Source organism: Calypte anna, chromosome 4 (genome assembly GCF_003957555.1).
Source record: "Calypte anna isolate BGI_N300 chromosome 4, bCalAnn1_v1.p, whole genome shotgun sequence".
Lineage (NCBI taxonomy): Eukaryota > Metazoa > Chordata > Aves > Apodiformes > Trochilidae > Calypte > Calypte anna.
The window spans coordinates 5,629,901-5,752,957 of record NC_044247.1 but is presented as its reverse complement, the minus strand read 5'-3'; the positions used below and the strand labels follow the sequence as shown (position 1 = coordinate 5,752,957).

The following is a 123,057-nucleotide window of genomic DNA, read 5'->3' as shown; positions in this document are numbered from 1 at the left end:
CTGAGCTGAACTCCTCGGTTTCCAGCCCGTCAGTTGACTCAGGCTGTGCAGTTACTTTGCAAAGCCCATGGACCAAACCTGGTCTCAGTGCTTTGTGCTGCTGTGGTGTTTCATAAATTTCTTCTTCGTTTAGGAATATCTTTAAATTATTATTATTAAAACTTTCAGATGTGTGTGTGGAGGCACAAATGGTTAGTGTTGGTTTAATGTGAGCTAGAAATGGAACTCAGGGCTTCTGACTTGCTGTTTAGTTCTCTGATTACTGGATAACTCTGTTACCCCCCTTTGTACACTGGGAATAACTCCAGTGAAAACAAGAGCAACGTTTTTTCTTAGGCTAACTTCATGTGGCAGCCACTGAAAGTATACACTGAGGAACTGGCCCAGAGGAAGCAACTCTGCACTCATGGCTCATCAGCCTTGGCAGGAAGCAGCAGGTCAAAGTTGGAAGGAACTAACTTAAAAGCTAATGAGTGAGTGATGCAGCAAACATCAAGAGAAAGCACAGTTCAATAGCCAGCAGAGGAGCTTGAGGTTCTCAGCCCCTGTTCCACTTGCTCTCTGTTGGTCCACATCTGATTCACCAGAGATACCCATCAGGAGAGGATCTGTAGGTGAGGCTGTGTCCTCCTCTCATCTGTGCTCAGCTGTCCCTGGAAAATGGGGTCAGTACAGAACATGCCCTATTTAATCTATCTCAGTATGTTTTTTATGAAATGAAATCCTTGTTATGTCGTATCTCAGCGTGGCAGGTAAGAGTTTTTTCAGATGTGTTTAAGGTCAGTAGTAACAGCTTGGAACTACAGGATAGTTTTGACCATTTTCTGCAAAACTTAGTACAATAAATACAGTGGCAGAAGTAGGAATAGATGGTGCTTCTGCCAGATGACAGCAGGGTTTTGTTTATAGGTAAGCTTGAGGAAGGTCACCTCAGTGCACTTACCAGAGGGCATGAGGTCACATAGTAGGCAGACTTAACTTGTGGAGCACATTTGTCACCGTGCCATACACTGGGGCTGTGGGGTTTTTTTAGTCTTCCTTTAGCACTGGAATTGGAAATTCAAGTTGGAGAAACGTGAAAGCAATTGGGCCTAATCCATTCCTGTTGTTACTCCTTTTGTTTTCACTGGAGTTACTCCAAGGCTGAATTCAACATATGATGAACAACTTGTTCTCCAAAGTTGGAACTTAGGGGAGAAGGTTTTAGGGATGGTCACACAACTCTGAGGCTCCTTCTCAAACAGATGAAGCTCCCACAAGAGGGACAATATTTGGTGAGTTTGGATTATTGAATTTAGTACAACATTCTAGTAATAAGCCCTCTAGTCATAATAATACATTATTATCCATTAGAACAATTACTTGAATGAAACCCAACTGCTAGCTCACTTAGATTGGATGGAAAAATCCTAGCTGTTGATCTCAGTTGCCAGTTATCTGACCAGATACTAACCACGAGTAAATGACAAATGGTCCTGAGCCTGATAATCCTCCTCCCATTCCCCTTTCTTCTCACTTTTTCTGGAACCAACTCCTTCAGGGTTGCCACTCAGGAAATTTTGCCTGCTCTTCATGCATTGACCCCACCTCAGCTGCAGCCCAGGGAAGACTCCAAAGAGGTTACAAGCCCTGGGTCAGTTTTGGTTGGATGGAAATCAAGAGAGTGCTATAAGCTATGGAGAAGTCACCCACTGGCAGCTGAAGCCTGGGTGGTGGTTGCTTGGGTTTGTTTTATTTTTGCAGAAGGGGGAATATTTCTGTTAAGAAAAATGAAAGTCTTCACAGATCTGCAAGAATGAATCAGTCCTCATTGCTTATTCCTTCTGTGTTCTTGTGAGACATTGGGGGGGTGGTCATGGCAGGCACAAGATCCCCGTGGTAAAATTGAGCTTTTCTTTCTTGGAGAAATATCCAGAACTGTCTCTCTGGCTCACTAGATTTGATTTACTTCCTAAACAACTTAGATCACAAAGGGTTCCAGGAGGTGTGCAGTGTTTGCAAAGAAAAAGCCTGGATCATTTTCCCCATTTAAGGGTTTTGTGCAAGTTGTGGTCCCTGCTCTTGCCCAGAGCAGAGGATTTGTAACAAGAGATGCTCCTACTGTCCTCATTGCATCTCACTGCGAGGGTGGAGGATTCACCAAGTTTGCTGTGCTCAGGTGGGCAGAGCAACTTTCTGCCAAACAACTTGAGTCTTCTCCAGCTAATGGAAAATCTCTGTCCCAGAGCCCATCTGACACTGAGACAGGAGATGTCCGTCTTGTATCTCTGCTGTGTTGGGGCACAGCACCTCTCCTGAGGCAGTTTTCAGTGCCACAACCAAGGTACATCCTTGGTCTTGCTGAGGCTGAGCACTTCCCTGTCACCCTTTGGATGTCACTCTCTTCTCCCTCTGCTCCTGCCCCAGGCAGTGGGTGCTGGCTGCTCTCCCTTCTCCTTCCAGTTCCTCTCTTTCTGGAAGGCCCCAAGCTGTGGTTGGTACCACCAGCACCAGCTGCCCTGACTACCAGGAGTGGTACAGAACATGCTAAGAATAGAAACAGCATTATAGGAGTGGGCTTTGATAGTTTTTATTACAACTGAAGTAGAGGAAACCCTTCCCTAACCTTAGCTGATGCACAGGGTAAAATATATTTTCATCAGCATTACATAGTGAGGAGGAAGAACCCTTGTTTTTTAAAACCAAAATAAAGCAACTTCCAATCTTACCTTGTCTGACTTCCCCCCAACAACAGAAAAGGCACCATTAGCAGCCTGGTCAGTGTAATGGTCAATGAGGTTCTGCTTTGCTTAGATCTGAGGAGGTTTTAGGGAGAAGACAGAAAACTTGATGTATTCCACAGAGTTACTGACCTCAAGGCTCAGCAGAGCAAACACCAGATGGCCAAGGAAAACAGTAGGAATAGTTAAATTTTTACAAACCACAGTGCAGAGGGATTATTACACCAAACTTTGGTTAAAGTTCACATAGCAAAGGGGATCACTGTCTTCCCTGGAAATACAGCTCCTCCTGTTTGGCAGACATGCTGGTCCAAGACAACTTTACCTGGTGATCAAGGGCTGACCAAGCTCCTTTGGAAGACTTCAACAGTAAACCTAGGATGTTATTCCCTATCTTAAGCACCAGGAGCTGTATTTTCTCTTCTGTGGCCATACTTCTACAGGGTGCCCAAACACAATATAAATGTCTGGATTCTTACAGCATGGGTTTGACAGGGTTCAAAGGCAGAGCCCAGTCTGCAAGCTTTCCCTTCTCTGAGACCCCAGCACCAGGCAAGGCTTCAGGCTCATGCCCTCCTGCACTCTGATTTTGTCTTCAGTTTGTATTTTTGCTTCACTTTCCTTTAAGCATTTGGCTTCAAGAGTTGGGGCATCTTGTCTGTCACTTTAAAACTCTCTGTTCCCTCTCACCATCTGGGAACTGCAGATTCTAAGAGCCTGGAAATGAGCAGATTTAAATAAATAAATAAACAAGTCATTAAAATATGTTGTCTTAACTGATGGAGGAGGTGGATTGTAATTCATGTACAATTAAGTGTTCAGCCCTGTTTCTCCTGTAAGCTGACTTTTAAAAATTTGTTTTGCTCTGTGCAGTATTTGCCTAAGGACTCGAGCCCCAGGTCAGCAGTAATGCATCCAGTGCCTGCTTAAAAACCTGAATCAGATCTGGGTGGAGAACTCAGATAAGCAGCCTGGCGTGGAGTGTTGGTGGGAAGGTTTTGGGTTATTCCTCCTGGAGTGGGGACAAAATCCCACGCCTTACTCATTAAATTCAGACATGAACTTCCCCAAAGCAGAGGAAAGTTTGGGTTTTGAGGTCAGCTGTGTCACTTTCCAGATGGGTCTCCATGCCCTTCCTTGAACAAAACCAAGGTTCTGCTTTGGCCAGCAAGGCACCAGATTTCTGTCTTAACACTCTCCTTGAGCCCCTGGAATGCTCCCTGTCCCAGAGGAGCTGTGGCTGGGCAGTTTGGGGCTGTTTTTCAGCCTCTCTGAGGAGGCTGCTGGGAAGGGAAGTGCCCAGAGGTGCCCCCCAGGGCCAGGCACTCCCCTTGCAAGGGCTGAGGATTTTTATTATTTTTTCCCTTGAACTTAGCTGAAATGCAGAGCCACTCCAGGACCTTCAAGGGCTGCTTCTCTAATCTCCCCAGAAGGATTAGTGCTGCTGGAAATCATGAGGGCTTGGACTAGCTATCAACTTTATCAGGAAAGCTTCTTTCCGGCCAAGCTTGTAAGAGCTTTGCTGAGTGGGAATCTTGGGTTGAAGCTGCTCTTCTCATGTTTCACAGATGGCCTCAATGAATGATTTACTAGGAGAGTAAAAGATTAGCCAGATTCCTCCAACTGCATCTCCAGTTGTATAAAGCACTGGTTTTTTATTGGAGCCTTGGTAATTCCTAATTCTTTAGCCTTCTTAGGCTGTTTTACTAATTGCCCTGTGCTCCCTTCCCCAACCATCCGGAGTCTCCTGGTGAGGAACCCAAACTCCTTGCACCATGGCTTTGAAACAGCAGTGCCAGTGAAGGTTTTCTCCATACAGGCAGGGACCCAAAGACCATGAGATGCTCTGTCTCCAGTTGTGTTTTACTGGAGACTCTAAAATGCTTCTGGAAGGGAGATGGTAAAGGGAACACTTAAAATATGCAAAGAGCTCCATATCAGAGGCTTCAAAGAGTCTTCCTGTGGAGAAAAGCCAATGCTGGACAGTTTACCCAAACCATGGTTTGCTTAGAGCAAAACCTCTTGCTTTAATGTTTTAGCTAATCTCCAGGCCTCGGGTAAGCTCTTCTGGGGAATGGAGATTACTCCATGTTTGCCTCTTATGTAGTTCCTCACATTTTTCTCTTTTACATTTGGCAGCCAGAACTCCCTGTCTGACTCTCTATGGCAATTCTGATGGAGTTTTAAAGGACTGCAGTATGGATTTAGAGGTCCAGATTGGAAAAGCAGGGTTTAAAGTGGATGTACTTTTTCCTTCAGAGTGAGGCTTTTTAAAGAACTTTGTTAAATTATTTACCAGTGGTCTCAGAAGGCAAACAGATCTTTCCATTTAACCATTTGCATGATTTCCTCCATGCTTTTCTCCCCTGTCCTTTAAAAAAAAACAAAACACCCCACAATACCATCGGAAGATCACTAAAACACCAGCAGGGATTGGTTGCCTGTCACTATTGATGTATGAATTGCACACACCATAAAGTGTAAAGCAATATTGGCATGTGCTGATCTCATGTAAACCATCTTTGGTTTATAGCAGTCAGAGATGAGAGCTCTGAGACCCACTGGGGGAATCAACCCTTAGCAGAAATGTTTAAAATATTTGGGGTTTAGCCAAGAGGCTAAGAAAAGAGGTTTTGTCTCTGCTGTGATCTCCTCACATCCAACACTAAAAGCTATGAATGTAATAGGGATGAGAAGAAACAGCCCTGACAGGCTTGTCCCCAAGGCATCAAGAGACTGAAGATACTCGCTCTGCTCCAGAAGTACAGGAATAATAAAATATGCTACTTTTCTGCTTTTTGCATCACCATTTTTCTGTGTAAATTGGGACTAAAACTACTCCCCAGTGGGCTCTTTTGGTTAAAACCTGTGGCATAAAGGAGAGAGAAGCAGCCCCAGGAGTCCCATTGATAAAAGCTCCCATCCCATAGTTCTTCAAGGGTGAAGTTTTGCCACAAGTTATGGTGAGGAAAGTACAGGGCTGCAAAATTCTATCCTCTTCTCAGTAAAGGTAGAAATCAGACGTATGGGTGCATTGCCAGGACAGAACATGATCTGCCATCAGTTGTGTCTGGTATAAATGAACATGGGTATCTGTTCTATGTACATTTTTTTCAAGCACATCAGTTAGCTGAACAGATCCTTCAGATGCCCCACAACGTCTTAAAGAACAGAATATTTTGACTAAACAGCACTTTAAAAACAAACGTGATTCTTTGATTTATTTTTTTATAAAGGTAGCATATGTCAACCTGTGTTTATGAGGGTAACACCAAATCTCAGAGGATTACTCACTGGGGCAATTTTTAAGGATATTAAGTTGTCATTCACCAATATTTTACCTGTAGACAACCAGACCAGGGAGATCCCTGGAGCTGCCTGAGTGGGAGCAGTGACCATCTAAGGTTTTGGGCTCCTGCAAGATTTCATCAAAGGCTGTGCCTCTGCTTCTGCTTGCCAAGAAGATGGGACTGTAGATAAGGGCTGGAAAAGTCACTGTCAAAAAAAGAAGCAATAAACAGGAAGAATTCAGAGTCACGAGAAGAGACACAGAAGAGAATTTTCCTTCTTTTTTTTAATGTCACCCTCATTATTTTTAGATGTATGATCTTTTTGCCAGATGTACCAAATGGATACCTGGGACCCCAACTCTGAAAAGGGGGTCCATCCTTCTGCTGTGCATACCACCATGGCTGCCTGTTTGGAAGTCTGTGTTGGCAGAGGTGGGATTGCTGTGCAGGACACTGCCATCAAATGTTTCTCTTGCAATGCTGTCTTGCTTTTTATCCCTGGAAGCTCTGAGGGATCTGCTCCTACAGAAAGGGCTGTTCTCTGCCTGCCCACCCTCATCCCTGCACAGAGACTGAAGATGCCTCTTCCCCAAACCAAACAGGAACTGAAATAAGCAAAGAGCTAAAAAGGAAATGAAATAGCTAATAAGTCTGTGAGATTATTTAAATGCTTATTTGTCACCAATTTTTTTTTTTTTTTGCACTGTGTCAGGGTTCCATCTGAGTCTGGCCAGGGGCACAGCAGCCCTGGCTCACACACAGCACCAGGGTGATTGCTCAGCAGCAGAGACAGGCAAGGGTAAGAAAGGAAACAGCTGTGATCCCTTTTTTGGAGCATTTGCTCCTCAGATGTATCCCAATGTAAATAACCTTTCATATCACTTTACAAAGTGATTGCTAAGTGGAACAGAGGAGAAGGTATTCTGTAATGTAATAATTTCTGTCTTTTCTCTTTATTTTCCTGCTTGGTCACAGAAAGGAAATCTGGCTGGTTGTTAATTTGAAAGCATTTGTAGTGGTGATGGCATAATAGATATGAAAGTTCACAGGACTCTGGCAACTACTAATGAGCTTTCAGATGGAAAAAATGAAAGCTGCCTGTAAAGGATTACCATTCAACACAAAAACTCCACAATACTGTGGGGCAGCTGTTTGCCTGGGATCTGTATCTCAGATGTAAGGAACCAGAACAGACGTGTGCTCTGTTCTACAAAGACCATAACCCCAGAGACAGGTAGGTAATCTCTTACGAGGAAAAAACATCATACAAAATTAACATTTTCTATAGAAGATATTCTTCAGGTTTTGCTTGTTATTTGATGTAATCAAAAACATGGCTTAAAACGCATAAATTATGGTCTTTTATATTCTAGTGCTCCAGTAACTACCTCTAGAAAAGGAGCTGGCACTGCTGCAAGCCTGGCTGGATGGCTGGCAGGGTTTGTCCTGGCAAGGAGCAATCCTGCTGTTATACAGGAGCACAGAGGTGAAAAGATGGCAAAAGTTTCCTGGGAGATGTTGGGTCCAGAGTCTTCACTCCCCTCAAGCCACCCTGTGCTTTGCCTCATTCCCATTTGAGGCCTCATATTCAAATAATTGGGTGAGTTTTCACTTGAAAATCAGAATGCAAAAACTCCAAGCAGCTGGAAATGAGGAAAAGCCAGGCTGTGATGCCAAGGTAATGCAAGCTCCTCATGAAGGGTGAGCTCCTGGAAAATCTTCCCCTGGCTGCCTTGATTGGCTTCTGGATTTCCCATGGCTTCAAACATGGCATTGGGCTTGTCTGTGACCAGGTTGCTTGGGAGGCCACTGTGCAAAGGTCTTCTAAGAAAACAGAGGTACTGCCATAAAATTCAGGGAGGAGAAGTAACTCAGGTTTCTATGAGCCTCCCTGTTGGTATATTTTTTAGTGATAAGCCTTTTTAGTTCATTCTGTGTCAGGGAATTTTGCACTGAGCTTCCCCCTGTGCCAGGCTGTTCTGATGCATCACAACTCCAAAGCCCTTCTGGGTGGAAATTTTCACTCGTACAGATTTCCCTAACTTGGGCAGAGTCCAAGATTTCTTTATATCCTTCCTTCTTCTCTCTGGTTCTTGCTTCTTGCCTCAAATCAATAAGCCAGGAAACCTTGTAAATAAATACTGAAAATATGCAAATAAAATGGCAGGATTAACCCATCTGTGGGCTCAGTGTGTGCAGGCATACAAAAGTGAAAGTATATTGAATGGAGCTTTCAAAACTTTGTTTCTTTGCCAGAGCTCAATCTCCAGGCACTATTTTAGCTGTTCTAGTGATGCATTTCAGTGTGTTCCTCTGTTGAGCAATATATTCCCTCCAGAATGGCTCTGGAGCAGCTGTTAGCTGCAGGCTTTCTGCAGGCTGAGGTCTTGGGGTCAGAAACACTCCATCTTCCACCAGCACTTCCCCTGAACTGCTCCACACCTTGGACATCTGTCTTCAGGCAAGGTGAGTTCCAAGTTTCAAAGTGCTTTAGCTCAGCTTGCAATGCTGAGCCCAGCTCAGCTGCTTGCTGCCTCTGATGGAGACAGCTCCCATGTCTGGGGGCTCAGCACTGTCCCTTGTCACATGTCAGCTGACAATAATACCAACTTTGCTGCAAGGAGCTCTGCTTGGCTGCACAGTTGCATAAACCACTGCTCCCCTGCATTTAATCACAGACACTTCATTTTCTTTAAGGTGGTGCAAGGTCTCCATGCATGAATCCACAGCAGTGCAACCCACGGCCTGCAGAGTGGCCCATGGCAGGCTGAGACACCAGGGCTGAAGGAGCACAATCTTGGCTTTGTTGCTGCTTAAGACAGAGATTATTTTTAATGCAAAAGGTTTTTTGTCTCAGGCAGCCTCCGTCTCCCCAGGGCGCAATCTCAGAATGCTTTAAATTAAGGCTGGAGGCTAAAAGTGAGTTAGTCATTGCCCATACATCTTAGGAGAAGCAGGGCTCTCTAAAGTTATTGTTAGCACCAGGCATCTGGTTTATGTTTATCATGATTTATTCAATGATGGGAGACAGGTAAGGAATCATCATGGAAGACAAACTAGAAAAGAGTGGGGTTTTCGAAGCTCTAAAGCCATAGTTAAATCAAAGTTTTCCAACTTCAAAAGGAGTATATGATTTGATTAGGTCCTTTAAACAATGTACAATGCTCACAAAGTTGGCAGATATTCCTGCTGGAGGCAGAGTTGGTAGCACAGCCTGCTCTGCAGTTTGCTTGTCCCCTCTAAGTGCAAGATCCTGTTCTTATGTCATGACTCTGGCTTTCTCTTTTTTTTTGGAGGAAAATTTCAGCCAAGTACTTCAGTTGCCTGCAAGAGCCAGGGCAGAGAAGAATACATTGTTTTGTCAGTGTTAGAATAATTCAGGATATCCTTTCTTTGGAAAGATCTAATGCTTCCATACTTTGAAATGGGGACTTGAAATCCAGTGGGGGAAGATGGGCTTTGTGCTAAAGTCGTGTGTGTTGCCATGGCCATAGGGATCTGACCAGGGCTGTTGCAGCTTTATGGGCCTTAGAAAAAGTCTGGTCTGTGTATGTGCTGTAGGGCTTTGCAGGAGCTTAGCTAAGATTAGAACCCAGTCTCTGCTCGCGTCTCTCCGTGCCTGGTCCTCACCAGCATCCCTGAGTGGCAAAATTGGTCTTGGTATGGGCTAACTCTTGCTAAGAATGGGACTTGGGAGGGAGAAGGGAAAGCCTGTCCACCCCAACCCCCTGGAGCAGGGATGGGCACTGTGCCTGGAAGCAGGAGCTGGTGAGATGGAGCAGGTTGGGTAGAGAGGTGATAGAGCTGTGTATGTTTGACCCCCTCTCACTGTCCTGATAAGTATCCTGCCCTTCTCTCCTGCCAGAAGACATCAATGACACTCAAAAGGAACAACCCTCATTTCCTCCAGGCAAGAAGGACGTGGAGGGTAACAGAGCACTGCTGTGGCCACCCCAGATCATGGTGTCCCTAAGGGAGAGGAGGGTGCCATGGTGTCCCCAGGCACCCAACAGGATAGAGACAAAAGCTATGTCTGGAGATCTTCAGTTCTTCCTCCAGCTGAAGATGTGTGTGCTCATCTCAACCACATTTTTGGATAAGAGGCACTGCCCTGGGTTGGAGCTGATGCTCCCAGCAGGTTTGATTCTGCACAGTGGCAATCCCAAGCTGTTGGGCAGAGGCTTCTCCATTTTCCCTCTGTAGCACAGAGCCATAGTTGGCCTTGTTTCAGAGCTACCTGCCTGCTGCAGAGATATGATGAAGGGCTGGGCAGCCAGAGGTTCCAGCTGCCAGAGCCTGCTGGAGATTTCCAGTGCTTGCACTTTTCCTGCAGGATGAAAAATGGGTCCACACAATTATAACTGTATGCAGGCATGTATTCTCTTTTTGTTTTGGTTTGTTTTGTTTTTCCAAAATGCACTTTCACCCAAGCAATGACTCAGCTGGGGTTTACCAGCCTGCTGTGTAAGGATTGCAATGCAACGTTCTGGATTCAGGGGTAAAACACCGCTTATGGAGAAATTTCCATGGCTCTGCTGTAAACTCAGCATGCTTGTCCCACCAGGCTCAGCCAGCCCTGGCTAGTGTCACCTCCTGCCATACTATAGCATATACATATAGCAGCAATATACCCTCCCCGTGGGGACAGCTTACTGGGTGTGACCAACATCTGTCAGACCTGCAGCCACCCCAAAATGGAAAGAAATAATCCATGTTTTGAAGTGGGGTCATTCACCTGGGGCGAACCCTACGTGCACCGTTTGGTCAAAGCAACATCTGACAGAGGTCCTGGGGTTGGGGAAGAGCACAGGGCTGGGCATGGCACACCCTGAACAGCTCTGAGTGACCTGCACACCGTGTCACACACCGTGTCACACACACAGGGCAAGGACCGAACCAGTGCTCGGCGTGGGAAGTTTGTGGAGCTGCTGGAAGGAAGCCAGCAGCCCGTGTCTGCTTGAGTTAGAAAAAACGTCCCAGCTCTGGATCCACCCAACACAGCTAGAGCAGGGCTGCTTGGCCAGACGACAGGCCTGGCTTTCCCTCCAAAGTGGACGAGCGCCAAAGGGGATTTTTAATTTCCAGATGCTTTTAAAACAAAAATAAAGACTCTGCTGTAAACTGGCTTTGAATGGACGCCTCTCTTTCAGCCAAATAGTTGTCTGATAGGGGCTAGATGACTGGGCAATAAAACCTTTCATTGCAATCTGGTGCACCGGGAGTGCTGGTGAGCCCGGTGCCCAGCGCAGCATCCCGGCCCCGGTCCTGGCATCCCGCCCACCCCCGCGCTCCGGGGGGCTCCGTCTCCAGATAAAAATCTTTATGCGCTTTCTGACTTCTTTTTTTTGTGCTTTTGGAGGGAGGAGGAAACACCTCGGGAGAAGGTGGTTGGCAATAGTGGAGTGGAAACGAAAAGGTTTGGAGGGGAACTTTGTACTGAAGGCGCTGCCCAGTGCTGCTGGGGGCTGGGCAGGGCTGGTGACACGGTGACACTGCAGGACCCCGTGCTGTGCACTTCGCTTTGTATCCAGCCACGGACACGTTTCTGAGCTGGGTGAATGCCTCTGCAAGCAACCTAAACCTGGTGGCTGCCAATCAGCAGAACGAGAGCTGTGAATTAATTCCCAGCGTCTGCAGGGATGTAGCTGCTGAAGCAGCTTCCCAGCTCTGCTCTGGGGCCCTGGGAGCTGAGGTAATTCCTCCATGGCCCCCTGTAACCTACACCTGACCTGCATGTCAGGTGTTTGCACATCCCGTGCCGACAGAGGTGTCTGGTTGGCAGGCTCATGCCTACAGAGAGCTGGAGGGGGCTCGGTAAAGGCAGCTTGGGTGGATGCTGTGGCTGTAAGGGAGATGGGTCCCATCCCTGTGCTGATGCCAGTCAGGAAGGGCTGTAGTGGGGGCAGAACACCCGAGGCCAGTTCTGCAGCAGAGGACCCAGCAGCTGCTGCCTGCTCAGCTCCTGCTGCCATCCATCCACACTCCAACCATGTTCCCCCCCTCCCTGCCTGTTGCTTTATCAGCACAGATCTTGATTAATTCCTTACTGTTGTAGGCATGATTGCCCTTCCTGGCTGGTTGGGTTTCTCTGCACTGGGTTTTATTCTGCTCCTGGCACCCAGCCAGCACGTGAGGGATCGGGTCAGAAAGAGCCAGAGTCACCAGCACCGAGGTAAAGCAGGGTGACACAGGGTGACACTGAGACAACCTGGGGCTGGAGCCCACCTGCAAGCCCATGAGCTGCTCCCCAGCAGATGCTTTTGGGGAAAAAAGACATTTTTAGCTGTTTCCACACCCTGTGTCTGGCTGCAGTGGGTGGGGAATGAGGATGAGCTTGTGGTGGGTAACACCAGGGCTGTTTTGGCATCACTGGGGATGGCCGAGTTTGCTGGTGGCCAGAAGAAAACAGAACAGGCATGGACTGTAACCAGCATCAACAGCTTCACTCACCCATCTCACTGGCTGAGAAGAGGAAACATGGCTATTGGTAATGGCCTTCAGGGGACAGAGCCAGCCCAGTGACCCAGCTGGACCACCCAAGAACCAGCCTTTTCTTCTCTTCCTTTTGTAGCTGTTTTATTTCTTGTTAAACTACTTCCATAAAGGCAGATTTTGCAACCTGTTCTCTAACTGCTTTTATTCTGTGTTTCCTACAGTGATTTTGATCTGGATCCAAGGCAAACTGCTCTGCTTGATGCATGTGCACACAAAGAAGGGGGCTGCCAGCACCTGGATGGGACCATGGCGGAGGAGCATGTCCCCCTGCCTCTCACCATTGCCACCTGGGAGCCACCCCTAGGTGACACTGCAGCCCTGGTCAGGGACCAGCCACATCTTTTCTCCTAGAGAGCAGGAAGACATAAAGAGTTGTTGCAGATCCTCATTCAGCAGCAGCACCTGTGTTTTTGGCATCTCTGTAATATCTCCATTTGGCATTACTTTCTTTTCTGTGGACCAAGGTGTTTGTGTGGTTCTGGTGTGACCCAGGATGTAGTGAGATAGGACCAGGTGCCCTGAGTTATTGATGAGTGGGTGTGGGTTCACCTGTGTCTGGCCTCCCTCCTGAGCATGTGCAGGAGCAGGGGGCCAATAAGAGAGCAGCTGACACCCATGGAGAGAGCTCTCACTCTTCAGTAAGGATGGGGAAGCCCACAGCTCAAGGAGCCCCAGGAGCAGGCAAGAAGGGGTAGATCCCGGAGCCCCAGGAACAGCCCTAGGACATCGTCCAGGAATGGGCTAAGCCCCGAGGCCTCAGGATCAGCCCTAGGAGCGAGAAGGGCTCCTCCCGCAACTTTTGGTGGAGAATGCGGGCAACCTGCAGAAAACCTAGCTGGCACAGAAACTGCAAGAATGTTCTCCCTGTAAGGTATGATCAACAAGCTCTCTGGACAGGAAACCCCAGAGCAGAGGGGTAAATCCCATGAGGAAGGGTTAAATCCCGAGGCCCATGAGGAAAGAAACCCCGGAACAGAGGGAAACCAAGCCAGAAGAGCAGATACAGGAGGGAGAATAATAACTAGAAGAACAACTTGCAGAGACTCTGTGAAAAGTGCCTGGTGCAACTTGCAGAGACTTTGTGAAATATGCCTAGGCTAAGCCCTTGAGCAGAGGGAAATCCCATGAGGAAGGGTTAAATCCCGAGGCCCATGAGGAAAGAAACCCCGGAATAGAGGGCAAGTGCCTGGGACAATTTGCAGAGACTTTGTGAAGAGTGCTCAGACAGCTTGCGGAGACTTTGCCAGAAAGGGGCTGACATCGAGCGAATATATGGGTATGCTTAATTCCCCTTAAAGAAGATTGAAAGAAAGAAGGTTGAGAATTCTCCCCAAAATACGTGTAAGGGTTGAGAATTCTCCCTAAAAATATATGTAAAATAAGTTATATGTTATATGTAAGTTATATGTTTAAATCTTGTAAGTTATATTTTTGTGTAAAAATCCTCTAACCTCTCGGCGCCTCCTCGATGCTCTTAGTTGAGTGTCCCGCGGGGCCCGAAGAAAAATCCTGTAAAAATCCTGTATGTCTATGTCTAAATCCTGTATAAGTGTGTTTTGTACTGCCCCTCGGCGCCCCCTTGATGCTCTTAGCTGAGTGTCCTGCGGGGCCCGAAGAAAAATCCTGTAAGTGTATTCTTGTGTATAAAAAATCGTGCTATGTAAATATGTAAATGTCTATGTAAATGTCTGTGTAAAAAAAAAAAAAAAAAAAAAAAAGGGGGGGGGAAATGTAGTGAGACAGGACCAGGTGCCCTGAGTTATTGATGAGTGGGTGTGGGTTCACCTGTGTCTGGCCTCCCTCCTGAGCATGTGCAGGAGCAGGGGGCCAATAAGAGAGCAGCTGACACCCATGGAGAGAGCTCTCACTCTTCAGTAAGGATGGGGAAGCCCACAGCTCAAGGAGCCCCAGGAGCAGGCAAGAAGGGGTAGATCCCGGAGCCCCAGGAACAGCCCTAGGACATCGTCCAGGAATGGGCTAAGCCCCGAGGCCTCAGGATCAGCCCTAGGAGCGAGAAGGGCTCCTCCCGCAACTCAGGATACATATCCACAGCCATGCAGCCCCTGTGGAGAAGAGAGACAGCCAGAAAACAGCCCTGAACATTCTCTTGCCTGGAAAAAGTGGGGTTTGCCTCTCGCCATGGGCTGGGGCTGCTGACCAAGCAAATCCACACAGCTTTGCTGAGAAGCCTTGTACTTCAGAGACATCTTTTCATGTGTGGGGGGTGGTGAGGCTTGAAGGCAGCACACCTGGGGTGAAACATCCCCTGCATTCCCCTTTGGCAGAGAAGATGATGCTGGGGTGTGCATCACCTCTGCCTTGCAGCAATCTCCCCAGCTCCTCATCCCAGACTTGGTGCAGCTGACGTGGGGAGTTTCTAATCCTCACTCCAGTTTCAAATGTCATTTGATTCCTCGTGGCACCTCACAAAAGACTGAAAGGGCAACGAGCATAAAGGCAAAATAATCCTTATGCTGGGAATGCCTTTGAACAGCCCTGACCTGGCTCTGCAGGGATCTGCCAGCACAGAGGATACCATGCAGCTCTCATGTGTGCCTGAAGTTTAGAAGATGGGAGACAGGATCCTGCCTAAAGTATTTGCATCTGGATTAGACTCCCAAATGCCAGAACATGCATCTGCATTCATCCATGTTACTCATCTCTTCTTGTCTTGACATGCCCGGTGACTGGGTGAAGACCACAGCAAATTTGCTTTTTTTTTTTCCCTCCTCTTGTTTAGCTTATTAATTACCCCTCCTGTTACCCTGTTACACTATGCTCTGTCCTCAGTGATTCATTTGGGATTCTCCCGAGACACTCAGACTGGAGGAGCAGATAGTCACATATAATCATTTAACATATGAATGCTGTCAAACACTAATCAAATCTGAAGTTCCCTGCCTTTGTGCCCTGCCCTAACTCGTTGTGACTGCAGAAAGTGAGCTGGGTTCCCCCAGACAAAGAGCAATTGCAGCCTGGTTCTTTGTCTACTCTCTTTGCATAATTTCCTGAACCCTGCCCTGTTCCACCTGCTCACTGATGTTAAGCTTATTTATGGATAATTTATATGCAGCCCAGTCCACAAATGCACCCTGGCAAGGAATTTTTTGGAGGAGCTATGGGAACAAGCCTCTCACCACATATGTTTCCCTCCAGTCTCTAAGGCCCAAAGTCTGAATGCTTCACCTGAGCCTTCCTTGAAACACCAATGTGCAAAAGCACTCCTTGCTCTGGCACTCCCCACAGGCTGCTGAAAATTCAAACGTTTCTGGGGGGGGGGAATAAGTCACAAATCTTTGTTGTTGTTGTTGTTGTTGTTGTTTTTCTACTGAGGATGCCAACAGGACAACTCGGTGGGATGCTCAGTGCTCCAGCTCAGCAGCTTCAGCTCGAGCATGGGGTGTTTCTGAGATGCTCATAACCCTGACCTCGGGGCTCCTGGAGGAAGCACGTGGTTCCTGGGAAGTATTGTTCCCCGGATTGTTTGTTCCGTGTCCTCCCAACGGCTGCTGAGAAGAAGGAGAATAAAGGGCATGGTACAGGAGGTGGCTTCCAAGAAGGAGACCTGGGTGTGCAAACAGGGATGCAACCCCCCACTGAGCCCCCGTGCACCTTCCTGGGCACAGTCTGCATCAGCATCTCTGTCCATCCAGCACAGCCAGCATCTTAATGCTGGCCCACATCTGGTCCCAGCATGACAAATAACCCACTGGACAGACTCATTCCAGGCCCTGGAATAGTTCAAACCACCCTCCCAGCACAGAGCTGGTAACACCAGTGCCAGGGCTGTGATGCTGAGGATGCTGGCAGTAACTGGCACTGGGGCTGCTGGGAGGGTGGGCAGGACATGTCCCTGCTCCATGTCTGTGCCCAGACACAACCAGGATTTCACTTATCAACCAGGCAAGAGGTGGCCAACAGCCAGGAGGAGCAGATGCCTGGGTGCATGTGTCTATTTGCCCCAAGGCCTGTCTGCAAGGAGGACAGGCAGAGATTTGCTGCCAGAGGGTCTCAGGATGAGCCCAGTGCAGCTGCAAAGCCCAAGTGATGCTGCTGCTTTCAGAGGAGCACTGACATTTCTCTCCCTATCCAGATGTGCCTGGTTTGGTCCATCACACTTAGAAAGTAACCTCAGGGCCAGCTGTGCTGATGTCAGTTGTGTTGCAGAAAAGCCTCTGCCCCTGCTCTCCCCTTGCATACATTCTTGGAGGTGCCCATCATCCTCCTGGGATGCTGTGGAGGAGCACCCCAGCAGCTGTATCCCCAGAAATGGTCACCCCCCATTCCCCTGGAGCAGAGTAAACCTTGGCAGCTGCTCCACAGGGAATTATTTTGGATCAGAAAAAAACAGAAGCACGACTGCTGAGGCAAAGGGGTGTCTCCCAGCCCCCCTGCCACACTGTAGACACTTAGAAATAACTTGTGTGGCTTCTGCCAGCCTCTGAATCACCCAGCCCATGCTCCAGACCCCCAGGCAGCAGGACTGTCCCCTAGCCAGAAGGAGCCATGGAGTGTGAGTCAGCCCTGAGGTGATGGTTACAGCCAGACATAATCTTTGGCAATGGCCTTTGCAATTAGCCCACAGTTTCCCAACAACATCTCTGGGGACAAGGCTTGCCCTGGGATGGCTGCAGCAGCAGTGGGAGCAGCTTGGAGGGGGACACTCACCCAGCAGACACCTGCCAGGGCTGATGCTGAGGCTCTTTCAAAACTGTTTTCCACACCAAAATCTCTGAGCTTGACTCAACAAACAGCTACACCAGGTGTGGACAGTGCTGCCAGGTGAAGGATTTCAGACACAGTGGGGTTTCCTACAAGGCAGAGCTCAACAGAGGCCCCTCTGCCCACCAGTTCCCCAGGTTTGTTGTTGCAGAACCATTTGGTGTTTTTTGATGATGTCTCCAGCCATCTCCCCAAATCCTGGCTTAGTAACAGGTCCCTTTCAGCAGTACCCTTGGTCTCTGCTCCTCATCACCCAGACCCCCAGGAACTCTCTTTGCTTTGTAGGGTGGGAGCAGGCAGCCAGGGCATGGCCCCAGTGTGGTTCTTCTGGTGCCTGCCCAAGCTGGGGAGTATCAGCACATCTTGGCACAGGGAGCCATGAATTGTACCAAAAATAGGGCTCCCCCATTGTATTGTTATGCAAACATGTCCTGTGAGCAAATCAAACTCCGTGGGGTTTTCCAAGCTGACCGCGTGGGATTTCTCGGGGTCGTTTCATCCTGCCTGCTGAGCACACAGGGACCCTGAAGCACAGGGCAACCCTGGGAAAGGGTGGTCTGGAAGGGGTCTCTTTGCTTGCTGACCCACTCCAGCAGGCAAAGATGATTCTGTGGTTCTCACTGACCTCTTGCTGAGGAAATTCAAGTTTCTGTGTGTGCCGTAGGCACAAGCAGGGCTGCTGGCCACCCCTGGCACCCAGATGTCCTCCCATCCTCTGGGCATCCCCTCAACCATCACAAGGGTTTCAACGTGGCCCTGTACAGGCTCTGCCAATGCTGCACCTCCTGGGACACTTGGAAGCAGAGCCAAAAGAAAAAAACCTCAGCCTGTCTGCTGAGAAAAAGGTCCATGAGGAGGAAAAATAACAACCCAAAAAGCCACAATGTTCAAGAATGTTGTTGGATACTTAAATTATGCCAATGTCCTTAAAAACTGCTTGCGTTTGCAAAAATGTTTCAAAAATGGCGTAAATCTTTCAAGAAATAAAACATTAACAAGCAAGATAGTGTCACAGATAGTATCTCTCACTGGCACTCATAACAGCACTGCTGATGCAGTGACCTCAAGCCACAAATCTCCCAAGTTTTCTAACATCAGGGTCATAATCACAGGGAGACAAGGAAACCAAGGCATGAATGTGTGCCCCAGCTTTTCCCACCAAGCTGGCAGCAGGAGGGAACTGCCCCTGCATGCCCCTCCTGCCACCTCCTACCCCATCACAACCCTTTCCATCCCATCCCACCACATCTCAACCCACTATCCTCCAACTCACCCCATCCATCCCATCCCACCCCACACCATCCTACTCAGTCCTACCTCACCTCACCCCAGCCCATTCTACAGTTTTCCATCTCCTGGCCACAGATTAAGCAAGGGACCTTCAGGAATATCCTGCTCCCACTCCAAAATCTTCACTGACACCAAGGGAGGGACCCACAGCTGCTGTTCCACAGGGAAAGCCTGGACTCAGCCCAATGTGGCACAGCTTCTGTTGATCATGCACCCAAAACTTCTGTTTTTCAGTGCAAAAAAGGAGCTTCTTCATGGTCTCTTCTTGTGTAGGTTAAGAATGGGAATATAGGGAAGCAGGGAGGGATTCTGGTTCCCAGTAGATCCTGTCCTGACACAGACAAACGACTCCTTAAAATATTGCAAAGACTATTGCTGATAAAAGGCAAGGAGCTGGGAAAAGGGACTAGACCAGACTATTTTTAGAAGCAGTGGCATCTGGACAGCATGAGAATTGCCTTGCACAAATTTAGCACAGCTGATGTTTGAACAAAAACTTTGCTGACTAAGCTGAAATGCCCCAGCACAGCCACCAAGAGAATCAGTGACCAGCACAAACCATTCCCTCCAACACAGGCAAGAGGAACACACAGCCAAGCATCACTCAGGGCCACCTAAACTGGTGACACAAGGTTCCTACCAGGCAGCCAGCACACAGAGAAGCCCTGGACGAGGGTTTACCACAATGCTGCTCATGGTGAGAAGGGGGGGTGGCTCCCGTGTCCCTTAGCAGATATCTCACACCACGGGGCCACCACAGCAGCTGCTCCGCTTCAGGTGGATGGGGAGGGGGAGGCTGTGTAAAGCTTGTGGCCTAACAAACAAACACTGTCAGCATTTAAAACAGACAAACTATTTAAACACCAAGTGCTGCCAAACTGAGACATTTCTGCCTGCATTTCTGGGAGAAGCCCTGCAAGTGAAGTGCTCCTTGGTCAGGGGATGTGTTTGGCTCACAAACTGAGGGCTCCTTAAACTTGCTGAAGGAACCCAGAGGTTGCCTGAGATGTATTTTCTCTCCACCTCTGCAAGGAAAGAACCTGTCTCATGTTGTTGCTGATACAGAGCTTTTTCTTTTATTTAGCAATAATTTGGATTTGAAATCAGCCTCTGACTGAGGGGATGCTGCCTGAGCCACCGATGTTCAGAGAACAAGTGACATATCTCACCCTTGTGTACTTGTCCCTGGAAAAAACACAGGGCATGTGATGAGGAACATGGGGAGGATCATCCAGGCCCTGCTGGTGTGTGGGTGGCTCCAGGGGTTGCAACCCCCCTGTTTGCAGAGCAGCAGGACAGTCCTTGGGTGTTGGGCTGGGTGCTGTGGCTGCTGCATGAGACCCAGGACCCTTTCCCTGGGTTGCCCCAGGAAGTGGGGTGATCCCTGCACAACCCCACAGCAAAGTCTTTCAATGAATCTGCGTAGTCAGGGCTGATGCTGAGGGTCTGGACAACAACAAATTTGCTGCCATGATAGGCTCATGGGTTCTGGGCCCTGTCTCGATGCATCCCCATCAGCTCCATCACCTCTGTGTCCCTCCCTGCCTGGCCCTTCTCCTTCCCCATCCTGTGGGATATGGCTCTCAGACAGGGCTCCTACCCTGCAGATCATCCTTCCAGCCCTGGATCCCCCTCTGAACACAGCAGCCTCTGCACCACTACTCCCAGTATGACTGTGTATCCAGAGACTGGTCCCAGTGCTGGCAGGGAAGGCAGGGAAGGCACAGGGGCTGCCTGCAGTCCCCAGCCACAGAGCCAGGGGTGAGAGGGACCCCAGCCCTCCAGATACAGCAAAGGCAGCAGAGAGATTCCCGACGGCTGTGTCGTGATAGCAGTAATGAAAAAGTGCTCGGGTTAAAGCCCTGCCATCTGTCTTTGTTTTGTTAACCCACTTCTCTGGATGGAGCTGGCAGCTCCATCCTCAGCTGGCTACGGACACTTTCCAGAGGCAGCATGAGCCTTCTTGCCATTGAAAAGGGCTCCCTGGACAATTTAATGGAAAAAACACTCTTCAGGTTCTAGACATGGTGCTCGGCCATGGACAGGGTGGTTGTGTGTAAGCTGGGATCCCCCAGTGCCAGAGGACCCCATTTTGCAGCCTGGCAGCAGCAGGAGGGCAGACACAGGGAGAGGGGATCGGGACCAGGGCAGAGGGCTGTGCACAAAACATCTTTATGTGGGCCAGTAGCCACAGCATCCCCAAGACATCTGATGAGTCCCTGTCCCCATGCTCAGTGGCAGACAGGGGAGACACAGCAAACCCCTCACTCCCCTTCCCTTGATGGAATTTGCTGTGGTTCCTGTTACTCATTGTTTGTATTTGGACAGCTGCTGGGTATGGGTGAAAACACTGAGAGTCTAGACTCACAGAGCCTCATATATTTCAACACCAATGATTATTCATCCAAAAAACTCAGGCTGGAGTGTGGTATTCATTATCTGCTACTCTTCAGTCTCCTGTTCCCAGCCTGGGTGAAGGAAAAATCTCCCTGAGCACCCAAATGGAGAGGCAGAGCTCACTGGCAGTGCCCTGGTGTCCAGACTCTTGGTGAGCACCTGGACTGTGAAGGCAACCCAGCTTTGATCAGAAAACCTCTTCCTCCAGAGAAGTCTGCTGGTATTACCTCTGTCTACACAATAATCATTATAATAGAGCATTTATTCTTTGTCTCCTTCCATTTACCCTGGAGGACAGGACTGTATCCCAGGGTTGGCAGTTCAACAGTTCCTGTCCCGCATACTGGTGCTCCATGATCAGGACTGATGTCCCAAGGAGATGGCCCAGATGATGGGGAAAGCCCTCAAGGATAGAGTTCTTCCGTGAGGACAGGCTGAGAAAGCTGGAGTTGTTCAGTCTGGAGAGGAGAATACTCTGAGGACACCTGATAGCATCCTTCCAGTACCTGAAGGGGCTACAAGAAAGCAGGAGGGGCACATGTAGTGACAGGAGGAGGGGGAATGGTTTTAAGTTGGAAGAGGGGAGATTTAGGTTAAACGTTAGGGGAAAATACTTCACTGTGAGGGTGGTGAGACACTGGCACAGATTGCCCAGAGAGGTTGTGGATGCCCCATCCCTGGAAGTATTCAAGGCCAGGTTGGATGGGTCTGGAAGCAACCTGGTCTGGTGGGAGGTGTCCCTGCCCATGGCAGGGGGTTGGAACTAGATAATCCTTGCAACCCAAACCAGTCTGTGATTCTGTGATTCTATGTTGTGTCACTTTTCAGGCTCCTGTTTTTTCCTATAAACTCTTTGCAATGGCAGAGCTGCCACAAAGCAGGTGTGACAGGAGCTGACAGCACGAGGTGACACATCTGAGAGCAACCATGGCTCATCTCTGTGTTGTTCACAGGCCTCCAGCATTCCTGCACACAGAGCCACAGGGCACCTGCAAGTGATGTGCACCTCAGGAACTTCACAAAGTGCTGGTAGCACCTAACAGAAAAAGAAGGGCTGCAGATGCTGCTATGAGTGCACTTGGAGCCCAGACCCCACCAGGGGATGCCCTGAAGAGCCCTTCATTGGTAAGGCTGTCAGATCTGCCCTGATTTCACATCCTTATGGATACCCAGCATGCAGGGAAGCCTGCCTTGGGCCATTTGCCATGGCAATGCAAGAGCTCATTTGGACTCTGGGCAGAGGGAACAGTAACCCAGCTGAAATGTTAGCTAAAAATAGCTGGGTGTTTGGATGGAAGCACACTGTGGTTAGCAGGGGGTTTGCATCCCTGCACAAAGCAGGGTCCCTTCGCTCCCTGTATTGTCAACTTTCCCCCCTCCCCACCTCCAAGAGAGACTCTGGGGATTAACCAGCAAATAAATGGCTTAACATGGGACAACAATGGCTACTGTGATCAATCATTATGAAGTGTGGTTTGGTAGCTCTGCAAGAATGAAGCCAAGGGCCAATACGGCCCACAATAAGTGAGAAACTGTGATGGGGCTGTGGGGATGGAGAAACAAAACATTGGGGTCAAGGAGCACTGCCTGGACCACCTCAGGGGCACCCTAGAAATGGGGCTGCCTGGGAGGGAGCCGAAAATGGGACACCCTGGGCAGCTGCAGTGTTCTTCAGCCCTGAGGATGCTGCAGAAGGAGGAAAATTAAAAAAAAGTTTGGGGAAAGGTTAGTGTGCAGGCAAAAAGAAGCTCATCTCAGGGTGCTTACAGTCAGGCTACAAAGTTCCTGTGTGCTGGTTCAGGAGCATCTCTAACTTGCCCTGATTTGACTTGGCTGGTTTGGGGTTTCATGAAACTCCTTCCCAAATTGCAAAAGCTGAGCTCCAGACTGACCAGAGGTTGCTGCAGCAGCTGCTTATGTCAAGTTATGGCACCCAAGCTCATGGCTGAATCTGCACTGAACCTCACCCATGTGGCTTCTCCATACAGAAACTCCTGGCTTTTCATTGTCCAAAGGAAAAATAAAAGTCAAGGTTGATGGAAAATAACATAGGCTGTTTGCCTGGTTTCCCACTTGGACAGGCTTGGTCTCTTCCAGTACCTGTTAGCTTCCATCTGGGATCACCAGTGCCCAGTTCTGGACCAGCCCCGTGTCAGTCTGTCCCTCCCAACACCCCAAGCAGCATCCCTGGTGCTGTCTGCAAAACCCTGATTACCAAGGCCCATACAATGAAGGAGGTGGATTAAGATTTCACAAGCAGCAACTCAGGTGTCCCTTGCCTTTCTTACTCCTCTTGGTTTCCACCAAAGGTCACTCCCCCAGTGGCACGTTTGCAGTATCAGCATCCCTGGTGTCCGAGATTACTGTTTCCTGGGGATGGTGCTTTGCTGTCACAAATTATTAGTGCTGGTGGAAAAAGAAGCTTTTTGCTGGCTCAAGAAAAAGAAATCCTTGACCCTTTACAAGACCTGTGCAGTAGTGGCGCCATTGCCTCCCTGTGAAAGTGTGTGGGTGGGGAAAGAGTCTGTGCTGAGTGTTCTGCTTGCTCTGGGAGCTGGGTGAGACATAAAGCCTTTCAATAGCTGCCTGATAATGCTCAGCTACTCCTCGACTCACAGCCTGCAAGCCCCTGAAGAATCACCGACTGCAAGCATGAAATTAAGAGTCTCCCACTCACTATTTGAGAAGAACGTGCCTTTCACAGCCAAGTGGCCTCTATTTGCTTGGGGGAAACATGTGCTTATCTCTTACTTATGTGATTTATTTCTTGAGATTAATGCATCAAATTGGCCTGCTCCCAAGCCCTCAGCAAAGTCTCAGTTTTCATGGGACTGTCCCGAACCACGCAAAGTTTCACTGCTTGTTTGCTGAAACTGGGAGGAGGATTTTTTATCTCAGTCATAAAGCAGAATTTGGGGGTTTTGCAGATGTGAGACAGCCAGCATTGTTTTGATATGCAAGCAAATGATAGCCTTCTCTGAGTTCAAGGAGGGCTATTAAATCAGCCCAGTGGAGACAGAGCAAACAAAAATAGATGGAGCAAAGGAGTCAAGAGGGGATGTTTCTATTCATACAGGAAGGCACGAAAGCAAAGCAGGGGAGGCGAGTTAATGATCAGCTCATCCAGGGTGTTTACTTTTACATGCCACTGGGGTAAACAGAGCCATGTCATCTGCCCAGCCTGCTCTTGTTTATAAATGTACAGTAACATTTACAGCTGAACTGGCTGGACTCCCCTGAGTGCAGGATGGAGAAGTGAGATGGGTCTCATCTCCCACTTCTGAACTGGACAAACCCTTCTTCCAGGACTGCTCTGCTGCTGCAAATCTACCTTCCAGCTCTGTGCTTACATCTGCTTGTGCTGAGAAGGTACAAGCCCATCTTCCAGCACAGTCCCTGGAGGTGCCCCATTGGAGGTGCTCCAAGGATGCCTTTCTCACCCAATTCACATGGATACTTGGAGACATCCCTTTGTATTGATGGGTTCAAAGCAGCAGAGCAGGTCCCAGAGCCCTGTTGGTTCTTTATAACAGCCTGACCACATACAGAGACCAAAAAGCTCATCTTTGTGTCAGCCAACTCACCACAATGACAGAGAAAGGGTTTGAAGTAATTGGTGTTGTTGACTCCAATTCATAGTTATCTTTCAAAGAAGTCATGTTTCACCTAAAAAATTAAGTTCCTATAAATCCTTTAAAGTTTATGTGAATTAGACTATTCAGTGAGACCCAGTGGAGGAAACAGAACAACAAACATCAATATATTAATTCATTGCAGCTAAAAAAACTGCAACTTTTTTGTCTCAGATTCATTGATGACCACAGACAAATCTTAATGATCTCCTGTTCTTTGAAGCTTCTGCCCTGACTCTCAGTGCTCACCTGGTTTGCAATCAGCCCAAAAGGTACAAATGCTCTGAGTGTGAAGTGTGACCCCCTACGAGGACACACCACACAGGGCTCCTCTGCAGGCAAATTTGCATCAGCTCAAATCCACCACAACTTCCTGTGCACACACGATTGTGGTGGTTTACAGAAAACTTTTTTTGTGGCTTACTTAAAACCCACTCCCAAACAATCTGAACGGGAAGTTTTCTAGCTTAAAGTATGACTTAGGAGTGCTTTTGTAGGTTTTTTCTCCCCATAAATGCTGCATCTGTAGTTTAGTTAGTGCAATTCCGTGTGCATCCTTAGAGTCATATCACATGAAAAAGATGCATTGAATCTCAATCACATTTCTATGAATACTTGCTGATTTTTATTATTATCTTGTTAAATATTCTGTGGACAATTTTTTGGCCCGAAATTGCACAGAAGGCAAGAAGTTCCAGTTCTATAAATGGTCAGTGTAAATACCAAGGACTATTCGTCCTCATTTTCACTAAAACCATAATCCAGTAATGATGGAAAGGAACACTGGAAATAAATTGGCTTACAAGGCAGTACATGTTTGCAGAAAATTTCTGCTCACAACATGCACAGGCCTGACAAACATATCTCCCCATTTGCATCTGTCCCCCAAGGGGGACTTGCAGAGCCCTTAATAAAATTCAAAATAGGCAAATGGGCAGATCACTGAGTCGTGTTCCTCAGAGAAAAGCAATTCTGGGTTGCTTGATGATCCTGGCCTATGGAAAGCAAATAATGGTTGTGTGGATGCTGGTTCTTGTCATCACACTGCGGGCATTTCAGGCTCGTATCAAGATTAGCATAGGATAAAAACTGGATCACCAATTATTATGCAATGAAAACAAAAATGCCAAACTTTGCACAGAACCTTATTCACAACAAATTAAACAACTTGCTGTAACCAAGGCAGTTCAATCTGAAAGCATTTTCTATTGAAATCCACAACAATATTCAGGCCCCATTCATTGCCCAACAGTGAGAAACCCACAATTGCTCTTCTGTGCCTGGATGCCCCAGGGTGGTGATGCTGGACCCCTGAGGATGCACCCACCAGAGCCCTCTCACCCTCTGAGGAGCCCCTGAGGAACCCAGCACAGCATCTCAGCCTCTTTATCTCCAGTGTCAGACCCCAGCATAACTCACACATTTCCAAACCTGCCATTCCCTCCTGCTCAGTCCCTTTCCTCTGCAGCAGCTTCAGGTGGATGAGCGCTTCAGTCTCTGGCTTGTATTTTAATCTGAGGAGGTCCTTGGGATGACAAAGGTCCTCAGGTCACCCTTCACAGACCTCCTGCACAGTGTCACCTGCACCCACATCCCAGGGACGAAGTCTGGAGCTGAGGATTGGTGGTGGGAACAGCCAGACGTTGCCCGGATCTGCACTGCCAGAACTTAGCTGGTGTCTGGGAAATGTAGCTGAAGCTCAAGCTTTTGCAACAGAGGTTTATCCATGCTGTTATCCAGGCTGGAGAGAGCAGCAAGGTTTCCTGAGGGACACTCTGTATAGCAAGAGCAGGAAAGCTGCTGCCAAAGGGTCATGAGCAGGGAGGTGTCTGCTCTGAAACCTGCTGCCTGTTCTGGTGCACGGAAGAGCATGAGAGATGCTTTTGTAGTTAGGAGATGGTTTTGTAGTTAAGGCTTGGGCTGAGTCCCCCAGAGACTGGAGCTCAGCCACTGTGAGGCTGTGAGCAGAGCTCTGCATTGCCCCGCTTGTGCTCCCCACCTGTACAACGGGACAACAACCTTTACGCAGTGCCCCAGAGCCCATGGAACAGTGCCCCACTGCAGCTGCCACATGGACCCACTGCCCTGCTATGAAAGGCAGCTGAAAATGTAAAAAATGCTGTCTGCGCTTTCCTAAACAAATGCTGAAGCTTTGCTAGACAAGACCAAGCAGTTCTCCCTGTGGCTGCACCACAAGTAACTGTGCAAACTCCCCAGTGCAATTTAATTCCTTTTCTGGAGTGACTAACACCTCTATTATTCCCATCTGACCTCTGCAGACATCCTGCCACGCAATTATGTTAAACTCTGTGGTGAGAAAGATAACTGAGCCTAAAATTAAACCATCCAGCACGTTTTTAATATTAGCACAGGCGAGGAGTGAATTCCTCATGGGTGGAATCCACCTCTTCTTGAGCAAGTGAGCAAAAACAGCCCTCAGTACCATACTACCAGCAGCAGCAACATGCTGGTTATTATTTGTATTTTCACTTTGCAAGCCCCTGCAACAGCCTGTTTTGAATGCCTGTCCTGAGCAGAGCATGTTTGGTGCAGGGATGTGCCCTGTTGTTAGGCACAGGGGGGTGAAGAAGATCCCAGAATGGGCATTGCATTGCAAACTCAGCCAGAGACTTATTCAGTGAAGACAGGCAGTCTGGGGATCTTAAATGCAAGAGCAGATACTCTTAGTGTGAGTAACTTGGTGTAAATTGCAGTCTGGTGGTATCTCTGGTTCCAGGAGAAAAAGTGTTGCAGCAAGCAAGTCAGTGCCAAGCTGCAGCAGGGATATCACCAGGTCCTTTGGCTACACTTGGATGGCTGCTCTGTTTTTGTTCAAATACAGTTTTCCATCAAAAACAACCCCCTGGACTGTGGTTTTCAGAATGAACTCCAAAAGCAAGTTGGACTCGGAGGTGCTGAAAGCCTCTTCACAGGGTCCAGAGAGCAGCCTGGTGCTTGGGGGTTACAGGATGTACCCACTACCCTGCCCACGGCCCCAGGCACGGGTGGGAGAGGAGGGGTTTGCAGTGTGCACAGGGGAGGAACTGGGTTTTGGGGGACAGAAAATCAGAACTGAAATGTGACCTGTTGAGCCCACAAGTTCTGGGCAGGGTCCGGCCGTGCCACAGACTGCAGAGAGATGCAGGGTGTTCAGCTGCTGAGCACGGGACCCGTTATTTCCACTGCTGCCCACCCGAGAGCGTGGGTCAGGAGTGGGCTGAGGGAGAGAGACCCCGAGTCTGGACGGCTGCCGGTGCCGTTCGGTGCCTTTCCTCCGATCCCACCGACACCCGATGGCCCCGGGAAGCCTCGGGCTCTGGGCTGGAGGGGTGGCGGGGTTGGGCTGCTGGCCAGCAGGGGCTCACTCTGGACCAGTGCAGACCAGTTCGGACCAGTGCAGCCGGAACCCTCAGCCCTCATCTCCCAGGTGGGATTTTTGCACTCTTGTGCTCCCTCTGCTGGCTCTCAACTCCGCACCGGCACCGCATTGGCACCAGCACCGCACCGGCACCTGCACTGGCACCGCACTGGCATTGTTCCAGTGCTTCCAAGCCCTTAGGCCACCCTTAGGGCCTGTGACACCCCAAAGGTCTCCGAGCTAGCCTGCAGCAAAGGAGAGGTCTCTGGTGCAGGGCAGAGGGGTGCTGCTGGGCTTACACCAGGAAAAGCATCACAGGGCCCAGACAGAATCCATCCACCCTCAAAAATAGCACAAAAACCTTCCCCCAAAATAAAAGCTTTAAAAAGATGCTGTTGGGAATGATAGTACAACACAGGGCTATGGTGAAGGTTACACAAACTGGCCTGGTTGCCACAGACATCACTTTACTAAATAAATTCACACAGAGGCACAGACAGGAGAGTGGATTTTGCAGCAATGCCTCCACAGTTTGCACTGTTTGTGTCACCTGTGCAACACACCACCACCATCAGAGGTGACCCGCCTTGCTCTTGTGTTGCACAGGTACAGCTGGTCACCAGTGTGCCACTAGTGTGCCACCAGCAGAAAATGAGGACACCAGCATGGAGCAAAAGCTGCAGTTGGCTCAGCAGCCACCAGTCCCTGTCCTACCAAAGGGACAGAGAAACACCAAATAGGGTGAGGACATTGCAGAGCAAGGTCTGGTTGCTGGCTGTGCTCCATGATTCCATGTGGTTCTCCTGTGTTTTCTGTCTTGGCAATATCTGCCAGCTTTATTAGAAAGCTGGTTGTTGTTTCAAGGCTGCTTTCCAGAGGTTATTGCCAACTAGGGACGGAGGTGGGAGAGCTGCACTCTGCATGGCATAAATGGCAGCAGCCAAGACACTTTCTCCAAGGCCCCATAAAAGTCCAGTTATGGCTCAGGCTGCCTCATCTCAGCCAGACATCCCAGAGGGTGACCTGGGACAGGAGCCCACTGCACAGCCAGACCTCCTGGCACAGATCCCCCTGTTCCCAACCCCACCACTGTCCTCACACTGGTATCCAGACACCCCGCTCACTGCCATGATTTGGTTGTGCTTCTGATGTTCCTGGGACCTGGAAAATCACTCAGCAAAGGAGATGAAATACCTGCCCTAAGTGAGCTGAAAACCTTCCTGTGTCCCAGAACCAGCTCAGAACAAAATCAGCTTGAAGATAGCAGAGAGGAAAGAGGATGTATATTGAACAACAACCTAAAGAATGCTGCTATCTTTTCCATACGGCCTCCTCCTGACCACTGACACTAAACCACAGCAAGCTCCAGTGGTCCACTGTGCATCCCTAGCCACAGGGATTGTGATGGGGACACACTGCACCCCAGCCTCTGCCACCACCCCCCCCAAAATATGGGCAACTCCACGAAGAGTCTGGTTCCAGCCTTCCCTGGAGACAACGAGCAGCTTGGCAGCTCCTGACAGTGCTCGCTGGTGTTTGGGGTGTGCAGACTCAGTGTTTCAGAGCTGCTTTCCAAAAAGAACAATAAACCTTTAAAACAAGTGTCGGGTTCTCTGAAAGTTGCTGAATTCAATGGCTGAGCCCTGCAACAAAGCCTCTTCCTGAGCACGGTGGCTCCCTGCCCACCACCTTCCCAGGGGGACGGCAGAGAGGAGGTGAGCTCTGCCTCCAGTTTGTAAACTGCAACGGCTGGAGAAAACAAAAATGTTTTCTCCAGATGTTTTGGTACGTGTGGATGCATTCCACCAACATGCCCAGTCCCTGGAGGTGACCGGCACCATGAGCTGTCACCTTTTGCCAGCCCGCAGGCACTCGCCTCCCTGTGGGGTACCCTGTGCAAACCTCCTCAGAAGGAGAGGCTGGAACTTCTGCCAACACCAACTGCAAGTGCTGGGTGATGCCCCACAGCTGCCTCTTCCTGTGGAGAGTTTGCAGTTCGTTTCTGTGCCTCATGGGGCTATTCCCCTCTAACCAGCATCCCAGGTCCCTCCTGGATGTCCTCGCTCCTCTCTGGCAGCACTAGTGCTGTATTGTTGGTGCAGTCACCCACCCATGATCCCCAAGAAGCACTGCTAAAAGGAACCTGATGCTTCTGCATTTTGCTGATTTCTTTTTGCCTTCAATTTATCTGCAGGTGGCCAAGCACTGCAGAGCAATAGCACCCTGGATGGGGACAGCCATTGACCCACATCACAGGGCATTCTCCAGGTGAAGCCTCAGCATCCACCCTTTCACTGTATACAATCCATTAAGCAGAATATTTTCCAGAGAGAAATCCCTTATCTTTCAAAATTGACCCCTGGGAGCATTTTTGTGACTGCAAATAAGCAGTTAAGCACATGTATTGCCTCCCATGCTATGATACATTCCTTGGTATCATAGACAGCTTCTTTCTTTTCAATGCGTGAAACCCCAGAGCTGAAGTAAGTGAAAGTGTAGAGGAACCAGGGCTCAGATGCCGAGACCTTCCCAACCAGAGGCTGATAAAAATGAAACAGTAAATGTTTTTCCATGGTTGGGAATAGCCCTGTTATCTCTGAAGGAGGGAGCAAACCTTCTCCAAGGAGAAGGTGAGTTGGCAGGGCCAGGCAGCCCTGGCAGACACACGCTTGAGGAGAACCATGACAATATATTGCCATAGACTGAGACACACAAATAAACTCCATTACTGTTGTTAATTCTTCAGTGAAATTGTTTTTCCAAATCTTCCCCAAACCAGATGTGGAAATATTTAGCTACCTCTGTTCTCCTTCAGTCCTGGGCCTGAGCAGTGTTTCAAAGCAGATGAGAGGCAGGGGGAGGTGGAAACCATGACTGGTTTCAGTGAAACTCATGGATTTCCCAATTCATGGTATCATTTACTGACATCATGAAACTAATTTGGGCTTTTTCTTCTGTCTCTTTGCTGTTTAGTATTTTCCCCAAGAGGATAAAAGTTTCTCTTTCTTTCAAACAAAATTGGATTTCTTTCCTGCAAGGAGCACAGAAATGTAGATCCCATAATCCCATTCCCAGATGTGAGATTAAGGAATAACTTTTAAAATTAAAATATTTTATTAGATGTAGTCAGTGCAAAAGAACAAACTAAGAGGCAGCAGTTCCAGTAGACCTTCATATTGCCACCTCTCCCAAACCACATATTAGACTGAAAAACACAGAGGCAATTGCTTAGCTTCCCTCCTCCCATGGCTTTCCCTGCCTCCCTCCTCCTTGGCATGCTTCCATGCAGCCGGAATGCTCGGGACCGTGCAAGGCAATGCCAGCATCTGCCAGGCCACGGGCTTGCCAGGAAGGGCTGAGTGGTGCTGAGCTTCCCCTGGGTGAGGAGCAGGCACCCTGGGGCCATGTGGTTTGCAGAGGGTACAAAATTCTCCGGGAAGAAAACAGGCAAGGTGTCCACAGGAGGTGGTCACAGGTTGGGTGCTGTGATGGCAGGTGACATTGGGTGTGGGGGAGAGGGGAGACATCCTCACAGGAGGAGCTGCTCCAGCACATTTGCCCCTGCCTGGACCAGGCATTCACACTGCCAGAGGGGGTGAGGAGTGAGGACTCACCCACCTCAAGGTGAAGAGGAACGTTTTGGGCTGCTCCCTCCATCCCTGTGGCCAGGGTCTGGCTGGGGCAGGGTGCCAAGCTGCACCATTCCCAAATGTGCAGGTGGGGAAGATGCATCAGCAGCTGCCTCTCAGAGAGCCAGGGCCTGCCATGCCACTGTGGCTCTGTCACTGCCCTTCCAGGCTGCAACCAGGCTGCAGTGGAGGAGCTGACCCACAAGACACCCATCTTTGTGGGTACCCACCACCTACTCTTCTGAGCTCAGAGACCTCCCTTCAGCAAACCAGCACCACAGCAATCCAACTGGTGATGGGAGCATGGCCTCATTTTTGAAGCACTTGATTCCCCTTCTTGAAGCAGAGATCTCCCTGCCCCCTCATTAGAAACCACTGATTATTTCTCACAGTTTTCAGCATTTACTGAAAAAAAAAAATATCAGGCAAACTCACCCCTGAGCGTTTCTGCAGGCAGCCTTGCTCTGTCCCGTCACACCTGATCGTGTTCCTGAAAGCAGCACCATTTGCAAACAGGCCCACTCCCAGCAGGATGGGATTTGGGGCTGGCATGGAGCCCAATCCTGCACCCCATCCCGAGGGCAGCCCTGAGATCCTGCCCGCACCCTCTCCTTGTTGCCTGCATAACCTTCTCCCACTCCCCAGGAGAGCAACCTGTTAACACACCCCTTTGACTTGACATTTCATGAATGAGCAGATGAGCACAGAGAGCAGAGAGCAGCACTAATTTAGGAAAGGAACTAATTAAACATCTTCTGGGTGGTCTCATTTTGGCGCTCTGCCTTTGGGGTTAGACTGGTTTTGCTGCTGCTTCCCTCTCTCCCACGTTTTCTCTCCTCTCACCCTTCCCAGCCTGTTTCCACCTACAGCCCTGCCCGTGAGGTATTTGTGTGACTGCTGGCCCTGGTGCCTGGGGGTGGCAAATCCCCAGCTCCCCCCTGCTTGGGTTTCCCTTCCCAGGGCTCTGTCACATCCTTCCCCTGCACACAGAGCTCACAGCAGGGCAGGTCACACGTAGGGACACGCAGAGGGCACCTCAAGCCCCAGGAGTGTAGCAAGACAAACCTCTTTTAGGGAACGGCGCTTCAAGGTCCAACCAGGTGTTCCAGCAGAGACTCACGAGTAGTGCTCTAAGCCTATAGTCCTCAGGGCTGACTAGCCCAGATCAGTGCTGTTGCTCCAAGAGCAACTGACCTCTCTGCTTGCTTGCTCAGGACTGAGCTGAGCCTGTGAGTTTGAGCCTCACCTTTTATTGGCCCCCTGGTCCTGCTCATGCGCAGTGGGGGCCCACCCTAATTGGGCACAGGTGGGCTTGACACAAGCTCACGCTCACTACCTGGCAATTAGTGGCACCTGGTTGCCTCATTTCACTACACAGGAGTGACTGCTGCTTTTAAGATTCAGACATCCAGTGATGACACTAAACAACTGTTTCCTTATATTACTTTTTTCTCTATGAATAATTCTACAGTTTGCAGTCTGGGGGGGAGATATAAAATTATTATTAGATTTTGGTGTGATTGGGCCAGATGTGGCAGGTAAGTATCTGGTCTTCTGTCCTAAATGACACTATTTTAAGTGCATTTGCAAAGCAGTGGGCAGTGCAATCACTCCCCATGCTGCAGGCAGGTTTTGGTCTCCTGCACACGCAACATCTCTTTCCACATAATAAATAAGATTTGAAGTCTGTTTTGCCATTATTCCTGAACTGTGAGTTACTGAATTAATTCCTAATGGAAGCCTGAAGTTTTGCACAGAAAGTCAAATCCCGTGGACCTCAAAATTCCGGATTCACCCCTGAAGCCTCTCTACAAGTTGAAAGCACTATGATACAGAAAACTCTGCAAGCAGGGGAAATGCAAACCAAGTGCCTGCCCATGAGCTCTGCCAGCATTGACCTTATGGTACAAGAACTCTTCTTCATCTTCCTCCTCAGAGAGGAAAACACTGTTTGGAAAACACTATGGAAAACCATAGGTGCAACTCAGGTAAAGAGCATGTTTAACTGTGTCCTGGCCATCTAGAAACCTAATTAATGTTTCTCCCCAGGACCAATGCTCATCTTCCTGTTAAAACTCTGCTAATGGGACATCTGGTGTAGAGCCAACCTGCACACTGGGTGATGCCTTTGCCTACAAACACAGCACAAGCACCCTTGGGACAGAGTGACAACCTCTGCTCCAAGCTGCCTTATGAGAAAGCAGGGCTTCTCTTTAAGAAAGTGAATGCTGCCAACAAAAACCAGGATGGGGATTATTAAAAGTAATGGAAGTTGTGCCCCCCAAGAACCCCTTGAGTCAAAATTCCCTCAGGTAGGGGTCAAAGAGCCACTAAAGAAAGCAGCCATGGTCTGAAGGGTGATAGATCTGCTGTGTCATCCTTCATGAAATCTTTCCACTCCTTCCCAGGGTGGGAAACCAGGGACACACCAGCAGTCAGAGTGCTTGGGACCAACCAATTTATACATAAACCACAATATATAAATTATACCATAAATTATTATTATTATGCCACAATATATATATATATATATATATATAAACCACAATATATAAAATATTCGGCTGAAAATATCAGTTTTCCTATTGTATCAGCATAAAAAGGACGCTTGCAAATGTCTGATGTTGGGACTGGTTTGTATTGCAAATGTCCCTGTATGATCTACAGGACTTCATTAAATAACACATTATCCTATCATGACATTTATACATACATGCCCACAGTTCTACATTTCTGACAGAATCCCTTATTAATGACAAATTGCAAGTTTAGTAACACAAGTCAGAAAAAGTTTTCAACCTGCTGGCTTTGGGGGAGTAAGACAAGCTTGTTTGGACACAGAAAAATTGCCACAGCAGACAAAGTCATTGCATGCTGTTTGAATAAATACTGATCTTCCAAACTGTTACCAGCTTTGCAGGCAGACATCTGAGAGCTGCTGTAATGGAGACTTTCTCAGAGCTGTTTCAGTGAAGCTTTGCTTTCAAAATGTGAGCAGCTGTTCACTCACAGGTCAGAGCATCTTCTGCTGATAGGATGAAGGTAGGGGACACCTCCCCAGACAGAGAGCCACAGTTCTGCTTCTTGCAGTGAGAAAAAAACAAAGCAGAAAGTGCTCCAGCCCTTTGTGGAGTGACCTTGATGTGCAGTTCCCCTCCAGCCACTCCAAGCTCTGCCTTTTGTCTCCTGACTCAGCCCAAACCTCTGAAGCAGTTCCAGGTCGTGTCTCACACAGCAGCACCTCCTCCTCTGCCCCCCTTCCCGTGGTTTCTGGATTCATTGCATCCATGGGGAGAGCTCCTGATCCAGCCAAGCTCTTGAGCCCAAATAGTATGAAAATATTGAGGGAGATGTGTCTGAGCTGACCTGGGGCTCAGAAGAGGCCCAGGTCACAGCAGCAATGCTAAGGGCTTGCCATGGACAGCCTGGAGTCTCTCACCCTCCTCTGCCCTGAATTTAGTGAGAATATTTTACAGGCAATTTTCTGTCAAGATGTCAGCTCCAGTATCAGCTCGCCCCCTCCCCTGCACATAATCAAAATATTTTGATAACCAAAAAATGTCAGGCAATACTGCAAATTTTGCAGTAAATAAATAGAGCAAACAACTGCAAAGACAAGGAGGGGAGGAGTGGGGAGCTGGTGTCTTTGCAGAAGATTTCCAACCCTGAACAACAGCAACAAAAGTCCTTTAAAATTACTGTTTTGACAAAACCAGTCATATTCTACAAAAATAATGCCCCTCTGGTGGAAAAAGGAGGCTGATGATCAGGAATCTCATGCTGCTGGTTCACACCTCTCTGCTCCAGAGGATTAGTGCTCCCTCCAGGAGCACATCCCAGCCCCATGGCACATCTGTGGGTTGGCCCAGCAAAGGCTCAGCCACTCTTCCCAGCAGACAAATTGTAGTGATGAGATGAATGGCCTGGCAAACGAGCCCTCAGCGAGATACTAAACACACACCAAATATGTGTGACAAATTGCAATGACAAGGTTGCTCTGGCAGGCTGGATGGCGGGTAATGAAATCCCTGTCCAGACAGTGCTATGCTCTGGGCACTCTTTGAGCCAAGAGGAGGGGAGAGATGCTGCCAAAAACCCATTGGCACAACCACCACACCCATTTTCCACACTGTGGAGAGTGGCTGAGGATGCTACAAACACTGATGGTGCCCAGAAAGCTGAGGCTGGGACTGCCACGCCATGAACAAAGCTGGGACAGATTGCAAAATGCCAGGGCTGGTGCACGAGGTCAGATAAAGGAATCCATCAAAGAAACCAAACACAAAAACACATCGAGGTGCTGGAGCTAATCCAGAGAAGGGCCATAAAGCTGGTGAAGGGTCTGGAGTACCTGAGGGGTCTGGGATTGTTCAGTATGAAGAAGAGGCTGAGGGGAGACCTTATTCTCTCTACAGCTACCTGAAAGGAGGTTGTAGCAAGGTGGGTGTTGGTCTCCTTCCTAGTAACAAGCAACAGGACAACAGAAAACAGCCTCAAGTTGTGCCAGGGGAGTTTTAGATTGGATATGAGAAGAAACTTCTTTACTGAAAGGTTTGTTAAACACTGGATTAGGCTGCCAAGTGAGGTGGTTGAATCACCATCCCTGGAGGTCTTTTAAAAGATGTATAGATGTGCTGCTTAGGAGTATGGTTTAGTACTGGACTGGGAAGAGTTTGATCAATGGTTGGACAAGGTGATCTTAAAGTTTTTTTCAAACAAGAATGATTCTGGTTCTGAAAACCATCCCTTCAGTATGACTGCAGCAGAAGGGTTATTGCTGAAGCCAGAGCTTGAGATGGGCAGTTTACTGTTCTGTGTAGGGTAATGCAATATATCAAAAGTACGGCTCCCTGTCCTGTGTGTGGAGAACCATGAGGTGCTGTGGCCATGCTCACTCATCTCTGCTTCCACCTGCACTCCCTGTACCCCACACAGCCCCTGCAGACACAGGGACCCCCTTTTCCATGCCAGACTCCAGTGCTGGGATGAGGTTTGTGGCTGGCCAGATACTCACCCAGGATCAACCAGAGTTTATCCCAGTAGCTGTGGGGCTGATGAAGTTTACAGGCCCAGCAGGATGGTCGAGCAGTGAACCAGAGGGGAGTGGGGTGTGCAGAAGGCTCCAGTTGCAGCAGGAAAGCAAGGGCAGCATGGGCAGCACAGCCCTCAAACCCCAGGGGCTACTTTGGAAGAGCCATCTCCCATCAGCCATTTGTCCCTTCCCATGTCCCCTGTCCTACCAACAGCACCCCTCAAAGGGTGTGTAGCCTCCAGGCTTTTTGCTTTTTTCAGTCATTCCACTTGCAGACAGCAAAGATGAGCCAAGCGTTTAACTGGTGATGGAGAGAACTGGTCTCTTCAGAGGAAGTTTCCTACCTTTGCCATGAACCTGCAGCACAGAAGGGGTGGCCATGGCTCATCCCTGATACAAGGAGGAGAAGCATTTCCACAGGCCACGTTAATATGTGCATTGCAGGGATGTTCAGTTTTTTCATCAGTTCCAAGGCTGCCACCTCTGCCAAGGCACCACAGTCTGACTTATCTGACAGGGCTCGATTTGACTGGGTGCCTGTATCCAGCGGGTGAGGGAAAGCCAGCAGGCCTGGGTGCCACCTCCTCTGGAGTGCAGAGGCAAAATGGCAAAACGTGGCTGCAGGGCAAGAGGAGCAGAAGCCGGGGCAGAGCCCAGGCAGGTGTGCCCCTGGGAGGGCAGCGAGGGGGAACAGAGCACATAGCTTCTCTGGGGTGTTTTGGGTTTTCTGCTTTCAGCCTGAGCAATCTGTACACACATCTCTGCTTGAAGGAGGCAGTGGTAATGCATCCATCTGCAAAAATACCCCAGCAGAGTCCCTCGCCCTCCCCCCGGTCTCGGCCAGCAGCATTCATTCCTCGCTCTCACTGCAGAGCCGGCGTGCAGAGTCCTTTCTCCCCAAGAGTATTCTCCCTTTACAAAGCAAGATCATAAAGCAGTGACATAATCCAAGCTTGGCAAACACTTTTGCTGATGTTAAGCCAGTGCCTTTCGTGGTTCTCACTGCTGCTTTGAGTCCATGATATAGATGGCGCAACCGGCTGATTAAATGTGCAGGAGCCTCCCAAGATACCATTTCATTTGAAACGCTGACATTTATATTTGACATTCCAATAAGTGTGCAGCTTTTTTTTTTTTTTTTTTTTAATTAGTTCTTGCAAGGGTGCAGGTCAGACCCAGCTACACAATGAAGTTCTCCATAAAACAAGTATGATTCAAACAGATGATTTCTGGCCAGACTTCCTAACCCATCTACCTTGCAGCAGAGCCTCAAAGCCAAATTAATTAGAGGCCACCCACAAGCAGATGTGAGAGGTGTAGGTGAATCTCTTCACCCATTCATTCCCTACCACTTCTCCTGAGATCTTGATGTACATGCTGAGGGTGTTTGAGGGTGAGTGGGAGGTTTTGGTGTCAAATAAATGACTCAGTTCCTTTCATTTTGACACCAAAGTGCAATCAGCCAGCAAGGCCGAGTAATAAACACTAGTAGCAATGCAAAAAAAAAAAAAAAAAAAAAAAAAGAGAGAGAAGCCTATATGATGCCTCAATGAAGAGGTGTAATTGCTGGCAAAACATGTCCTGTTTGAGTTTATGGGATGTACGGAGTCTTTTTATTAGGGATACTTTTTGCTATTAGCATAATAAAAAAAGACCAATTGTTTCTGCCATCTGAGAAAACTCTTGGTGGAACAGGCAGAAATCCAGGAATAATTAAGAAAATAATAGTGCACACCCAACAAGAAAAACATTATTTGTTTAAAGATGAAGTCCCTCTAGAATACTTGGTAGTGATTGCGTTTCTTCCAAAGGGGGGGGGGGAGGGAAACCCTTCTAAATGAAAAGCAGCAGCCATCAGCTAGTTTCTAAGATGCCGAGTGGAAAAAAAGCACAGGGCTGTAATACCCTAAAGAGGGAAGAGCTTTTCCGTTTTCACTGTGCTTATCAGCCTTTCTGAGTTGCAAAATAATAGTGTTTTGCCCTTACATGTTTCCATCAGAGGATCTGAAGCACTTCACAAAGCATAATTAATTGAGCTTCACAGCTCACCTGTGAGAACAGAGCAATTCTTCAGCAACAGCATTTGGGTTTTTTGCTCTTTAAGGTGGGGGTAAATGTAAAAACTGAAACAGGAAGATTAGGGACCCACCAAACCAAGAGACTTCACTGCTTTTCCCCTTCCCAACGATGGACACAACAGACTTGAAAGTTTCTGACCTCCAGGTCTGGGTTGTCCCTTCAGAAGGGACCACTCTGCATCTGCAGCATTTTTCCCCAGGCCTCAGCTTGCCAGGCTTCCCAACAGCACAAATTACCATCCTGCCAAGCTCTGACTCTTTAGATTAAGAAATCTTCAGAAAACCATGTCTCCCAACTGCTCATCTTCCCTGCAAGAGCGTTGTGCTGCCATTCTGCCCACAGGATATGCAACATGGGCCCCAAAATCCCACTCCCATCACTCCTGGGTGATTCCGGGCAGGTTCCAAAAGCTGCAGGAATGTGGCAGAGAACATCTCCTGAGTGTGCAGGGCAGAGAAAGGCTGTGAATCAGTCTTTGTTTAGAACTCGAGTAGCACAGTAATGGAGGGAGAAAAAAACGAAAAACCCCACTGTGCACAATGTGTGGACACAAGTACACACCGAGTAACAAGGAATAAACTTTCGCCCAGCCAGGACTGAAAAAGCCTCATCCCCCCTACATCTCTGCATGGTTTATATGAGGCTGTAAACCCCTGGAGGAACGAGGGAGTGGAATGAGGCAGTTTGCACGAAGGGCAAAGCTGAGGTCACCCATCAATCCCCTGGGGATCTCGTGATTATTTCTCCCCCACCCCCCACTTTATTTTTTTTTTTTTTTTTTTTTTTTAATGGGAGAAAACTCCCAGTGAGTTTTCTTCCTTCCGCCACTTTAGCAGAAGCCCCGGCTCCCCGCACCGCCACGGCCCGGACCAGGGGATCCCCCTCCCCGCCCTCCTCTTCCCCGCAACAGCCGCCCGCCCTGCCCTCCGCCGGTCCCGACAGCGGACGGTCCCCTCGGCCAGGAGGAAACACTATCATCCCCCGCCCCCACCGGGGCCGGTACCGGGAGCACCCGTCCAGCTCCCGCTGGGAGCATCACCCGATTCCGTCCCGTCCCATCCTGATCCCGGCCGCCGCCCCGCCCCGTGCCCGTCCCCATCCCCGTCCCGCCCCGGCGGGCGGTGCTGCCGCCGCCCCCGCTCCCAGCAGCCTTTGCAGCCGCCTACAATGAAATTTGCGAAGTTTTTTCGGTTTCGGCGCCATTTTCGAGTGGACTCGGAGGTGAGGAGGGAGGGAGGGCGGGCAGGGCGGCGGGGCCGGGGCGCCGCGGGGGGCCAACCGCCGCCCCCCCTCTCCTCCCCCTTCCCCCACGGGCGGGACGGTCCGGCCCGGCCCGGCTCGGCTCGGCTTGGCTTGGCCCGGCTCGGAGGCAGCACGGGGGTGGCGGCGGCGGCGGGACGGGGCTCGCCGTGCAGCCCGGGGGGGGTGGGGGGACGGCGTGGCCCCTTCCCGCCGCCTCCCCCGGGCCGCCGTGGGCGGGGTCGCGGCGCTCCCCGTCTGAGGTTTAGGGGGGGAGGGGGGTAGAAGGGAAAGGACACGGCCCCGGGTGAAACTTGGAGGGAAAAAAAGGGATAAAAGCTGTAAAAAAAACTTTTTTGGGGTGGAGGGTGGGGTGCGGCGGCACCGGCAGCGCCCGGCGCCGCCCCGCGCAGCACAAAGGCGGCCCCGGGGCGGGGGGTGCGAGGGGGTTCCGCGGGGGGGGCGGTGGCGCATGACGCAGCGGGCAGTGACGGGACCGGGACCGACACCGGGAGGAGGAAGGGGGGATGGGGGGGGCGGTATCCCCCCTCCCCCCCCCCCCGGACCGTTAAGGCGGGAGCGGTGCGCGGGGTTCGGTTCCACGTGGGTGCGGGGCCTCCCGCCGAGCCCCCCCCCTTCCCCCCCACGGGCGCCGCCGTCTCGGGAGCTGGTTATAATTAATTTTTTTTTATATATTTTTCTGCGTCGCGGGGAGCCGCGCCCGCCTCCCGCAGGTGTGGCTCGGGATTGGGGGTTTTTTTTGTTTGTTTGTTTGTTTTTTGGTGGGTTGATGTTTTTTTTCCCGTTTTTTTTTTTTAGGGTTTTGTTTGGGGTTTTTTTTTTTTAACTCATTTCCCTCGTTTTTTAACGCAAACCCGGGAAGCCGGTTGCCCCCCCCTCCTCCTTCGTTCTGGCGGGGATGTCTCCGCTACCCTTCCCCGGCCACCCTCTTCCCCCGGCTCCCGCTGCTAAAGCTGGTGTACGGGGTAAAACAGTTTCATACATTAAAAAAAATATAAATATATATACGTATTCATATATACATTACTTGTAGAACAAAAAAAATAATTCGGCGAAATTTTTTTTTTTTAATAGCACCCAGGTTTTCCTTTTTTTTTTTTTCTTTTTCTTTTTTCCTTTTTTCTTTTCTTTTTTTTTTTTCCCCTCGCTGGTTCCTTGCTTTGCACAGGAAATTTGAACATCCTGGCCCAGGCCAACTTCCCAGAGCAGCTTCGCTGCTCTCACTGGGCTGCGGTGATGGGAGCACCGTGCACCGAGTGAGGGGTTTTTCCTCTTTTAATTTCTCCTAAATACATCGTTTTTCCCACGTGTGCATCAGGTACCTTAAGACAATTTTTGTTCGTTGAGAGTGTGAGTTCTCCAAGGCTAAACCACTAGTTTCTCCCCCCAAAAAATAAGTATATTGTGCTTGTGTTGTATGCATGTGTATGTGTGTAGGTGAGGGACCATCTGCCCAGTTTCTTCATCTGCTCCGAAGAAATTCCATGAACTCCATTGCTCACCATCAACTGTGAAAGTCTGTATTTAGTTAATGCACTTTGGTGGGAAATACAGTAAAACTGAACTGTTAATGCAATATATATTTATGAAATATAAGAAGGAGGCTTTAAGTAATGCTTCAGCCAAACTCACCCAAATATATTTTAAAAATAAAATAAAATTACTATGTTCTTATTAAGTTTTGAATTAACTGACAAAATTAAAAAAAAAAAAACAACTTTTTTTTTTTCTCTTAACAAATAAACTTTTTAGGAGTCGGCATTCCAGATCTGTCCTTTGTTGTTTAAAACTGGATGAGATGACAATGCAAAAAAAAATGGAAGTAACAAGAAGCATCATACTTTTCCTCTTCTCAGCAGTGTTGATCAAAAACTGTGGATCCTGGAGTGTCACTGTGGATTTTACTGATTTTCTGGAGTACTGTAAGTTGAAGCACCAGTCACTCTCCCTTGTGTTAACAGCCCTGCCTTGGTAAATACAGTTTATCCCTGCTTGGGGTCGAGTTTCAAACGGAGTAAAGTTAACGAATTAATTTTTTGCATTATTTGAATTTGCCCTTTGTGGCTGCAGTTTGGTTTTGGGTGTTCTGCCCCACCTATGAGCACGTTCACACCGTGTGGTTTAACGTGCGGAAGGTGTGTGTGTGTATGTGTGTGTATATGTACACATAAACACACTTCTATAGCTTTGACATAACAACAGGGAGAAAATATTTTCTGCTTTTATTTTGTGCTAAAATTAAAATAGAGTTGAAGTATGTTATTTGTATGAAATACATGCCTGTTCTCTGACCTTTTTTCTGGGTAAATCGGTGAGAAAAAAATTATTTTTAACGAAGTGCACTAGAAATTATCAGCTCTTTCATAGCTTTGTCATAACAGCAGGGAGAAAATATTTTCTGCCTTTGTTTTGTGCCCCCCCAGGAAGGAGTCTTAGTTGGCTAAAGCATGTAGCAGCAGTTTTGGGGCAACGTGGGCACGCTGAGGAGATGCGCAGTGGATGCTCGCACAAATGAAAGTAACTTGGCTGCGTGCAGTTCCCACGTCTGACTCTGACTGCTCTTTAATAGTCATTTTTCTTCAGGCAGCCCTTGCTGGCCTTCAGCAGCCTTGTGAGGCCACTTGAATCAGAAATGTAATAGCTGGAACCACTTGGTGCTTGTCGATCAAGCATCGGGGCTGACTCCCGCTATTAGCCACATCTGTAAATATTAATACATGGCTTTTGTTTAAATTTCATTGCTCAAAGGGAGGCAGAAATGAAAGTGGTGTGATTTTTCAGACCTAGGCAGATAGGAAGCATTTCAGTGGTGCTAACAGCTCCCTTATTTTCGTTTTGTTACCATAGTTGTGTCTCATTAATTAATGTCTGGGACCTGCAGATTTAACAAGATTATTTATTTTAAGTCTTTTTGTAAAATACTAAATGCTTCTTTTTTATATACTTTTTGTCAAATTTTTTTTTTAATCTTTCAAGTGAGAACAATGACTTCAGGATTTTTTTGTGCATGAATTCTGAGAAAGTGTTTGATAACTGAGTTATTGGGTTTTTTTTTTCTTGTGCCTTCTGTGCATATGGGAAATGCTTAATGTATTTACTTGTCATTGAGCTTACCTAGCCCTAAAGTGTGTGAGTCAGTGAAAGCTCTATATGTAAATCTGTCCTGTCATGGGCTCGTATATTTATTTCCTTTCCTTTGCCATGGCACTCTTTCTCTCTTTTTTTTTTTTTCCCCTCTCTTTTTGCTGGTTGCAGTGTCAGGAAGGAGGGACTGGGTTGTTTTAAGGGAACCCTATATCTCAGGCTGAATTTCTTTTGGTTTTATGCATGTGTTTGGGCTTGGGGTGGGTGAGGGTTTTTTTTTATATTTAATTGCCCAATATACTTTGGCAAGCAGGAGCTGCATTGTTTTGTGAACTACATTAGTGGATTTCTGCATGTTCAAATTCCCCAGTTATTTGGGGGATTTAATTAAACCTCTGTAGGTGGCTGGCTTATGTAGATGACAGGTAGAAATCTCAATTTCTAGAAATAGCTGGTGTACACACTGCAGGCGTGGAGCTTGTGGCAGCAGAAGAGCTGCTGCAATGCCTTTGCATCAAGGTGGAGCTTTTGGGGCAGTTCTCTTGATATTTGGGGCTGTCAGCACAGTGGGGTCCCCCAGTTGCCAGCAAGGGGTTGGGTCCCCAGTGTTGCCACCAACAAAACCTGGGCCCCCAAATAATAGCCTCTTATGTGCTTGTCCTAGGGGTGGTTTATCACCTGAATCTGCATCAATAAGATGTTCCCTTTGCTTCTGCTCTGCCAAAGCACCAGGCTGCTCCTGCTGATGCTGTTTTTAACCCTTCACAGGGGGGAGGTGGGCTTGCTGCTGGCCCTGGGTGTCTGTGGTGGCTTTGCTGCTTGCTCTCTGAGCCACTGATGGTTTTGGCTGGCAGAGGAACCTGTCCCCTCTCCAAGCATCACAGCCCCTGGGTTGTGATTTGGGGTCACTCTGGTACCACTGCCTGGGTGCAGTGGAATGGGGAGAGGGGGGATTGTTATCACTTTCTAACTGCTGCTTCATAACCTGCCCTGCCTGGAAGTGAAAACTTGTTTTTTTTCTTTGTTTGTTTGTTTTTTACCCCTAATTTTAAAAATCTGAGCCTGAGACTGCCTGACAGCCCTGGTCCCTGCTCCCAAAGCACAGCAGGGACTGTGAGCACTGTGTAAACCCTTCTGTGTGTTGCTTTCTAGTTCCCATTGAAGCAGTGATTGCCTTGTGCCCAGGGAGAGTCTGGGCAGGAGGAGCCAATGCATTCAGAGGTGAGTTGGGAAGGTAAGCTCATGTGTCCCACCTGCTCTGACATACCTGCACTATCTGCATCCCTCTGCATAAAGGCAGGTTCCTCTGATGTGCATATCCCTTCCTGGGCACTGCAGGTGACAACCTCAGAAAGGTTGACATAAACTGTAATTATCCTATTCAGGGGCCATCTATCTGATTTGACACTGAGAATCCAAAGCATAAGCTAAGTTTGAGAGAAGCTGAAGTGTGAGGTGGGATGATTCAAACACTGTGCTTTCTGTTGCTTAAAGTAATTATGTTGTCATGTCAGAAACACACGTTTGCTCAAGTATGTATTTCACTGCCTATCCCAAATTTCCACTTGACCAGTAAGTACTCAGTACTTCTCTCTGCTAGAGAGTGGGCTGGAGGAGGTGCACTGAGCCCTCACTGTGGAAAGTCCTCACTAAAGAGACCTCTTGCCCCCTTGTCAGACTAGGCTAAGGTCTAATTTATATATGGATATAAAAACATGAAACATGAACCTCAATCAAAATGGATTCTAGAGCCGAGCTTGTTTGCTGTTTTGGGGGGATTTTTTTGAGACTTGGAGAGATGAAAGAAGACTACACAGGTGCAGTCAAGTAGAATGTTACAGAAATAATTAACAGTAAAATTACGTGTGGGGTGGTTTTGTTTTAGCTTGTACAGGTTTAATTTTCTTACTGCTTTGCAGTCAGTAGCAGTTGCTTGTTAGAGAGTTGGACCTGGTGCTGTTGGTGTTGAGGACACTGAAGTGGTAAAAAAAAGACAGCTTTCTTTTTGTTGTTGGCAAATATTTGATTTTAAAATTTGAAATAATTTGGCACGGGTCATGAGAGCTTTTGAAATTCCTATTTTTAAGTTTGCTGAACAGGCAGGGATTGGGAGGAGAGCAGCCTGGAACTGGGCTGAGCGGCGCGTTCGGCATTCGAACCGAAGGCGTCGTTTCTGACATTGTTCAGGGCTTTTTTTTCTTTTTTTGTGGTGCTGCTTTTTAAGAAAATGAATTGAAGGAAGTTGTCACATAACTGGGGGGGGGGAATAGAAAGGAAACACAAAAAATGTCAGGCTCTGACTGCACAGGTCCTGCACAGCCCTGGCAGGCTGGTGTGTAAGTGCTGCTGGCAGCTGCATCCCTCAGAGCAGCAGCTCCTGGTTTCTTCTCTGGTACAAGCAGGGGAGAAGACAAAGTTCCAGGGTATCTTTAATTTCTGGTTGCATAAGGTTTGTCCATTGCAACAGTGGATGAACGTAATCTAATCTTTAAAGAATTATGGTTGTTTTATTTTTATATTTCTCAGAAGTCAAGATGAGATCAAAAAAATATTTTAAGGAAAACTTATCAGGTTTTGAACTGTTGGAGTCTGGATTTATTTATTTGAAATGTTGACATTGCTACTCTTGGAAAATCCTTGATATTCAACAGCCTCTAAGAGGAAAGGACAAAGTAACATGAAATTTCAGCTCAACGTGAGGAAAAACTTTATTACTATAAGAGTGAGGGAGCACTGGAACAGGCTGCCCAGAGAGGTTGTGGAGTCTCCTTCTCTCGAGACTTTCAAGGCCCATCTGGATGCATTTCTGTGTAACCTGCCCTGAGTGATCCTGTTGTGGCAGGGGGGGTTGGACTTGATCTCCAGAGGTCCCTTCCAACCCCTAACATTTTATGATACTGTGATTTCCATGCAGGCCATTTGGAAGGGCCAGGACAGTCTGCAGAAGCAGCAGATCTGCTAGATCTGGAAGTGTAGATTCACTGGGACTCAAATACTGAGTATGCTTTGGGAGCTGGGGGGGGGAACAGTTGATTTCTAATTTTGTTTCTGAAACTGGTTTGCACTGTGTAACTGCTTGTTCTCTTATAGTTACAGAGTTTCTGATAGCACCTGTGAAGAAAAAAAAATGTCCTGTGGTGGTAATGCATGCACGTTAAATGTCTTCATTGTAGAGTGTTCTTCAGTACCTTATATCATGGTTTTTAAAAAAATACATATATTCAAAATACCATTTGGAATGTCAACATTCAGTGGGCTTTGAGGAGATGTAGCAGCACATCATGGTTTGTAGGGACAAGGAGATACAGACCATTCTGGGCTGCCTCATTACCTCAAGGATAAGACAAGAAACTGAGCTTCTGGTTATCATAGATGTGGAAGCTAACACATTCCCATGTATCTCTCTAGCTCAGTTGAGCAGGTATGTGTAGATAAGTTCTCTTGGCTCTTCTATCTGTGCACATCCTCTGCAGCTACAGATACATGTCCCATGAGTTTGTGTCTGTGTCTCGGGGGGGCTGGCTCTGCAGACAGGGAAGGACTTGTAGCTCCTTTTGGTTCTCCAACCTGGGCATGGCCAATGTTGGCTTGAGAGCTCTGTGCCTTCAGCTGGCAACTTGCCCCTCACTGGTTTGCTCTTTGGTCCTAACCCTGGCAAAGGATCACCCCAAGGTACTCTGTTGTGTTGTGCTGGGGGGAGGTGGGGGATAGGGAGAAGGGTCTGGAGGCTGTGGAGAGGCACTAGGATGGAGAGCTGTCAGCAGTGCTCTAGCAGCACGTAAATACTGGAGTTTGGGATTGCCTGTTGCTCTCCAGTATTGCATTGCTGCTTTAGTGAGGCTGGAAATTGGTCCCTGGCTCTCGGGGTGCCTTCCACCCTGCTGCTTTGGGTGCTTTCCACACCAATAAACCACTGCGGAGGCAGCAACAAACGAGGGTTTGGTGTCATTAATGGGGAGGGGGGGGTTAAGCCCTTCCCCAGCATCTCCTGGGGGGGGGGGGCATGGAGGCAGAGGGGGAGATGAGGGGGGAACACTGGCTCTTGGGTGCTTGCCACTATCTGCACCCTGCCTCCAGCAGCTGGGGAGGGGGTGTGGAGGACATTGGGAGTTGGAATGGGAGCTTCAAGTAGGTGGGAAAGAAGGAGGGTGCCTGGGAAAGCCCTGGTGTGGGTTCTGGGGGGGATGCTTGCACCCTGCACCCATACAACACTTGGGGTGTGGTGGGAAGGATTTGGGTCTAGAGGACCTGGAGCACATGAAGGTTCATACAAGGACTCCACTGGAGCAGCAAACCCAGCCCCAAGGTGAGAGGGGTTTCCCTTCTCTGCCCATAGCATCACACTGCTCCCAGATTCCCAGCCCTGGGAGGGAACAAAGGATAAGCAGGGACCACTGTGGGGACAAAGATGCTCCTTGGCAGGGCAGGGATGGTACTTCCTTGGTCAAGCATCCATGCTCTGCCATAGATGTGAGGTTTCCTGTCTTGCTGCTGATGGTGTGTTGGGAACAGCCCTGCTCCTGTTGAGTGCTGGTGGCTGTGAGTCTCAGAATGTTTTTTCAACTCCTCTGAGCAATTAATAAAATCCCAGGGTGGCAGGGTTTGTCCTGTCCATTTACAGCTTAATTGTGGCTCCTGGGCTGCATGGGAGTGTTGGTTCCCCCAGAAGATTGGCCCAAGAGACCCCCAGCACACCAGTGGGGAGGTGCAAAAGGTGTGTGTGGGTAGGAGCAGCTTTTAAAAGTCACTACCCACAAACAGGTTGAGATCACAATACTTGGATACAAAACCAGCCCACTACAAATCAGACATCACCATCTTTCACTTACATCTGTAAAATGCAGTAGTTATTCCTCCTTTCTGCAAGTCAAGTACTGAACTGGCATAGAAAATACTGCTATCAGGAAATGCAGGAAAACAACTTGATTTACAAGGTAAGTGGTCAGTAATTCTACATTAATTTTACATCAGGGTTTTTGGTTTGGGGGGTTTTGTTTGGGTTTTTTTTAGAAAATAAATCTATTGCTAGCATATATAGATGGAGTGAAAGAGTTAAAAATCCAGTTTATTCCTTCATAGACTTCTCCTGTTTTGATCAGTTTGATTTTACTCTGATAGAAAAATTATTTTCCACCTCAGTCACAAAGAGAAAAACTCCTGCTAAAACGGTGCTGCCAGGATAGTTTTCTGCCAGGATCAAAATTACAGTAATGGGAGAGTAAAAACACCACAGAGTTTGGGAGTAGCGGGAAGAAAAATGATCCCAGAGGAGACAGAAAGGTGCTGGTGGGGGTGGCTGTGCTGTGGGGGTGGCGCAGTGCCCTTGGGATGAATGGATGGATGGATGTGCTGCAACCAGTGCGGGATGGCAGGAGCGCGGGGTGAGCTCCCCTCTGCTGCTCCCAGCACCCTGTGAGCATCTCTGCTCCTAATATCTCAGGATATTACTAATTGTTAATAAAGAAAGCCCAGGGGCTAGACATCCAACCGCACATTTTTTGTCTGAGTAGCTGATAGCTCCTGTAATTTTTTTTTTTTCCCCTTAAGCATGAAAGTTTGCCTTTGACATGTTTCCAGGTGTGTTTCACTGCTGCATGCGAGCACAAACCACTTGGAAAGAAAAGGAAAAAAAAAAAAGATAAAAGAAAAACCCAAACAACCAAAAAAGACCAAAAAACCCCAAAAAAACAACAAAACAAAAACACCAAAAACCCCCACAAAACTACCACGAGAAGCCCTTGCAGAGCATCCCTGCGCTGACTTCCCGGTGTGCCGAAAGGCGAGCACTGGTTGGTCTCTTTTCCCAGGCAACTCTCAGCAAGACAAGAGGACACGGTCTCAAGTTGTGCCAGGGGAAGTTTAGGTTGGATATTAGAAAGAATTTCTTTATGGAGAGGGTGATCAGACATTGGAATGGGCTGCCCAGGGAAGTAGTGGATTCTCTGTCCCTGGAGATATTTAAAAAGAGACTGGATGTGGCACTGAGTGCCATGGGCTGGGAACTGCAGCAGTAGTGGATCAAGGGTTGGACTTGATCTCTGAGGTCCCTTCCAACCCAGCCAATTCTATGATTCTATGACTTCAGTCACCCAGAGCCCCTTCTCGCCTCTGCTCATGGTGTGCAGCCATGCAAAGGGGCAGCAGCACTTGCAAAGCATCTTGGGCAAAGCTTTTCTGTTTGTATAGGCTAAAGCAAAACGTTTATGCTTTTAAATGTAAAGCCTGCTGCATCAGGAGCATATTTGACCAATGTGGAGGAAAAGTCTTCGGGCTTCCTCGGGAGTTTTTTAGGTGTGATGTTATAAACAAGCTGGAAGGCAGCAGTTCCCTGGGGTCGGTAAATAGATGTAGTCGGGGCAGGTGGGATTAGTAGGCAGGCTCTGGGCAAGTTTACTGATCACACGTGTCTGCAGCAATCGTCATTTCACCCTCCCCCAGAGGGAGGCTGAGGCTGAAGGACTCTGCTCGCAGTACCAGGTACCTCCCTTACAGAGGCGGTGGTGTGAGAGCCGACTGAGGTGCCGCGGATTCCTGTAAACACTAAAAAAGCAACTCAAAAAACCCACCTTATCTACCTTCAGCATTTTCCTGCTCACCTCCTTTGATGCGAAAGAAATTCTTGGCAAAGGTTAGCGGCTCATTGTGGTTTCCAGCATTATCTTGCTTTCCTTGCACTTCTTGCCCACCCACTTCATCTGCTTTTCCTCTGCTCACATCCAGCGTGCTTGAGGCCAGGGCTGGCTTTTGGAGGTGTTTGTGTGGTGCCTTGCACAAAAGCAATGCCTGGTGCCAAATGTTAGTTAATAATTTCGGGAGGGGGTGAGGGGGTTGTTTGTTTTTTATTCACTAAGGGGTGGGGGACAGAAAACACTTTGTATGTCTGTCTTATTTTAATCCTGGCTGGGGTGTTTCTAAACATGTTTCTCAGCTGGCATCAGTGGGAAGCAGCTGGTATCCCTGATGCAAAGCTATGTGAAGGACAAAATTCCGAGGCTGTACTGCCTCAAGGTTAGGTTAAACGTGGCAGGGAGCAGCCACCAGCAAAGCAGAAGCCAGCTCACCTTCTCTACCAGTAAGAGTTTGCTGAAGCAAGACTGCCATGAGCAGAGCAAACGTCAGCTCTGGTGCCCTGATGGTTCAGTGGATCAAAATAACCAAACGGAAGAAAATACAGTGTCAAATCTTTCCATTTGTGAAGCAAAGGATGAGCAGCTTCTCACATAAACCCATGCTTGCTGTGCAGGTAACAGTATGTGGTTGAGGTAGAGCATATATTTATTGATAAACTGTCCAGAATGGGGTCTCATGCTCTGTGAGAGAAAATACCTTCCATGTAGTGAAAAGAGATTATTTGAGTGTGCACAATTGTTAGGCAAGGTCAGATGGCAGGGAGGGGACCGGGTGGTGTGAAAGATGCAGCTAGACAAGAGCATTGTGTGTATGGTTATTCTTTACCAGAAAGTGTAAGATAGTTTTCTAACTGCAAGCATAGGATGTTTCTGCCTCGTATTTTGTATTCTCTGATTGCTGTTGGCTACTCTGTGAATGGAAGAGAGAAGACGGGCAAGCAAGAGAACTGAGGAGGGAAAGATCTGATAAATATATGGCAATGCACATTTAAAAACCCACCCACCCAGCCAGCCCTCCACTCTCCTCCCCCTGCCTTAGGGATGGCTTCATCACGTCCCAGCGCCGCAGACGGGAACCAGGGGAGCGAAACATCCGCATCGCTGCTCCGGGATGTCCCTGGCCCCGCACATTGCTCACGGGACAGTGTGGGTGAGGCAGCCCGGCCCCTCGGTCCCCAGAGTGTCTGTTCTCGGGGAAAAGGATGTTGTCGCTCCCTGACCGAGGGACAGCGAGGTCAGACCCCGGTGCTCATCGCAAACTCGGCTCCTGCTGCTCTGCAGGTCAGAGCTGCCTGCCCGGCAGTGCTGGGACCAACCCCGTCCGTACACCAACACCCCGCAACACCCAACAACACCCAACACCCGTGTGCGATGGGCAGGGCACGGGCACAACCTGAGGTGCAGCAGAGGTGAGGAGATCCGGTGCTTTCAGTCGTGGGATTGAAAAGCCTGAAATACACGGGGTTACTTTGCTGCCTTCTGCAGCAAAACACTGTGGGATCGTTTGTGTCTCTTTCAAAAGCAACTCTGTTGCATTCCCCTCAGTTCCAGAAGGAACAGGGATCTGCTTGAGAGAGTCCAGAGCAGAGCGACCAAGATGATGAAGGGAGTGGAACATCTCCCTGATGAGGAAAGGCTGAGGGAGCTGAGGCTGCAGCTTGGAGACTGAGGGGCAATCTCATTAATGTTTATAAATATGTAAGGGGTGAGTGCCAGGAGGATGGAGTAAAGCTTTTCTCAGGGGTGACTGACAATAGGACAAGGGGCAGTGCTTATACACTGGAGCATAGGCAGTTCTGTATAAATATAAGAAGAATTTTTTCCCTGTGAGGGTGACAGAGCACTGGCACAGGCTGCCCAGGGAGGTTGTGGAGTCTCCTTGCCTGGAGACATTCAAACCCCAGCTGGATGTGTTCCTGTGTGACCTGCTGTAGGTGACTCTGCTCTGGCAGGGGGGTTTGGACTCTATGATCTCTCAAGGTCCCTTCTAACCCCTCACTTTCTTTGATTTCCCACTTGTGCTCCAAAAGCAACCCTGTTGCATTCTGGCCACAAAGATGATCAGAGGGCTGGAGCTCCTCTGCGATGATGACAGAGTTGGGAGAGCTGGGGTTGTTCAGGCTGGAGAAGAGAAAGCTCCAGGCACACCTTAGAGCTGCCTCCTACATGAAGGTACTGCAGGAAAGCTGGGGATGGACTTTCCACAGGGACGTGCAGTGGCAGGACAAGGTTTAATGGTTTTAAGCTGGAAGAAGGGGAGATTTAAGTTATACATAAGGAAGAAACTCTTTACTGTGAGGGTGGTGAGACACTGGCACAGGTTGCCCGGGGAAGCTGTGGCTATCCAGTCCCTGGTAGTGTTCAAGGCCAGGTTGGATGGGACGTGAAGCAGCCTGGTCTGGTGGGAGGTGTCCCTGCCCATGGCACGGGGGGTGGAACATATTTTCTTTAAGGTCCCTTCCTACCCAAACCATTCTGTGATTCTATGAATTTCTACCGGTGCTCCCAATATTTTGGATTGTAAATTTGGCATGGATGAGCTCCCCAGCTGTAAGAAACTTAACAAACAGAATAGGACTGAAGGTGAAAGAGAGATAGGCCCTTTTTAGTAGATGGGTCCTTATTTATATACACAGACATGATCTATTATGGTATTTTTCTGGCTATATTTGTGAAGGGCAGAGGTGGGGGATGACCACCTGTAGCAGAGCACAGACTGGAAGAAAAACCTCACACTTATGTCCAGAGTTGTAGCTTACACACACAGCTGTTAGCACAAGAGGGTTTGTTCCCTTTCTGGTTATAGTGGGGAAAAAATCAAGATGCCACCAATAATCACTTATTAAATAAGTATTGGCCTCTTCCTGGACTGGCTTTATTGACCTGCATTTGCTTTACTCACTGTTCCAGGCCCTCCTCTCCTGCCTGGTTGGAGAGGTACCTCCTACAACCTGGAGGAAAGCCTCTTCAGAGTATATTTGCAGCCATTCAAATATATCACAAACCTACACCACGGATCAACCTTTGTCACTTGGCACCTTGCTATCATGGCCCCTTCCTCAGCTTCCCCAGGGATGAAAATCCTCACTGCCACTTCTAACATTGTGCTGAATCTTGGTGATTTTCTTGCCTTCTTTCCTTTACCTTTGTGTCTGCAGCTGAGTACTCTCATGCTTAGAGCTAGAAGCAGCTTCCCCATCAAAATAGCTTCTGTACTACAACTGCTTGTGAATTTAAATAAATTATAAGCTTTTATATAATAAATAAGACGAATAAAAAGGCCACTGTGATGTCTCATTTGCTTACAAACATACTTGCCTACAGCTGAGATCTGATCTTGCAAGGTGCAACCTGAATGGGAATTAAAGGCAGGCAGACCCAGCAGAAAGAGTCCTTTAATGAGCTGTGAGCAACCAGCTCCCTGTAAGTAGTGTCAGATCCTCACTGCTGGATTAGTGCATGCTTGGCAGGATTTTCAGAGCATAATAGACAAAGAAACACCACCACCATTTAGAGCAGTCAGGATATACAATTACAAGGCAACTTGTAAGATCCTCATTTATCTTAATTTTTAAAACCAGGCTTCATCCTCCCCAACACCCCCCTCGAGTGAGCTGCCAGCTCAATTCACAGAAAGACAAAGTTCACATCCCCAAGCTCTGCCTGGAGCACTTTAGAGTCTGTTCAGTGTGGATTTAAAGCAAGAAGAAACATCCAAACCAGAGCTACACATCTGCAGTACCAGGTAGGGCAGCACCAGAGGTCTGCAGGAGGTGGGAATGACCAAAACATCCCAAAATGCCAGATGTCACAGGGGAAGACAGTACAGTGAAGCCTATAAATATGCAAAATTATCTTTCCAGCATTTTTTGTGAAATGTGAAACTATAATGAATTTCAATGTTTCAAGGTTTTCTCTGTGCTGTCACAATGTCTTAACAATATGTCTGGGCTGCATAAAGCTTGATCTGCAGAGGTGTGACTAAAACCTGTTTTTTAAACCGGAATTACTGCAAAAAAAGTAACTTTTAAACTTTTTTCAAGGGAGAATTTATCAGTGCACACCCAGGTGCTGTAAAATGCTGCAGTATAGCAAGGATGAGGAGGTAGATAAACTTTTTATCTGAAAAATTTTCACAGAGAGTAACAGAAGCTTTTAAACAAGGAATCCCTCTGGGGTGATAAACTTCATCTGCCAAGCACCTATGTGAAGGAAGTAAAAAAAAAAAAAGAAAAAGTGCCTGTTCCCTAACATTTCAAATATGGGTATGTAATTTTTATATATTGACCTTTTCCATTAGAAGGAAAGGTTTGTTAGGAGGTAGACCTGGATCCTGTGGGAGTGCTCCTAGGGACAGTGAAGCTCCTGAGTATCTTCCCAAACCTCTTGAGGCTACACGTGTCCATGTATTTCCAACTCCTATCCTTGACAGAGCAGTTATTTCTCCACTCCAGCCATGGTTTGGAAGATAAACCCCTTGTGACTAACTCAACCCCTCCTCCCAGATCAGAGCATTTGAATAACCATCTAGGAAAAAAGACAGGAAAACATTTCAGGACAAAATAATTTAAGGGTTTAGTACTAAAAGATATCATCAGATTCTCACTCATCATCAATTCTCACTCTTTTAATGAATAAATAGGTACTTTTAAGCCACACATCCAGTGCAATCTGTAGATGCCATTAATTTATTTTTAAACACTCTATAGTAGGAACCATTAAGATGGTTGGAGAAAACACCACTTTTTAAGATTAGATGTTAAGTTCAACCAGAACTAATGAAAACTTGAACAGATGTAATAATTCTCCAGTGGGTTCATATTTTCTATGTTGCTTTTGTGTTTCTTCTTCTTGGAGGTGCATCATGTTTCCTGCAACAAGTCATCCCAGGGACAGCACAGGTTCTCAATAAGGCACATACACAAACATTATTTAGGACATCAAGAAATACAATCTGTTAGGAAAAAAAAAAAGCTCTTTTGAACATTAACTGTAACATTGCAGAAGTATAGTTTAATCATGAGCAGGATTCTAATATTTGATAATGAAAATTTTGATTTACAAATAGATCTCCTACACCCTGTGGCCATTTGATCTAAACTACGTTGTGTAAATTATTCATATTTTAGGTCTGCTACTACTAGAGCTGTAACTGAAGACACCACAGATGGACAATGATGTGCAGTACTTGACACAGCACAGACACACAACTTAAACTTCAAAAAAACCCACAAAAAGCCCTTTCAAAACAGGCTGGCAAAACCTTCATTAAGTATCAAGCACTGACCAGTGTTAATTGTGAGCATGCAGTGGAAGAGCCCATGTGCAGAAGTCCCAGAATGGTGTAAGCTGAGGGACAGAAAAGCACAGCACAGGCCCCAGCTGGACTGCCATGTTTAAAGAAACAAACTCAAATGGTTATTTACACAATGATTGTGGATTTTTCCCACTTTTTTTTCCCCCACATAATCTCCACTCTTAATTTTTGCCAAAAACAGAACTAAGGGGAGTGCTTAAACCATTTTCTCTGAAGTCTCCTTTGGTTGTAGAATAATCAAGTGTTTCAGTATCTTCCCTCAGCACTTTATCACCTCTCTTGTAGACAGGATCATGTTAACCCAAAGCTCTAGCAAGACAAATGCAGAGTCTGCCTCCACTGCCAGAAACACTTCTGAAAAATATTACTGAGAAGAAAATTTCAAGAGCATCTCAATATATAGAAGAAGTGGCATAGATGTATGGGGCTTATTTTAAAGAGACAGCCTTTATTTAAAGTACTTTGTTTTGTAGATCTTATAAAGTAAACATTACAATACTTTTTCACAAATATATTAAAATTGTTTAAATTTAAAAGGCAATTCCACTGACTGATGAATATTTTTGAAGAAAAAATATAATCTATAATCTAACTGAAACAGGCAGCTCAACTAAAACTAGATTTTAAACATTGTTCTGTCACTCCATCTCATTAAAAAAAAAAAAAAAAAAAATAACAGAAAGACATTTTTCACCCAGACTTCCCTTACAGCAATAAGGCAACTCCAGGAGATCTGCATGAGCTCCTGGGAGATTACAGATACTGTAACTGGCTGCTTCTCATGCTTTATAACACCCAAAGGTGCAACTATCCATTAATCACAATCACATTTATGCATTAAAATATAAAACTTAAATTACAGATTTTAAAATATTACTAATAGACTTCCCTATCATAAAATGTTTTACATTTACAGTACTTAAACTATTTAAGTTCTGGGTTGATGAGGTTTAAGCAATTTACCACTGCAGGAGTTAAACTCTGGAGCTTACAAACAGCACAACCCAACCAGGGGCAGCAATAGTCAGCAGAGTCATAGTGCAAATCAAAATAAGGAGTGCAGAATTGCACTAGCTGTTTACATTTCTAAAATATAAATGAACAAGACAAGATCTTATATTGTACATGCAATAAATTATAGTAAGCATATGAGGATGGGGCTGGGGCATTCTACAATTTTAGCTGGTGTTCCAGAGTTGAAGGCTGTGAAAGATAGGACTCAGTAAACAAAACATTTCAAAGCTCTGTTGTCATAGCACTTGAGCTGTGCTTTCATGCTTTGTACTTCTGCTTCCCCGTCTCGCTGATCACACAGATATGCTGAAAGACAACAAAAGTTTCTGTTAAAAAAGTCCTGTAAGAGACTGATGTTTTACACATCCATTTAGTGATGTGCTTCTGCAAAAAACACAAGCATGCTGTAGAGGTTTCTGTACAGAAGAATCTCGTGGTAGTTTATGCAGAGTAACTTAAGCCTTTTGTGTGTCTAGAGATCTCAACACTGCCTCCCTTCTCCTCCTTCTAATTATCCCACCCAGTGACTGATACAAGGTTGGTGAGACCCAGACGGAGAAGTAATGACTCAGAATGAAAGTGAACCCCTTTTAAATCCCAAGACCTCTCTTCTCCAATTCTTATATAACTAAGCAAAAGCATTTATTTGTTGTAGACATCTGGGAAGATAAGAAACTTCACAGGAACATCATACTGCTTCACAGTTGACAGGGGATGCACAGCCTCCATTCTGCATGTCATAGGAGCTCCAAAACACTGTCCTGCTGCTCTAGGGTTTGCTCTCAGTGTTGCATCACCGGCAAAACAGATTTGCACACAAGGCATGATTTACAGGAGGGAGAGGGATGTGAGATTCCCCTTCCTTCTTCCTCCCCTGTTTTAAATGTACAAAAACATACAGGAAAAATTACTTACATTCAAATCTCTGAAGTATTCATTGTAATCTAGGGCGTATCCCACAACAAATTTGTCTGGCACTTCAAATCCAACAACTGAAAAAGACCATAAGTCACCAGCACGTTAGAAAAGAACTTCCCAGAGTTCACAGGACCTTTTTACAGAGGCAATCTGTAGCTCACTTTATTTCTTCCACTCAAGTACCCTCAGACTAGTATTTGAGCTATTATAACATTTTAACTTTGTTCATTTTTTTCATCCACTGAATTAAGAATGGGGTTGGACTCGATCTCTTAAGATCCCTTCCAACCCCTAACATTCTGTGGTTCTGTGAAGAATAAACAGATGTATTTATTGCTTCACCCACAGCAGCACAGTGCTAGCACACAGTCTGAAAGAAATGAACAGAAGATCTACACACAGAATATCAAATTCCTTGGAAATTCCCTGCAACATTATAAACACACAGAAACAGAGCTGGTACTGCCCAGCCTCCTGCATGCTTGATGTGTCAGTGAAAAAGCAGTGGGATTGGTGAGCACAGTCCAAGTCACCCTCACAGATTCACTGAAGAGGCAGCACCTCTGGGAGCTGGACCTGCACCTTGGGTAGGGATGCAGGATGGGTACCCAAGGGCACAGTGGGCAAACACATTCAGTCATCAGCTCCTTCAAAACTATGGGTGTGCAAATCCAGCAAGACTCTCCAGCAAGGGGAGCAGAGTAATGTTGAGTGTCAGAACCACACACAGAACCACACATTGTAGGAATCCAAGCCTTTCCCCTTCAGAAACTGCCCAGATGGACCCCACTCTCAGGAGTCACAGAGCCATGGCCTCATATGTAGGGACACAGTGTGACTGCAGGACAGCTCTGCTAAAGCATAGCTTAAGTCCTGTGCCTTGGTAGAGAGAACAGTGAAGAGGCAAAGGGCTCTCTGTTCTTCAAGGTGTCACTTGTAGGTTTCAGAAGTATGTGGAAGGTTTTGTTGACTGGTATTGGTTTTTTCTTCTCCCAAAGAAGCTGCCTAAAAAGAGCACATCAGCTATTCCACAGCCTGTCTATAAGGGAACAGCTTTAGAAGGACACTTAGTGAGTGGTCAAGCAGTATCAGTCCAACACTATAAAATGACCAAAAATATAAAATTACATAAAACAATATACAATTTCCAAATGTATTTCTCCCCTCATGCTAAAATGAAAGACTCCTGAGCATGGTTTTGTTTTTTCTCTCAGCAGCATGGTTTTTCTCATCCTGGCTACAATAAAGCACTGCAAAGAAAATAGGGAGATAACTCATACAATTCAAATGAAAGCCTGAGAGCATCTTTTTTTAAAATTAAGGCTATGTTTAGCATCTACTTGGCCTCATAATACAGGGAAGAAATGGAGGCCCAGCTATTACTGCCTTGTTATCTCTTCTTTCAGAGCTCACATGTCCTGCACTGAACAGGTTGTCTCTGTGGACAGATAGCAAAACAAGTCATCTGCTGCATGATGCTCAAAAGGCAGCCCATTAACCAGCCAAGCCTGTAATAATATCTCAGAAATGAGGGGCAGCCTTGACTGAGGGGAACATCTCTGTTAAGCTTTTAAAGCACTGGAAAGTGTCAGTTCCAGAATATTGGGCAACCTTGGAAAGGAGGAGTAAGAGGATTCTGCTCCGAAATTCACTCCACTTCAATAATGAAACTACATAGTCCAGATTAACAGGAATTTAGCCTCTGGATCAGGGTTAAAACACATGGCACATCCCAAGGCAGGAGGAGGAATCACTCTGCTACCAATGTCTGATCTGGATGCTGTTTCTTTGTTTATGGTCTTGAGACAGACTGGAGAAGACAAGAAGAGAGTAATTCAGATGCCAAGACACAAATGGTTTTGTGCCAATGTAGGCATCTTACCACTGTCTGTAAAATTTTATCAACCCTGCTACCCCATGTGGTTCTCCCACATTCCTGGGGACATTCAAATGGCACAAGGTGGCTTGGTTTAGACACCCTCATCACTCCTCAAAGTGTTAATCTAGCAGCTTCTGCTGACCAAAGCATTTGACTACACACAAGACAGAAGAATGTGCAAATTAGATGGGTATAACCTGGACCAAAGTGTCAAAGTTCACTTCTCATACAGTAAAATGTTACAGAAAGCTTTAAAAAAAAAGCAAAACAGATCAGACCAAATTCAGATTGACTAATTCAAAGTACACTCCAAATAATTAAATTTCCTAAATAAATAAAAAGAAATAGTGAGAATCATTAGTGAAAACTTATTTTGAACATCCTTGGACTTTGACCAAGGGGTAAAAAATACAACAAGATACATTTATAATGTTTGTCAAAATGTCACTTACAGTCTGGTCGATATCCCACACTTCGAGGGGTTCTTTTTACCAACAAACTGTCAAATAAAACCAAAATAAAGCTGAAACATGGAAGCACTTGGTACAAATATTTGTGACTGTTCTGATGATAGACAAGCTGAATTTGACCTAAATGTACATAATTTGAAGGCTAATTACACATATTTCAAAGTATCATTTTATTTACAAGTGCAGACGATCATAACAACAAAGTCAAAACTTCCTAGAATCAGGAATGGCTACAGCCTAAAGGATATCTAACAGGTCTGCAAGAAAGAGGCTAGAAAATACTGATCTGGGTAGATTCTAATTGTGAAAAGAGATTTGGTGGGGTTTTATGTGTGTTAGGAACTTCAGGCACAAATCAGCTTGCAGGTAAGGAGGCAACTGCTTGGGATGTGGCCAGACCAACTGAGCTATTTCCAAAAACATTAACATTATGAAGAAAAAGTTCAGCTGCTTAAATGCAACCTCAGTTGCACTTGTACAGCATGTCCTTAACTTTTTCACTGGTAGTAGTAAATTACTCCCATTAAAAATAAATGTCAGTGGTTCTGATGATCAAGCAATGCAAACCAGCTCCACTTCTGCTGAATGAATAGTTAGAGGTATACGAAGCATGGAGATACAGAGCTGGGGCTACTGTAGTAGGGAGAAACTACTTGCTAGTTTGATTCACTCATTATTCAGTTGATCATTTTTCTCTCTTAGAAGACAAGCCCACAGGACTGATTATTTGTCTGTCTTTGCCATACTCAGTTTCTGGGAGGAAAAGAAAAGGTGGTTGATGAGTGGCATCACTGTGCACTAAGCACAAACCTCCATACCTCCTGCATCAGGAGGTGAGGCTTCATTTGTCAAAAGTCAGTTTCTATTTTAAACAGTTACTCAAAGTTCTGGTTGTGAGACTTATTTTTTGAGGACTGGTGTAGGATTTGATCAAAGCAGTCCCCAAAATCATAATGGAATTAATTCGCAGCTCCCTGCAACAACTGCTTAACTGTCAGAGAGAAAGATAATCTAAAAGTAAAAGGAGAAGTAAGTGAAGTTACTAACAACTTCATCTTACCTAGAATGATCACATTTACCTGCTTGGGTCTTTGGCAGACCCAAATTACTGTGCCAGGTTTAAACACCAGGAAACTGGACTTTGCTCAGAGTACATTACATTAATGATGTGTAACGGTAGCGTCGGGGCACTCCTCAGTGACAAATATTTAAAACCTGGCACACTTAATCCTGCTAGGGAGAAATCACCAACAACCTTACCTTCAGCAGGGTCATCTCCAGATCATCAGCAAGAAGAGCTGTTTTCCTATGTCTAACAACTGCTCTGACATTGTTATGGCAACACAACTGACTAGATATTGCACAGCTCTGCTTTATCTCTGATCCCCAGCAATCACTGTGTTTTCTTGTAAAATACACAACCACCATCTAGCAGCACAAAAGATGCAATTTAAGAAGAAGTAGGGAGAATGTTGATATTGGTTAATAATACAGTATCATCCCCAACATTTCTTGCTAGTTTCAAGTTATTGAATTATGTTTTAAAACTAACTGATTAAAGATGTAGCTAAGGAGAAAAACATGGAACAGCATAGAGCTGGATGACTCTCACAGGATGACCCCTAAAGCTCAGCTGCAGTATGCACACTATGCAAACAATAAAGCTAGTGTGCAAACTAATTTAATTATAAAATTAAAGAAAACTAAAGAATCTTCAGTGCACAGGTACACCACTGCAGCATACTGAGGTTGTAGATAGACACGAAGAAATAAACATGCTTGGATAGATATTAAATATACCTAAGTGACAACCACTTTTTTTTTATCCTCATAACAAATAAAAGCCTACTTTTATGAACTAAATTTGTGTTGGAAATACCTCTACCAACTTAAAAGCGTACTATTTTTCTAAGACCAAAAGATTATTTTTTTTTTTACACTGCCTGTCATACTTAGGATGAAATACAGCACAAGTAATAATCATAATAATCATCAAAAATTTACCTGGCTACTTTCACCATCTTTGGGTTGTACTGCTTAAGTAGAGACAGCAATGTTTTCATTGTTTTACCAGTATCAATTATATCCTGAAAATAAATAAAAAAAACCAACCTCATGTAAGAAAGATTATTAAACATGTCAGAGTAGCATGAATTAAACAACAGTACCTAGTAGGATATCACACTGAAGCAAACTGTACCTGGTCAAAGAACCATGACAAGACAGGAATCAGAATTTAGCATCTGCAAAATGCTAATTAGGAATTGATGTTCTTTCTGTCCTATTTTCTAAGCAAATTATATACATAGATATTTGTCATAGATCAATTTTTTACATAGAATCATAGAATCACAGAATTCTTAGGGGTGAAAGGGACCTCAAAGATCATCTGGGTCCAACCCCCTGCCATGGGCAGGGACACCTCCCACCAGATCAGGTTGCTCAGAGCCTCATCCATCCTGACTTCAAAAACTTCCAGGGATGGGGCTTCAACCTGCTTGCTCCCTGGGCAACCTGTGCCAGTATCTCCCAACACTCATGATGAAAAACTTTTCCTAATGTCTAATAAGAATCCACCTAACTCTAGTTTTAACTCATTCCCCCCTAAGCCCTACCACTACCTGAGATCCTAAAAAGTCCCTCACCAGCTTTCCTGTAGCCCCCTTCAGATACTGGAAGACTACAACAGTGCCTCTGAAGCCTTCTCCTCTCCAGACTGAATAACCCCAACTCTCTCAGTCTGTCTTCATAGGAGAGGTGCTCCAGCCCTCTGATCATCTTCATGGCCCTTCTCTGGACACACTCCAGCACATCCATGTCTTTCTTGTGACAGGGGTTCCAGAACTGGATGCAGTACTCCAGGTGGGGTCTCACAGGAGTGGAGTAGAGGGGGAGAATCTCTTCCCTGATCTCCTGGCCACACTTTTCTTGATGCAGCCAAGGATCTGGTTGGCTTTCTGGGCTGTTGAGCTCCTCATCTCCCAGCATCCCCCAGTCCTTTTCTTCAGGGCTGCTCTCAAGCCAGTCATTGCCCAGCCTATACCAACCCAGATGCAGGACCTTGCATTTGGTTTTGTTGAACTTCATGAGGTTGGCATGAGCCAACTTCTCCAGCCTGCCAAGGTCCCTCTAGATGCCATCCCTTCCCTCCAGTGTGTCAGCCACACCACACAGCTTGGTGTCACCAGTCACTCAATGCCACCATCCACATTGCCAACGAAGATGTTAAAAAAAGACTGGTCCCAGTATGGATCCTTGAGGGACTCCACTTGTCACTGGCCTCCACTTGGACATGGACACATTGACAGCAACACGTTGGCTCCACAGAGTGGTCCATCCATCAAACCCATGTTCTACCAGCTTGGAGACCAGGATGTTGTGTGGGACTGTGTTGAAGGCTTTGTAATCTGTGTAAATGATGTTGGTTCCTCTTCCCTTGTCTACTGATGTTGTGACCTTTTCATAGAAGGCCATGAGATTTGTCAGGCACGATTTGCCCTTGGTGAAGCTGTGCTGATTATACCCAATCACCTCTTCATTATTCTTCTGCTTCAGCAGTGCCTCCAGGAGGATCTGCTCCATGATCTTACCGGGCACAGAGGTGAGACTGAGCAGCCTGTAATTCCCTGGATCTTCCTTCTTTCCCTTTTTGAATATTGGGGTTATGTTTTCTCTTTTCCAGTCAGTGGGGACTTCACTGAACTGCCATGACTTTTGCAATATAATAGAGACCAGTTTAACAACCACGTCTGCCAGTTCCCTCAGTACCTGGGGGTGTATCCCATCAGGTGCCATGGACTTGTACAGTTTCATGTTCTTCAGATGGTCACAAACCTGATCCTCACTTACAGTGGGTTAGGTTACACATTTTAGGATATCCCTACTAAAAAACTCTTTCTAACCCTGCAGTTTAATTTCCTAGCTTGCTGTTATAAATCCAGAATGTTGTGCTTACTATAACTTAATTCAGGCTACTGTTTACATTTTAAAATAAAATAGAATATTTAAAAAATAATATAAAATAAATAAATAAAATAAAGATATTTTATAGTTGATAGAATCACAGAAAACTGAAAGCAAATGCAAGCCATTTTACATGGATATTTTCCTTGTCAAATTTTGCTGTTGGATGCAATTTGAAATTCAAAACAGCATTTCAAATTCAGAGCCCAGCTGCAAAGTTCAGGTATGGAATCAGCAGCTGAAGACCCAGAAATCAGAAACTGTAGGTTTTCTGGCTTAAGAACAACTTCTATTAGAACTTACCAGTCATGTATTTGAACTTCAAAGTGAAATGTAATACTTACTTCTACAATCAAAACATTCTGGTGGGAAAACAAAGGGAAAAAGAAAAAAAAGAAAGAAAAACCTGTTAGTATCTAGAGAATATCCTGTTTCTTACATATACAAATCACTGCAACACATTAATTTCCACTGCAGTTCAATATCTGTACCACCATTTCTATATGTTTACAGATGCAACACCAAACTCCATGTTGGCAAGAAGACTCAACATCTCATGTTGAATACGAAGTGGTCTTTAAATTATTTAGACTTTGAGAACTCCAGATCCATGTAAAAAGAGATCACAACAGTCTATATTTTTTACTCTTCTACTGCAAAGAGTGTCATATACAGAGACAGACACAATTCTGCCATGCACACATCCTTTCTATTGAGCTGTGACACACATGCCTTAAGGATCATGTACATGGAAGGAGAGGGGGAAAGTGATGTGTTTGAACAGAGCTGGAGGCACTGATGCTTTAACCCCAGATACCTGGCTCAACTCATCTCCATCACAGAGTCACTGGACAAAAGCAGATTCCAAATGTGCATTCCCCAATTCCTTCTCTCCTCACTGCCTGTAGTGGGAACCCCCATTCCCAACCTGCATGTTATGCTTCTCCTCCAGTATGAATTCCTGACACTACTTAAGTGAAATGCCAACAAAGCAGATAAATAATGGTAATTTATAAACAACAACAACACCCACAAGGTTATTCTTCCTAGGCACTGCAGAAGAACAAATCTACTGAACCTCACCTGGTGTTTGACAGTAGCTTTTTTCGTTTAGACTAAAATGATGGTTTTAGTGGGGCTTATCCACCTCTCAGTGACAAACACTAAATAAAACTTTACTGGTTTCATTTTTTAAACCCCTTAATCTTCACACACTAAAAGAGCAGCCTTAAAACCACACAAGCATGTGGGTTCTTTGTAAGTTCCAAAACAGAACCACTGAAGAGCCATACCTTCCCAGTCAAGGTTGAGAGGTCATCCCCGCCAATGACTTTTATATCTCCAGTGGACTGATCATTCTAATAGGAAAGAGAAGGGCAAGCATTAGCATGACCAGAATTGGTGTCATTTTTCTTCCAGCAAATACCAGAACTGTAAAATAACCACTGAATATTAATGCTTCCAGAAACACAACTGCAACAGCATCTCTCTCTCTGTTAACTACAGAATGAAGAGTGCTCCAATTCAAAGATGGTATTTCAGAATAAAGACTGCTAAACAAAAGCTCTGCATAAACACAGGCACCTTCCCTCATCTCTGACCACACATACATATCTAAAAATATATGATTTCCTATTAATTTCCTATTAATTAATTAATTTCCTATATGATTTCCTATTAATGCCTACAGATCAGAAAATAAGACTTGTTTCCAAGCTGCATGCAGCTACAGAGCTGGTAATTTACATTTTGAACTTCAATGCTTTAGACAAGAATAAACAAATATAACAGTAACAGCCAGCAAACAAGGCACAGATTAATATTTAGAAATATAAGCTACAAAAATAGCCAGAAAAGCTTATCTTTGCCTAATATACAAGAAATATTATTAAGACCAAGTTGTTTCTTGAAGTATTTGAACAACAACACCATCACTACAAAAGCATTTTGCTTCATTAAAATGAAATTTAACACAAATGTAATGTTATACAATAATGTTAAAAACATCTGCTAGCAGTGCTTCACAGATCCTTGCAGTTTATTTAATGTCATTCAACTGACTTTAAACCTTGACAGTCTTATCACAGCTCATATGAGATGTGAGATGCCTGTAACTGTGCTACTTAGACTGCCCTACAATTTAATCATTTCAGTTGAAGGTTAATATTGCTTATCAAACTTTATTCTTGTAGCTCCTTAACCACATACCTTCTTTCTTAGAAAACTGGTACTATTTTGCTGCTGCACCTTGAAGCCTATGTGTGCTACATGAACTGTAGGCAAAACTTTATAATGGTAGCACAACAAAGGGGAAACAAATTATTTAAAGAGTTCCACACCAAGTACACAATGAGTAGCAGTGGGATGAAAGTGAAGAACAAATGTACTAAAACCCTTCCAACAGTGGTGTCAGTGCTCCAGGATAAAGAAGCAGTGACTGCTCCAAGCATATGAAAGGAAATAATAAGATATTTTCCTTTAAGATACCTATGACACAACATAAAAAAGCCCCCCAAACTAGAAAAAGTATCTTTTCAGTTTTACTCCACGTGTTTCAAAGAAAACATGAGTTTTACCCACTCCAAAATTACACTGAAGTGACATTTTTCATCCTGTAAGGAACAGTCTTTTTTTATAAATAGCCAACTATTTCAGTGCTTCCATAACAGTGCAAACAATAGCTAAAGTGAACAGCATCACTGTCACTGTGTTAAAAAAGTTCAAAAACAAAGCTGTCCAGAATAATTGCTGCTTGACCCAGTAGAGATACACATTGCTACTGAATGCCTGAGATACTGGCTAAATCAACCACAAAAATGTGATTCAGCTAAGCACTGTATTAGTAAAGCTGAAGGGCATTTCCTGTGTTCACTCATCTTAAAATTATCTTAAATGACAGCTTCTTTTAGCCTTCCCTTGTTTATGTTGGAGGATTCTCTCTTATCTATTCCTAAACCAATAAGGATTTCATCCTCCTTCCATGGAAGAATGTAAAACACTAACTCCTTAGGGAACAAGGAAGGAGAAACATGCTACAGGTATTATTTTCCATTAAAATTATGTGCACAGATTGTTCTTCTTGGCATATGCATAAAATCAGGTTCCTAGTGATCTGTTTGGCAACAAAGCAACACACTGCACTCAAACAAGACCACCACAAAACTCTAGGTCACTGGAGACACTTGGATTATTAATATTTAAGTGTGATGACCCACAGAGAAAAAGCAATCTAACCTACAGAACTTTCCTGCTCCTTCCCACCAAAAGCCATATAAATTGCTACACTTTCTAATGCAAAACATAAATCTTCATTGGCATATAAATCTGCATGACTGTGTGAGTACTGAGTCCCTGAGCAATTAAAGGATTAAAAACAGCTAAAGAATTTCCAACACTGGTTGTAACTGGTGTACCCATTGGAAAGAACCTTGTTTACTAATTAAGCGAAGTTTTAATTAACCTCAGGAGCATTATTTTTTATTTCAGAGCTGGTAAGGCTTTAATGCTGCGCAAGGGCTTTACTGTTCAGATCTGTTTTCACTGTCTTCCCAGTGTCACTAATAAGAAACAGAAGTGCTTTACAAGACTATAACTCATACTCAAATGACTCCAAGATCACATTTTAAAAAGGTATTTTTAAGTTCCTTATGGATTTGCTACAAGACTTGCTTAACAGAGACCTCTCAGAGGACTGCTGTGACCAGCCTAACCAGAGCCTACCACATCCTCCACTGAAAAATCCCCATTTTCCCAAGTAACAGTGCAACACATCCATTGCCTTTTGGCTGCCCTTCATGACTACACAAGCAACACTTGCTCATTTCCATGTTTAAATGCAGGAGACTGGGGAAAAGCCATTCTTCTTGTAGCACAAACAAAATAAACTGTTTGTCAAGAAGACTGAAATCTGGGGCTGTTCACTAACACTATCTCTCCATTTCTTAACAGCTTGCCAGATCATTAAAATTCAACTGTAAGGACTCAGAAAGCTGGAGTTACAAGCAAAGTTTAATCAGAGCTTCATCATGTCAGTATTCTTAGAGAATTATTTTTGGGACTAGAACAGTATGAACTCTGCATTGCAAGATGAAAACCCCATATGCTTGTAAATATTAACGATTGGTTTAAAACAAGAACAGAATCTCAATTACACCACTTTCAGAACCATTACACAAGTTCAGCTGCTTTGTTCATGCAACGAGGGTATTTTTAACATCTTTTATCCAGCCTGTATAGGATAGGCAGCATGATCCAGTAATCACATCCAAAGACAGTGACAAGAGAGCTAATTCCATTTTCAACTGTCCATTAAAGCTTGCAATGGTTTTCACATCACTAAATGCAGATCCCTCCATCTAGTAAAGCACAGATAAAAACTACTGAGCAGATTTAGCATTCTGACACTATTAATAATAGAAGACCTAGTCAAGCTGTTACATACTCGTTTATGTTAGGACAATCTCATCCAGTCTATGAAGTTATGCAATCTAAATGCCACAAGTCTGGATATTAATAACCACCTAAGAGAGTCCACAGATATTAAATGCTTATAAATATTGTAGTGGAGGCATCAAATAACAGGAGCTCCTCACTGATCTAGAACAAGAAAACATTCTTTTATAGAATTGTCTGACAAAACAAAAGACCCTGAAGTCAACACCTCAAGAAAAAAATTCTGCTCAGACAGCTGTCTAAATTCTTCTTCTTTTCTCTTTATCTACTAATTTTTACTACAAAAAACAGGCTTTTAATTTCCACAAAATTTACTTTGCTGCTCACTTCCCTACTAATATCAAGGTATTGCATTTTTGGGGAGTAATGAAAAAAGCAGCTGTAGTAAACAAATGAAGCCAAGCATGACTAACATACCAGTGTGAACAAAGAAAACATGCATAAACCAAAGCAGCTTTGCCTTTTAACAGAGGGATTATTTTCAGGTGTTTCAAACCTTTTTCCATGTTAGTCAGAAGGCAGAAACAGTGAAAGGGTGCAGTCTTTATATTGTTTTTAAACAAGCCAAGTTACTGGAAGCATTCCTTGAAGAAAGCAGAAGATACACCCAGAAAAAAAAGGTGGGAGTCATTGTTTCTTACTCTTTTCTATATTATCCTACAATGAAGATACTCAGCTTTCTGCTGTGTCTTTTACAGACAGAATATATGGGCATGTGGTGGCTTAGTGGTTAAGCAGAGTAGAGGCAGGAGCCTGAATCTTTTGTGGGGAGCAGAAGGCAGAGATGTTAAACAGATCTCACCCACTGATTTAAACACAGAGCACAAGGACAGAGAGTGCCTTGTGAGAGCCAACCAAAGGCTGGTAGGAACCTCGCTGACCAGCCTTGCTTCCCCTTTAAAGAGCACAGCTAAATTACTGCCTCACACTCAGCAATGTGAACGTGGTTTCCAGGTAACCCCTGGATGTCCAACCTCAGGGCTGCCTGTCCTGCAAATGGACCTAAGCAATGCCTCACACAGCTCTGGGCTTCACCACAAAGTGTTAACAGGCTGCTCAACAGCAACCAGAAATTTGTGAAGTTCTTTTGACAGTCCAAACTAAATCTGCAAATGACTCTATCCCTGGTTTCTCAGTTTAATGAAATGAAGGATGAGACAGAGCTTCCAATTTAGTAATCCCTATTTGTTTCTACAGGAATAGTCACTTGTCTAAAACCATGGCAAGTAGCCCATACTGCTGACTTGAATGCAAAGTTGCTGAGACAGAACTAACAGCATAAACTTATGAAACAATTTATTCAAACACACTAAACTGAAGCAAAAAAATGTAATTATTTCCATGCTACAGATGGTCTTATGGAACAAATTATAAATATCATCCTGAAAACATGAGACTGGGCTGCAACACACACCCATACAGTACTAACATACATCTGCTTTGTCCTTTGACCTGCAGAACATAACCTTGTGCTTCCCACTACGAAATGCACACATTAACACATGATACAGAATATTCAATTTCCCTACAAATTTAAAGTCTTTTGTTCAGAAGAAAAATATATAGTTTTCCAAAAATGTAAACCCAAGACTATGGGTTTAGTCTTGAAAACATAGGGCCATATTCAGTGGCTACTAATCATAAATCAAGGTTTATTAATCTAGTATTTCCTCAGGGCAAAATACAACTGATTTTCTTCATTGTTTGGCTGAGCCAATCAAAAGATGAGAAAGGGAACTCGGATCAAACTGTTTTTGCAGCTTTCAAGTCTTCCTGTCCAAAGGATGACATCAAAGCCATATAAAAATTACCAGAATTAAATTTTTAGAACCATAGTTGGAGGATACTCCTCTATTATTATAGAGCCACAGTTTCAGAGATGGGGTAGCAAGCAGAGAGGAAATTACTTAACAAGTAAAGGATGTGGAAAGGGCCTCTCTGCACTGCATAAGTATTTTAGTGGGCTGTGTAGATATCAAGCTGTAAAAGAAACCAGAGCATATAATAAGGAAGAGTAAATAGTCTTGTGACTCTTAATTGCCTTAGTTAGTTGTTTAATATAAGCATATTCTGGCAGTAACAATACTAAGATAATTCTGTTAATCTGAAGTTAGTGAAACTCATATATAAATTGCACAGTACTGCACAGATACTTACACAATAACTCTTCAACCTAATGAAGTCAACAGTCATGGGGATTGATTTGTCACTGTTTCTGTTCAGTGCTTTGATGTAGTCTAATAAATCAGCAAAAAATTTATAGCCACCCTTGAGTACACAGAGTGCTACAATGTGGTGTCCTCCCATGCCCTTCATAATTTCTCGTGCCAGTCTCTCTGTCCTGTACAAAACAAAGAAAGATTCAGCTGTCATAACACATTCCATTTGCTTACTATAGCAGCAGCATTTTATACTCACAGTAGCAAACACATGCATCAAACCAGGAAACAAATTTTTACACATTATTGGTCAACAAAGTTTTGCCTTTCAAGGTTAAGCTAACAGGAGCACTGCCAAAGGCTTTTTTTTGCATACATCACACTCAGCCAAAGCAGATCTAACACCCTGACACCACTTCACCTAAGATGTGCAACAGGAAGGTGTTTTCTCTTTCCCCAGCTTCCATGCAAAGAGAAATGCAAGCTAAAACAACTAAAGAGACAGAAACCTTCACTAACTGAGGAGCAAGAAAATTCTCAAACTGTAAACTAAGGAGTTTATTTTTATTTGCCAAGCTAGAATGCCAGAAATTTGTCCTAACTGCAAAATACAATGCCAGTGAGGCAGGGCAAGAGAACACTGCACCATTCTTATGCAATTATTGTTTCTAAATTTATCTTGTATTTTATTTTAGAAAGGATGGTATGTGTTTATTGTGTGCCAGCTGATAGCAGGTTTCTCAGAGAAACCCTACCATTGTAAACTTTATGTCAATTGCTTAATGATAAGCACTTTGTTCAGTTTTTTTCCTATATATGGACTTCCAGTGCAAAGGTTTTCCTATATTTAAAGAAACCCAACATTTTATAGGAATGTTTATTATATCCAAGCAAACAGCACCACACGAAGTCTGGATGCAGTCACAAGATAAAATTTCCCCAGCAAATCCCAAATTTCAGCAACCACAGAGGCAACAGACTGCTACCTGCAGAGGCAAATGCCTTTCCCAGAAGGCAGGAGAGAGGTGGGTATTACTTACTCACCACATGAGCATGATAAAGTCTAAGATGATGTGATTAATAATTTATTTTTATTAATATACTAAGGAAATTCAAGAGGCTCGAGTTGTTTTCTGACTGACTGGCACAGTATCTCCTAATTAGGTTTTAAGAAGGCAAAACAAAGAAAGTCATAGCTTGCTATGTGCCACTAAATTTTGCTCCAGAATTATGACAAATTGGCAAACAATAGCATAACTGCAAATGTACAAACACACAGAAGCCAAACAACAAAGAGTTAATTAGCACTTGTACTTCTTAGTCTCTAATTAAACGTAATCTATTTAGACAGTTACCAGGCAGCAAAACTATCACTGGAAGATTGTTTATTCCAGTGCCATGGCATCAGCTGGAGCACTGTACTGTCTGAAGTCAAACCAACCTGTCCATGATGAGCCCATGAGGAATATAGACTTTTTCCAAATCATCTGCATAATGTTTAGGTATGCAAAACAAGTCCAGGTCATAACCTTGTTCATCATCACCAATCTGAAAAAGAAATACAGTGAGGTTTCTACAAAGCTTTATAGAAAGTCTGTGGAGAGAAACTGCAAGTCCTTTACTTTATTCAGGAAGCTATCAAACCTACTGATCCTCATTCATCAAGATCACCTTCCTTTCCCTCTCTCTAAAAAACATTAGTGACACTGAACACAGTGTAAAGTGTAATCAACCAGATACAGTTCACAAGAGTTGCTTGAAATACCACATGAGCTGTTGTGCAATACCATGTGGAGAATAAATTAAGTAATAACAAACACTGTCCTACACTGGAGAGCAGGAAAATGAACTTACTACCCTTCAGTGAATCTCTTCATTCCATTAAAAAAATAATCAACGAGGGTTTTAACACCTTTGATTTTCCTAGTGTAATGCAAAACCTGAATTTGCAATTAAACAAGCAGGGTTTTGACAGGGACATCTTCCCAATCTCTGCAACACCAAATCACAACAAAACACAGAAACTAATTTCCAGGACAAGACAGGACAGCTCCATGAGCATGACAAGTGATGCTGCTGTGAAGGAAGCCTTCCCAGACCAACCTCTGCAAACTGTGGAGGTTCAAGTTCTTTCAGAATCTGAAAGTTTTACTTCAGCAACCTGTTCTGCACAGGCAAATTAAATTCCCTGTCTGAAACAGCCTGCAATATTAGCAAGTGTATATTAATTAGGACAACGGATTAGCACGTGTATATAATTATACCAAACACAACTGAGGTCGATTCGCCTTTCCTGAACCTTAACCTGGCCACAACCTGAAAACGACAATGTGGTTTTTAATTACTTCACTCTCAGGTTATGCAGCTGAACGCTACAACGAGTAAAATGAAGTCAAGAATTTCAGAGGGAAACCCAAAGCTTATTACTGACAGCTCACCAGGGCGAGCATTTTAAGTATCCATTTTGGCTACTGCTGCTCTTGCAGGACACAATCTTATTTCAGTGCCTACGGAAGCGCTTCCTTGGCCTGTGATCAGCCAGTTGTTTACATGGTTTTGTGCTGTCTAACCCCTAATGACTATTCCACCCTCCCATACAGATCAGACCCTGTGCGAGCTACGGGTCTCTGGGTCCCCGATCAGGGTAACTGCAGTCCAGACTGGGTAAGGCTGCTCCCTCCCAAACCCCATGGTATTATCCTGCGGTTCAGACCCATCATTATGTGTAGTGTGCCTACTAAACCTTCCTTGCTGCACCTGACAGGGAACGGGGCCTTCCTACAGCTTTTATCACAGTTTTTTTTTTTTTAATTGACTGCAGGGATTTACAGTCGCAACCTTGCAGCCAGCGCAGCTCTCAGCCATGAGACACCACATGGGCTTCATGCGCATATTAAAAAGATAAGAGATAATAAAAAAAAGAATACGCAGGAGCCTTAGCAAATAGAACCACGATGCAAAAAAGTGTCCCCTCGAATGCTCTCCCTCTAAAAATACACCCTAAATTAAACATTTAAGAGACGTACCCGTCCCCCCCGCCTCTCACCACCAACCCGGTGCCTCCCCTGCACGCTACGGAAAGCAACAGGAATAGGAAGTTGTGCCACGCCGGGCTCCGCGCTGCTGGAACTTGCTTCCCCTTGGCTGCTGAGGCGGCAGCTGCAGTTCTTCTCGCTGTCCTCCCGACTGAAGCCCTCCCGAGATGCCCTCCCGTCACGGCCAAACCCACCACCGAGCTGCCCGGCGGCGGGCGGGGGTTCGGCGGCCCCGGCCCGCTCGGGGAAGGGGGGGCAGGGGAGAGAGCCCCGGGTCGGGCACCCCTCAAGGTGACTCCGCGGTGTAGCGGTTCCCGCCGCTGAGCAATGCCTCCCGGCCGGCCGCCCCTCTGCCTCACAAATCACCAGATTACGGGGGGCAGGCGGCACTCCCCTCCCCTCAGCCGGGGCGGCATGGCGGGAGACACCCTTCAGGCGCCCGGCAGACCCCGGCCCGGCGCAGCGGCGGCGGCAGCAGCAGTGGGCAGGCTTCCCGACGGGGGCGAGGCCGCGACGGCGGCGCCGGGGGCCGCACTCACCACAATGCAGGGGCTGGGGGTCTCCATGGAGCGGGGCGGCCGCCGGCGGCAGCTGCGGGCGCTGAGGAGGAGCGGTGGCTGCGGCGGGCGGCGAGGAGCGGGGAGGCGCCGCGCCCCGCAGCGGCCCGGGCGCCGCCTCCATGCTCACGCCCTCAACATGGCTGCGGCGCCGCCGCCTTCTCCGGGAGCCAGAGGCCTGCACCGGTACCGGCCCGGTGCGGGGACGGGGCTGGGGCGGCCACGCCGGCAAAACCCTCAACGGAGGAGAGGAGAACCCGGCTCAGCCCCGGCGGTACCGCTGTCCCGGAGGCACCGCGGGTCCTCTCTCCTGTCCGGGGCCATTGCCGTGGCGTCACGGGTGCCTTTCCCTCGCCAGGGCTGTCCCCATCCCAGCAGGAGTGCAGGTGTCCCCCGAGCTGTCCCCAGCCCTCATGCCTGGATCTGCAGGGTTGATCTCCCCATCCCCAAGGTGATGTGGGGATGTCCCCTACCCCCTTACCACCCCTGCAATGATCACTCCCATCGCTGAGAGGAACAGTGTCTGTAATTGCCGTCACCCTGAAACCAGCTGCGACAGGGATGCGCTTCCCATGGGTGTTCCCATCTTTGGAGGGGCTCCACAGACAGATCCCCCCACACACACAGCATGGACACCCCTCTCCTGCCAGCTGCTTTCCAGGCTCCTCTATTTCCAAGGCAGGTCTGTCCTCCACTGCTACTTCATGCACCTTGTAGGAGGAAAGACACGGGACTGGCTGCATCACTTCACGTCTTCCTTACAGGATTTGGTGGAGCCTCTTCCTCCACAAGCAGGGGACATTCAGCCCCCCCTGGCACAGGCAGCTGAGAGGATGAGGCAGATGCACCTCAATACCCATCAGACTGTCCCCCCATGGGTAGTGGGGTGCTAGGGCACTGCCAGCCCTCAGGGCCTTGGCAGGGCAATGTCACCTGCCATGACCTCAGCACACTCACAGCGCTGGCAGATCTGTGTCTGGATGATTGTGATAACCTCCAATCTCCTGCTGCAGGGCTCCAGTTTGCTCGCAGGGGTCATGTCCCTGGGTGCACAACTTTCGGAATACATGGTGTGGTTTTTTCTCCTCCGCAGTCCTTTGCAGCATTGGTGTGGTCACAGCAAGCACCTGACTCACCCTGGCAGGGTGCAGGAAACCCTTCACAGATGCTGCTCCACGTCTGGCAGAGCAGGGAACTGATGAGCTTTAAAAATAGGTCTGAGTTGGTAATGACTCAGTCTGTAATGACTTTTCACCAAGCAAGGAGACAAGTGCCACTTTGTCACATACAAGTGAAAGGGATTCCCTGCAACTCTGTCATCTCCCCACATCCCTGTCACCTGCCCACATGGAGTAGATAGAATATAGCAATTAAGTTCATTTGTTAAGCGCACATCCATTTGGTGGAAATTGAGGCTGAACTGTGCCTCCAGATGCTGTACATATCTGCCATGGTATGAAGGAAAAATTTGAAGTAAAGAAGTCAGAAAGCATGGCAATGTCTGGATGGCTTCAGTACTGGGTCTCAGGTAGGGCAAAAAGATTCTAACAGTGTCAACTTTTCCTGGAGGTCTGGGGTTAAGGTCAATGCAACAGTACAAAAAGAAATTTGTTGTTTCTTATATTCTAGCTTAAACAATCATGCAAGAGCTGAAAGTTTTCCTTTCCTTTTTCCAAGGGGTGGACACCAAGATTTATTTTATACTGCATAAAAATTTAATGTCAATAAAAAGGATAATGATTCTTAAAAATAACTTTATTCATAGAGAGCTGTAGCAATCACCTGCCGATCTACACCCAGTGTTATTCCTGTTGGCTCAGAAAAATTTAAGCATGAAAGAACCAATTTAAGTAAATTTTAACTAAGTAAATAGCCACAGAGAATGCAGTATTGTTGCAGCTGGGTGCTCAGCTACAGTTTGGGCAGGTGAACTCCGGAGTGGGAGGGCTGAGCCTTTATCAAATTGCCTAAGGCAGCAGAATGAAATACACCCAGCAGTGAACTAATATCAGAACCATGGCAAGGCTGGCCTCTTTCCAGCAGGCTGAAAAGAACAGCAGCTGCCCTGTAAGTTCAGGGAGAACCTGACATTACAGGGAAGGGGACAGTTATCTCTTGAGAGCTGATTCAACCACAGAAATGTTTCAGGGTCTGCTTTTATTTTGGTTACTGAAGTCACTTCTCATTAATGCTCCATACTGATGTTTACCATTACAATCAGCATCCCACAGCACCTCTCTGATTGCATGGAAAAGGTATTGGCTTAACTTCTGTGTGATTTCTCCTGAGTGGACAAAAGCATTAGTCCTGTTTTGCCCTTCTGGGTGAGCAGTTTCTCTGATCCTTCTGCCAACCAGCACATTTTGAGATCCAAAGCATGCCTGGTCCTGCTGGCACCCCATCATGGAGGGAAGAACAGATTTACAAAAGCAGAAATATTTGCTGATATTACAGGAAGTCAGCTAGCTGAGATCAGCAGCAGAATTAGTACATGATCAGTTTGAGGGGTTTTTTTGCTGGTACAGGAGTCACTCAGGTTTGCAGGGCAGGGTGAAAGGAGGGGGGTCAGAGGTGTCTGGGAGCTGCATTTTTTCTGGCTAGGTAATGCATGAGATGGGAGAGCCAGTGTTCTGACCTCTTGGAGATTAATAGCTTTTTACAAAGCAAAATAATTTAAAAAATACATTTTTTCTCTGAGTAGATTCCTGATTTCATAATTATTTTGTCCTCTGCTGCCATTCAGCCATATCTCAGTGCTTAGGTCCAGTGAACCATGCCCTGTGAGCACCAATTGTACGTAACTTCATTAACAGACTTTTTAAAACCTTGCTTGGCAACCACATGCCCCCAGTGGCTGGATACCTGGAGGTAATAACTGAGTTTTCATAATTTGAAAACCCTTGAAACAGTGTGTTCCAAGTCAGATCTTCAGGTCACCACCATTCACCAATTCCCCCCTCCCCTTCTTTTTTGTTTTGGTTGGTTGGTTGGTTTTTGTTGTTATTTTTACAAGACAAACCTCCTATAAAAGCAAGAGCACAATTATTTTACAACAGATTATCAACTGAGACCAGCAGGACTCACTTTTGACCAGACATCAATCTGTGCAGAAAGAATGGGGAAAAAATTGAGGATTCAAGGCATATTACACCTGTCTTGAGAAAAACACAATTTTTAATCAAGAGGAAAATAAAAAAGTAATATCTCATTAGAGTATATATAGCATTCACCAAAACATGAATTTAGCATGTGAGCATCCCACCTTCATCGTGGCTACAGAGCAATCCCTCCACTCTGACCAGTAATTTAAATAGCTTAAAATTATTTTTCTAGCTTGAAATGCGAGAGGAAGCCAGATGTACCAGAACAACATTTAAAAAGAGACACACCCTTCCTAGGAAATAGGGAATGATGTTTGTTGCAAAATACCTTTTTAAATAATGTTATTCCTGTTCTCTGTTTTGTTGTTTTTTGCAGAAATTGGTCATCAAAGTGAACCACAGTGGTGACAGTCTCCATGGATATTGCCAAGTGTTGTCTATCTACTTATTTGTTTCAAGACTGTGACTTTCCAGAAGATGAGAATTTACCCAGAGTTCTTCCCTGCTCAGCTACTAAATGACAATTTACTTGTCCAAATGAAAACAAGCCGAGCCTCTGACCCAATCTTCTCCTTCTTTGGAGCTGCAGGTAACTTCCTTTTTCTTGTGCACCTTTACCTCTGTCAACCTTTGTAGGAAAAAGGGTTTCCAGGTGGGAGCTGGAGAATTTACAGACATTTTGCACTTTGTTCAGTAGTGCAAGGAATGGTCACTGTCAAAGGAATTACGCAATTACTACAAAACACTCAGTGTTGGCTTTTCACAAAATGTCAAAACCCTCTGCAGAAACACTGACTTGGACTGCTGCAGACACCACCACACTTTGGGCTCATGGAATTCACTGGCTTTCGTTTGCAAACAGCCATTAGGAATTATCCCAGTGGTCCTGATTCAGCAGTGCAGGGCCAGGCAGTGTCTGTCACAACACAGCAGAGAGCCCGGGCTTGGCACTGTGCAGACCTCAAGTCCTGCCCAATGTGATTTACTGAGTGCCAGCACTGCCAAGGTCCAGCTAGCTTAGTGGCCTACTGAAGTTTAAACAAGGATTATCTTTAAATGGCAGAAAGCAAGCAAAGACAGATCCTGTCACTGAAGCAGAGCAGCTGGCACAGCCCCATGCTGTGGGGCCCTTGGAGGCACCCAAGACTTTGCCTGGCCCAAGCCCTGCTGCTGACCAAGCACATGGGGTGTTCACCTTCCCCCCCAGACAGGTCTGAGGTCTGGGCTTGCTCCTCAGGCACAGGAGAAATGTGAGAAGTGGCATGGGCAGAGAGGAAGGCACACCTGAAATCTGGGGATCTTCCCTTAGCACAGTGGTTTTGGTTGAACCCTTCCAGCCACAAAGGTTGAAGCCTGAGCAATTTAACTCCCAGGAAAGTGTTTGTCTTTTTTGTTTGCAACAGTTGTTTTTCAAGCTCCACTTGACTTACTGAACTAGGGGGCCTGATGGACTTTGCAGGCAGCAAAAGGTAAAGACCCAGGAGTTTAACATGCCAATAGCCCTGGGCTTGCTGCAGAGCAGCTTTCAGACCTGTAAAACCAACCATGTACTGCAAGCACACAAGGGGAACCACCAGCGTTTATTAGAGATGCTGTCACATGGCACCAAATCCCCCTTCCAGGAGTCTGTAAAGCACAGGCATGATCTTTCCTCCTCCCACCCATCTACTTTGACTGCAGGCATTGCTCTTCTCACACTGAAGCAGCCACCTGAGGTCCCCAACAATCCCTGCAGAAGCAAAGCAGACCGGAGAGCAGAGCCAAGATCAGTTATGAAAATCAGAATCTTTCTTCCCTGTGCAGCATCAGTGAGAGGTTCATGTTCTCCATGCCAGTAACAACTCTTCTACCCCCCTCATTCAGCAGCTTTTGTATCAACAATGTACTTGGGTGACCCAGAGGATTCTTTATGACAATTTCAGTGCAAACTCCACCAAAATTAATGTGACTGATGGCAGCCACCTTACTCTGCTGGCTTACTGGAATTTAAATGGTCTTTGGGAGCACAGGAGTGGACAGATGTCTACACTGCAACATGCAAATGCTGCAAACTCCTAGGACTACACAGGTGTAAAAGCACTTCTGGGAGATGTGCTATGCATGGAAAGTGCTCTTGCTTAAGTCCAACACCTTATTTTAGCCAACAATTTATTTAACATATCCTCTGTCTTTTCAGTCAATGCTTAGATGAAAGTGTGTTAGCCAGAAACCATGGGAACTCTGCAGCAGGACTTCAGCCCAGGATGTCTGCACTCATTTGTGCTCATTCCTATGTACCTACAACTCAAGAGGGAAGGCTGGAGGATTTCAAATGCAGATAGTTTGTGCTGGGAGGTCTTCACACCTGAGAAAGGGCAGTGAGGGAGAGATGTAGCATTCCCCACCCTTGCTCATTTGCTTTCTGAGGAATGAGGGGATTAATCTGCTTTCAGCAGAAACCTGAGTGCAGGACCTGCCTGCAACCCCCAGGAAGCATTTCTAAAAGAAATGTAGCAGCCTTGCTGTGCCACATGACTGATTTTTTTAAAAATAAATGTGGAACCTGTTTATACCTGCACAGAAAAACTGGGCCAACAGGCTGTTGTGTGGGGACAGAAACTTGAGAGATGGCAACAGGAGGTGGTAAAGCTGTTTCAGCAACAGGGGAGAAGAATGAGGAAGACCAGCAAGAGACCACGAGGCAGCAACCTGATCAGATAACTTGCTGATAGAAGGCTGAATTGGCTGAGGCTTGCAGATCCAGCTGGCACAGCCTCAATGCAGACAAGGCATCAGGTGGCTGAGCACACATGCCAAGGGCCCTGCCTCTCACGCAGATCCTGGCAGCTGTTCAAGTATCTCAGAAATCTTCTCTGAGCAGATTACAAAGGAAGTGGAGATGAGAAGCACACACCAGGCTGGGAGGGAACTGAACTTCAGGACTCCCCTTTCCTTTGCAAGACCTCTGGAGTTGTATGGTATGAGCTGGCAAAACTTGTTTGGATCCTCAAATACTCATCACTCTTCTAGGAGTAACACCAGACCCTGTGTCTGGATCTGGCTAAGGGGACAGGATTGGATGAGATGCCTGGTGAGGACAGTCAGTTCACTTGAAGAGGGCTTTTAGAACTCAGTTTATATTTAAGAGGGGAAGTAAGTGAATTTATAGGATCCCAATATAAATGACCAAGCAGCAAGGAGCTAGAATTCCTGTATGTTACCTGTCACCCTCCAAGAATCCTGCCTGACCATTGGAAAGCTCCTGTCCTTGAAAAACCCCATGAGACAAAGATGGGACAAAGGAGAACTGTTCTCTACAGCACAGGCCCCATAGCAAGGGGAGAAAAGAAGCTTTCTTCTGACACAGAGAAAACTGGACCTCATCTGAACTCTCTGTGCAGACAGATAGAAAGCTGAAGGTCCCCAAAACCAGAAATAAGCTTGATGCTTTTTGAAACTATCTGTCTCCAGACACCAGATCTATTTAGCAAACAGCATGTTCCATTAATTGCAAAACAGAGCATGTGTACCTGTAATTGCAGAAATGTAAGGCATCATAAAGTGCTCAAGAGATGACAATAGGAGAATTTGCTTCAAATAGGTTTTTTTGCCAAACCTCTGCTCTTATCTCTTAACTGAAATCTGTTCCTCAAACTGTAAATCTGTGATATCTGATGGGTTAATACAAATTTTACACCGTGATAGCATCAAGTTTTTAAATTCACTGAGGCTTATCTAAGTCTCAGATTGCTTAGTTTCCTCAGTCTGGAAAAGTTTTCCAAAACTCAGTTCCCTTCTGGTGTAAATATTGTTCAGCAGCATCAGAAATGGTTTCCGAGGGAAGCGAGGCAGACAAGAGCTCCTGTCTCTTTGAACCCCTGCCAAGCACATCTTAAATTACAAATTTACAGACTAGTGTGGTCCTGCTATTGATGAGAGTTTAAAAAGACTGTAAAGAACAATGATACTGATCTTCTGTTTAACTGCTGCACAAATCAGATAATTGGATACAGAGGATTCAAATTAAAGTGGAGTATTCAACAGTACAAAGTTGAGAAGGAAAAAACAGCTATGCCAAATTACTGCATTTTCAGTGATTCCTGTGAAATAGCTAAAAATTGTCCAGAGACTTAATTACTGTCTTGGAAAATGTTCCTGCTACAAGTGAGAAACCATGATAAAGGAACATGTGAATCCTGCTGTGTCTAAGCAGTAACAAGCACTGAAACAAGGAACAAGGAAGCTTGATGTTTAAATGGAAACATCAGTCTTTGTAGTCAAAACGCACAGAAGAATGTGACATGATTTATGTTGGGGCAAAATGCTGGCACTAAGAAGGAGGTAAAGTTCACTGGAAAATATGGCACAACCAAGTCCCTCGGAGGCTTCAGTGCCTGAATGAATCACTTCTGTGATTCAGCCCAACTGCCTGAACAGTCTCACATCTTGGGTTAATTCTTTTTAAACTCCTGTGTCATTTTATGTGATTTTCCAGTTTCATATTGGCACATCAGGGTTTACCAGTTTTTAGTTAACAGCAATTTGGTGAGTTTAAAAACCTTCTGCAACCCAGCTACTGCAGTTCTCTTACTCAAAAGAAGCTTTTGAACATGTCACCTGAGTATTTCGGTTCTGGATTAAAGGCCTCCTCCCTGCTTTGAACTTTGCAGACTCCAGGGATTGCCAGCACCAGTCTTTACCATGGTTTAAGTACAAAAATGTTAACTTATATCCTGAGCAAGCTACCTGCACTCTGGAAGAAGCCAAAATTGATACAGCAGGGAGTTATAAGATTTAAAGCATTGCAGACTGTGTTTAATTTCAGTGGCTTCTTGTTTTGGAGAGGTATCTGGGCTTAAAACTATAAGGCAGCTGCATGGCTGTGTGCCAGGAAGAAGTTCATGGTGAAGCTGTTTGCATCAGCCCTATTTTTAGTATACAGTGAGGGACTCTGCCTCTTCCTCCTCCTGCCCCAAGCAGGAGCAGGAAATGCCCTCCACTGGCAGGCAAGAGCTTGGGAGTCTTTGCATGGGAATATGGATTATTCTAATTTTTTTTTTCTTTTTTTTCTGGCCAGCTGTGTGAAATTGGCTATTGAACATGTGCCAAACAACCTGCACGTCTCTCCAGGGAATGCAGAGCAGGGCAGGACCAGTCCTGGTTGCTCCCAGCTAGGATGTTGTTTCAGATAAAACAGAAGCAGAGAACTCAGTTACAACAAAGCAAGAGACAGTCTGGCAAAAATCCAGATAAAAGCTTAAGATCCCTGCCACAATAATTCCATAAAGATTGGGTAAGAGATCAGACACTCCAAACCCTGTATCATCCCAGTACATGTGCACACACAATTAAGAAGCATCAAGGAGTTGTGCATGCTAATCTCATACATACCTTCACATAAAGTACTGTTGTCACTTTGATTATTCTTACACAAGAGAAATGTGCATTCAAGGTGTGGGACACATTCACTAAAGAAGCTGGAGTGCTGATATAAAAACCCCCAAAATCTGAAATGGAAACGTGGAGGGTGCCTTACAGTGGGTGGTGTGGGGAAGTTCATACTAACCATGAAGACCAGGGCCACCCCACAGGAGTGTGCCAGTCTCCCCACAGATGTTATTGCTACCAAAAGTGCTATTTTAAAAGAAAAGATGAAACACATGGCTGTGAGCCTTGAGGTCAACCTCAGGAGCTCTGCCAGCGCAGTGTTTTGCTCCAGAACAGTGGTTTTCCAACTCCCTTGCAAAAGACCTTCATTTGAAGATGCAAGAGGGCACCAGCACCTCCAACCTACATTTGTACCAACCCCACAAGATGCCCCCTAACTTTTCCTTTACCATCTCCAATTCCAGCAGTTCCACAACCTGCCCAGGAGAGGTATTCCATTAACTCTTCTGCTCTCAAGGCCCATTTGCCCATTCTTATGTCTAAGCTAAATGTCTCCTGCTCCAATGTAATCTGTTTCTTACCCTTCCTGCAGTACTGAGGGAGAATATTTCCTTCTCCTTTGCAGCTAGCTTTACAGATACGAAAACATCTCTCCCATCACCTTAGCACAAGCTTGATCTTCCATCTTGCCATCACTCTCACTGCTTTTTTCTGGGTTACCTCCAGCTGCTCCACACTTTCCATTAAGTACAGTTGCATACAGCTACACACCATGTTCCAAGAAAGGCTATTATCACATGAGGAAGGACCACATAATGTATATCACAGACTTCATTCCTGTCTGTACATCCCAAAACAATTTTTTTTTTCAGGAACAGGATGCTTGTTGAATCATGTTCAGCTGGTGACTGGATATAACCCCAAAAAAACTTTATATAACTGCTACCCTCACAGCCTGTCCTGTCCCATCCTGTATTTGTTCAGTTGATCATTGCTTCTGCTGAAATACAAAGATCTACATTTGTCAAATCCATTGCTGGATTTACTGAATCACACTCTAATGTGTTTGAATTTATCAAGTTCATTTTGCATTGTCATTGTCTTCTGCTTGGTCAGCAATTAGCTCAAGTCTTGTGCTCCCTTCAATTTAACCAGTGCATGCAACACAAACTGTTAATGAAAATAGCAAATAATACCAAATCAGAGCAGGACTGTAGAGAATCCCACTCAATACATCCTTGCAGTCAGACTGTGAATGTTTTATAATTACTCCCAGTAAGGTTTTACTAACAGGTTTTCATAACCCCACTTTTAAATTGGTGTCAGACCCCATTCCTCTACTTTCTGATGGGAAGTTATTGGTCACTTAAAAGTAAAGCTGTGCCCATTGCTTCCTCTCTGCTAAGGAAGCTTTTACCCTGGTGCAGAACATTAGTGTGACACAATTTGATCTTTCTTTCTTTTAGAAGCTCACAGATAGTTTCCCTGTTCCATTAATTTTCCATTCTAAACTATTGATCCCAGGTTCTGAACAGAAGAGTGGAAGCAGGAATGAAGCAAGCTGAGCCTTCAGAGGTTACAGCATCTCCCTTATGTCTCTCATGCTTAGAAGTGACTTACCCAGTGGGGTATCTGATCTAGGCATGAGGATAACTACTGGTGGTGTCCTTGTCCTGGTATCTCTTACACATGGAAGAGCAAGCAGAGGGCATGAGAGCCCTGAAGTGCTCACTGTGCCCTAATGTCCCCCTACACAAGGACAATAAAAGCTCCTGTGTCTATGGGTCCCTCCTCCATTGTTTCAGGAGTTCAATAACCAGCTATTCCAGTGAGAAGTGACATCCACAGAGCAAAGAAGGCTCCTCAACAATATCCTGCAGTTCTTTCAGAAGACCCCAGATGACTAAATTAAAACAGAAAACACATAGCAAATACAGTAAACATGTAAATCCAGTAATTATTTCCATGGCATCAAAGCCCATGTGGAACAACTGCTCCCAACATCAACTTTGATCATATAAACCTTCAATTAACCTCTGCAGAAAACCTTTGCAAAGATGGGTGTGGAGTCACAGGATCAGCAATTACACTTCAACAAGACCTGATCACTTGGCAGCTCCTACTTGAAGATGATGCATGACATTTCTTTCTTAACACAGAAGTCTGTGCTGACTCAGGTCATAGTAAACAGTTATTGTGCTCATTAAATTGACTGGTTTAAGATGATGACTTAAGAGCATGTTGCTGCTTTTAGGAAAAAAATATCTTCTATCAACAAGCTGATAATACCTTTCCTCCTACGAAGTCTTCCCAGCACACTTCTTGATCCCTAGGGAACACTGCAAGGTATTGCTGGCTCACTCTAGGCAGTCATGAATTTGGACAAAACCAACAGTTTTCATTTTGTGTTGTTTTGTTGATCTCTTACACTTCACTTCTATGGTTCTAAAGTGCATCCTGGGTGTAGTTCCTCCTCTGCAGTGTAACTGTGCTACATTCTATGGTCCCTTGGTATCTCAGTCTAAATGAGTTTCTTCTTGAAACAGAAAAAAAAAAAAAAAGGAAAAAGCTCTTCAAAGGTGAGAATGGAAACCTTCAGTGAATCAGCCACTTCACATTAGTAACTAGTGGTAAATGCAAAGCAACTTACCCATTACACAAAGTTAAGAGTACACAGATACAGAGAGTTACCACTGGGTAAGTGGTACCTATATTCTAACTATACGTTCTCACTTCTCTCCTGAATTTTCATGGGCAGAAAATACTGCATTTTTTTTCACTTATTTTCATGCAGAAAATACTGCATTTATGCATTCAAATGACAGTTTAAAGTTATACTTGCAGAAAAAGAACAGATATGCAAATATGAAATTCATAACTCATTTATTGAATATATATATGCAAGAATACCAATAAAAAGAAAACTAATACTGCAAACTACAACTTTGGAAGTAAAGCCAATATAACAGGAACAAAATATACACAGCATTGTAGATAGGAATGCATTCACCCTCTTCCATACATTCCTTGTCTTTACACCTGATGTAAATGTATGCTAGAGCAAAAGCTGCAAATATTAGTCTAACCTGAGTGCTTTTTGACAAGCAACAGTTCTCCAGGATTCTTAAAGGGTTGAGATGTCACTGCTGACCAAGGAGTGTGCATTCATATGCCTATATTGTAACTGCTCCAACAAGTATATAAATCAAGAGCTGCATTCTGGTTTTTAATCTCCATCACTAATACAGTGGAATCTTTCTGGTGATGTGCAAGAACTACTATTTGCTATACTAGTCATTCTCTTAAGATTAATTTCATCTAATGAGGATTAATTTTCTTGTCAATCTGATTCAGCATATTAATATTTTTGGAATGCACTGATTCTCATCTGCCAGTTAAGTCTGATACTTCCAAGAGATTATCACCACTTCATCTTTCACTCTGGTTTAGCAGGAAGTTACTTTTCATACAGGCAGCAGTAAGAAGAAAGCTCCCTTCCTTTATATGACATTTTAGGGCCAGATTCAGTACAACCACACCACTCTAGATCAGCATAGCTCCTTGTACCTAAAGATCAGACTTTGTGCAGTGTAGGTGTAACTCCTACTGGAGCCTTATCACAGAACCTCTTGTGTAACAACACCTGCTGAATGAGCAGATCTTTCCTCACCTGATCTCTTTCATCCTCACTAGCCACACTGATGCTCATACTGAACCAGCCTTCCACCCTTCCCTAAAATTAGGGATAGCACAGCTGACACTGCCATGGTGTTTGATCACACCTTGAGACTGGCATTACACCTCAAGTTATCTGAACAATATCCTTCTGATGCCTGTCCCTCCTTTCTTGGTATAGCACAATGGCAGATCTGTTAATAGAGATCCAGCATGTTGGGGAGATTTGGTAATACAGAGATACAGTGACTTGGGAAGAACCCTCCCTTCTCAGAGGGTTCCAGGCATCTTAAATAGAACACACAACTCTTGTGAGCAAAAGAAATGCCCAAAAGCCAAAAAATAAACAAACAAAAAATTTTAAAAAATTAAATAATGTGAAACCAGTTTCATTAGACAAATTTGATTAAATTCATGAGTTCTCTGATTGTGAGATGAAAGCAGAAGGTGCCTATTTAGAAAAAAAAAATCTCCATAACAAATAGACTGCATTAATTTAACTACCTAATTTAAACATACCTATTTCACCTATAGAGCACTTTCATTACTTCTAACATTTCTGGGAAGGCAGTAGATGCTCCAGAATAATCTTCAATATATGCTTGCAAAGATAACCTTGCTTTACAAAAAAACCCAAAACAAAACAACAAACCAAAAAAAAAAAAAGACAAACCAAAAAACTTCAGACAGACTGTCTGAAATTCCAAGCTAAAATACACATAAAAAGACAGTAATGGCAATATTTTGTCTTTAAAAAATGATGTAAATGTTGTATACTATCATACATTATCATGCTTTTTAAAACTACAATTAAGGACATGAGATGTACAGTAAATACACTGCTGGGGTACATTTCTTCTAAATATTAACACCACAACAGAATTACTCCCCAGCAGGTGATGCTACTTGGGAACATATAAATACAATTTTTACATTGTAAGGCACTTTTACCCAGCATACATGAGTTGAAGATGATAATGACAAGTTAGAGGCTTGTAATTAAAAAAAAATAATAATTTTTTTTTTTTACTTTGTTTCTGTGAATTATGCATTATGACAGTTTAGTCAGACCATCTCAGCACAAAGAGGTAACAGGTAAACCAGCCACGTTTCTGCTACCAAAAGGTAAAGTGCTGTTTTGGTTCTTCAAGGAATGAAATGGGGTAATTTCATACAGATGAATTATTGGACTGAATAGTATCCTAAGCAGCTGACACACTATGAATTAGAGCTCAGTCTCCAATACAATCAAGATGCTGGTAGATCTACCCCATGCAACCTTAGTTAAAATACAGTAGCTGCAAACAAAGTGCCATCTTTCCACGGGAGGGCCATATCTGAGGCACAAATCTAGAAACACTGAAGCAGGTTATTTTGCATTCTAAAACCATTCTGAGTGGCTGAAAAATGTTCATATTCTAGGAGAAACCAAACACCTTGATAGACAATTTCAATAATGGATCTGTCATTGCAATTCAAGTCACGCTTTTAATTTTGAAAGTTACAAATACAAAATAAAAATGATCAATGGCATCATGTCTAGAGCAGTAACTGAATATTTTCTGTACAAAGCAATATTTCTTTCCAAAACAGCATTATTCTCCAGGAAAGCAAACAGAAGTGATTGAATTCTAACAGGTAAAATGTTAGAAACTCCAATATACATTAATTGAGTCCCTCAAGACATTAAGGGAATGCATAAGAAGACAAATGACACACATTAAATCTTTTAAAAATACAAGTAAAAAATGCTACAGAAACTCATGTTACAAATGAACTGCGTTTGCAATACCCATCACAGAAGAACTGTAGCAGTTTATAGTCAAATCAGTGTATTTTGCTTGTATCCTTCCTTCAAATCCAGAAGTCTTGTTGAGAGTTCAGAGTGAAACAATCAAAACCCTAAACAAGCAACAAGGTGATGCGATAGCAACGGACAAACATGTGGACTAGATTCAGCTTTTTGGTTTTATTTGAGTAAGTCTGAGAATGTGCTTTAACAGACCAATTGAAGAAGCTAGTAGCCATCAGAAATGACAATGTGTTTTGAAAACAGTCAGAGGACTGACCTGTTAGGTTTGGTATAGCCTAGATCTGATTATTCCCTAAAGGAACATCAAACTCTAGCAAGTAGAATTCCATGACATGATTGTTGGCTTGACAGGAGAAGAAAAAATAATCACTAAAACAATAAGGATGATAAGCGAAGTTTCTCATATAGTGGTCATAAGATTAAAAAATAAATACCAATCTAGCAAAAAAAAGGTTGTTTCCTCATTCTTCTTACAGAATATGGGACCTTTATGGGTATTCTGGACAAAACACAAAGTGTTCCACGCACCACAGAACACTTGAGGTATGGACATCAGATATGGTGGCTAAATTCCATAGTGAGTTAAGAGTTGTAACTCTCTGAGGGAAAAGAGATCGGGCTGCAGAGTCCAAACATCTGTATAGTAAGGTTTTAGTCACACTTACTGAAGTGTTCTTTGTAAATCAGGGACACAGAAAGAGGTGGGTGGTTGGGGAAAGAATGAACTACAGCCCTTTGGCATGAGTTCTAAAGCTCACAGCTCAGAACCAACAGCTGCTCAAGTAAATCTCCCGCAAACAATGCCGGGCGGGCGGAACGAGCAATCACAACAGGAACAACCTGAAATGTTCAAGCGTGCCTTGGTGTACACTGAGTCCTTGTCTACTGTGTGCTTTGCAAGCAAAAACAGAGAGCAGCTTTCCCATGTATCGCCTCCATAACTCGTGTATGAAGAAAATGCAAGATTCACAAAGTACCAGCTTGTTGCCACCACAAACTCGTCCATGTTGTTAATTAAACTAGCTAAGACCTTCCCTCGTTGCATGAATCCACTAAACAACTTACACATTCCAAATCTTAAGGTTTTTATTCAGTCCAGAAATATAGATCTTACTTCATTTCAATGTCTGCCTTAACTTTTGACACTGTACATATTACATATCATTTATATAGTGTTTCATTTTTTTCCAGACACTGCAGACTACAAACTACATAATATTGACATGTAAAACTCTGCCACTTACTGAAGGCTCACACACATGAACGTTTCAGGCAGTTCAATGAAATTTCTAACAGAGCTGGGTAGTAAAAAGTTACTACCCTTTTCTGATTTTAGAAAACAATTTAAAAGAATTAGTAGTTATGATGTCTTAGCCATTCCCAGTTCTATAACTCTGTCCCTTGAACCTGTTTAAAAAATGATGAAAACAATAGTAAATTTAAAATCATACAGAAAAGCATTTAGCAGCTCTGATATTACAGCTATATTTAGCAATAAAAACGAGGGCCTCTCTTCTTATACTGTTACAAAGTCAGCTGGATTTAAAAAGCAATAAATCCTCCCCATGTTTCTATAGTATGCCAATAAAAAGTACTTATCTGCATACACTAGATTTAAATATTTCACTGCAATAAACTACATTAACTGTATATTGCCTTTCAGTCTTGGTAACAGATCTGTCAGGAGTAACTTCCATACCTAGTTTCCATTGAGCTGCTGCTGAGGAATGTCATTATGGTCAGTGCCTGTTTTGCCACGGCTTTTACTTTCTCGTTCTTCATCCTCTTCATCTCTTTCATCATTTCCACTATGGTTTTTACAATAGAGTCTAGAACAATTAAGAAAAACAAAAGATAAAAAGAGTGAGGACTTCTCCTGAAAATCTTGACCAAAACAAGACTTTCCTCTCAATTCGTTTTGGGATGTGCTACAAGTCAATTGCTAAGACTTTTATCTCATTTATGGTTTTCAGTCTAGCATCAGGTAAAGTGAGAAGGAAAACAAGGTTGAAGACAAGCCAAGGAACCTCGATCCACTGCAGTTTTCAAGAGCTGCAACTACACTGCTCAGAGAACGCCCTCGTGTGGGCTCAACCAGAACGGCAACGCAACTGCAGCCAAGCCGAAGCCACAGGGTCCAAAAACCAGAAACTAAGTTACTAGATAGATAGATAGATAATAGAGAGATGATAGAGAGAGATGATAGAGAGAGGTGATAGAGAGAGGTGATAGAGAGAGGTGATAGAGAGAGGTGATAGAGAGAGGTGATAGAGAGGTGATAGAGAGGTGATAGAGAGGTGATAGAGAGGTGATAGGTGATAGAGAGATGATAGATGATAGAGAGATGATAGATGATAGAGAGATGATAGAGAGATGATAGAGAGATGATAGAGAGATGATAGAGAGATGATAGAGAGATGATAGAGATGATAGAGAGATAGATAGAGAGATAGATAGAGAGATGATAGAGAGATAGATAGAGAGATAGATAGAGAGATAGATAGAGAGATAGATAGAGAGATAAATAGAGAGATAGATAGAGAGATAGATAGAGAGATAGATAGAGAGATAGATAGAGAGATAGATAGATATGGAGGAATCGTGGCATACACTATCCAGGGCTTCCTCAACATAAATTACAGATTGATCCAGGAGGAAAACACAATACCATTTTCTACTAGTACAGAAATTTTAAGTTAACTGAAATATTTTGCAAAGCCAACAATCACTTAAAAATATCATTTGAAATGAAATAATATTCCCTTTTTAAAATAACATACTTGAGTAGCCAGGTTAAAGTGTCATGACATATCTCCACTTTCACTACAAACTCAAGAATTACACAGGTCCTTACTTATAAATTCCTCGTGACATATTCTCAATGTATTTAGCTTTGTCTTCTACTCCACAGTGGTAATGGTATGTTTTTATGCAGGCTTTGATTTCACACCCAATAGTAGCACCAGGCTGGCTGCAAAGTGTGCATTTCTGTGCAGGAGAAAGAAGAGAATGTTCAGCCTTTCATTTCAGTCCCTTGCCTCTCAGTATTCAGATTAGTGTCCCTCATACTCACAGCTACCCCTCAGGAACACAGTAATGTGTCTGGTAGGTCATCCTTCCAATGAACAGTTAATCAAACATATTGTATAAAAGAAATTATATTATACTAACCAATTAAAATATGAACACTAGAATTGCATTGAAATTGCTACATGATTGCACATCCTATAGCAATTCCAAAATCATTTTATTGCCACTGAAGTCAGTATGTTAATATATGAACAACTTCAATGTATTTTTTTTTTCAATGAATGATATAGTGAAGAATTGGTTGTTTTCTCCCTCCCATCCCTACAAGTTTCCTAGCACTTTAAAAACATCCTTACCTTTATTAACATACAATGTGACATTTTACCAACAGCTCCATCTCTGAGGCCATAATACATTTTCATATTAAAACATCACAACAGTTGAAAACACATCACTGCAAGAGCATATTTTCTAAGTTTATTTGTAGTTTTCAAAGTGTACCTTTAGCTAACTCAGGATCCAAAGCTGTTATTCTCATATAGTTACAGGAAGGCTAATAATAACTATGTACATTGTACACATGCCCAAATACCACTAATTTTTAAGATTATTCCTAATTGGTTACCTATCCCAAAAGTTAAAATACATTCAAATTGTGTTCAGAAACAGATGGAAGAGATTGCTTTACAAAAAGAAGGAGACACAGCTATATATACCTCAATATAATCAGTAACACATTATCTGGATACATACCATTCTTTTTCCTCTCTTGATTTCTTGAAGTACAGTTTTTATATCAAAATCACCAAACTCTGCCCTTGAAGTTGTTGTTAGCTGGACAGTGCCAGAAGAAAACAACTGTAAAACAAGCAAGTTAAAACAATTTTAGGTCACCAACATGATTAGAAGTATTTTTATGTGCAAGAATAACTGACCATTGAACATCCCCTTGTCATCTCAGACAGCAAGTGCCTCACCAACATGCTATGGAAAAAAACCACCAAACCCAGTAATTAGTATGATGAGTACTCACTCTGATATGCACCTGACTGCTTTAATTACATTTGTTGCTTTGGATAAATTTTAAAAGACAAAGGAATACACAATAAATAATGACATGATGAAAACACAAAGTAATAAATGGGCAATATTATCAATTACACTGCTAAATTTAGGAATATCCCATTTCCTTCCCTGTGATGCATATATAAATCAGCTTCACAACACAGTTGATATCAATATACCTAAAAAACTGTGAGGGAATGACAACAAAGCACAAAAGCACCATCCCTACTACCTAATTCTGTACATTCAGTTTAAATTGTCTTTAAACTGATGTTCAGGTACATAAAGTAGCAAAGAAGACCCCAAAACTCAAGGCTGCTGGTACCCACCAGTTCTCTGTTTAGTGAGGCTCAGTAGGAGACATTTAGTGCTCTACAGGTGGCCTGGAAGATTTATTAATTTTAAGGTCCAACTTGAACCACTGAAGTTTGCTACTCAAAGTCCTGCTTCATTCATAGAACAAATGACATGGAAAGATAATCCTAATGTTCCTCATGTTCCTTGAAATCAGCAGATTCTTTTATTGCTGACAGTTCTATAAATGTGATCATCTAAAGGCAATGCCAAGGGTTTTCTAGAACTTCCATGTTCCATTCTACATGAGACACACAGCCTGAATCCACTGGTCAGAAAATTAATGAAGTTCCTGGGTTTTTCCTGGATTTTGTCTGAATGTCTGTCAAGTAAGGGTATTTTATTTTTCAGGTGGATTCTTTTCCTTAAAACTGTTTTCTGTTTTTGTTTTAAAATATTGCCTATGCATTTAGATGCTAAGGGAGCATTTTTAATAAGCTAAAGCATCTCCCTGAGCTAATTCCATTTCTTAGCACGTAGCCAACTTTTATCTGTGTTGCCTGCAGTGAAAATAAATGAATTGCTCATTTTGCAACACTTCAGTGCTTAAAGAGATCATCAGCACACAGACAATACTCATGCATAATTACATGTGAGGGTACTGTATTAAAATCTAAAATAGCAATTCAGACAAAATTCACATAATAGACTTGTTAACAACAGTCCTGTTACTCACCATGCACTTATAGTGTGCTGCAGCCTTTTTGGCATTAAATATATGAAGCTTTCCTCTAGCTTCATTTTCTTCTTCACCTGCATGACAGAATCCACATTTAGGTTTTGTATCACTGGGGCTGCTTCTGTGGGGAGACCTGTCTCTCTGAAAGAAAAACATTTCACTAAAATATACTGCTGGGTTACAAATAAGGTTGTAATTTTCAAAGCCTGTGGCCACCAGCTGGAGGCTCAGACAAATACAAATTTTAATTAAAATTATATTTGCAGAGAAGAAATATGCAATTCTGTCTTCTAAGAAGTTTAGCATATTTACTGCTTACATAGGAACTGCTTTCTATTTCATCTGTGCCATGTGAGGACGTAGATCTAGTGTCTTCTGATTGCCCTTTTAAATTAGTTTTTCTTGGCTTTCCCTTACGACCCCTCCTTTTTCCTTTGGGAGGTGAAGGCTCCAACTCGTGTTCATTGATATTTTCTTCTAAATCTGCTTTAGAAGTTAGAAAAGATCATCAATTCTCAAAAGTTTTATGTAAACCAAACAAAAAAATAATCCCAAACCACAGAAAAGCAGCAGCATTAACTCGTATTTTGGTCGGATATAAAAATAGCAATTTCCCCCCCTTTATTACAAACAAGAAACTGCAGATTCTGAAAACAATATTTACTTCTTTATACATATCACACAGCTTTGCTCCTTTAAAACATATGAAGGTTTAACATTTCTTACAACTTCTACTTCCAGACCCAAAATGTGTCCTTGGATACATACATTCACCTCAACTGCAAGTAAGACTCATATAAACTCCACTAAAACCAGAAAATGTTTTCAGCCATGAAATAAGCTTTTAATTATTTTTTTCAAGAAGCATAACTTGAGTGCAAATTGCCCCTGATATTATGCCAGTGTTTCTTTCCTTATTAATTAATATTGCCTTATTAATTGATACCTTTTGATTTCTGAAAAAAATGCACCCCTTTTGGCTCTACCACTAGCATCAAGTTTTAAGACAGAAGTGTATTTTGCCTCCATGAAACAAACTTAAAATTTCCTTTTTAGTTGCTGTATATTTTTACATCTACAGATAAAGCAGCCACCAGCTGACAGAAAATCATTCACACTGACAATATCCCAGATAAAGTATTTATAGAACACTAAGAATATCAGAACATATTTTTTCATACAGACATACCAGAAGTCTGAGAAGGTGCTTTGAAAATGGCAGCTCAAATGCTGAATGCTACACAGAAATTTAGCTCCATATTCTACCAGACTGGCCTTTTGATTACTCAGGGTTCTAGAGCTAATACAGATCAATTCAGCAAACTTGAGATTGCTTCCAGTATGATCTAATTCAGTTGTATCTGATAATGAACACAGAAACCAGCTCTGTTCAGTCACTAACAACCTTCCTGATCAGCAGCTGCTCACAGGAGCATCTTTTTTTCTTTTAATATGCAACAACCACCCCTGCACAAAATGCAAAGATGTTTCAGCAAACTTGTTTAAAGAAACAGGTGCACACACAACTACAGAACTTTCTTCTCAAAATCCAAATCATGAACATCATTATGAGCCCCCAAATGGAAGAAATCCTAATTAGAAGATTTGGAACATCCACTTTATACATCAATGGACAACTTAATTGTGGTCTTATTATTATTATTCATACTACTGCTATTGTCACCATTATATCACTGTCTCAGTATCCAAACAGGACATTTTGAGACTAATTGCTGCTTTGCCAGAACTGGTATTTCTTCTCTATTATCATGTGAAAATCAAAACAAATCACATTTCCATCTCGGAATTAATACAGACTCAACTACACAAAAGTTTAAAGTCTTGCACACATTCCAAAGCCATCAACTTGGCAGTAGAAGACAACTGAACTACTGTCCTGAGACCTTGCTGACAATGGAATCCTGAGCTCAGTCTATCACATCTGTGCCTGAGATAATGTTCAATCATTAAGAAAGCTACAGCTTCTTGCACATTTATTAATAAAATGACATAAAACTAATCCAAAGGCATCACAACAGGTGAAATGTAATTCCTCCAAAGCTTTAATCTGTTGTATGGTTAAAAAGAGGCAAAAAATTGAGAATTTATTAATAGAGATCTGCAATTTGTTTTGTCTTTAGATGACAGATTATTCAGCCCATAAACAGATATTCACACGTTGCTACTAAAATGCATCAGTCTACCACAACATGCCTATGCTTCAGTATAGATACTGTTGGTTTCTAATTAAATTACAAGAGCACCATTTATCTTACTCTATAAAAAGAAAACAAAAATTAAAATAAAATACATGATGACATGAATTACCTCATGAAGTAGTATTTTCTTCTCAGAATTTACTGCCTGGCATTATTTTTCATTTACCATTAACTTGCTAAATTAAATATTTAATTTAGATATCAGACCTCTCAGACTACATACAGCAAATGTTACAACTTGAAAATCTCTTTAGAGAAAAGACATCTTTTTTATATTGTCCCTCATCATATGAGCTCTCCATCAATGTATTAAAAGAAATCTGAGAATCTTCTCTACTTCTATGGATTTCTGAAATCATAAGTGCTCTTTTTGAAATAGAAGTCTTGCTAAAGTATTGCATTCATGACCCTTTATATAACATCATCAAGTAGTTAAAAATAATCCTTCCAAAATCATTCTAAGGATTTCCCTATTGTGTCTCATGAAACAAAATGTAGTCCACTCACCAATATTCCTTATTTTTCTCAAGGTTTTTACCAATTCTGGAATTCATAATGCTTTCTACCTCTTAGTCCACATGCTTGTTTCCTAAATAACATTAAAGCATATCCTGAAGTATATCTCTGTATATCTCTATATATTTTATATCTCTACAATCATATTTTCTAAACTGGAAGTGAATCATAGTTTCTAAAAACTAAGTACATGTTAAGAAAACCAACTTTTCATAAGAAACATCACAGCCTTTTTACAGATTAAGTTCTTAAGTGCTATTTTCTAGTCTACAACTATTAAACTATCTCAAAAGACCAAGACTGCAGAGGTTTCCTCAAAGTAAAAGCCCTTTTCTGTGCTCAAAACTTGTACTGCCAAAAAAGATGAGAGTTCATTGAGATCTAGATGTTACGTGGCCTCTTGACTAAAATCAAATTCCATGCAGATTTATGGCCCCTTCTGCTGTGACATGGACCTCCAGATTACCACCCTTGAGCTGTGAGGATCTGCTCTACCACATCTATCTGCAAGATTGGTACCTCAAAACATCAAAAGTTTCCCTCATTTTTAACAGCACTATGAACTAGCACAACAGTACAGGAAGAAAACTGCAACCAGCTTTAAAATACACCTGCCTTGGATGATCTGCTTAATATATAATTTGGTTTGTGCCCTATCCCTCCCCTCAAGCCCACTGCCAGCTTACCCTGTTTCCCTGGCATCTGATGGTTGAGTGTTTCCAACTTCTCATGTCAGCTTGAACTAAGGAAAACACAAAAAGTTGTTCAACTCCTCCCTGACCAGTGAACGTTTTATCATGGATATCACCCATATCCTGAATCCCCTGAGATTCCCTAGATATTCTTCAACTGCCCCCCATCCCATATCCCATCACTGTATTGATTTTTAAAATAATCACAATGTTCTCAAATAACTTTATCTAAAGGCTTCAAAGGAAGTATCTTATCAGCTTTCTTCAGAAGTCCCTAAATGCTACATCTGAATAAACCAAACTTAATGTGCAATATGGTCTGAGAAGGAGGGGTGGGGGAAGAATTCAAGAGAAAACATTCAACATTTTCAAAAGCACCTAAGAAAACAATATTGTAAATTCAGATGAGTGGAAAGATGAATGGCAACAAGCCCTGAATTTGCATTTTAGAAATCCATGAGCAGTACAAAGTACCAGAAAAAGAAGACCAGCAAAATGGTGTATTACATAAACTGCTAGCAGGGAGACTCAGCTTCAGAGAGAAATCTAAAAATTCTCCTTTGATCAAAACTAGAAGGAAAAAGGATCAAGATGTTTTGCTGTTTCAAGTAAGGCTTGGCAGAAAAGAGGTTGAGATATCCCTGATCTGTTCTTAAAATCATCAGCTGCATCAGCTTAAATAGGGAAATCACCCTTTTCCAAAAGCTAAGCAAAATAATAAAACAGTTTAGTGATTTAAAGGTTGTGAAAGAACAAATAAAAGGATGTGTACAACACTACTCTCTGTATCCATCTCCTACATTAACTTAAACAATTGCCCAAGTGGGCCAGAAGCAAAGGGGGCTGAGTCTGTATAAGGAAGATAATAAAGAAAAGTGGCTGACAAGATGCATTTGCAAGTAGGACCAGATATGAAAAGAAGCCAAAATGTAGAATGTGGAAGTGGCTCAGACAGGTTAATATGTAAATCTGAAATCACAGGTATGTATTTGAAGCTTTATAGTGCTTATGGGATAAGAGAGAAACTAAAAATTACAGAGAATAAAATCAACCTTAGTAGGTTTTTATAAGATAAAGAAAGAAAAAATTACTTCAGCATGTTAAAGTAAGATGTTCTTAAAATATGTCTGAAACCCAATGACCCATATGTGGCAACATCATTATTTTAAATTTAAAAGAATGTAAAAAAAATGGAAAACCTTATTGATCAATAACAAAAATGTAAATGCATCTCTAAGCATTAATAAAACCCAGAGATTTGAATAAAAAACACTCTAAGCAAATACAGCATCAGGTAAGCCAATCATGAAATAAAAGTAGCTTTTATCAGCAATGATGTGAAATTAACAATCAAAATGCTGAATGCAATTTTTAGTGTTTTGGTTTGGTTTTTTAAATGGAAAAAGATGAAATTACATGAAACATATCTAATCTGGAGTAAGTAAGAGTGGAAAGGAAAAAAAAAATACCCCTTAGATCCCATCACTAATATGTTTTCCAAAAGTACCAGATACCTCAAGGAACTGATAACTTGTCCAAAAGCTATTTTTGACTGAAGAGTATCTATGTTATGAAGTACCTGAAATTATTTCTTTTATTTAGTACATTTAACCCAGGAAATGAAAAAATAGCCCTCCATAAACATACAAGCTAAATGCTTTTTCAAGCAATTGCTGGCAAAGACTGAAGACAGACAACACATCAGCTTATCTGCATAATCAAAAAGCTTATGACAACTGGTATGATAAACCTGGTAAGTATGAGTTAGCTGACCAAGTTTCTATTTGTGTAACATCTTGCCTAGACAGGAAGGAAAATCATCATGTAATCCAGGACAGCTCCTCAGATAGGCCAAACCATTCACCATGTTACTTCTGCATTTTTTCCCTTTTCCATTAGCTGTGTGCTTTTCCATAAGCCAACAGCATTGTGATGCCTCTGCAACATCTCTCATTAGTCTGTAATGTGTAGGAGACTGCTAACTTACTGCCTGGCCTCCCTGGTTTTGTCACAACAGATGGCACAGAGCTGATGCCACACTCAAAGCCTCTTTCTCCAGAAGACAGACAACAAGCCAGCTGAGTTACCAGTGCCTTGGAAGAATTTTTGACCATCCACCAGCAGAACTGAAATGACACTGAAGTGCTGCAGACCTGGACACCTGACTGCATGAATGCCCACACTGCTGAGCAAGCTTCCTCTGAACAGTGGTACAGAAAATGCAACTATGAACAAACACTGATTAAAGAATCCAAAGATACACCCTAACTATAATGCCCAAAAGTTTCAGATGTTTTCCCTGCCAGCCTCTGGCTTACACAGTGCTTTGAACAAGTACTCTGTTGGATACAGATTGAAACATCTCTAAATAGGTCTCACAGATTAATATTATCCTGACTGAACTTACTGAGCAGTTTGAGAAGCACAGATTGTGTTTGATCTTTAGAGTAACATGAAAAGGATGCTGAGACAGGGAATGTCCTTATTTCCATTGTGGAAACATAATTCCCTGAGGCTTTGAGTAGAGCTACAATAGGAATTATGGACACTCTATTATCTGACCCCACAGTTCCCAAGCATCTATTTTAAACATTTAACTGTAAATAGTCACGTGATTGTCTTCATCATTCCTTATTTTACTACTATGTAAACGAAGAATAAAATTACATTCTGATCTTAAGTTTAATATAAACTATTCTCAAGCAGCTCAATTTGTTTCAAATCTAACATGGAGAACAAAGCAGCCCCACCTGCAGGGAATGGAAAGATACCAGATTTTAACTTTTTCAACAATTATTTCCAGCGTGTTGGAATAAATCCCAATAAACAGTTCCAAAACCTTAGTTCAACAATCCTCTATTCTTCATAAAGAATAAATGCAATTGTATCAAACTCAACAGTAATTCAACTAATAGCTATGATTTTTTGAAGGCACTGGAACCAATGCCTGCAACTGGAAACTTAGACCAGAGATTGCAAATTAAACCATTACCTGAAGTCCAGCTCAGATTATTTTGTTAGATTTGTAATTTGCAAGACAAAAATCTAGACCTGAAGCTTTCAGCAACCTGGTTTGCTCCTTTGAGCAGGTGTCTTCAACTCTCTATTGGCCTCACAGACACAGCCCAGTACAAAGTGTGAGAGCACCTCACTCCTCATGTCCTGTTTAAAGTTACTGGGAACACAGCATGGAAGAATCACTCTGAAATATCCAGACACAAAGGAAATAGAGGAGAAATACAATTTCCCCATTCTCTGTCACCTGAAGGCTAGGCCATACAGATAAAGCAGACAAATCCACTAGGCAGCTGAAACAGATAATGAATTTAAGAGCATAATACTTTCCTGCCATGTTTCCTATTTTTATATTCCAAGAAAACAAAAGGCAGTTCAGGAGCTCCTGGCAATTTAAAAGAAAATTAAGTCCCATCAGTCATTAATTCTGTCTTGATGAGCAGAGAGATACTTAGCCTGATGAATTCTTGCACTACTTGAACTTCATGACAGCAATAAATACACTCTAAGAGATCCATTTTATTAGGTTTTAACTAGGTAAATTTTATCCCAACATAGGTCCTTTAACCACATTTCCATGCAGCCTCAAGAATTTTTCTCTGTTATTAAATAGCTAGCAAATGTTATTTTTAAACTAGAACTTCTAACAAAAGGTGCATTAGCCAGATATCACACTTGAACAAGTATTGCCTCAAAAGCATCTGCTTTCTAGGGAAGGGAAGGAAAAATGTCACTATTATCCATCAGTACTGCCTACAGAAACCACACAGGTCTGGACTGCACCAAATCAAAGGCTGCTAAAACTCTTCCAACATCTACTAATAGAAGACATAAAATAAAAATACTTGGACTGCAAGAATGAAATCTGGATAGAGAGAACAAAAGATAAAAACCAGATGTTCTACACTGAGCAAGAAAAAAACACCACCACACACACCAGCAGCCCAGAGCAAGAGCAATATATTTCAGTTAAAAAGAACTGATAATTCCAGTGTCTCTGTCCACCTATACTGAGTGACTTTAACTACTGCTATGTGCTTTAATTAAATGAATTATTCTGTTATGAAAACACTGCTGAGAGCAAAGATTCACAAAAATAAAACAAAAAGTGGGGAAAAAAACCAAAACATGCTATGTTATAATCAAGAATCCCTAGCTAGTCTATTTGCTCTTCTCTGCAAGTCTTTTCCAGTTCACACTTAACCATTTTTTCACATTTAAGTTCCTTGCTGATAATGACATGTTCCTCACAAATAACCCAACAAAATAAATATTCATCTCACTATCCAACATATTCAAGTTACCATTTCCCTGAGCAAACTTCAGCATTGAAATATTATGAAACAAACCCTCCAAAGTCCCATCTTAAACTCTGAAAACATATAAACATATCCTGTATATTTATCTTCTAAAAGTAATCAGTTTTCAATGTAGCAAAGTATCACTGCTATACAACTGGAGATAATGGTTTCTGAAAATCCTTAAAGAAAAGCACAAAATGAGATCCTGCAAGAAATTCCAGTCACAAAGAGTCATCCATTGGCTTTGGGCTCCATGCAGAATTGGAGGCAGCTTTCAACAGATGTCAAACACTGAGCCATTTTTGAGTAAGTATAAAAGTCTATGTTTAAATATCAGCTGAAGAGATTAATCTCTCTCTGGACTAAAATGTCTTTCATATTCTGTTTCTGCTAGCAAGTAAAACAAACCCCAAAACGAAGAAGTAAAGTGCCAAACTACAAGATAATGTGGACCTGTATCTTTTGAGAATTAATAGCACAAGTATATTGCTTTTCATGTTTAAAGCTGGTAATAACACAATCAGAGTGTTTTATACAAAGCATGTGACAATAATTATGTAAATAGACTAAAAAAAAAAATTATCAGTTTTCATTTGAGATTTTCTACTGCCTCCAATCTCTTTCTGAACACTGAAGTAACATCCAAACCTTACCATTAATAGATATATTACTCATGGGATAAGAAGTTGTATATTATCTCAAAAACAGATTTGGCAGAAAGAGACTGAAGTAATTTATGAAATTTGATCTTCAGTATGTATTCCTCTCTAGCTAAATCTCAGTACACTTCAGTTGAAATTAATGCATAGAGTAAACTAACTGTTTGCTTACCCAATTCAGATAAGGTTGAAAAAACAGGAAAAATGCCTACATCATTACACAACAGCACAACTACCTTGGAATTTTAACAGACCACATGGTTTATCTCTGCTTGTGGCATTATCACCCTTCATGGGTTTCACTACTCTCCTGTGCAAAGATTCACAGCTTTCATGATTGTATCCATACAGCTTTTTTTATCAGAATGACTCAGAAATCTATCTCTAAGTGATCTGATCACAAAACTTTTCATTTACTGTTGGGTCCTTCTTATTTGAAGAGTTAAACTCTGTTTAATCATTTAAAATATAGTGAATATTTAGGAACAGCAGTAATAGCAAAAATAAGCTGTGACCTGACAAAATATTAATTTTGACAGTTAATATTGTGAATATTTAACTACAACTATAAGCCAGCTTCTCCCATAAGGGAATGCATTACTTCTACCCAAACTTTGTTTTGACAGAACATCAAATATTTCAAACATCCTAAAATTTATGTTTTGGGTTTTTCTCTACATCTCCCAATAATTTTTAAAGAAAATACAGAAATCAGATGGGCTTTCAAACTCATTGTTTCTCAAAAAATGTAGGTCTAATTTTTACTGACAACATTTATATTCTCCAGAAAAATGAAATTTAACCAAGTATCTTTCTACAATGGGAAAAATTTATATTGAATAATTTTACCTTCAGAGTTATGCGTAGTTTTCTTGTGTTTTCGACATAAAATCCTATAAACAAAGTAGTTGAAAACTGTCAAGTCAGTCATGATTCACAGATTATTTACTCATCTTTTAAACTTAAATGCCAGTACATTTTTCTCCCACTCACTGATACATAAAATGAAGTGAAAATACTCTTTTCTAGCACATCACTATTTTAGATGCCACAATCATAATTAGATTTCTTTTTTTTTTTGCAACAGTTTTGTTTAGATTTCAAAGTGGGGGTTTTTTTGTTTGCTTTCTTGTTGTTGCTTAAACAAAAAACCACACCAAAGAACGTGAAATATAAACACAAAAATAAACATAGCAAGTAAGTAATAGTTACATGTATATGCCTTGTGAGGGTTTCTCTCTTATCTGAGCTTTATCATGCAAAGCACAGTAGTAGTGATATGTCTTGTGACACGTTTTCACATCACAGCCAATGGTTGCTCCAGGACAATGGCATAAAGAGCACATCTGGAAAGAAAAAGAAAGCACAATTCATGTTACTGGGGTTTTAGTATTTCCGAGTTTAAAAATAACACAGTAACCATTCGTGGTGACAGAAGTTACCCACTCAACATTACTCTTCCTGTTCTCGTATTTTTTCACCATTTGTTTTAAAATCAAGGGGGAATTTGTTGGAATTAGACAACTGTACATAAACCATCATACAGCAATTATCAATTCAGTAAGAAAGTAAATAATTCACTTTTGCAGACGTGTTTGATGAAAGTGACACAGCTATTCAGCTAGATATCCCACGCCCAAGGATGGTCTGGTTGTATCAACTGTTTCAGAGAAGCTAAAACCATAAATTATACCTATTTAATTCTGACTTGCATTACAAAGGTACAAAAAAAAAAAAAAAAAAAAAGGCACTCATTCAACAATGAAACTTGCAGTCAGAGATACCAATGACCTGCACACTTACCCTACTCTCCAAAATACTGAGTTTACTGACATACTTATTGAACACAGTGATTTTGTTTCAATTAGATTAAATTTTGCTGTTTATACATAAATTGCAGGAAACTAAAATGGGAGCCTGATGCTTTATTCTTCTTTCCCAATGATTAATTCTTCTCATATCAGACTCATCATTGCTTATGATAAACCTTTTCTTCTAAATTGTTCATTGTTCTTATACTGAGTTAGGAAAAGGAATAATTACAGTATCACAATATTTTCAATATTTTTCTCTGTATTATTTCACTGGCAGAGTGCAAAGAAAAAAAAAAAAATCAGAATTTCCCATCCAAATGCCCTCCAACCAGAGCTTTTTGTTTGTATCCTGCATGTTGCCCATGCTTCCAAGAAGTTCCAAATGATTGAGAATTCCTACCTGTGCAACGTAGGACACTCCCTACACACATCTTTGTAGAATACACTTTCTGTCCACCACACAAGCTTAGTCAAGTCATTCTTGTTAGTCTCAAATATGCCAGATAAATATATCAACAAAGTTATGTGTAACCATCCTGCTTTTATATTTTAACAAAGTGAACTGAACAGGAAAAATGTCAAAGTCTTGGATCATCTCCATTCACTCCTCTGCAATCTTCAAAACTGGATAGTTATAAACCATTCCCTAGTTCTTATCTAATTTATATGGGTATTTTAAATCAAAAATATATTAACACATTATGGTTTATTACATATTAGTGGCTGATCAAAGCTCTTTATAAAAGCCCAGTTGGAAAGTATATCCATCCAGTCAATTTTAGTCAGTACTTCAGTGTTTCAAAAGCCAGAGATGACTAAAAGAAAATTCTTTTTATGGAGACCATGATTTATCTGTATGAACAAAACAGACAACAGGAACTTTTATATTGATTTACTGATCTGTTTTCTGACAGAAAAAGATATTTATTCCATTGGCACTACAAGTCCAATGTCCTGCTGTCAATTAGTCACTGTCAACAGATTAATTAATTCCCAAGCTATACCAGGTACATGAAAAGTCTGACAAGTTGCAAAACAGGTAAGCTCTTTAAAAGAAAATCCTCCAATGCACAGCTAACAGAAATAATAATCACATCAGTGTCTGTACTCCCAAATGTTTATACTTCACCAGGTTTTATGGCTGGCTTGCTAAGGTTTGAACCTACAAACTTTTCTCAGGCAGAACCATCAGAATAATGTTCTGTAATGAACAGGCCTTAGGTTTCAGTGGGTACCTGCTCAGCAGCAGAACCTCCTGAAGGAAGGCAAATGTGTAAAATCTGCCTGCAGATAAATTAATCCAAGCTATCAATACAATTACTTAACCCCAAGCACCATGCTGAGATATTTTTGCTCAGTGCTCTCACATAAAAGAACAGAAAGCAGACATCAGAGGGGGTGTCTGGGCTCTAAACTTCCTATCCAAGTCAACAGAGAAGGATTCCTCCAGAGAGTAATTCAGAGCTGCAGTTTTATGACAGATACTGACAGAGATAAAGCACCAAAATTAAGATCTTAAATTATCTTGTAAATTCCCTCCAAACAGGAAACCTCTCAGCACTGTCAATCTACCAGGTTAACCACATCCAGCTTTTCTGCAAAAAGCTGAACTAAGTGCCTGATCCACTGCAGCCAGCAAGCTCAAACACATCCAACTGTTGCATCAGTGAGGGAACACAAAGAAGCAAAAAGACAGAAACCACAGTGACAGACAGAGAAATAATCAACAAAAATATTTAAGAGACACAAGAATCAGAAAGTTCCTTTGTGATTTGTAGTTCCATTTACTACCATCTTCTTTGGAAATCCCTTATACCAACATGAATGACTTGTGTATGGTCATTTCTTTTGTGTCAATTGAGCAAATAAAGTTCCTTGTATTGGAAAAGATTCAGGTGAAACACTGGATGAAGTAATGGACTATTAATTATTACTTAATTTTAGTTCTACAATACTACTTCAGACTACTCTTAGTTGTCCAAGAACTGGTAAATATGTTAGAGTGCTTTAAATAACTGAGCTGAATATTTTTCATGTGATGGGTGAATTAATAATTTGTTTAAAAATAATTGGAAAAAGTCTCAGTTGTTTCCCAAATGGAAAATTTTAGAAACAGAAATAATGAATTAGCTGTTTGGGAATTAAAAATAAAAATCATCACTGCTCCATTTTCAGCAATTTAGTAGATTGGTAACCACTATTGTACCCACATACCTCATTTGATGCCTATATTCACAAAATAATCTATTAAACCAATACAAAAGGAAGCAATAAAAGTAACCTTACTAGTTAAAAACAAATTTGGCAGCAAAACCAAATACCAATAAAAGCACAATAATACCTTTGCCAGGTCCTAGGGGGTTAATTCTGAAACTTAACAGAAAATATTAAATAGAAAGTACTGGATCAGATATATAAATTCAGCAAATGCTACTGTATATATGAAACCCATCAAAAGGAAATCCAGGCATATTTTGTGAAAGTTTTCAGACTTCTTTGGAAAAATCTGCATTTCCAAAATACCACCTACATCAGCCAATGAGAAAAAAGTGACTATAAAAATTTTAATTCTGAATATTTTAATATTTCCACAACTACAATATAATTCTTACAAGAACGTGTTAAAATGTGAACTGAACTTGACTGAAATAAACAAACTACTTTTTATCCTTTCCCAAAGACTACACAAGGGTTGGTTAACAGACATTAAAGTTCCATTTCGTCTAAGTATAATAATATCTGCTGAGGGATGGGGGTTTTTTTTGGGTTGTTGGTTTTTTTTTCCTAAATTTGAGCCTAATTTTACTTCAACATCTTCCTCTCTAAGTTGTCCATTACCTTAGAGCTCACACAAAAGTAGCACTTTAAAAAACAAACCCCAGAACTATATATATAGTAGAGTGAATAACTTCATGATAAACTGCAGAGATGGTAAGAAAATATCAGCTTCAAGAGCCAAAAATAAACTTACCAGTTTAGTGCCTCTCTTTATTTCTTTCTGAATATCTTCAATAGAGAATCCACCAAGACTCTCATTGTCAGTGTGTGAAGATACCAGTGCAGAAGAGAACAGCTAAAATTATAAAAACAAAACTTATTTTTTAAGTTTTTAGACCACAAGTTATGAAGCCCACAAAATTTTCAAATTAAAGTGATTAATCATTTGTACCAATGCCACAGTTGGTTGATTTTTTTTTCATTTGTTTGTAGTCTTTAACCACCTCACTACATTCCTTTCCCTTTTTCCTGTGGGTTACTTACCATACATTTGTGATGTGCTGCCACCTTCTGGTTTTCTGACATCAATAACTGTCCACATTCATTATCTTTATTAGATCTACAAAACCCACACTTCCTTTGTCTTGAAGAGACTTTTTTCTGTCCAACTGAGGTTGTCATGATTTTAAATGACCTTAGAAAGCCACTTCAATCCTCTCAATGCTACAGAAAAAAAGGTGAAATCAGCATGTTAACATCAACAAAAGGCAATTTAACTTAATTTTATAAATACTGTTTGCTTGAATCTGAGGGGTCCCTTTTTGCCCTTTTTCTTTACACTACTACAATGTATCCAAAAAAACATCCACCCACCAGAGGCACTATTTTTGCCGATTTTTCATTACATTGTATCAGCAAGCAGTACCAGTTCTTCAGCAAAAAAGTTTCAACCTTAAAATAAAACTTTGACTACTAAGAGAAAACTTCCGGGGAGAGAAGAAATAAATCGAAAATACAAGTAGAGCAATTGCTGGAGGAAAAAAGTTACTGCAGGTCCTTCACCCCGTTCTTATGGTTATTTATTGCAGCAAAAGATTCTGTAGAAAATGTGCTACCTGTGCTTACAATAAACTCATGCTACTGAACTTCTTCAGAAGCAAAGAAAACCCCAAGAGTCCAGCAGAGCATCTAGAACAGGTCTTGAGAGTAAAAGCTCCCAGAGTGGTACAGCCAATGAGTAACTACCCTTAGCTAAGGGTAGAGATAAGATGATAAAACGTTACCATTTTAGGTGTTTCAGATGGGCTGTGACAGTCAAACAGCTTTAGGAACAAAATTTTAGAAAGCTCTATGACTCATGTGCTGCAATGGAAACCTTCTCGAGACACACAGCTAATTTAGCAGCACCACCCCAGTTTTCAGTAAGCACCCCAGAGCTGCTATTATTGTCTAAGAGAAGAAACTTTAATTTAAACTCAACACAAATCACCAACTTTTTGCGTGTTGCCAGCAACACGTTTTAAAATCTAACAGTGAGGTCCCAGGCTCCTAATGAGACAGAGATAGAAAGATTAAAAGTACAAATGCCTGACAAGTGCATGCATTGGCCAGTAGTAAGGAGTTTGTGTTCACTCATTTTGACCTCTCAAGAAAGAAAAATATCATAGAATCATAGAATTGGAAGGGTTGGAAGAGACCTCAGAGATCATCAAGTCCAACCCTTGATCCACTCCCCCCATGGTTCCCAGCCCATGGCACTGAGTGCCACATCCAGGCTCTTCTTAAATATCTCCAGGGATGGAGAATCCACTACTTCCCTGGGCAGCCCATTCCAATGTCTGATCACCCTCTCGGTAAAGAAATTCTTTCTAATCTCCAACCTAAACCTCCTCCAGCACAACTTGAGACCGTGTCCTCTTGTCTTGCTGAGAGTTGCCTGGGAAAAGAGACCAACCCCCCCCTGGCTCCAACCTCCTTTCAGGGAGTTGTAGAGAGGGAGTTGTAGAGAGAATCCCCCTCTCCAAACAAGACTTGGTTACAGCTTTTTACTTCAGAGATCCAAGCCTGTCAGAATTGGTCCCACGGGCCATAAAAGCATCCTCCTCAGCCTTTTGTCTACATCAGACTCATCTAAATAAGAAAAGCCACCATATAGTTCGGTATTTCTGTCAGAAAAAAAAATAATAAAACGGGGCAGCAGAGTTGCAGTACATCTGGGCTGAGCTACAATGGCGATGGGCAGAGAACCCGGGGCTGGCTGGGGCCATTTGCATAGGCAAACCCGCCTGCTCCTCACTGCTGTCAGCCCCTCAGAATGCTGAGATCACTCACTACTTCTGGAGCCCAAAGTCGAGGAATCTCATTACGTTTCTGTCGGCATCTACCGCTGCTAAAAGATGAGCCTTTTAGATTCTCCCTCTCCTGCCTCGACAGATTTCCCCCCGAGTTAGCTGTCTGCTTGGCAATGCTGCCCACAGAACTCCTGCATCCCGAGGATGTCCTGGCTCTGCTGCCTCTGCTTTCCCAAGAGCTTCCTTTGCTTCCCTTTGGAACTGGGAAGCAGTTTACAAGCCGGTGACGCAGGCTCCGAAGAAGAATGCATAGATTTCAGATCTTGCTGATTTGCACAAAAAAAATGTGCCAATCTGGATAAAGTAGTCACACCCTTTTGCAGTGGCAATGGGGAGTTCTTAAGTGTTAAACACAAAAGAATTACTATACTCTATTCTTCCGAGGGAAGAAAAACAAAACAAGAGCATTCTGTAATCCCTTCTGAGGAGAAAGAAGGAATGGTTTCTGAAGGAGAGAGACACAGGTTTTCAGATGCTGCATTTGACAATTTTTTTTTCAACTTAAAATAAGATTTAGGCAAATAATATTTTAGGAAAAAATAATATTCAGGAAAAAGACCTACAAAAGAGAAGTAGGAAACAATACCACGAAGATTTCTTGTTCTCTAGTCACTCAACATAAATCACAGGGTGATGGGTTAGGAATATACAAACAAAATAATTTAAAATGCAAGAAGTTCTGCTCTGGTATAAATAATTTGATAGACACACACAACCTTCCGGGTCTACCCATTTCATTTTATATTCATATTATATTACTGCTATACTGACAGCAATGATAGTAGTTCTTAAAAGGAAGCTCAGGGATTTCCTTGAACACACACACACAGGTTCTACTGACTTACAGAAAGAAGAATTACAGCTATTGAAACAGTCACCCTTCAATTTAAGAAGCAAACTCCTCTTTTAGAAAATGCAAATAATTTACTAAATGTGTAGAAATTCATTAAGTGGTTTGCATCATCTTTAATAAATAAGAACAATCAAGAAACAAGATTATAAGGAGTCTTCTTTATGTGTCCCAGTGCACTGACAGACACAGGAAAAGAGCAACACAGCAATACTAGAACCTGACACAACCCAACTTGCTGAAGTATTTTTGCACTGCATTTTTTTTTTTAAAGGCTCACAGTGAAAGTAAAAATGCCAATATTTACTTCATGATGCTTGGATATTGGTGTTATAACAACAGCAACAAAAAATATTAGTAAATACTACATTTTGGAATACTTACTCAATTATTAATAATTTAAGACTTGAAAAATGATTCAAAACACAAACAGACCAAAAAGCATCAGGCTATGCCAGAAAGGAAAATCACATTCTTTTCATTATCAGATTAAATTACTCTGAAAGCATTTTGTAAGGAGATCTAAAAGTTTCCTTTCCAACCCTGTTCTCTGTATCACTAAGCATTAACACTACTTACACTTTTCTAAAAACTGCAGAAAAAAACCCCACGAGCATGAGAAATATTTCAGAAGCATTTCATCTGTAGAGCTCTCCCTAAATTATTTTGTGTTCTCATAAACATGAGAAAACAGAACCCTAGGAGCACTTCTATTTGTGCCAAAATGCACTTCTTATCCTGTCCATTTAAAAACACCCATTTCCTAAAAAAAGATGAACCAAGCCACGCAGCTGTACCACAAACCCAGAATTATAAACGTAAACACTCAGAATTGTGTTTTCACCTCTTGAGTTAAATCACCCAAAAGCCACTAATCCAGTTTGCCAAGTATCAAGCTACACTTCATTGGAGCAACAATAAAATGCGACCTAAAACCAGCTCAATATTTCTGTTTAACATGTTTAAAAATGAGTGAGACTTATAAAATAGCATTTAAACAAACTGGTGCCAGAATCCTGCTTCTCAGCTTTGCCTTTTAGGCTGGCTCACAGGAAAGGATGCTGTAGAATCACTAGGAGATTATGCACTATTTCTACCAAAATACAACACATGTACTACAAGACAGATTATATGTGTATAACATATATATATTATATTTTTCATGGGGTTAGTCTAAACCAACCAACCATCCATCTACCCTAAAATCACAAAAGAAGAAACTTGGTCACTTTACTAAAAAATTTTGGTTCATTTGCATTCCAGTTTCTTAATGACCATGAAGGTATTTGACATGGTGCCTCTGCTAACAGTGCCACCTTTATTTTATCTTCAGAGCAGCACCTATGACAAACTCAGCTGCCTGGCACACAGCTTTCCTGGTGCCCAGATGACAGATTCTGAATGTACCAGACCAGTGCAAGTTCAATGACTCTGAGGCAAAGGATGCTCTGGGTGCACAAGACATTGTTCAGCACTAAAGAACAGAAAATCAGCTGGATTCTGGTTTCTATTTACTGCCTGAAATGTTTCAAGAGCTTCTGCCTGTTTACAGGTGTGAAGACCCCACTGGTATTTGCACCACAGTGACCTATATGCTACACTTACTCGTGTAAAGTTTGTTTTTCCTATGTGAGCTGCATGAATGTAAAATTCTTCTTATTAAAATGAGGTTTTATATTTTTCCTTGGAGAAAACCTCAGAGATCCAAGGAAAACCTACAAGAGAAATCTACAGGATTTGTGAAATCTCACTGAGCAGTGGTTTAGGCTCCCAGGAAAAGCTACTGAAAAGAACTGTGCTGATTTTTTTGAGACACTCAGGAGAGATCCCGGGTTCTCTGTTGAGAAAAAAACTTCCCAAGTGCTTTCTGGTTTGTAGGGTCAAACACCCATCACTGGGGGAATTATTCTGGAGAAGGAAAGGGGTGAAACTAGGGAGAAGGGAAGTACCCCGGAGGTGTCTGTAGCTGAGAACTCTTAAGTCACGAGTCCCATGGAAATCTTTATCTGAGAACTACGCTATAAAGGCACAACAAAAAGTGGGACAAGAACTTATCCGTGCCGCTGTTTTTAAATAAAAATAAATTAAAAAAAAAAAAGTAACGAGAGGGGCAGCGAAGGAGAGGGGGAGAACAGAGGGAGGCCCAACCCTGGAAAGCCTAAACAATAAGGTAACTAAAAATTACACGAAAAGAGCCTGCGGTGAGGGAGATCTGGCAGAGAGCGCAGAGCGATCTTCAGGAAAGTTTCCACACTCCCACGGGGAGGGGAAGATGGACCCGATAGCGGCACCGCGGCCGCCGCCTCCCCGGGGGGACGGATGGGGCAGAGCACGGGACCCCCGTGGGGCAGGCAGGGAGGGAGGGAGGGAAGGAGGCAGCGAGGCCCGCGATGTCCCCGCAGGGCCCATCCGCAACCACCGGCGGGGCCTGACCCCTCCCCGACAGCGGAGCTACCGGGGGGGCTCGGCGGGACGCGGGGCTCCGGGGAGGCCGATCCCTCACCCTTCCCGCCCCCCCCTCCCGTTCCTCACCAAATTTTGGGGAAAACGGGACTGGGAGACAAGGGGGGGCGGATCCTCCAGGGAAGGAGGGCGCGGGCCCAGGCGGGCGGAGCGAGCGGTTGCCGCCGGTTCGGGGGGGGAAAGGGGGGCGGGTAACGGCACCGGGGGCACCCCCCGAAGCGGCGGCACCGGTTGCCGGGACATTGCCGGGGCGGGCGGTTCGCTGAGGCCCAAGGACCGGCGTCGGGAGGGCAGGGCAGGGCGGGGTGGGCGGGCTCGGGGGCCGCCGGTTGGCGGGCCGGGGGGCGCCGTGCTCGCCCCGGGTGCGCGGCAAAGAGGCGTCTGGCGGGCAGCGAGGCGCTGGGCACTGGGTCGGTCGTTCGTTCGGTCACTCACCCGTGCGGCGGGTGGGGCGCCGGGGAGAGGCGCGGCTCAGGACACACCCCCGCCCCCGTCACCGCCGGTCGCTCACGGCCGCTCGCTCGCCGGGACCGTCCCTTTCATTCGGGGCAGGGGACGCTGCGCCGCCGCCGCCGCCGCCGCCGAGCGCAAGCACGCACGCACGCACGAGCGGACGCACGCACGCACGGCACGCACGGCGCGCTCGGGCCCGCGGCGGCGCGACGCTGCGGGGCGGCGCCCGATTGGCGCGCGAGGCGGCGCGGCGGGAGCACGCGGGGCCCTCGAGACTTTCTGCGCAGGCGCCACGCCGCGAGACCCGCGGGGCTTCCCCCCCCCCCGCTTCCTCCTCCCCCGCGCTTCCCCGCGAGGCCTCGGAGGCGACAGAGCCGCAGACACGGAAGGGAGCGGGGCCGCTCTGCGCATGCGCGCTGCTCACCCGCAGCCGTTGGTGGCGGCGCTGCGCTGTCTGACCGGGGCCGCGCAGGCGCAGTCACCCCCGCCCCCGCCAGGAGCGCGCGGAGAGGCTCCCGCGCCTGCGCAGAGGGAGCCCCCGGGCGGGCGGGAACGCTGCGGCAGCGCGCGGGGGTGGCGAGTGCGCAGGCGCGCGGGTGAGGCGGGCGGAGCGGAGGCTGCGGGAGCGGTACCAGAGCACCGGTACCACAGCACCGGTACCACAGCACCGGTACCACGGCACCGGTACCACGGCACCGGCACCGGGTGGGGCAGCACTGGGAAGAACCTGCCCTACCCTGCCACGCCTTGTCACGCCCTGCCCCGCCCCGCCGTCTCGCTGAGGGGAGAGCTGACAGCCGCGTGCCGGTACCTCAGGGGTGTCTGCTAAGAAAGATGGAGACTCCCTTTTCGTACAAGGATTGACGTGGAAAAAGACGAGAGGGAGTGGGTGCTGTGACTCCTGGGGAGGTTCTGATGAGACACCAGGAGAGAATTATTGGCTCTGCGAGCAGTCGGAGATGGGAGTGATCCCCCCGGTGGAGTCCCCAGCACTTAAGGACACTTTTGGTTGGACAGGGTGCTGCTAAACCATGTTCCTAACTAGAAAGCTTAGAGCTGATCCTTGAGGTCCCTCTATGGCTGGTGTGGGCTGTGGCAGGAGGTTGGGTTACCTCGCACAGACACCAGAATCAGGGTTCAGCTCCGGGACCTTCGGGGCTGTGAGGGGTCCCGGGAGGGCTGAGGTGTCCAGCAGTGCTTGTGCCCGGGTGTCACCACCTCTGAGGAGGATGCAAGAGGAGTCACGGTTCCCTTAGCTGCCCGTCTGGGAGCACACGCTGTCCTCAGGATCAGTGTGATGGGAAGAGAGGCCAAGGCTGGAGCCACAGCTTCGTGGTGACAGCAACAAGAGCAGGGCTTCAGAGCACTGAAATAAGGCCCAGTTGTGCTAAATGCGCTAAGGCAGCAGAACAAGAAGACATCAGCCAGAGGAGTTCTGTACTGGCATGTAGGGAGAGGGCATCAGGCACAGAGGAGAGCCCCAACAAAGCAGGATTCCCAGGTATTTGTGTTTGGGAAGGGACAGAGGAGTGGCAGCCAAATTAGGGGTAGGGCTGAACTGAAGAGAAATGAAGTAAGAGAGGCAAGTGTGGAAAGAAGCTGAAGTAAAGAGCTGAAAAGGACAGGAAACTGCAGGAGCTGACAGTGATCAGTACAAATCCCTGCTGGACACCATATACTGAAAATACACAGCCTCAGGTGAAAAGCAGAATTGTTACTGCATAGCAAATTGTCACTGGACTGGTTGACTCCACAGTGGCTCTCATCTAATGCTCATCTAATGCTTCCTGCCTTGCAACTGGTACTGTATGGCAGAGATACAGAGAGGGTGATCAGGCATTGGAATGGGCTGCCCAGGGAGGGGGTGGAATCTCTGTCCCTGGAGGTTTTTAAGAAGAGACTGAATGTGGCACTCAGTGCCATGGGCTGGGAACCACAGTGGTAGTGGATTAAGGGTTGGACTTGATGATCTCAGAGGTTCTTTCCAACCCAGGTGATTCTGTATCCTCTTGATTACAGTTTCTCCAAGTTGGATTCATTTCTACAAAGAACTTACTCCCAAAGGACCCTTGAGAAGGATGGACTGAAAGAGATCAGTGAGTATTTCTATTTCACAGTCAGGAACTCTTGAGAAATATTTTTGTAGCTGGTGCAGCAAAATAATTCAATATGCTTACAGGAAATGGGTTGTCACTTGGAATTGAGATGAGATTAAAAAAATGTCAACAATAATAAAAAGTGATCTGAGCTGTAAACACCTGCTGCAGCTTAACAGATGCACAAAGTATGCACACACACACACAGACACACACACACACAACGTGCTTCAGGCCAAGGAAGCACCATTCATTGCATGAGTAACTATTCTGAGTTGAGAAAAACTACATTGCAGGTGGCTGTATCAGCCAGACTGCTGTCTCTGGTATGGTTTGGTGTATTTGCAGAGTGGTGATGATTTTAAAATACTGATATTGTGCTTAATGTTAGGACAGAAGTTGCAGCTGAGTATCCTCATGGTTTAAGCCACCAGGCTTCCATCAATCAAACTGATGAAGCACTTTTCCTGTGGCTAAAATGGTTAAAGCCACTTAGATTTAGTTTCAAATAAAGCTATTAGCTATGAGTGGTATAATAACTAAAGTGAAACGTGGGGTAAGAATCAAATTCCAAGAGATTGCCTGTTTTTTCTGAAACACAGTGCATAAAAAGAATCATATTCTTTTTCCCCTACCAATTTACCAACCCATTGAATGTGCTGACCAAATGTGCATTACACTGTAGTGGGAAACTCGAATGCCAATACACATTTAAATATTCAATATGCTGCCCTTTTACATCATTATAATTTACAGTTGATTTCCAGTTCTATCCCTAGAAACTCTGCCATCTTATTTTGTCCTTTTAGTTTAGCACCGTATCAATAAAAAGCTGTCTCTTCAGTTAGCTCCAGAAAACCTTGATTATTCATAAGAAAAGCTTCTTTCTCTTTGGTGTTCTTTGATTTTTACTTTTCAATGTATATTTTTTGAGTGTGAGCTAAAAACAACCAAAAACATCACGAAGACAATTGCTTTGGTTTTTGCCTGTAAAAGAAACTTCTCCAGTGATTTTGTTTCCTTCCCAAGATAATTATTTTTGTTTCCCTTTGACAATATTTTTGTCCTCCTTTGGCACAAGGAGCCTTCGAGGATAACATTGGGAAAGAGTAAAGGTACCATGGTCATTGTTTCCTTTGGCTCTTGCTGAAATCCAGTGTATACAGCATGTTGCTGTGTAGCTCTGGCACTGGCAGGTTTAGGCAGGAAAAGCTCTCTGGGGAGGACCTTGCTGGTTTTGTGCTATAGGAAAAGGATGAGAACCAAAGGTGTGGAGTGTGTGAAGGAGGCAGAGGCAACATTTTGCATGCATTATCAGATAGTGGTATTTAATCCTATGTTATTTCTGATTTTCCAAGCATGAATGTATTTTCCTTTCTTTCCAAAGGAACTTAAAATTAACGTAGCCAGTTGATTTATTCTCTTAGAGCACAGCATTTAAGAGCTCTCTGGGGATGCTGTACCTCATCTGAATACTGAATTTTTACATACTTCGTTTCACTGGGAGGCTCAGCAAGGCAAAAGAATTAATGAGTTTTAGGAACAGCATATCCAGCTGACTTCATGTTTTATCATCCTGATGTTTTACAGAGATCCCATGAATAATGCTCACATGCAGCAGTACCACAGATTTGTTTTTAATTCCTACTGCCAGGTTATGGCTAGCCAATTGATTGCAGTGGGCACATGACAACACAAGGAGATTCTAACTTTATGCTAAAATATTTTTATCATCTTGGCAAGGACCCCAGGAGGCATTACCCACTGCAGGAGCTTACAGAACTTCTCAGTGCCTTGTGTTTGGCAAGCTCATCACACACTAACTCAGTTATTTACTTTATTCCATTTCAAGAAAAATAGAAATGTCTAATCAAGAGTCTAAAAAGACACAAATTACAAAATAGAGCTTGTAATTTGTTCACAGGCACAGCATTAATCCAGTTGCTTTATAGACCTCAGACTTATATAGAAACCATTCATCTTTCATCAAAGACATGATCATTTTTTTTTCGATTTTCTATAGCCCAGCTGTAGGGCAGTACATTTTACAGTGGCTTTAGTGTGCACAGCTAATTTTTTTTTTTTGTTAAAATGATGTGAAGCAAAACCTCATTTATTTCCCACAAAGCAGTGCCTGATTAAAACAAACCCCCCGACATTATATAAGTTCTGTTAGAATATACTGGGTGAAGCTATTGGAGAAAAGTAATTTTAGAAACAGGTTGAATGCTCTAAAAAATCTTTTTTAGTGCTGTGTCTGCTGCATGATTTCAGTACAATCCAAGCAAGGGCAGTCCATCAAGTCTTACCCTTTCAGCAGGCTGATTTTAGGTACAAGATGTTAATGAAATAAACCAAAGTGAGACCTATACCATCTCTTCAGTGCTGGCAGCTTCCAAGAGAGGAGCCAAACAGCTCAACCAAAACCCCACTACTTGCTCAAATAGCCCTTCTATTATTTATCTGGACAGTGCTTTGTGCCTTATGAACAGAGGCAAGGTGTTCACTGGATGAGATTTCAAGACAAGCACTGCCAACTTTGCTTTAGAGACTCCCACAGAAAAATTGATTGCCAGGGTTCAGGAGAGAGGTCAAAATAAAAACAAGAAAACTGATAATGAATGGCAAATGTCCTGGGCAAAGAGAAATACTGAACTGCTTAGCCATCCTGCAGATGCCTCATTTTTTAGCAGGAGGAAAAAAAAGGGAAAAAGGGAGAAAGTTCTCATAATTTCATTATTGGCCACTCAAATACAATTTAAAAATGATAATGAGGGATGTTGACTGTGTGTCCTAGTTGGTAGTCAAATACAGACATCAAAGGTCTGTGCTAAGGGAATTTGTGTCCAACAAGCTTTGAGCCCTATGCCAAAACACCACAGGCAAAGAAGTCTGTTCTCTCTTCTCTGCTTTTACTGTAGAACACCAGCTCAGTTTTCAGCTCTGGAATAATTCTCAGCCACTACATATTAGAAACTTAATTGTGTTTGCTTGGTTCTGTACAAGGTTGTTAATGTTGTGTTCTTTCATTCTCAAGTCAGCCACAAAAGTTTCAGGCTTTAAACCTAAAGTGAAACAAAAAAAGCCCCTGTAAATTTCCTTCAAAAAGAAAAAATGTTGCCAAGAGGAACTAAAAACTCAATTATTTTGCCACTGCTTATTTTAGCATAAAGAAATGTATAAGGTACAGTGTTCAGTCCTGAACTAGCCCTTTCATCTTCTGGGATTACAAAATACAGAGGTTCCTTACTCACTCAATTAATATTAATTGAGTTAAAAGCACACTGCTTTAGCCAACACTCCAGCACAGCAGCATTTTAGCTCTGCAAGCTATTGCAGTGTGCACTATGGTGTCAACCCACAAGGACAATATCTTAGTGTTCAGCTTCCTCACCAGATGTATTTTCTATGTGCCATCTTTATGTTGCTCTCCTGCTATTCTGGGACAAAACAACAGCAAACACTGTTAATCCATGAAGAAGTGCTTTCCCTTGACCTAAATCCAGGTTTGTCTTTCTGTGGAGACAAAAAAAAGATAGATCTTGAGGTTTTGTATGATGTGTTGTACCCATAATTAGGATCTCATGCCACAAGTCACTTCAAGAATGTCATTTCACCTCACTGCTTTTTTCCCCTCTGTCTTCTCCATGTAGATGGCAAAGGCTTGTGAGCAGGAGCTGTTTCTCTCTGTGGGCTTACTTAGCATGTTAGCACACTCACATTTTCTTGTGCTTTTAGTTGCCAACTTCTACAAGTATTGAAGACAGAACATTTTTGCCTGTATGGATAGAAACCCATGTCTCAGTTACTGGATTTCTTACCTGCACTACAGTCTCTTAGGAAGTTAAGGTTTACACAAACAGCTAAGTCAGTGCTGCTCCTGCAGAATTCACAGGTTCTTAAAAGGAAATAAGCATTCCATTTCAGTTATGTTACAATTACAAAGATAAAATGCCAACAAGAAATAAGAGTTTTACATCATTTATGAGGTGTGAAATAATAAATCATTGTTCAGAGTCCTCTTTTTGAAGAGAACTGCATTAAACATGAATGCTATACATATGGCTTAGCCAGGTGGACTTCTCTGCTAATATCAAGAACATTGGATTGTGTTTGACTTTATTTCCAAAAGTAATAAAATTTCAATTTCAAACAAATCTGAAGAGCATTAATACAAACCATACTTGTTTTGATTTATGATGTAGTTTATTCAGACTGCACTCTTGTTTTAAATACAAAACAGATGTTTGTGGTTACAATCAGTAACTGGAACATGTAAGCTGTTGAGGCTAGAGGTAAGATAAATTTAAAGATGAGTGAAGGACATTTGGGTTGTTGTATTTAACAATATTTTTCTCTGCTAAAAAACCAGAAATAGCTAATACTACTGTCATTTAAATATCCACCTTCAGGTTTCTGCATTAGACCAGACAAAAGCACTAAATGGTTGTTGGAGCTATTGTCAGAGCTATTGTTTCAAGCCTTGCAGAAAACAGCTCCTCACTTGTGTTCAATATATTGTTAAAACCATCAGCACTTCCTCCAAAGTAAACAAGTCTCAGACTGTAGACCTCAGCCTGCCATCTAGAGCAGGATTGCACAGCTATGGGTTTTGTAGACCTTTGTGGAGTTTTTTAAGTGCTAGAACTATCCAGAATACTTTCTTTAAAATCAGACAATAAAGATATCTTAGATCAGTAGTTCCAAAATCTGGACAAACAAACCTGTTCACCTCTTAATATCTTATCACAGTCAAACATAACTGCCCTGTGGGCAATGGAGTTGGCTCTGAAGGTTGTCCTCTGGGAACACCAGGACTAGGCAAGTGAAACCACAAAATGTGTGTAAAACTTGGGTGTTAGGGCAACATTCAGAATTATGAGAACAGTCCATAGTTTTGGTCAAGCTCCCTCAAAAGAAGTAGATGTGTATGATTTGGGACTTGGCTCTTGTTTATGTATTTTACCATGACAATTTTAGATCCTTCTGCCTCCCAGAAGAGGTGCAGGTGTGTGATCACCTCTATCTATTAACTGGGAGGATGGGATGGGGGTTAGGATTCAACCAGATCAGCAACCTGATCAGACTGGCTTCAGCTCAGCCCTAGGGAGGGAAATTCCTTTCACTGGCAAAATTGTGCTAGCTGGGACTGACTCAGCTAGGGGAAAGCATTTTTTCAGGGTATTTTTTAAAGGACAATAGGACAATTTTGGTTTACAGCCTAGGACAGTCTGTTGCTGGGAAACCCACCCAGCCACACAAGGTAGCTGAGAGCCCCGAGCTTTCCCAGTGAGAAAGGTGAGGTGCTGGGTTATTAGGAAAATATCTGCAATCAACACACCACTGTATCTCCCACAGCAAGGGGAAATGACTGATTTGGGGCCAGATCTGGTCTCAGATGCTGCTGGCTTCAAGCTTAGCTGATAGAAATCACCCTGCATGGCTCTCAGCATTGTCTGAATGGTGTGTGACAGCAAGGCAGAAAAGCTGTATGCAAAACACAGGCTCTGCTCTGCCCTTATGGTTTATTGCAACATCTATGGGTTTCTGAACCAAAACTGTGGACTTCTGAGTTAAATAAGCTCTACTGAGAGTCTTTGTGGGTTGCCACTAAACACCACCAGCACAGATGCATGTGAGTCTTGCCCAGAGTGCTTTTCCATCTCACTCAGAGCTGCCAAACAGTAACAGGGGTTGCCTTCATACTTTAGTACTGTCTTGGAGAGGATAAAATTCACTTATCATAGGGACCACTGCCTGGCAGGAAAACAGCCCTCTGATCAAGGTATAGCAGAGGCTGTAACAATCAGAAATATCTGCATGTGGGATAAAACTCAGCAGGATTTTCCAGCTGGCATCTAACAGTTCTTGCCCTTTTTAAGCTCATCACTTCATAGGAACACTACACTGTAGTTATCAGAAACCTATTAAATTCACATTTAAAAAATGAAAAGCAATTCTCAGTGCAAATAAACTGTGCAGTGTATTTGAACAGCAGTGAAACAATTGCAAATTATATTTTATGAGCTTTCTTCCAGCAGTAACTATCACACCAGCTACAACTTTTGGAACACTGGGAATATTTAAGCTTGATAGTGTAGCCTAAGGACTGCAGTAAACTTTAATAAGACTATAAAGTCATTATGTCCAGTGCCATTTAACATGGTTTCAGTTGACACAACTCAGAGATGGACAGTGTTTTAAAGACCCACAGGTAGGATTCTCTGCTAGGGTACTGTCATCCTTCTGTGAACAGAACCTGAGCATGAATTCTCACAAACACCCTTTCTGTATGAAAACCCCCTGCTTATCAGATTATGTGCAGTGTTGGACATTTTACTTTAAGATAGCAAACCATGCCTTAAGCACTGCAAAAATCTGGCAACTGTGATATTGCCTAATTTGTGTTTATCTCACCTTTCTGTAAAGCTGATCTGTTGACATCCCCTACACAACGAAACAGAATAATCTGAGAAGAAAGCCACAACATTATAACCCACCCAGGAAAGCCCTCAAACCTATCACTCCAAAGAGCTTTTAAATGAAATTAGGTTCTAAACTTTCAGACTTATCCATCCAGAAGAGGCCTGATGGAAGAAGGTAAAACTCTGGGTAACAGTTTGTGTCTGCTGGCAGTGACCCCAAGGACTGAAATCAGTAAATGGCAGGTGGGAAAGTTTCACTGCAGGGTAGGTGGCATCAGGCAGTGCTCAGCACACAACTCAGGCAGGGAATTAGTTTTCTTTTTTTTTTAGGTTCAAATCAAACGTGCTTCTAAATCATCAACAGAGGGACACTGTGATTTTGGGAGGCAGAGGGAGAAGATGGGCAGCAAAGATGCCCTTGGCCACCAACAGAATTTTGCTTTACAAAAGGAGAGATGAGTGCTGGGCTGTGCAGAGCTCAGCTGGATGCAGAGCAGCCTAGAGAAGATAAACCTCAAACACAGAACAGGACAAATGCCAAGGAACACTGCTTCAGCCTCAGAATTGGAGGCTTCTGCTTAAATTTCCCAGTTTCTCTGCTCCTGCCTCCACTTACCCAGCTCCAGGCACAACTGTGGTACAGCTGTAAAAACAACAAAAAAAGCTTGAAATTGAGGAATTAATTATACTTTCTTGCACCAGTATTTGGTTCTCTCAATTTTCCTCTCCCCAGTTGCTTGAACATCTCATCCCTCTTCCTCCATCCCCTAAAATATAGCCTCAGCATATATGGGAGTTTGGTCCTATAGCTTCTTATAGCTTGATTTTTTTTAAGCTATCTATTGTTTAATTACTACTTTGAAGTCAATTTAGCAAAAAAAAAAAAAAAAAAAAAAAAATCCCTAGTTTAAGGTGGCTTTTTGCATCCCCACCAAGCTATTCAGCGGGGCATTCATCCAGGATACAAAACTGGGCTGAAGCTTTAGGAGCTGAATGGGTCACTCCAGTGGAGATTTAATTTCCATGAAATTCCTCCATGAAAATCCACTCTCTCCTCTCAGATCTGACAGAGAGGCAAAGTCCAGCCACTACCTTTGAACTGAGCCATTTTTAAATGCATCCCAGCCCTCTTTGCCCCCCACGTAAATAGGAATTGCTGAGCTCACAGCGTTCTGCTGGACTCTGAGCCACTCATCTCTTCACAGAGAGCAAGGGAAGAGGGGAGGCAAAGTCCAGCACATGGCTCTGTGGTGGCTGAGCTTGGGGTGGTCAGATGAATTATCCCACTAGTGATCAGGTCCAACTCCACAGAGCTGTCCTGGCAAGGATTGTGGCTTTGGAAGCAGAAGCAGCACAGAGAGAGTTTGCAGAAATCTGGTGAAAACCACAGAGAGAAATACACCAGCAGCTCTGGACATTTGCCTCATTGCTCATCTTCCTGGTCTGTAACAGTTCTGGGCACCTTGGCTTCTCACTATGCAACAGCCCTGCCCACCAGGAGTGGGATTGCATTTCTGAGTGGTTTTCTGTTAAAAACAAAACTTTTAGCCCAGCGCTACAGCCAAGGGTGGTTTCGGTTTTGTTTTATTATGGGAAAAGCCTGCTCCTGGAGTGAGCTCAAGTGCCTTCGATGGAATGGTTTGGGTTGGAAGGGACCTTAAAGGTCACCCAGTTTCAACCTTCCCACCATGGGCAGGGACACCTCCCTCCCACCAGACCGAGTTGCTCCAACCTGGCCTTGATCACTTCCAGGGATGGGGCATCCACAGCCTCCCTGTGCCAAGGTCTCACCACCCTCACAGTAAAGAATTGCTTCCTAATGTCTAACCCAAATCTACCCTCTTCCAGCTTAAAACCACCCCCCCTCATCCTGCTTGTAATACCCCTGTAAAAAGTCCCTTCCCAGCTTTCCTACAGCCCCTTTCCATACTGGAAGGCCCCTTTAAGGTTCCCCTGGAGCTTCCTCTTCTCCAGGCTGAACAACCCCAACTCTTTCAGCTCCCTCTCATCATCTTCGTGCCCTCTGGACTCGCTCCAGCACAGACCCCATGTCCCCCCCTCGGACTTTTCCCTTTCTTTCCAAAGCATTCCTACAGCACCGCGGCACAGCCCTGCACCACCTCCGCATCCACCTCCGCACCCGCGGAACAACCTGTCCGCACACCTCCCCGTGCAGCCAGGGCTTGCGGGGCTCCGGGGCGGTGCCGGTGCCGCTGGGCCGGGTCTGTCAGCCGGGGGTGGGGTGTCCTCCCGGGGCAAGGCCCGCCCGCTGCTTCGCCCCGCCCGGCAGCGCCGGTCCCGGTGAAACCTCTTCGGTTCTGAAGGGATCGTGGAGAGACGGCACGGAGTCCATGGGCTGCGGATGCTCTTTCCCTTCCCCCCCAGCTTACAGATTCCTTCCGCTTGTGCGTTTTAGAAAATATTTACCCCGCAGTCACCAAGTGCATCCCTTCATGATTGGGCCACAACGTATTTTTAAGTATTTCTAAAGCTTTGATATCCAGGCATCCGAGAGCTTTCCAACATTTGGGTCACCTTTAATAGCTTCCAGCTCGCTCCTCGTTTTCCCGAGGCTGTGTGCATCTCACCTCTGCCAAGCCCGAGCCCCGGCTGCTCTTTCCACTTCTCTCAGACTCAGCGAATCTTTGCTGTTCAGCTTCAGAGCTGCTTCTCCCGCCTGGCGCAACTCTTCGTTTGAGCTCGAACTTGCTGACTTTCCACCGAAGTCTTGTTTTAAACCTCGGGATCTTTCCCAACTTTTCCCCTTGACCCTGCTGTCCCTGGGGAGTTCCTCAGCGAACTCCTTTTTCCCCCGTTTTTTCCTCCTTTCCCTGCCGCCCCGCTCAGCACCCGCGGGTCCCTCCCCGGCTTTCCACTCCTGGCGCTGAGCTCCCGGCTGCTTTTCTCCTCGCAAAGCCGCTGGAGCCTTTGGATTCCATGCACAATGCCCCTCTGTTCACTGCAAGCTTTCTTCAGCTCCAGCCACTAAATCACCCCCCAGCAGGCAGAATCCCCTTCTG

The 123,057-nt window shown here is 44.1% G+C and overlaps 2 protein-coding genes and 1 long non-coding RNA gene across 7 annotated transcripts; 1 reads left to right on the top strand and 2 right to left on the bottom strand.

Moving 5' to 3' along the window:
* The first annotated feature begins 39,802 nt into the window (after window positions 1-39,802).
* On the top strand, window positions 39,803-44,743 carry LOC115598204. Its single transcript, XR_003987480.1, has 3 exons — window positions 39,803-39,865; window positions 41,657-41,826; window positions 44,141-44,743. It is a non-coding gene; the product is annotated as an uncharacterized LOC115598204 (long non-coding RNA).
* A 9,428-nt stretch (window positions 44,744-54,171) lies between these two features.
* Window positions 54,172-73,473, bottom strand: HPRT1 (hypoxanthine phosphoribosyltransferase 1). Its single transcript, XM_030449039.1, has 9 exons — window positions 73,364-73,473; window positions 71,231-71,337; window positions 69,788-69,971; window positions 64,471-64,536; window positions 63,523-63,540; window positions 61,220-61,302; window positions 59,198-59,244; window positions 56,864-56,940; window positions 54,172-56,254 (listed from the first exon to the last, which is right to left on the bottom strand). Exons 1-9 carry the CDS (start codon window positions 73,388-73,390, stop codon window positions 56,207-56,209), a joined length of 657 nt encoding a protein of 218 aa, XP_030304899.1. The 5' UTR covers window positions 73,391-73,473; the 3' UTR covers window positions 54,172-56,206.
* An 11,242-nt stretch (window positions 73,474-84,715) lies between these two features.
* Window positions 84,716-111,982, bottom strand: PHF6 (PHD finger protein 6). Of its 5 annotated transcripts, none has more exons than XM_030449255.1 (11): window positions 111,499-111,892; window positions 105,943-106,122; window positions 105,653-105,754; window positions 102,080-102,213; window positions 101,717-101,760; window positions 92,785-92,948; window positions 92,463-92,606; window positions 91,121-91,225; window positions 90,192-90,325; window positions 89,037-89,166; window positions 84,716-88,744 (listed from the first exon to the last, which is right to left on the bottom strand). In XM_030449255.1, exons 2-10 carry the CDS (start codon window positions 106,078-106,080, stop codon window positions 89,037-89,039), a joined length of 1,095 nt encoding a protein of 364 aa, XP_030305115.1. In that variant the 5' UTR covers window positions 106,081-106,122; window positions 111,499-111,892; the 3' UTR covers window positions 84,716-88,744. The 5 variants fall into 5 exon arrangements, with proteins under 5 accessions (XP_030305115.1, XP_030305114.1, XP_030305113.1 ...); XM_030449254.1 differs by having other exon boundaries at window positions 92,785-92,951; window positions 111,499-111,670; XM_030449253.1 differs by lacking the exon at window positions 111,499-111,892 and adding an exon at window positions 111,941-111,982 and having other exon boundaries at window positions 86,993-88,744; window positions 92,785-92,951.
* Window positions 111,983-123,057: the final 11,075 nt, after the last annotated feature.

What these genes read in the sequence shown, in the direction of transcription:
- PHF6 (XM_030449253.1), bottom strand. Translation starts at nt 106,080, where the DNA reads ATGACAACCTCAGTTGGACAGAAAAAAGTCTCTTCAAGACAAAGGAAG. An exon ending in AACTACGCATAACTCTGAAG is followed by an intron (nt 92,952 to 101,716) that starts GTAAAATTATTC and finishes TAACTTCTAAAG; the next exon opens with CAGATTTAGAAGAAAATATC. An exon ending in AAATAGAAAGCAGTTCCTAT is followed by an intron (nt 92,607 to 92,784) that starts GTAAGCAGTAAA and finishes TTTTTCTTTCAG; the next exon opens with AGAGACAGGTCTCCCCACAG.
- HPRT1 (XM_030449039.1), bottom strand. Translation starts at nt 73,390, where the DNA reads ATGGAGACCCCCAGCCCCTGCATTGTG. An exon ending in AAGATGGTGAAAGTAGCCAG is followed by an intron (nt 59,245 to 61,219) that starts GTAAATTTTTGA and finishes TTTATTTGACAG; the next exon opens with TTTGTTGGTAAAAAGAACCC. An exon ending in AATACTTCAGAGATTTGAAT is followed by an intron (nt 56,255 to 56,863) that starts GTAAGTAATTTT and finishes GTTGTCTTTCAG; the next exon opens with CATATCTGTGTGATCAGCGA.